We start from the raw sequence: 143,686 nt of genomic DNA, 5'->3' as shown, positions 1-143,686 counted from the left end.
CGAGTCGAGTAATGAGTCACGTTGGTTGGGAGGGTGCAGTCGAGAAATAGTCAAAAGTTATAAACAAAGGTCTTGGATACAAATTGTTTGAGTTTCACATTTTTTCAGGACTCAAACTACGTGGTTTTTTTTTTACGGCTGCTCATGTTATAATGTTCATCATTCATGAGCTGCAAGTCAAGCAAACTTCTCGGTAGAGCTAGCTTTAATTTTTTTATCATGTTGCCTTCAATAGAGGGAATGAAACATGAGGGAAATATTTGGGGGATCGTGGTTATCTGTTTCCTTATTTTCACCGAGTGACAGCGAAGGAAAAGAATGGAATGGGCAAAAAGTAACACAGTATACAAGAATATTAAAGTCTGTTTTGAGTTTTTTTCTTCATGTTTTTTTCTCAAAGTTAAAGAGCTTTTCGTTTTGTGTGTTTGGATATAAGTTTAAAAAAAGCCAAATAGATGTTTTTTTTTTTAAGCAAAGACTTATTGCTTTTTAAAAAAGCCAAAATTCTAATTTTTAAAAGTGCTTTTTTTGGTAAATAAGTGCTTTTCAAATATTGATTAAAATACAAAACAGTTTCGATTTTTTCAAAAATCCTTTCACAATTAATAATTTTGAATTCTTTTTAAATTCCATCTTAACCGGCTTTAAATTTTTGTGTAGGGGCGCTTGGTTATATTATTTATATTTTTTATTTTAAGCGTTTTTAATAATATATACTTTCCATAAAATGTTTTAGAATTTAAGAGCTTTTATTTTATCTAATTTTTTGTGAGCTTTTATCAGTTTGTTTACATGACCGTAGAGTTTTCTTTTCTTCAATTTTTCAAGTAGTATTCTATTTTTCTTCTTTTATTACTATGCGAACTCGTTTGCTAAATCTATCTAGTTTGGAAACGCACTGTTCCCTATGTGATTTACACTAAACTTTTATAAAGGCCAAGGTCACCTCAATAAGATCAAGTAAGTTCCTAATTTTTCCTACGACCAGAGAGCTTCAAATCATTATAAGCTTCCAACCAAATCGCCAGTGTAACCTCTACGACTTTTGCTGACGAACTTAACAAGGTGAAAAAGACAAAGGGAACCTCAAGATGAAAATAAATGAAGAAAAAAACACATCAAAATTTGAGTGACTGAATGTAATTATAAATTGAATTCAACTTTGATTTATTGTCAGAATATTACTTTTACACTGTAATTTAAAATGTCACTATATCATTTAATAAGTCGTTAACATCATGAAGTTCAAGATTCTTTTAATACTACAATTCAAAGATAGTGTAAGCTTAAATATGATGTGACAGAATCAAAATTAAACTCTTACAATTTACATGTAACTACATTAATATATCTTCAAAAATGACGCCCAACAACAGAGGAGGCACAATAAAAAGAAACGGGAAAATCTTTTTTGGTGACAGCAGAAATTTAAAGGAGAAAGAAAGAACAGCGCTTTGATCCATTTGGCCACATATTATAAGGGTTGTGCTCTTTATGCAATGCATGTCCAAACAACTCATCGGGACAGCATCAAAAGCTTTTCCACTCGAAGCTAATAATGTTTTTCTTCCAAAAAGACAGGCCCATCGTGGAACTGGTTGGTGATCCATGCAATGTCATGTCATGTCATGTTCTCTCAATTGAGCTTCTGCCAGCCAATAATTTCATGCTTTGTGACCACTTGTTTCATCATCATTTTTCAAACTTAAACCACTTCCAGTTTGCATAAAGTGCTTCATTTTCAAAAGGGATGGCATTGGTTGGTGGAGGTTCTAATAGTTGAGTGTTAACAGCATGAGGTAGCTTTTGCTTATATCTTTTTGCCATCATATCAGCCTCCTGAAATACTCTCTACATGTGGCAAAAAATAAATAAATAAATAAATAAATAAAACATCTATCATGATCTGTCCAACTAAAACCATATAACAACTTTAATAGGAAAATGATAAATAAATACCTCTTTATTTGATAGAAAAAGGCCAGGTTCACTTTCAAGGTCTGCAATGCTGCATGGCAAGAAAAGCGAATTGGCACCAGCAGCAACTTATAAACTTATACTCCAATGAAATTCTTTAACAGAGAAGTTTAGGAACAAAAGGGTTAAAACTAAACATGTCCAGTGGGTAAAGAACAAGAAAGTGAACTGTAGAGCATTCATGTTAGTGAGCCACACTCTACTCTTCAAGCGAAGTTAATTTGTTTCAACTCAAACCCATGCAAAAATCATGACTCAAAGAGTCAAAAGTATAAAGCAGTATTTTATTGCAACACAAATCTGAACTGTGTTAACATAGGAACTCAAGTAATGTTGTGTTGTTTTGATCTTTGAATCTCAAGATTCACTTCTTCTTTTTTTCCCTTTACAAACCTTCAATTCCACTGTTTGGTCTTTCATACCATTAGTCACAAGCATCTCCTAGAATTGGAAAAACTACATTTTTCAAATAAGATTAAACCATTTTGTATAATGTGATAACCTTATTGGCTCCTTTTATGGCAATGGCTTATTTTGTAATGAGATGTCTTACTTATAGGGAGGGTAGAAATAGGAGCAGCCTCATCCAGGTTAACCAAACTAGGCTAAATAAACAGTAACATACTAAATGCACCCAACAATTACAGAAGGAAGTTAAAGTTAGCAATCCATTACCTCAGAGAAATTTTCTCAGGAAACATTGACCTCACCACCAGAACTTTAACGTTTTCATCAACAGAAAGTACGTCACTGACAGAAGTAACTTCAGCTCGAGTGATGTTTGAAACATGCAGCAACCCACTGCAAGGCACCCAATCAATTCATTGTAAATGTCAGGTCGATGTATATAGACAAGTTTAATCCAACTTCAACAATTTAAACTCATGAAGTTGATATAAAAATCTTGAAGGAGATAAAATGCAGAAGAACATGATATTACAAAACCTTTTAACAACAAAGTAGCCAGACCAGAATGTCAGATGATACAGCAATTGTAAGGGTAGATATGTGTGGGAATATTAAAACCATGATATGGTAGGTAAACAATAAAGAAAATTGCTCAGCAACAAGGATTGGTGCACCTCATATTTGTTAACTTCACTTACAAAGAGAATCAAAGTTCAATGTAAATACCTGTGAATCAATTTATGTCGTGCCTATTTCTGTGTTTAAAACAAGAAAATGCTAAAAATGGTCTAGATAAAAAAAATGCAGACAATTGAGGAAATGTTTACATCTGTCTATGTTATTTTGAAATTCAAAGGAAAACGCTCCTAAAACTGCTTACAAGTTACCAATATCGTGCTTCCCAAAGCTTCAAATGTTTCTTTTGGAACTTCAATTATTTATATCAGGTTATATTTTCACAATCATGCTCTTATCTGATAAAATGTTTTTTTCCCCTATACGCGGGCTCTGAGACGTGAAAAAATTACTTTTACAGGCTATGTTGTAAAGAATCCTTGAAAACAAAGGAAACAAAACAACACGTCCCAAAGGTTAAGCATTGAATACTTTTAAGTGGACACCCCAAGTTCAAATCCCATTGGGACCTTGGGATGAGTGGAATGTTTAGGGTTTAAGATTTAGGAAAGGCAGGATGGACTACTTTTTTAGCAGTTTCAATGGACCAGGAAAACAAGTTGCACTAAATTCTCTTATATTCATTTTTTAATATTAAAGATCTCAACATAGTAGTCTAGTTAGAGAGTGTGGCTCACGAGTAGCTCCCCCTTTTGAACCCCGGATCCATACGTTCCAGCATAATATGTCATTATCTGGGGGCAGAGCTAGGATTTATATACTGGGAGTGCCAAAGATTATAACATTTTTTTAGGTGATCAAACCATTAAATTATATGCAAATTTTCAAAATTTCGAAACAAATTTTAAAATTTTTAAAGGGACGTCAGTTCCCATTCCTTTGTCCCTGGTCATTACCTTAATAGAGTTATGCTAACTCCTATACCCTAATTTTGATAGAACTCCAAACTTACAGATAACCTTAAGATAATTGAGGTTACTGATGCCAAACCAATTATAACATGTGCTCCTTAAGGGCTCAAGCAGAAAGCAAAATGATACTAGAGCAAATTACAAAAGTACAATTGATTTTCTTATTTTTCACGTTGGTTACTTAGAATCTTTTTGTAGTTTGTTGTTTTTTTCCTTTATGTTCTTACAAGAGTGATACAAATTCTGAATGAAGGAGGCTTTTTATTCAACTTTGGTAGGCGATAAGACTTTCAATCTCTTAGGACCCATAACCTACGAAAATTTCAGCAGCATGTGGATTAAAATTACAGTACCTAGTCATAGAAATTTTTTTTTTGAAGCAAGAGGTATTTTTGAGGCAATCTACATGGTAAGTAACAAGGAACTATCACTCTAACATAAGGGAGTGACTTAATTTTCGAACTTGGCAGAGATGTGTTAGAGATATAAAATCATTCATGAAGTTACACCCAACATCTTAAGCTTTTGATAGAATTGGTCTTTACCATGTTATTAGAGCCTCTTCAACAAGGCATCAAAGCCTCTTACATGAGGGGGTGTTTAAGAGGTATGAAGTATTCATGTTCGTGAGCCTAACAACTAAAGCTTTTAGGTTGAGTTGATCTTTGACAAGACAAATACTTAAATTAATAGTTATAAAACACTATTCAAATCAATTCAACAGTTTCAAATGTTGTTACAACCAGGAATAAGTGGAAACGAAACATAATGGTAAACTACCAAATAGTTTTATAGTGATGATTGGCCAATTTGTTTCATTAGCTTAATGCAGTTCAAAATAATTACACTGATGTCAAGGGCGAATAGTAGGTTTTAAGTCACAAAAACACTTATATGTCAGTGTGCCTGATTTATCTATTTTGTTTTTTATCTTTTCCATCAGCCATATGTACGAAACGGACATGGATTAAGATTTCTCGAAATCAAAGAATTTGGAAACATCCAGCAATACTCCAAAATGTAATTGTGGTACCTTGCAAGCAAGAAATGCACCTACTGGAATCCCTTGAATAAAGTTGTGATTTATCAAACAGAGAACAAAAAAGTAGAAAGGGTTCGCTATTCAAATCCAAGCTTTCACTGACCTTCTGTTACTTTCTCCTATCTTAATTTGGGCTCCATATGGAAATATTTTTTTCACAGTCCCATTTAGAAGTGTTCCCTCACGAAGATATAGCTTTTCCTGCAACATCATATTATTGCACAACAGGAATTTCAAAAGATAAAAAGGAGAAAGCAAAATTAAAGAACTCTGAAAATTTGAAGCAAGAAAAGCATGTAAGAATAGGAAATACCCAAGCTTCCTTCTCACTAAGTATCAAACTGTTTTTAGATTCATCTATTCGAGTAATTTCTACATAGATACAGCACCCCACCTACACCATTATAATAAGTAGTAGTAAGAGTAAGGAAGACAAAATAAAGACTGATGATAGCAATAACAATCAACAAACGTATTCTATCTAACTAATAGGAGTCTTCCAGGTGTAAAGAAACCTAGGAAGGGAAAACATTTTAAAGAAGTACAGATTCTTTTAGGTAATTTGCTGAACACTTAAAATTGTAAAATATACTACACTCATTTTCCTTGCGGAAGCTCATAAAGTATTATGCAATACCACTTTTTGATCATCACTTCTCATACTTGAAATCCAACATGATATATAAGGATTCAAATCAAGACTAGAGTATACTTATCCACTCCATAGTAGTCAAAATCTTTGACTACTCCCTTAAGGAACGGACTTGTTTAAAGCTTAAAAAGAAACTAGTTTCGATTTTAGAACAACATCAAATTTGATAGGATAGATCATATAGCTTCCATAGATTACACTCAGACAGCAATCATACAGGATTTGAACTTTGCATAATGGCACCATCCGCATCTGTGAAGATTTAGAGTTGCTATATGCAGATCTAATAAATAACAGATAATATAATCACAGAGTATCAGCGGAAGCTTATAAGCAAAGTAGCTGTCCCATTAAGAAAAATGATCTTTTTCCCTGACTAGGAAGAAAGTGCTAAGGCTGCAACTTACCTTTTCTTTCAATTCAGTAAAGCTATTTGCTCTTTTCACAAGTCCAGTTTTGGGTAGGAAAGCTCGCAAACCCTGCACATCCAAATTCAAGAAAAGATAAGCATTTAATCAAATGCTACATGAACATAAATCTCAGGTCAATGGCACAGACCTCAATCCTTGTTAGCAGGCCCCCAGTATTCCACTCTGTAATTCTAACCTCAATAGGTTCATTGAGCTGTTTTATCTGCCCAAAACATGAAAAATTGGACATTTAAATCTCATCAGCAAGAGAAAGGAGATGTTATCTGACTTTACAGGAATTAAGATTGCTAACAGGGATATTGTAGCATTCATAAGATCATGAGCGTCAATTTTTTTGTTAGATCACATATATTTCCTTTCTGACTATAATCTCAGTATAAATGTGATGTAACATGTGCTTACAATGTTGATATGAAATAATAGAGTAAATGTCTATTTTGGTTCTCCAAAGATATACATGACATCATATTAGTCCTCAAGTTATAATATCAAATTCGTCATTTACATACACATGCAATGTGAAGGGGAGCCTTGGCACAACAGTTAGTGTTGTCGCCATGTGACTCAGAGATCACTGGCTAGATTTATGTGAGCAAATGCAAGATAAGGCTGTCTACTATAGATCCACACAATGGGCCTGACCTTTCCCTAGACCCTACACATAGTGGGAGCTTTATAGCACCAGGTTGCCCTTCTAAAGATATACGCAACTTCATATTTATCTTTCAAAATCACATTTTTGCCATCAAATTGGTCATACAATGAAATTGGCTCTTAAGGACGAAATTGATGGCATTACTTGTCATTGAAGGACCATTTGATGTCACTAATAAATGGAGGACAAATGTGATGTCGTGCATACATTTCGAGGACCAAAAGTAATGTTTGCTCAATCATAAACTCTTTCCAACTAAGTAGTCATAAGAACTACTGAATTCAACTCACACATTCTTCATGAGAGTTGGAATATCTACTAAACTATATACATAAGGAGGGGGGAAAGAGGAATGAAAGAAAGATAAGAACCTGCCTCACTCGATGCCAGGCAATCCGGCGAAAGAGCCTTCTGGTAGAAAGCAATGGCCTACCACTAAGTGTTCTACCTAAAACCTCAGCAAACAAAATGGTTCCAGTCTCTACCACAGGTCTTCCAGGCATTGGTACTCCATTTATTGCCTCATCATTCTTTACAATTCCCATCTTCCCATGAACCATAAAATTCTCTGCATCCTTGTTCACATCACATAACAAGTTCTCCATTTCTTTACCATACAAGGGAAGCACTTCCTTCGTCAACATTGTACCTAGTAAGTCTGCCCCAACATTGACATCAAGCTTGTTTTCATTGCCTGAAACAACAACACCCACCACAAAATCCCCAGGTTTGGGCTCATAGTACTCAACATTAATATTCTTAGCTTCTTCTTCATCCTCATCACCCAAATCAACTTTTTCTTCAGAAACTTCCAATACCTCACCATCTTCTTCAACCTCCTCCACAGAATTACTACCTTTGAAAAACTTAAAAAAAGGTGCCAAAGCCTCCTCTTCAGAAGGCTTCTCTTGGTCCATTTCAACTTCAGAAGACAACCCTTCTGCAACACGCACAGGAGAAGGCTTGTTCAGCAACTCAAGTTTTTCAAGCTCTTGGATTCCACCATCAATAGCCTCTTGAGATGAATCACTGGGAAAGCCATCAAACCCCTCATTCGTGGTGCAAAATGTGCAGTGGGTATCGCCCAAAATCGAAACTTTCTTAGAAACGAGGGAAGCATGAGGATTGGAAAGAACAATCCTGGCAAAAGAACAAGAAATATGGGGTTTTGAAGATGAGTGTTTAGTGGGATTGGTCAGTGGTTTCTTATTGAAGGTGCTGCTGAAAACACTGATATCCTTAACCGGTATTATTGTACAATTGGGAAAGCAGAGAGACTTAAAGGGATGAAGATTCAATGGCATCTTGATATGCTGCACACAGCATCAGCGTTGGTTTTTCAGACAGACACACACAACAATATTTGATTCTGGCTTTATCCTTTGTATTTTTTACCTTTTTAGCTCAATTTTGAAATATAAATAAATAAATTTTCTTTGTTGTAAACGGGGGAATTATTCGGGCTATTTAAATTCTAGACTTTTATTTTTTTAAATTAATTTCTCTAGTTTTTTTTTTTTTTTTTTATAACTAAGAGATTTCAGTCGAGGTTTAGGGCCCGTTTGGATGAGCTTTTTTTTCTTCAAAAGTTGCTTTTTTTCTTGAAAAAAAGCACTTCTCATTTTTAGTTCATTTGGATGTCTACTTTTAAAAAAAGCAGAAGCCACAAAAAAAGCCAAAAACTTACTTTTTTCATAAGCTAAAAATTTTAACTTCTACAAAAAGCAGAAGTCAAAAGCCAAATATTTTTTTCAAAAACTAAATATTTTTATAAAAATATAAATAGGTTTAACTTTTGTAAAAAACACTTTTAAAATAAGGAAGAGATAAAAGTTACTTTTTTTAAAAGGTGAAACAAAGAGGCACTTAAAAGCGCAAGGATTTTCAGTGGTTACAAAGAGTTTTGCCAAGAAGGAGACACTCTTTTTTTTTTTTTTTTTTGTGTCTCAACGTATCCTCCAGCTGACAGTAGAAGTTTTAATTCTTTCGAGACAGGAAATTATATTAAGTGAATAAACTTCTTCCAACAAAATATTTTCCATACGCACGGTTAGAGATTAAACCCCTATTAACATGCTTAAAAAATCCAGTTATCTACCAACTATGCTAGACTCTGTTGATAGGAAGACATTTTGTAACACGTCTTTGCATCACCCAACAGAAATTATTATGAAGCACAAAAAAAAACTATTAACTTATTATCATTTAATTTTAATTTTTTTAACATTTTTCCACGTTAATTAAAAACCCAACTAATCTAGCGAGTCTCCGAATATATTTTATCTAAAATTATTTTTAAATGGAATAGAATATTAAGCTTAAAAAAAAAATATTGTGCCTTTTTTTTCATACCTATAATATTTTATCTTTTAGGCTTTTTTTTTTTTATTCTTACTTTATCAATTACTCTCATTGTTATATCTGAATCCCAAATAACATTTATTATTTCTGTCTCATCTTAAGATTCTGATATAACATTGTTAATGAATAATAGGTAGAATAAAAAAAAATAGGCATAATATTATATCTCTATTTAAATTATCATTTTCATTAAGTTGCAATCATTTATTTATTTATTTACATATAAACCTTTACTATATTAGTTTAAAATTCAGAAAAGAAACAAGTTCATTATAAAATTTTAATTTAATGCTTTAACTAGTTTTTAGTTCCTATAATTAGCTAACTAAATAAATAAGTTTCAGTTCTGAATGAAACTATAAGAACCAATAGAACATTCGAACTTAAACTTTTTACACGATATATGAACACATAAATATTTGTATATTAAAATAATTTTTATTTATAAAAATAATATTTTTTTACGTCTGTATCGTCTCATTTATGTAAGATTGGATGATTAATATTAATTCTTCCGATACTCACACTCACACCTTCTAGCTCGGTATCTATGTACATGTGTTCGATTGACAGAACGAGGCACTAATTTGAATTATTATTATACGAGAAAAGTTATACTTACAAGTTACAATTTTTTTTTTTTTACAATCTCTTACAACTATATCTTAACACCGTTGATTTTCGCCAATCAACGGTTATTATTTTTGTAAATTAAATTCATTGATTAATTATTAATTCACAATAAATGATAACCGTTGATTAACGAAAATCAACGGTGTTAAGATATGGTTGTAAGAAGTTGTAAAAAAAAAAGGTTGTAAGTATAACCTTCCTCTATATGTAGGGATTTCCATTCATTATTTAACATGACACAAAAAAGTTTTCTACACATACAACATTTTGTGGGGCCCGCACTTTTTGAAGCAAAAAAAAAAAAATACGGTACGTAAAACGAATCTCTATAACATTACACAATCACTTTTTCTACGACATAATTCTTATAAAATCCATATATATATATATATATATATGACTTTGGATTTCTTCAGCAGCAGATCACCATTTTTTCTTACAAAGAGAAGACAAACTGAGCACCACCAAATTTTGTAACCAAATTTTGTAAAAAAAAAATATTATGCATGTTTTTCAAAGTGTGAGTGATAGGAGATTAACAAATTCTTACGACATAAGAATTAATATATATATATATATATATATATTCACAATATATTTTTTTGAGTGCAAGACTACGGTTAAGCTCTCAAGTTTATGTAAAAAGATTATTACGTGGGACTTGCTTTAAAAGAAGATAAATATATTACAATGTATTAAATTAGATTTATTTTTTATAGTAAAAAAATCTTATTGTTTAATTTCTTCTCAAAAAATAACACTTATTATCTTAAACGTTAAATCAATTGTTTTATTCATAAAATATCCTCTTAGTAATTTTAATTTTTTTAATCTAGTTTTTACATTTATTTGAGTTAATTAATTATATATACATATATATATATATTATTTATACTTTTTAAATTTTCATCTGAAATATTTTTAATTTATATTTTTTATATTTCACTCAAATTTAAAAACAATCATGTGATACGTGATATGCCTGCTAGTTTTATCATAAGAGCATAGCACAAGTGCACAACGTTCAATTAGGCAAGTAAACTCGGTTGTGTTGGTGCAATGCCAGTGGGGCATTTATGGATTTGTGTAATTTTCATTATAAGTGTTGGCATTTAAATTTAGCAAAATAAGATTTAATAGAAATCTGCATGAAAATACATTTTTATAAAATTATAGATCAAAATTAGTGATAAATATATTCTGTCACATAAGGGATAAAAAATTAACCAAAATTATAATTTGTGGTTAACTCAGTTAATTTTTTTAACTCACTAGTTATCTTTATATACAAATCAATCATCACTTCTTCTTTTTTGTCAATTGTTTATCAAAGTCAAAAATATATTTTCCAGAGTCTTTAGAATTGTAGCCCTCCCAATTTTTTTCTGGCTCAAATTTAGTCTAAGACTACAAAATTAATCAAATACCTCAAATTTGAATGGGGTCAAATATCATTGGCCTTTCACGAGAGTTTGAGCGAAAAATTTCTAGTCCTCCTCTATTTGTTGAGAATTCAGTCTTATACTCACATAAATTTTTATATATGGATTATTTTTTCATATCATCTATCTTATGTATATCAGTATTTAATTGACGTCTCAGTTAAATTTCAGGGGAGGCTTAAACTTAAAAATAATTTAGTTGGACACGTTTGTTTTCGAACACTGGTTAATATTTAAAAAAAATTAATAAATACAAATAAAGGAATTCATATTTTATAATTGACTAATTTCATAAAATCACCTTGTAGTTAGGGACTTAGGGTCATTTTTAAAATATCACCCTATACTTTTGAGGGGAAGGATATTGTGACAACCAAGTTGTATTACTACCAAGCGACTACCAATCAATCTTACCGTTAGATCGATTATGTTGATCCAACGGTTATATTTATTTCCATCTTTGTATTGTCATAATTTTTCAAATTTAATACTTTATATTTATTTTCACCTTTGTATGGTTATGATTTCTCATATTTAATGCTTTCACTTTAAATATGGGGAATCATGATCATACAAAGATGAAAATAAATATAATCGTTGGATCAATATAATTGATCCAACGGTGAGATTGATTGGTAGTCACTTAGTAATAACACAACTTGATTGTCACAATATCATTCTCCTACTTTCGATCCAAACAATTAATTCGTTTATACTATTAAATCAAAACAATTAAACACATTTAGTAATTATAAGACAAAAATACCCTTCTTCTCCACCATGACGAATACATGGTCATAAAATATATTATAAGAAAGCTGATTAATTTGGATTTAGGAAATCTGCACTTGAAGGAAATATATGCAGCTTGAGTTTGAATTGGAAACAATGGCCTAATTGACTTGTTTGGAATAAGAAGGTTGGCGAGTTGGATGAATCTTCAATTTGCCCCTTCATTTTAAAGCGAGTTCCCTGTGCTCATTTAAAAGGGTTTGGAAGAAACCACCATGCTAGAATTTTGAGTAAATGTACGTTTTTCTTTTTCTTTTTTTTTTCTTTTGTATATTTCGTTGGAGCAAAATGCCCACATTTGTGAAGGCTTATTATATTGGGATAGGGTTCCAAGACCCATTCTAATTAGGGTTTTATTAATCTTATGTTAAAGGAGATAAGTTATCTCATGTCATAAAGATAAATTTGTGGACTCCAACAAAATAAAAAGAAAAGAAAAGAAAAAGGTGGCACAGTTATTGAAGGATGTGTAGAAGATAAAGTTATCACATATAGCATAAGAGTGGTTTTTTCCTTCTAATTAATGCAGTACAAGAAAAGACTCAGTAATTAAATGATAGTAACTAGGGGTGTAAATAGGTCAGGCTGGGCTGGGCTTTGGCCTTCTTGGCCTAAGCCTACGTAAAAAAATATTCAGCCTATCTGGCCTATTGACCTACTAAAGGCTTTATTTATAGGCCAAACCTGGCATATTTTTAAAAATTAGAGAACCATATAGAGTCTACAGGCCTTGTAGGCCTCCCTAGCAAAATATTTTTAAAAAAAAATTAACAATTTTTAAAATATTCGCTTGACATTACAAGTCATTAACGTGTTCATAAATTTCTGCATTTTTTTACACGAGATATAAATTTCACTAGTGAGCATTAAAATTTTTACAATAGTAAAAAAAATAACTATAAAAATATACTGAGCAAAGTTTCATTCATGCATGCACTAGTACTTCTCGTAATTCATAAAAAATGACAAACAAGAAAGAGTCAACATAATACCCCAGCTCTATAATGTATATCATATACCCTAAAATAAATATATTATATTATATTATTCTAAAAATTAAATAGGTCAGCCTACAAGGCTTTAGGTCAGGCTTGACAAAATTGGCCTATGGCCTACTTGTTAAAAAGACTTTCTTATAAGCCTAAGCCTACTCCACTTTTCAACATAGGCCGAGTCAGGTCAGGCTCAATGTAGGCCGGGCTGTAGGCTAGGCCAGGCCAGCCTGGCCCATTTACACCCCTAATAGTAACTTAGTTGGTGCATGAAAACTGAGTAGGTGCGGATAAGAATATAAATTCGATCTTCTTCAGTAATATTTTTGAGAGAAATTTAAAGCCTTAATCATGTACTCATTCTAAACAGTATTGCCTCATATGGAGGATACATATAATTTATTAAAAAAAAATCTCGAATAGTAGGAAATGTTAATTCATAGTTAAGGTCCTATCTGAGATCCAAGATGTTGAGTGTTTTTCAATGAAGCAAATTAATAGATATCTCATCCTCTCCATAATTTGCATAATTAATCAACCGCAGCATTTTGCGGAACTATTGCCCAATCATGTCACAACAGTGAAGGTTGACTTTTTAGGATGGCGAACGGTGGTTATAGGCTTATAGCAGTCGGGGTTGGTGCGAGGACGGGTACAAGGATATTTTTACCTTAAAATTATTAAATATATTTAATTGTTATGATTTGATAGTGGAAGGGAGTTAATTGTTTAAATTGAAAGTTTAGAATGGTTTTTTGAAAATAACCTTAAGTAAAGGGTAGGGGTGTTCATCAACCATCCAAACCGATTCAAACCGCGAAAACCGAACCGAAAAATCGATAACCGAAAATCGAAAAATCGAAAACTGAAAAAAAAAAACTACAAATTTAAATTGGATTGGATTGGATCGGTTTTCAGATGGGTTGATGAAAACCGATCCAATATATTAATTATACTTGAAAAAGGGTATTCTAATATATTATAGAATTGTAAATAATCTGTACAAAGGGTTCTCTATTTATAGAGAATATTTGACCTACTTTTAACCTAATGGGCTTGGCCCAATACAACAAAGGGCTTGGCCCAATACAACAATAAAAAACTAAATAATAACTAAATCAATATTATTTACAACACTCCCCCTCAAGCTGAGGAATAGATATTTATCATTCCCAGCTTGCTAGTAAGTTCTTGAAATCTGTCTGAAGGAAGCCCCTTTGTTAATAGATCAGTCAATTGACGCCCAGTGGGAATGTATGGAGTGGTAATCAACCCGCTATCAAGTTTCTCTTTGATGAAATGGCGGTCAACCTCAATATGTTTAGTCCAATCATGTTGAACTGGATTATGAGCTATACAAATAGCGGACTTATTATCACATAGCAGCTTCATAGGTCCCTCACATTTTATTTTGAGATCATCAAGAACAATTTTCAGCCACAGTAACTCACAAATGCCTTGAGCCATAGCTCGAAATTCAGCTTCTGCACTTGATCTGGCAACCACATCTTGTTTCTTACTTCTCCATGTCACCAAGTTACCGCAAAGAAACATGCAATAACCAGTGGTAGAACGACGGTCAGTCACGGATCCAGCATAATCAGCATCTGTGTAGACTTCTAAAGATAGATTGCCATCACGTCGGAATAACAATCCTTTACCAGGAGTACCTTTAAGATACTGAAGAATTCTCTCTACTGCCTGCATGTGTTTTTCTTTTGGATCGTGCATAAACTGACTGACAACACTAACAGCATAAGCTAGGTCTGGTCTAGTATGGGCCAGATATATCAATTTCCCAACTAGCCGTTGATATTGTCCTTTATCAACTAGAGGACTCTCTTCTTCATAGCCCATCTTGTGATTATGCTCAATAGGAGTATTAGAGGGTTTACACCTGAGCTTTCCTGCTTCTTTGAGAAGATCAAGAACATATTTCCTCTGGCTAATAAAAATTCCTTTGCTTGAATGAGCTACTTCTATCCCTAGGAAATATCTCAGTTTCCCAAGGTCTTTGATTTTAAACTCAGAGGCAAGCCGTGTTTGCAGAATCTGTCTCTCCACAAAATCATCACCTGTGATAATAATATCATCAACATATACAAGGAGCACAGTAAGCTTCCCATTTTGGGAGTGCTTGAAGAAAAGAGTGTGATCTCTTTGGCTCTGTCTGTATCCTAAGGTCATCATAACCTTAGTAAATCTTCCAAACCAAGCACGAGGTGACTGCTTCAATCCATACAAGGCCTTTTTTAATCTACAAACTTTATTTTCCCCTTCACAGAATCAAAACCAGGCGGGATTTCCATGTAGACTTCTTCTTCTAACTCACCATTGAGGAAAGCATTTTTCACATCAAATTGATTTATATCCCAATTGTAATAGGCAGCAAGGGATAACAAGATTCTCACTGTATTCATCTTTGCAACTGGAGCAAAGGTTTCTTCATAATCAATGCCATAGGTTTGAGTGTAACCTTTGGCCACTAATCGAGCCTTATATCTCTCAAGAGTGCCATCAGAATTATATTTCATGGCATAAACTCATCTGCACCCTACTGCTTTCTTTCCGTTGGGTCTATCAATAACCTCCCATGTTTTATTTTTCTCCAAAGCATTCATCTCCTCTTGCATGGCTTGAGCCCAATTCCTATCTTTCAAGGCTTCATGTACTGATTTTGGGATTGCAATAGAATCTAGTGCTGAAACAAAGCTTTTGTGCTGCACAGAAAGATTAGCAGAGGAAACAAAGTGGGAGATAGGGTATTGAGTACAAGAGGGACAGGAGGAACAAGTTTTCTTGTGACAAGATATTTTTCCTTTTCTAAGAGCAATAGGTAAGTCATCAGAAGTAGAAGCAATGGGTAAGTCATTAGAGATATCAGAAGAAATAGACAAATCATGAGAGGAAATAATATTAAAATCAGAAACAGGAGATTCAGGAGACTCAGAAGAAATAGGAGATTCAGGACTTACCAGTGGTTCAGACGATTGAGGTTGCTGGTGAGACAGTATGGGTTGTATGTCAGGTGTATTTGAAGGTTCTGACACACCAGGAGCAGACACACTAGGAAGAGAGAAGATTGATCCAGACTCAAAGAAGGAAGGGGACGAGTCTTCTGAAGAACTATTCTCCCCCTGACGATGAGGACCCAGGAAATAAGATTCAGATTCTTGAAAGGTGACATCCATAGAAACAAAAAATTTCCGACTTGGTGGATGATAACACTTGTACCCTTTTTTATAAGGGTTATAACCAAGGAAGACACACTTAAGAGCCCTAGGATCCAACTTACTCCGATGTTGTTTATGAACATGGACAAAGGCAACACATCCAAACACTCTTGGTGGAAGGCTCTGCAATATGGGAACAGAAGGAAAGAAGGAAGTCATGGAATGAATAGGACAGATATTGTTAAGGACCCGTGAAGGTAAACGGTTGATCAAAAAAGTTGCAGCTAATACTGCTTCTCCCCAATAAGAACTAGGAACAGATGTCTGAAAAAGTAATGCTCTAGCAACTTCAAGAAGGTGACGATTTTTCCTTTCAGCAACCCCGTTTTGTTGAGGGGTATCAACACATGTGAGCTCATGAATCATACCTCTGTCTGAAATGAATTGTGACAGGCGTTGATTGACGTACTCAGTACCATTATCAGATCTGAGTCTTTTAATACCCTTACCAAACTGAGTCTCAACCATGTGATGAAACCGAATAAATATCTCTAGTACTTCAGACTTGTCTTTCATCAAGTATATCCATGTTATCCGAGTACAATCGTCAATAAAAGAAACAAACCACCTAGCACCTGAAACACTGTGCACTTTAGAAGGCCCCCAAACATCAGAATGGATAAGAGAAAAAGGTTCCCTGCTTTTAATAGTGCTAGAAGGAAATGACACTCGATGGTGTTTTGCAAATTCACAAACATCACAATGAAAGGTCTCAACCGACTTATTGAGAAACAGAGAGGGGAACATAGACTTCAAAAGACTAAATGGTGGATGCCCGAGACGCTTGTGATGGAGCCAAATCATAGACTCTGCAGTAGAAGGATGACATGTCATTAATAACTGATTTTTGCTAGCATGGTCTGGAAGGAGATGATACAACCCATCCTGTTCATTAACAACTCCAATTGTCTTCTTCGTGGTAAGATCCTGAATAAGACAATGAGAAGGAAAAAATGTGATAGAACAATTCAAATCAGTTGTAAGTTTTTGAGTGGAGATAAGATTAGTAGAAAGCTGAGGAACATAAAGAACATTTTTAAGAAATAAGGAAGGTTGAATTTGAATGTTACCAGAACCAATAACTGATTTATGGGATCCATCAGCTACGGATATAGTATGACTACCAACAGTAGGATGATAAGAACAAAACAACTCAGTACGACAAGCCATATGATCAGTTGCACCAGAATCCAAAATCCATGAGGTTTTAAAATCAGTGCAAGAAGCAAGAAGAGATATAGAACGTGTGCTCTTACCAGATAAGATCGAAGAACTATCATGCTCGGCCATTCTTTAACAAAAAAAGTTAACAACCAGCGATAAAATCAACCAAACAGAATATCAAATGACCTCTGATCAGAAAAATAATTACAGATCCAGACAGAAGACAAGAAGACGAGAAGAATGGTGGTGGTCCGGTCCAAAAACACGGCCGCACGCGCCTCCACGCGCCGGAGAAAGGAGCTGCGCGTGGGATTCACTCGCCGGGAAAGGGGCGGCGCGTGAGAGCGCGTGGATGGGCTTCGCCGGCTGAGATTTTTCTGGTGTGGTCGTCCGGTGAGCGCGCACCTGTCTGTGGGTGGTCGCGGTTGAAAAGTCGCTGGAAAGTGGTCCAAACGGTGAAGACAGATCTGATTGGAGGCGGTCGGAGGTGTTTCGGTCGTTTGTGGCGGAGGAACACTGCGTAGAATGATAGATCGGAGGAAAAATAAGGTCAACAATGGTCCCCTTGGTCCAAAAGGTCCCCGGAAAAATTTTCCGATGGCGGCTAATGGCGGCAAGAGGCAAAGAAATTAGGGTTTTGTTAAAAAAGAAGATAATATGTGCGGAAGCAAAGCCCTCGGATCGAGAGCTCTGATACCAACTTGAAAAAGGGTATTCTAATATATTATAGAATTGTAAATAATCTGTACAAAGGGTTCTCTATTTATAGAGAATATTTGACCTACTTTTAACCTAACAACAATAAAAAACTAAATAATAACTAAATCAATATTATTTACAACAAATATCCTCTACTTACTTGTCCTTTCTCCAATCATAGTCCAAAAATTTCTAAACTCAAGACCCATTAACTCATCAACTAAACTCAAGAAAAAACTTAGTCACGTTTCATCAACTATAGTATTGTTTACTGATATTTTTGTATTTCATTTTTTTTTACAAAGCCAATATTTACAAAAGATGTTATTTGCACAATAATCATGAAACTGATTTTAGGATATTCAAAAAAACAAAAACCGATCCAATCCAAACAGAAAAAAATTGGATTGGATCGGATCTGATTTGAAAAAAAATCTAAACCGAATGAATGATTACATGATCAAACCAAAGGGATTGGATCGGATGAGTTTTACTTCCAACGATCCAATCCAGACCGCGAACACCCCTAGTAAAGGGTGGTTCAATGTGGGCTTTGGCCCTCTGAGTTACCAAAAAAAAAGTTGGTTCAATGTAATTTTCCTTTTATAATTTGAGTAAGTATAACATTATATTTAGAGGTGATAATTTTAACATAAACTGCTGATGTGACAAAAAATTCATATTCAAGTCAACATATTTCAAATTCTTGTCATGTTTGGGTTGACAAAATTGACTTGAAAAAATTTGTGTTATATCATGTTGCGTGTCAACTTGTGAATCCAAAATTTACTTGCATTATTTTTTTACAGATTATTTGTGTCATGTTGTGTAAAAAACAGATTATTCATATTTTATCATGTTGTGTCAGCATGCATAATAAGTATCACAATTTGAATTGATATGTTATTTATATTGTGTCAATTTGCAAAGTAAGCGGATCGTGTTCGTGTCGAAGGTTTTAACACGATTTCAAATTTATATTGTGTTGATATTAAATGTATTCGTATTTGTATGATGTTAGCAAATCTTGGGTGCTATTGCTGCAACATACATCACTTCTAAAAAAAAATTGGATTTGAAAGGAATTATGAGAAAAGATTTGTATTCAAGTGGCATAAAAAATTTCCAATTTGAAAAAATGTTGTACCCAACTCGATACAGCAGTATCATAGAAGAAAATTCCATATCGATCGAAATTGCCACCCCTAAATTTATATCAATACTGAGAATTTTTTCACTTTTGCATGTGTTTCTTTGACTTCATTCTACGATATGGTTGTAAACAATTATGACCTGTTTGGTGTGATGTATAACATTAGATAGTATAAACTTATACTACACGATATGACATTTTTAGTTATTTGGTGTGACCATCGTATAGTATAAGCTTATACAGCAAGATCACTTTATACCTCAAAATGATGTATAATTTAATCGGGCCTAGGAGGATAGGATTAGGCCTGATAAATGGTTAATGTATTAACCAATGCAATTCTTAAGAATTAATATATTATTTAGTATTCATATATTAAAATAAAAAAATAATTTTTTAATTTATAAAATTTTAAAATATTGGAGATTTTTATTTTTATAAAAATTAATAGATTTTGTAGACACACTGATCAACAAATCTATAAAAATTAATATCATCTTATATATTTGGAAGAATTATATAAATTCATAATTAAAAGGTAATTTTGTTAAAAATATTTATTTTCTCCTATCTAGTATTATACAGTGCATTACCAAACATTAGATGATATTATCTTATACAATGTATTATCTTATACAATATCATGTCAAATGCTGGATAGTATTAAAATTTAATCAAGTCTTATACTATCAAGTCTTATACTATCGGACTTTATCCTATAGTATATCTAACTATTCCCATAGTTTTGAACTTTCGGTTGATCGATGATGACAAGACTGAGTTGGGCTATAAATGGACTACATTTGTTCAAGAGTGTGATACTTGTAATTTGTAAAGCATGATCCAATATTGGTTGGGACATGAACCCTTTCATTCGTAGTAAGAGCTGGATCAGATTGTTTCCCTTTATTAAAACACTTCCATTATTCAATCCTCTTCATCCACTCTTATCACAAGAGAACACGTAAACCTTGATTGATGCTGAAAAATAATCAAATCGTTGACTTTGTCACATGTGATGTCTCAGAACGATATGATTTTATAATTAGAAATTCATATTCGTCATACTTGGCATAAGTTCACAAATACAATATATATTAATAGATGGAAAAAAAGTGTGTTATTTTAAATTACACACCTTTTATTCTTTCACTTTTACAAAAAAGTAGAAGCCATAACTTTAAAACTTTTTCTATCTATTTTCTCTCATATGATTTATTTATTTCTCTCATTTAAAATAATACAACTTTACATCATTTAAAATGATACACATTTTTCACTTATTAGACCTGTGGAAAGGAAATATAACAAGCTTAACCATAATTTTTAAAACCTACGCCTATGTGCTGTCATTTTCAAATAACTAATAGACAAACTTTGCTTAATATTTTTTTCTTCTGATCAAATAGATCAATTCTTACATTTATGTGACATTTGTCAATATGGAAACCAATTTAATTTTTTTATTCTCCTGAAATATAAAATGAAGAACAGTTGTTGTTATGTACCGAAACACGCCAAGCTGTAGCTTTATAAGAAATTTATAAGTATATTATATATGTTGATTGAAAATATAATAATAATAAATAAATAGTTCATGGTATTAGTAAATTATAAATTTAGTAATGTAATTAGGGTGAGCTACTGTTGAGATATACAGCACCCCAAAAACTAGCTCAAAGGGTGAGAGTGCCCAAGGTCTTATAAACTTCACATTAGTTGCACATACAACCAATGTGAGACTATATATCTCAACACGCCCCCTTACACAAGAGCTCATTGGACTTGAAGAGTGGACAATGCAACTTGTAGAGTGGACAATGCAACTTGAAGAGTGGACAATGCAACAGGCTCAACCTACATGTGCGAACAAAGAAATTTCACTTGAAAGAAAGTGGGGGCGACGAGGATCGAATCTGGGACACGAGGCTCTGATACCATGTAAAGAACCTTGAGATACACTACCCCAAAAGCTAGCTCAAAGGGTGGAAGTGACGGAGGCCTTATAAACTCCACATTAGTTGCACATACAACCAATGTGAGACTACATATCTCAACAGCTACTGATCCGACCTATTAACTTAATAAATGCTAAATTACAAGTTTGGTATGACTTATTTTTTAAAAATAAAAAGTTTAGTATGAACTATATCACGTTTACTATAATTTTAATTACAACATATCAAACAGGAATTGCTTAAGAAATTAGAACACCAGAATAAACAGGGATAATTTTTATGATTACCAAGTAATCTCTTCAAAACACTTTTATATGATGAATAAGGGAAAGAAATATCTATCTTTAAAAATTTGAATATTCAACATAAAATATCATAGAGAACTTTTAATAGCAAAAATACTATCATATAGTACTAAAATTTCATCTTACAGTCTTAATTTATACTTGGGTAATGTGAAGAACTGAAGATAATGTTGCGGGAAAAATAAAAAGTGGTGCACCTAACTCACCGGTTAGTTTTGTTTTTTTTTCAAAAACATGTGGGTCCATTGTTTTTTTTTATGTAAGTAGGACACTTTTAATTGGAGGTTTGGGGTTACTTTCAAAAAAGCAAAAAATTAATAAGTCAGTTAAAATGGGTACAATATTTTTTGAAAGTAATTGTGGGTACAATACTTTTTGCTTTTGCTACAACATTACCTTCACATTATCCTTTATACTTTCAGGCAAAAAAATTTAAAACAAACATGTACCTAAATTGTTAAACACTTTTATTGTTTTTGCCCAAACCAATTCTATTTTCCTAGTCAGGCAAGGTGTGAGGTCTGACCCAAAGTAGGTCAGCCTCTAGATTCTTGATAAGTTGTCTAACCTATTTACCTCTTAATTATAGTGAATAAAATTATAATTTAATTGATAAAGTCATTTAAAGTTGATAGTAGGAAATTAAGATTAAATATCATATTTATTCATTATTCTTTCTTTTTCAAAATGTATGAATGAAAAGTATTTACTATTTAAAATCCTAAAAATTTCATAAATTACTGGTTTAAAAAGTAAAAAGTGATTTTTTTTGGAATTCCGATATAAACGTCTTATTTTATCATAGGAAATAAAATCATTTTCTGTAATTTAAAACAATGTCGTTTGAGATATAGGAAAAGAAATACTGATCTTTTGATAGTTTGATTTTTCTCTTACAACATAAATATTCCCAAAATTTCCTTTAATTCTCCAAACCTCAAAAGGTAAAAGTAATTTTATATATTTGAGCTTTCATCTTAAAAACAAAAGATTGTTCATTGACAACCTTTGTTAAAAATATTATATCGGTTTTTCTTTGCCACGTTCTCGTTTGCTCCCATCATCATCATCTGTGAGGTATAGAAAGAAGGATAGATTCTCGTCAAAATTTTGAAGAGTAAATATTGAAAATTTGATTTTTTTTTTCAAAAAATAAAAAATAAAAGAGAAAAATTAAATAAAATATGCGGTTGACCCCGACCCACAATTGATTATATTGAAATCACCAAAATTTCAAAATAAATTAATTCTTTTTTGGACAATTTTTTTTCATTATTAATACGTGAATTAAGTGAATAAACCTGTGATATAATATGATACTAATTCGTATCATTTATCTAAATCATACACGATCCATTTTATCACATGAATCAACATATATAACTTACATTTTGACTGCCAATCCGCGGATAAAAACACAATTTGCCACCTCTTCTCGTACAACAATAACTAAAATAATTTTCACGTGAAACAAACCTGCGTGTCCATGATTCATGTATCTACTGAAACTTCTATCGTCATCGAACGAACACGCACATGAATCATCACAAATAATGTATTTTCGTAAAGAACAAATTCAATTAGGTGTGCGTGTATTAATGATTTTATATTTTTTTAATATGACTTCTCACATTACTTAATTCTTTTATTAATTAAATGAGGACGATAGTAAGTATTGATTCCGAGACATCGTGACTCTAATATTATGTATATAAAATCAATGTAATCAAAAAACTTAAGTTAATAGATAATGCTACATTAATAATTTGGGGAAGGATACTGTAACAACCATGTTGTGTTATTACCAAGTGACTACCAATTAATCTCACCGTTAGATCGATTATGTTGATCCAACGGTTATATTTATTTCCATCTTTGTATGGTCATGATCCCCATATTTAATGTGAAAGCATTAAATATGAGAAATCATAACTATATAAAGGTAAAAATAAATATAAAGTATTAAATTTGGGAAATCATGACCATACAAAGATGGAAATAAATATAACCGTTGGATCAACATAATCGATCTAACGGTGAGATTGATTGGTAGTCAACACAACTTAGTTGTCACAGTATCCTTCCTCTAATAATTTAATACTTATGTATCAATTTTGTTTTATTATTACGTACTTTTCATACGCCACACAACAAAGCCACGCGTTCGGACGACGTTGAGTCAGACAAGACGTAGAAAAAGAAAGACACTACATCGTTCCTGCATAGTGATATATCCTTATATAGCTAGCTAACAATTGAAGCTCTTCATCATTCATAGAGGCTTAAATTAAGCACAAGCAAAAACAGAAGATAAACCTTATAAATTGTCACTTTTCGTCTTCCCATACTTTCCCTAAAAAAGCCTTCAAGCGGCGGTCAGCAGCAGAAGAAGAAACATCAAACACACTATGCTCACCAGCTAATTAATCTGATATCAACAGAGGTATGGGTTTCTCAGTTTTCTTGTTGATAATATTCTTCTTTTTTGTTTCTCTTCTCTTTTATTAATTTATTTGAATCTTTTAAAATCTAAATTTTCATGTTTTAGGAGTTTATAACTGTCGGAAAAGCAATTAATAGATATTATTTAGGATGCTTTTTGAAATTGAACCCGGAGAATATGACTTTAATGAGAGTGGGATATAATTAATTCGTTATGTTAATCTTGGGTCGATTTGAAGTAATCAAGTCTAATATATATATGACCTTTAATCATTTGATCCATCCTGCCTAACCTCCGTAAAAAGAAAAAGGTAACGAATCAAAATGAAACCTGACATAATTACACATACCGCTAACTTTTTTTTTTTTTTTTTTAACAAAAAACATCTTTGCTAATACTCGCACGATTTTGAATTAAGAATGATGAACTAAGTAAAGTCGTTTTTAAAATCACAATATTGGAGTTTAAATTTGTGTCATTATTACAAATAAGATTTGTTAGAATTCATAAACTATTTTCACCATATCCTCTTTTTTTAGCTTTCTTTGAGTTAGGCTAAACATATTTTTTACAAAAATTCTTGTAATAAATTTTTTTATAATGAAAAAAAAAATTAAAAGATAAAAATTTATAGAAAAAGTTTTTTTTTTTTAATTTTTATCAGCTTTTTTAAAAATAAGATTTGAGTTTTTAAGTAATTTTAAGTGTAAAGAACCAATTCAACCCAAAAGTTTAAGCTGTTGGGTGAGACCACCTTAATAATTTTACATATTTCAACATTAACTTAAAATTTTTAAGTAATCCTCAAATAATTTTTAATTTTTTTTAACTTTAACTTAAAAATAACTTTTAGATTTTAATTAAAAAAAATCCAAACAAACTCTTAATATCAATCTCTTGCGCGGACAACGAGATTGTCTATCATACGGCAGACCAAACTAGTGATATTACTTTATTCTGGCTACATCGAAATCTCACCTTGCTCGTAAGTCATAATCCAACCCATTATTACAGGTAATGTTACTTTTATATTATTTTTTTGCATTTTTATAAAATAACAAAACAGGAAGACATTTTATACATTTTTTTTAAAAAAAAATTCAACTTAGAATATTTTGGTAACAATATAATTTTATATATATATGGCTTTCCCAAAATAAAAATAAAAATAAATCATATATGTCTAATTTTCTACACGCTTTTAAATAAGATTTCAGGAAGATATATAATCAATTGGTACCTCTCCAAAATCTTGTTATTTTCTAAAGAAGGTAAAGAATGAAAATTAAAGGACAAACTCATCGTGGATGCATGTACATCCTAAGAGGGGAAAGTTTGAAAAATACCATCACTTTGTATCAAGTATCGGATCGGCTATGTATTAGACCTAGTGAAAATCAGTTCGAATTGATTGGGTCTTGTCTTTATAAAAAATAAAAACAAAAATCAAAGTTGGCTCATATTGTCTTAAAAAAATGTGGAACTTCTTTAAAAAAAATTATAATTTTGTTTGCTAGTAGTATACATTTCTACAGTGACCTTAAATTTCAATTTCAAAAATTGAAGCAATTTGCGCAATAGTAAATTAAGAAAATGTGACATATTATTTCCTTGCAAATTCATTTTTATGGGAAGAGTTGTTAGTAAATGCCTTATAATTATTAAATATGATTAGGTGAGAATATTTGATAGAGGAATATGTGGTTACCTAATACCTAAACTTTCTTTTTTCTTTTCTTTATTTTTTTTTACAATATATTATATGTGGTTATCATATGTGACTTTTTTTTATCCCTATAAAAACTATATATATTTGCAGCTCTACATAATAATTTTTTACATATATTTAAAGGAAAAAATATATGTCATTTTAAAGGACATATAATTGTATCATTTTAAGTGAGAAAAAGAGATAGATTATAGGAAAGAGAAAGTGAACAAAAAAATAAAATAAAGATGTGTGTCTCATTTTTTGAAAGAGTGAAATGACACTAGTTATGTCATTTAAAAGGACAAATAATTTTTCCATATTTAAATATTTTTATGTATAAAATATGAGGAGTATTATATTTACAAACTACACTATGTACTCCCGGAAGTACACTAAGTTACACTATGTACTTTCTAAAGTATATAATATATATTAAAAATTTATAAAAAAAAATTATAAACAGAAATATATATAGGTTTTTATGTATTAACCGTTCAATGATGATCCATTGGTCAAACCACTAAACCAATATCCGGCTAACGGAGTTGGGTCTCATAACATTGGTTGAAACTATATCTTACTCCTCACGTGGGCCAGTCCCAATAAAAAGGCGTGAGTTGTAAACTGCTGGTTAGTTACGAACCATGTGACCTCAAATCTTGTTGGGAAATTAAGACGCATACATAATTAATTATGAAGGATGTTGGAATTGGAATCATATGTAATAGTTTGAAAAGGGCTCAAGAAACAATATGCGTATAAATTTGATAAAGTGCTAAAGTCTAAAAAAGATATTCATACAAAACTGAATTAAAAACAACATACTAATTTGAATTCAAACCAATAAAATAATGAATCGTATAGTCATCTTATTTTTATTGAAGTTCACGTCGGGATGTGTTAAGAGGAAATACACAAGTAAAAATATTTTATGAATAAATGAATAAAAATAGGTTTTTCTTGGTATTGAACCTCACAAGTTATTTCTTTGAGAAAATTTTGCATGAAAAAAAAGTATTAAAATTTTGCAGGTTGCTTTGTTAAGCATGCATTGCAACCATGCATGTGATTTTTCCTCCTATTAATGATCTTAATGTTATCTTTCTTCTTTTGTGGAAACAATAGAGGGCCTGAACTTCTTCAATTAGAGTTCATTATCAAACACCTAAACTTTCGAAATTAAACCTTAATTTTTCAATTTCATTTGTTTTGTGTTAACTTTACAATTCAACTAGTAAAGGTGAAAATAAGATACGCAGATTTTTAGGAATGTATCATTGGACTTGTTTAATATACAGGCTAGCCAAGTTTTAAAAAAAGGTTTAATTAGTTAAATAATTTTATTTCAGGCCTTTAAAGTAGGAATTAAAATAGATTTCACAAATTTAAAAAGTACAAAATAAAATTCTATGTTAAGTTTATGTTTTATATTTTATAAAAGAGTCCGCTTTTTCTGCAGTTAATGCAGATAAGTTATCTGCAGTAAGTCCAATACGACGTCGTTTTGGGCGAAAATCATGGTATTTTTATAATTTTAATTTATTTCAGGGTTATAATAGTCTTTATATTTATAATTTTTTAAGATTTCAATACCAAAACGATGTCGTTTTGAGAATAAATGCAGATAACTTATCTGCATTAACTGCAGAAACATTTTTCCCTTTAAAAAACAATCTAACTTATTTATAATACAAAGTCTAATCTTACCAAACTTATTTTACGCCTATTAAGTATATATTACTTCCACATTTAGAAAATGTAAAGACTGACTGGTCTTACAAAAAAACCTTAACTTTTAAGGGGATTCAACTTTGGATCAAGGGTATATCGTTAAAACTTCTTAAATAAAAGCCATTGCTTATTTAAAAGGTATACTGTTTTTCCCCGTTTTGGTTACCAAATCATAAAACTTAATGTCATGATGAAAAGTGTCAAATACATATATATTTTTTGGGTAATATTTCTGTCATTTAACACAAGAGAAGTTTTTTTTTCCAACAGTAACAAGAAATAAAAAAAAGTACATACACTTGTTTTTATGTCTCCGTGATATAAGATTCCCAATTTTTTTAATAGAAAAATACATATATTTATTATATGCTCATTATCTTACGTCTTACATATATATTATATATTCACAGCTTGATGTGAGAAATTGCGAGGGTACGAGTGTTGTGAGCTTTATTATATAAAATATAAAGACTTTTGCTCTAATTTGTTTGAGAAACAACGGCTTTGCGGCTATGAGTATGATTGTAAGTCACTGTCACATGTATGTCTGGAATTCGTTATATTGGGTGTGCCTCATTTGCCAGTGATCTATTATTTGTTGTTTTTATAGTTTTGTGATTTTGTCTCTGTCCTCGCCAATTAGTAGAAGCATGCATGGATTTGCTAAGATATATCATCAAACTTTATCACATTGCGAGATCTTAGTATTATTAGCAATTTTTTTAATCGAAAGTATTATTATATAGTATATTAAGGGCGACAAGAAATGAAAATGTCAGAGAAGAAAAAAATTGTATAGCCTTTTCGCCCAAAGCATATATTTTCTTTTGAGTTTTATATATGTTATGTTGTATGACACTTTTAATATCATGTTACTTTAATACATTTGATGTAAGTCTCATTCAAAAAGAAAAAAAAAAAAAAAAAAACAAGACAAATTTCATTTATCATGTAAAGGTAACATGACATTGAGAATATCATGTAACATGATATATATATATATATATATATATATATATATATATATATATATATATAAAACCCATTTTCTTTCATTTAAAGGTTGAAAAAGTTGTGCTCATGAATAAGCACTATGCAAAAATATTGTTCAAGAAAGTTGTGCGTGGCTTAAGGAGTCCAAAAATTTCTGGTAAATCGCCACTTGTCCTCGGTCGTCACTTCAAATGTTGTGTGGGGGATTGTGATTTTTGTTTCTCCACGCAACCTTATCATTTCTCTTTGGAAAAAATGGGCATTGCTGATTGACTCTTTTATTTGAATACCTTGCTGTCATCCCAAATATGAGTAACAAAAAAGTTTCCTTTTTCCATTTTTACTCTTTTTTTGCTTTGCTTACCAACCGATTTTAAGAACACATTCTTTAATACGCTTTTTAACACATTTTTCTATTGTTGATTCTATTTCATGTGGATTTCACTAAATAAAAAAAGTGAGTTTAAGTTATTTAGTAAAACTCATAAAATTTATTTAAGAATAAAAATACATTAAAAAGAATATGTTCTAAACATTTCTCCTGTTAAGTTTGTTAATAATTCAATCATTTCTGAAACACTCTCCCAAGTTTTTTTTTTTTTTTTTTTTTTTAATGGTTGGTGCCTTAATTTATTGAATGTTAGGCTGGAAGGATTGTCATATGTGATAATTCAATGCTTTTTTTTTAATTGTGGAGTGATTTTAGAATTTGGTCCTTCTAAAGTGGGAGATGTTATTTGCAGAATAAAATGTAAGATTATAACCATTTCGCACTACTTTCTTTTTTCTTCAAAAAATATATTACTTATTTTAAATAAGTCAAATCTATTATTTTATCCCTTAATCATTTCCTTCTTAGTCAATTGTGCAACCAATTAAGTTGTAGAGAATGCTACATTGTTTTTTTTTGTCATTTACACCTTTAGAGTCACTCATCTTATTCATTTGGATTTTCGCGCGGTGCCAATCAATATGCTGAGTGCGCGGGCCAAGAGATTGACCTAGTTTTCGGCTGTATTGAGCTCATAATTTAATGTTTGAATTTTGATTGGTTACTTCTCTCCACGGTGCCGGATCTGTATTCTTTCATTTAAAAAAAATGATATCATACGAGAAATCATAATTATATAAAAAGTTGATTAATGATAATAAAAAAGATGAAAAAAATTTAAAATATATAATTACAAAATTTTAACAATTGATTTGCTTTGTATGGTTGTAAATTTTTCACATAATCTTATCATACTTTTTTTCTACATGAAATGATCCATTTCCCAGAATAATTTTTTCATGTGATACGAGTTCATCTTAGAACATTTCAACCATCTAAATTTAAATTAAAATAATAATAAAATATAAATTAAGATAGAAGATAACATTCGCATATGTATAAGTAATAACTTTATGTCATATATATTCTAGTGGGTGATCTCAGCAAGTGATCGACACTGAATAAGTTGAGCTGGAAAAAAATAATAAAAAAACGACCAAATAAATTTAAGGTGTTTTGGTGGGGTAAAAAAAAAAGTAGAAAAGAGGAACGGATATTTCCACGTTATCCCTCCATTATTATATATAATACGGGTTAGGTAGACACTGCATATCATAATCATTTCATTCATGAATAGAAGTATTTTTTGGATGCAATAAAAATAATTTTTTAGAGTTAGAGATAAGTGTATTTTTGATATAAGTTACATATTTTACATGTTTAAAGTTTAATGAAGTGCTTATAGATAGTGATTAGTGGGCAGTACCAAAAATAATATATTTTTTATCTGAGTTTAAAATATTAATTTATTAAAGTAAATCTATTTTATTATGAATACTCAAATTGATAATTGATAAGTTTAAGCTTGTGTGCATACTCAAAGTTTTATATATTCAATAATGTCGTATCAAATTTTAGCAGCTACCCTTTTATTGCGGGCTCAGTTTTCTACCTGTATTCGTGTTAGTACCTTCTTATTCATAAATATTACTGTCATCGACACATGGGTAACATAACATCTTTACATTTATTAGTGTAGCAATGAAACTTATGTAAATTTTAATTTCTCTGAAATGATAAGAATTATACATGTGAGGCAGTAGTCTCTTGCTTAGTGCCAATTAAAATGTGGGAGTTTTAATCTTCTTACATACATTTGGCTTCTATCTTCTTTCCTCCTCTTCTCTTCGACTACTAAAGATAAAGATAAGTATATGAAAACCATATCCCATTCTATTAGGAATATTTAATTCTCATTCTGATTGATTATGAAAATTACATTCCGTTATACTAAAAATACATAATTCTGATTTTACAAATATTATTTATTATGTTATACACACCTTATATAAATTTTTCTAGTAATAAAATATATGATATTCTAGAAAAATACAATATTCTCTCAATATATTTGTACTACGTTATCCTCATTCCTACTAAAACAACATATAACTTAATAACTTAGCAGGCTCATCATAATTTTTAAAAAGAAAGTTAATTAGAAAATTCAAGGTTTATATGCAAGTTATGCCAGGTGTGTGTAAACAATTGGTGAGATTTGATATACGCGACTTATGATTATTATAATTCATTAGCTAATCCGTCCATTATGCTTTTGGCCCGTGATTTTAGTCACCAATCACTTATAAGTCTTCTTGTGGTCTTATGTCGGGATAATATATTTACCATTAATTAAGTTTATTATTAAATTTTAGTCATTAATTTTCGTTAATTTGATTATTGTAATTTATTGATAATTAATAATTAAATAGTATTCAATAAATTACAATCGTTAAATTGACAATAATTAATAATTAAAATTTAATGATAAGAGATAGCATTAATTAAGTGGATTATGTCAAATGGTGTTGGCAGTCAATTTTTAAGCCATTGATAATATATACATATATATATATATATATAGAGAGAGAGAGGGGTATATATTTTGGATTTTATATATTTCTCTTGTGTCACATAAGATAAATCTTCTCTTCTACTCTCACTTTGATTTTTTGTGCTCTCTTTTTTTCTCTTTTTTTTTAAAAAATAAAGTGAGTTTTACCATTTATTGTGAGAGTAAGAGAGAAAATTTATCTTATGTGACATAAGAAAAATAAAACCATATATTTTTTATTGTGATCCTGTATTTAAAATTTATCTTATGTGCCTGATTGATAACTATTTTGTAAAATAGTTTTTTGTTTATAATAAAAAAACTTGTTTGGTAATGTATGTTCCGAAAAATGCTTCCCAAAAGACTCTTTTTAAGTTTTAAAAATCAAAAAATCAAAACATCCTTGTGATGTTCTCCAGTGCTGTGTTCTGTTTTTTGTATTTAGGCGGTGGCAAAATCGTAAATACCAGAATTTATTAATGGCAATTTCGTAAAATTAGGATCAAAATAATTACTTTATGATGGCATTTTTGTAATTCTAAAAGTTCATTAATAGCATTTTTGTAAATAATTATAACTTTAATTTAATTACACTCAAACAAGTTTTTTTGTTTTTTTACTCACAGAATCAATTTTTAAAATTCATATTTAAAACTGTTTTGAAAAAAAAAAAAAAAAACTAAAAGACTTTCAAATACAACCTTATACTACAAATCCAGTTTTGTTTCTCTCTCACATCATTTAAATGATGATTTGACAACGTCGGAAACTGCTTGAATTTGTTTTTTCTTCCCTCTCACAGTTTCTTCTTGTTCTTGTTATAGGCATTACTTTAGTTTCTGTCTTCATTCTCTCCTTCTGCTTTGTCCATTTATAACCATTAGTGATGAAGCAACGGTCAACGAACAAGCAACAGGTACTGTGTCTCTCTACACTGAGCTTTGTGCAAGTTGGTGTCTTTTGGTGATTGTTCATTTTGGGTTGAAACATGTTTTTTCTCTTTTTTTTGGGTTGGTCCTGCATGCAGCTCTTGTGGGCAAGAATGGTTATGCGCAAATGGCTTAACATGGGTAGCAAAGAGTCTGATTACAGTGCTGACCCTGATGATGATGATGACCCTGAAAGTGATTCAGACAATGAAGGTCAGTTTATACAGCAATGCTTCTATTGTCATTTAAGTGTTTTGTGTTTTTGTTTGAGTGTATGTGGGTGTAATATTCATTTGAAGATTGGAAATTTGTCTCTGCAAAATTTAATTAATTTTATTAGATTTTGGGACTTGAGGATCATGGTTCATGTCAAATGATCTGTAAATTCAGAATTGAGATTGTTTTGGACACTTAATAGACTGTGTGTGAAGACTCTTTTTCAGTTTGGTTGTTTCTGTGATCTTTCTCAATTTGAATTGGGTGTAATATACAGAAGGGGGAAGACAGTCGCGGTTTAGGGACAACAAAGGCGATGATGAAGCTCCATCTGAATCTAATGGTGATTTTTTTTTTTCATATATGAATTTCTAGTTTATCGAATGAGAACTGATAAGTTTTACTAATTTTCTCTTACATACTTTAAAGACTGGCATAAGGTTTTTCAGTGGGAGTTCTGAGACTGGGAATTTACTGTTGCTTAATTGTCAGTTTAGATAGTTCCTCCTGTAATAGGCCGTTGGAAACTACTGAATTCCCTAAACTTAAATTGAGATATAGAACCTAACGTTCCATGTTTTGAGAAACGAATAAATCTCATAAATATTGCAGTAATATAAGCATGAACTCTAAATACTCACATTTCTGTTTAGTGGTATGTAATTTAAAATAGTAACATTGTTAGATTATTGCTGGCATGGAAACTTTCTTCCTTGTTGAAAAGGGCTAATCAGTTATAACATAAACTCATGGGAAAATGGGTGATTATTGTAAAGGATGCATGTAAGTTGTGTCATTTTAGCTTCTTACAATTATGGATTTTGGGGAGTATATAATTATAATATTTAAGTTGTCTTTTTTTTTTCTCCTCAGAAGCTATCGGAAATTGGAAAAAAATACAACTTTAATATTATAACTATGTATTCTCCGGAGTATGTAGGATTGTATGCTGCAGTTTCAATTACACAATGTATATTAATCAATTGTTTATCTTATTTTTTCCTCTATTACGAGAATTGCAAAGATTTACTATACTGCTTTTTGCGATTGCATTTATCAAGCCTCCTAAATTTTGTGATGAATTGCAGAATTTCTTCCAAGGTTAAGGAGGCAAAAGTCATTAACTTCTAGGTCTCAGTATATAAACAAGAAGGAACTGAGGTGAGGCACTGCTCTAGTGTTTATTTATCGAGCAAGGGCAGACTTTAGTTGCAATGATTTGAAGGTGTAGAAAGCATAGTTTATTTTTTGGTATTGCTCAAGCCTCTCATAGTTGGATTCTGGTGTATATTTGTCTCTTAGAGTATGTGTTGGGACATGGAATGTTGGAGGAAAACTTCCACATGATGAGCTAGATATTGATGATTGGATAGGCATTAATGAACCAGCTGATATCTATGTCCTTGGGTAAGTTGTTCTCTGCTTCTATATTGTATATACACCTGAATACAATGTCATTTTGTAATCACTTTTAATATATTTTTTTTCTATAACGTGTGAAAAGTCAATTCAACCCAAAAGTTTAAGCTCTTATATGAATGTAACATTAATGGTTTTATGTTATATATCTATAACATAATCGCTTTTCTTTCATGCATATGGAGATTGGTCCCATTACTTAGACTAACAAGTTGCTTTTACAATTGCAGTCTTCAAGAGATTGTACCCTTAAACCCTGGTAACATTCTTGGTGCTGAAGACACTCGCCCTGTACCAAAATGGGAAAATATTATTCGGGAAACACTGAATAGAGTTCAACCAAAATCATCAAAGGTGAAATCCTTCAGTGATCCTGCATCTCCATCAAAATTTAAGCCATCAGGTGACGTCCCGGACATAGAAGAAGAAATGTTACTTGAAAGTGATAGTGACATTGGTGAGGAAGTTCATCCTTTGGTTGAAGAACAACACAATGTTTATGATGGTGGCACTGATAAACCAATCACAGATGAGGTCTTGAATACAAATTTACAGGCTTCAGATGACCCTGATTTACTGAGACAGTTTTCTTATCCAAAGAGGTTGAATAGGCTAAACTGTTTCCGTGATGAATATTTGACCAAAGATGTAGAAACATCATTTGGTCAACAGAGCAATAAGCTATCTAGAATGATTAGTGGTTCTGAAAGGATGGGTTTGAATTGGCCAGAGCCACAACTACATCTGTTATCTCAGCCAGTATTGGAGAGACCAACTTCTTTTAAATCTATCAAATCCTTTAAAGCATCAAAGTCTTTCAAAACATATAGTTCTTTCAAGCCATCTATAGATGAAATAGGTTTGCTTGCTGAAATTGACCTTGAAGCTTTAATGAAGCGGAAAAGAAGATCATCATATGTAAGGATAGTGAGCAAACAAATGGTTGGGGTTTTCATCACTATATGGGTACGTAGGAGCTTGCGTAAACATATTCAGAATGTGAAGGTTTCAACTGTTGGTGTTGGTGTTATGGGCTATATTGGTAACAAGGTCTTTTTCCCTTTCTTGAGAATATACATTTTTTATTTTTATGAGTTGATAACCATCTGATTAATGTTATGGTAGCTATTAGATAATAAGAAACTTTTTTTTTTTAATTTTTCAGGGATCAATATCTATCAGCATGTCTGTATATCAGACCCTTTTTTGTTTTATATGCACCCACCTTACAGCAGGTGAAAAGGAAGGAGATGAACATAAAAGAAATGCTGACGTGCGTGAAATACATCAAAGAACCCATTTTCATTCAATTTCTGATATTGGACTTCCCAGGAGCATCCTTGATCATGAGTGAGTGCATATCTTATATACCAAACATGATATTTTTTAATAGATCCTTCTGTAATTCTGTATTTACATGTTCTGTCTAAAGGAATTATAATCACTTAATCAATTCCAATTTATTTGCAGAAGAATAATTTGGTTGGGTGATCTGAATTACCGTATCAACTTGTCATATGAGAAAACAAGAGATCTTATATCAAAAAAGCAGTGGTTCAAATTGGTTAAGGAAGACCAGGTAATAACATAGAAACTCTTGCATTGGTTGTGTACTTTATAAGAACCTTCCTCTGAAGCACAATTTAGCTGGGTCCAATATGCTGCTCTGGTGAGAAATAACCATGGTATTGAAGCAAAAAAATTAAACTACTGGGATGACACAATTTATTAGTGGCAAAAAATTGTAATTTTAATAGCCATACACTAGTTCGTGAAGAATTCTATTTCAGTTTATACTAGTTGGTGAATCTAGTTGTTTCTTTCTAACCTTATATTAATAGAAGAGGATGTAATAAAATATGTATGACAAGTCTTCCAAAGAACTACTGATGGTTTTACCCAACTGTATAAAATTATCTACATATTTATGCAGGTGATTTTACAGCTTTGTCATTTTATTTTGAGGATCTGAATTTGTTATTGTAATTATCTTTTCAGTTTTAAACTTTGGTCTTAATTTAAAATCAACTCTTTTTTGGTGTTATTAACACATTTTGCCAAAAAGAGAACAATGTCTCTGTTAGGAACATTTTTAGTGATTTCATGCAAGTAAAATTTCATATGATATTTAACCAATGTATCCTTGTTGCACAATTAGAAGGGGTGTTTTGAAGTAGCAGGTTCCCTGTATCCATGTCATAGTGGACCTGTTAATTCCATCCTTAATGCATCCTAGTTGGACCAAGTTATTTAACTATGCTCCATAGTCCTTGTCATTGTTCACTTTAGTTGCATGATTTATGAAATACGGAAAGTTAAAGGTTCAAAAAAGGAACTCAACTTGTAAGCTGACTGGTTTAGCTGTTTAGTATATTGACATCTTATTATGACAGCTTATGAAAGAACTCCAGAAGGGTGTATTTGATGGATGGTCAGAAGGCATGTTAAACTTCCCACCAACTTATAAGTACGAGACTAATTCAGAGAAGTACTATGGAGAGGACCCAAAGGTTGGAAGGCGTACACCAGCATGGTATGGTTGAGTTTGTTGTGTTTATATGTTTATTTATCTTCTAAACTACCATTGTTTTCTCGAATTGCTAAACCGAACTATTGTTAGGAAAATCAGGTACTAATAATTGTTTGTCATGAATACACTCAAAAGTCAAAATGAGGTGTGTTAGACTTTGATTGTGCCAAGCATAAATTTTAGGTAGAAATCTAAACAGATACTTCTGGAGAGTCATTGAAAAGGTCTTTCTTGAGATATTTGGAAAATGCTGATACCATCAAACTAAGTTATTGAAGATGAAGATGTATTACTTTATCATGTCCTTAAACCTTCATGGTTTGAGAATATGATACATGACATTTTTTATAAATGATTTTTCTTTATAATGTTTGCAATCACCTTTCAGGTGTGATCGTATTCTTTCATATGGCAAGGGAATGAGATTGCTGAGTTACAGAAGGACTGAGCTAAAATTTTCAGACCATAGACCTGTGACTGCCACATATATGGCTGAGGTTGAGGTGTTCTCTCCAAGGAAGCTACAACGAGCCCTGACATTCACTGATGCAGAGATTGAGAATGAAGAAGTCATAACAAATTTAGTTAGCTGGAATTTAGTCGCATAATCTGGACAGGTGAATTGCTTCATATAATAAGCATATCTTGATTGCCTAAAATTTGAATTAACTATTCTTCCTCTCTGCTTTCCCCTTGTCCCCTTCTTCCATCCCTACTCAATCATCATGTAGAGAATTGTCATCCCTATAAAAACACAACTCAAGGTAGCCTATAGTGAACTACCAAAAGTTTTTTTGTCTTGGCCATATCAACACCTATTCTGATATTAAGACTATGCCAACATTTATTCATATTTGATCAACTCATTGGCTAGCAGTTTTTGCCTCCTATTGCCGAATACCTCAATGTCTTGACATTCAAACCTGAAGTATCGTATTTTATTTTTGTTCTTGTTTTCTTGAAAGGCCTTAATATTGGTTAGATTTCAAAACTCATATAAAAAGATAAAATTTTCTTTCTACATATAATATTTTGCTAAAACTGAAACGTTTGTAATTGTCTTGTTTAGCTATCACTGGATTCCAACAATTACAACTCAGTACTAAAATCAATACTAGATTGCATAAATATGACAAATTAATGCATACAGATTATAGACAATAAATAGAGCACAAGCCTGAGAAATTCCATTACAAGGGTTCAAGAGCTATTTCAAATCTTCACGAGTGCATATAAAAGTCACCAGCTTGTACCTTATAACATATCCCTACTGTTATGACTTGTCCAATTCGGTTGTTACCATGGGATTGCAACATCTACTACTTGTCTAGGGTTCATATATGGTTATCAATTTGAATATATTGAACATCTAAATAAAATAATACTCCTGACGTATGTCCATAATCTTTACTTTCTGGTGCAGGGTTACAGTATGAGTTCTGAATGAAGTATAGTATTTACAGAATTTGAAGGAGGAGCAAAGACAGCTATTGCAACTTCTCATTCACACTGCCACTACTATACATTAGATTTCTTCATTTGATTTGATTTTTTTTTTTTTTTTTGTAAATTTTTGAGGTCAATGCTTTTAGAGAAAATAGTTGTATGATTTGTGTATAAGGTATCTTACGAATATGATTTAAAGCTAGTTGATAGATTGGCTTATGCTGTATATTTTTTTACTGCTATGGTGTGATATGCATTGTATGTAAGACCTTTCATGGAAGCTTTCTATATGATTATAAAAATAAATAGAAAGCAAATGTGTCTGAGATGGTTGGTTCCCCATGTTCAAAATGCTGTCTCCAGCTTTGACATACTCCATGCATTTTCAATTTCAAGGCAGCACCACAATACAGCTTTGCTGAAATATATAAATTCTCCAGCTTTTACATTTGTTTTCTCTTTTATCTTCCTTGTTTTGTTAATTTTCCAACAAATTTTTCATCATCTATTCGTTGCCTGGTAGTTTGACAGTATTAATGTTATACAGAGATGGTTGCATTGAGTGAAAGTTGTATTTGACTATTTGCAGCATGCATTGAGTTGATGCATATACAGAATGCATAGGGTAACCTTTCTTATTCTGTTTTCTTATTTACAAATACTTTTTTGTTATATCAACGTAGGATTTAGATTCTCTCATATCAAAAAGTGGTCATGTGATTATGTTTTTTGATAAAAATCATATATTTTTATCTTTTTTATCTCATTATCAATGAATGGTTGCGATCAAATAACATAATTACGTCATCACTTTTTCATGTGAAAAAATACACTCCCATCAGCGTATCATGTTACACCCCCTCAACTGCCCACCAAGGCCTTAAGATAGGCTAGCACCGATACCGACACAAGACACGTGACACGATACACTCTGACACGTAAATTCTAAAAAATATTAGATTTCGACACGTTAGGACACGTTTTTTTTTTGGACATTACAGGGAATCGAACCGCACACCTAATACACCCTAAACACACCCAACACCACTAGGCTATCCCTAGTGGGACACGTTTTGATATCAAATAATATTTTTAATTTATATAGTGTATATTATATTTAATATTCAATAATTAAAAATAAAATAAAATTAAACTTAAAATATTCATCAATTTTGCAAAGAAACATAAGATATCCTAAATATTTATATTAAATAGTAATTGTAATCCAACGAATTTAATAGTTGGAACTAAAAACTCAACGCAACGCAACCTTTGAACTTTTTTTGAATTTATATAATGCGTGTTGAAGTGTCGGGGAGTGTCGGAGTGTCGGACACGACACGTAGAGTTTTTGAACTTTTTTTGAATTTATATAATGCGTGTTGAAGTGTCGGGGAGTGTCGGAGTGTCGGACACGACACGTAGAGTTTTTGAAGTGTCGGTGCTTCCTAGGCTAGCACAATGATAGTAGGGACCATCTAAAAAATCTAATATAATATTATATATACATCACACCAATAGGAGCATAACACATTAGCTGATATATTTTTTAAAGAGAAAAACATTTTCTTTTTAATATTATAACTTTTTTTCCGAAATATATAATTTATAATTTTATTTTAAAGTACAATTATATCCGGTGCTCAATATAACGATAGTACCGAAGATGTTCTCGGACTACTGGCCGGAGGTACTGCGCTAGCTCTTGCCTATTATCTCTGCCGATAGAATTACTAGCTCCATTACTATACACTTTCGTTCGATACTCGAACAGATATTATAACTAATTGAATGTTAATTTTTATAATAGTAATATCCAAAACAATTAGCGTCATGAAGTTCAATCACTCCTTTTTATTTAGTGTCGGTGCTGGATAGTTTACTCTGTCAACTAATTTAGTTCACTTATATGGCTTATAGTTTGATTTCATTATAAAATTCAAGAGATAAAAAAGAGAAAATAGGATGAACGCGCACTTTTTGTTTCACAAAATTAACAATTTCAATTAGTAATTGGGAGTAAAAGTAACATCACTAAAAGAGTTTAACTAGGATAATAATAAGAGGTTTAACATTTTTTAATTATCTAACAACACATGACAAGAACAATTGATTCTTTGGTTGAGTTTGCGGAAACAAACTGGAATTTAGTTATCTTTTGGAATAGTAGGATACATTGGGATTAATTTTTTTTTTTATGTTGTAAGTAATAATTTTATCTCTTACATATATAAAAAAATGTGTGAATGACAAACACTATTTCAAGCCAAAACCTAGATTTGAAGCGTGGATAATTGGATATGACATAAGCCCATTCCCACCTGAAAGTGAGTGTGATGAGGATCGAACTCGTGACCTCCTGATCACTCCAGCTCTGATATCATGATAAGAACCAATTCAATTCAAAATTTTAAGACATTATGTGAGACTTAATTAATTATTTTGTATCTCTTTAACACCCTCGTATGCAGTAGCTCTTTTTTTGGGCTTGAAAAGTGGACATGACACAAGTCTATTTTTTGATCTACCTTGTGTTGCACACACCCATTTTTTGATTTATCCTCCTAGTCACTCAAGCTTTGATATTATGTAAAGTGCTAATTTAACCCAAAATTTTATTGTGTTTGGTGAGGATATATTAATTATTTTGTATCTTTTTGTAATTCTCTAATAAACAACATTAACTTTACCAGAATATTTATATTATATACTTATTTGTATGTTAAACGGAAGTGTGTTAAATATCCTCTTACCCCTTCAAATTTCATGCCTTCCTTGTATGTTAAATATACAAAGTGTATTAAAAAATGATTGACCTAGTGGCATTCCACTTAGATATCAGGATTTGACGTGTCCAAAAAGTAATGGATTTGATCATTGACAGTTACAATTTTTGAATTAATTGAAGTTATTAGAAACCTGTTGATATCTACCATAACATAGAACTTAATTAGTACTTGAAATTCTGCAACATCTAGCACAATAAGAAAAGACCAATGAATAATTTTTATATTTTCATATTATATTTCTAATACCTTTCATGGTTTTATTCTATATAATAAGAGTATATACAGTATTTGATAACCTCCATCTTTTTTGCGTAACATTAACCTTCAAATCTATAATGTATTCCATTTATCCCAGGTTATTCTATGGTTTGCACATCCTTGCTTTGAATGATAAATAATGGTGGAAAAAACAACTCGTAATTGGTGCAAAACCCGAAAAATAATAAAAGAATAACAATTCCCAAATAGTGTGCCATAAAAATCGCTTCAGTGCATATACATTTACATGATATGATTACGCCGGATTTGATGGAAACATGCGAAGGAGAATGGACCTAATGCCTCGACAAGCGCACCATTAGATCAGTGTGATCTTATGTATATAATATGATTTCCCAAATGAGGTATTTTTAATTTAGTACGTGTAGTGTATTCAATAAACACTAATTATTCAACCCGATAACTTTGCGAGTTTTTTTTTTTTTTAATTATTGTATTATGGTTTTAGTAGATCGGTATATCACAACTTAAAATATATAAAAAAAAATTCTGTTAAAAATAACTTATAATCAATTCATTAGGAGTTAAAAGACTTGATAACGTTTACCAAAAAAAAAAAAAAACTTGATAACAATCAAATAATAATAGTTCAGTCGTCGACGTATGAGAGCTGAGCAGTTGAGGTGAGAATATGTATTCTATCCTCTTCAAGTATATCACCTTTAGAAGGGGTTTAAAATTTATTCCTGAACTCACCCTGAATTGAACTAATCAAGAAACGATAAACTAATGAAATATTTAAAAAAAAAAATAAAAGACTTGATAACTTGCATAGGGTTATAAATAATGGGTTTTATAATTCTCATTTAACATGAGAATTACAATTTTCCTACCCACCCTTCGATTTCCGTGCTGACATGGGTCCTACATATAATTTTTTCTAACACATGAGTCTCACATGTTTTTTATCTCTACAACATGAGATTTCAATTCTGCTTCAACATGAGAATTATAAAACCCATAAATAATATATTTCCAATCCCTTCTGTCCATCTAGTCCAACATGATTTTTAATATGCAACTTGCAAAAAGAGTTACCAATGATCATAATTATTTGAGCAAATTGCAAAAAGAGTGGTCAGTGGCTTCTCAGAGTCCCACACCTATTTCCTGTAATATCAAATCAACGAATAGTTCAACCGAAACGATTCTTTGACAATGATCAACTTTATTTAACTCCATGCTGTGCTCCTCCTCCTGTGCATATACCCACATTCCCTCCATGACATTAAATATCAATATCTCATTTCTACACTTATTTTTTATTTACATGCATATAATATCTTGCAAGTTTAATTAAACTAGACTTGTATTTATTTACATCTCATTTTGGACCTTACATTTATTTTCATATAACAATTATGGAGGAGTTAAAATGATTTCTCACTCGTGGCATTATTCGGAAAAATATTATCTTCCCTATTTGATATACAGTATTATATCTGGGTCGCTGGTGAAGCTACCCGGTTCTTAAATTTAATAATAGAGTTGGAAAGGAAAAAACAAAAATCGTAACTGAACATGACGTGACATGAAACTTGGATGTTCTTTCACACGATAACATTCATTGATTACTTTATATATAGCCGATATAGTGTGTTATTTAATTCGTACGGATTTAATAATAGGAATTAGAGTTCCTTGGAAGATGGTACTTAGCCAAAATGCCAGGCTGCGATGAATCTAGCTAGCGTCATTAACCGAAAGCACGAAGTTGTTAAAATAATTGTCAAAATATATAGTAATGTACGTTACTTCAAAACTCAAAAAGTGAAAAAATAAGATTTTTTTTTTTTTTTTTAATGTTTCATGTATATGTATTGTTCACCTGCATTCTTCAACTAAATAATATTATGCTTAATTTAATTATTAATAATAGTTATTTATATTAATCGATTTTCATGAAATGTAACACTTATTTTGAATATAATTTTTTATTTCATATTAAATGATAGATTAAATTCAGTATTATAATTAGCTATTATACAAATGTAATCTAAATATTCAAATGTGCAAGTGCTGGTATAGGTTCGAGGGTAGATTTTAACATTTCAGTGCGATGCACGATGCCTTAAATGTTCACCTTGATACTTCGTAGAGACAGCTTGAAGGATGAATTAAGTTGAAGTTGCTTTGATGTATTTCGCCATAACCTCCAATTATAATTAAAAAATATTCATATAAGTAGGAAACACGTAACTAGGAAAAATGAACATTATATAATATAAGAATAATTTGTCTTTATTATTATATAAAAAAAAAGCATCATATACTATAGAATCATTACATAAAAAAAAAGAAGCAATAATGCAAGGCCTTTGACTTTACCATCATGATATTATCAAACTGGTGCTGTAATCATCATGTATTATGCAAGGAGCTCACCGACTAAATATTCATGGCACTTTCTCAACCCATTTTTAAAATCCATATACTAAACCACTCCCTCATTCGTTGACCACTCACAATTCCGACCATACCCTACGCAACTTTTGGTTCTCCCTCCACCTTCTACAACGCTTTTGCTTTTTCCTCTATTTTCCAACTTCGAAGTTGGATCACAACCATCATGACAAGTTTCCCTTGATTCCATTCCAACCTTAACAAGAACAAATACACCAAAATATCCTTAAAACTTCAAAAACCATATATGCTCCATTTCCCAATCACACAATTGCATAGCTCATCTTTCTAATTAATTCCTCCTAAGTTTCCAAACCTGGGTCCATTCTCTCCCTCCATTCCTTAGCAACACGTTTATAAAAAACCTTCCAATTATGTAAACTATCCCTTTGTACCTTAAAATCTCCCAAAACAAAAAAACCCAAAAAAATAATTTTTTTTTATCCTTACATTTGGAAAATCATGTAGTGTGTACCCTTTGGTATATTCACTATTTTATCCAAGTATCTATCTTTTTCTAGTTATATTTCACTTGTATTTGTGAATTTTGAAAAAAAGGGAATGGCAGAATCGGAGACAGGGACGCCGACGGCGGCGTCGATGCCGGCAACACCGGATACACCAGGAGGGCCACTATTCACGTCGCTGCGAGTTGACTCACTGGCACACGAGCGTGACTCGTTTACAATGGCTAGGTGCAAGTGTTTGCCGACAAAGGGCAATTCGTGCCTCACTGATTTCTCTGTTGGCGTTCCAATTCCCAATGTGTCCCTCACTCAAAAGGTAACACAACTCTCTCTCTCTCTCTCCCCTATTTTGGTCAACGATTTCCTTTACATTTTTCAGATTTTTGTTTCCCTTTATGCCCTCTCTGCAATTCCATTTAATTTCAAGCTAGCATTGTCATAATTTTAGTTTTTTGTGATATTGGTCAGAAGTGCATGAATTGGATACTAGTAAAAATGTAAATTCATGCAAAATAGGAGATTTTTTTGTATGGTCACACAATATTCATAGGGGGGGTTTCAAGATTCATATATTGTTGTAGATTTATTATTAGAGGTGTAATAGCAAAGCTAAACTTTAGGTTAAATGAGTTAAATTTATTAAAAATATTTTAAGTTTGGTTTGATCCATGAATCTGATACGTGCTAAATTCTAGATTTGACTTGGCTTATTTATAAAAACTTGACCTGAACTTGACTTGATTTATTTATAATTATAAAATATATTTTTTTCAAATTCACATCCCTGTTACAATGCTTGTTTGGCTTTAGGACATGTATGTATCATTGAGAGTGTTCATTGTTCAATAATGGTTTTTATTACAATTTTTTTCATCTTCTATCGTTTAGATATAGGGAAAAATAAATGTAAGAAAATTTTAAGTTCATGTCATAAATAAATTAAGTGTGAGATTCACCTATTTAAAAAAACAAAAAACAAAAAAATGAATGACACATCTTTTCATAATATGTGTAGAAAGAATTTGTTTTCTCACGCAATATGAGAAAAACAAACTCCTATATATATTATTTTTTTATCTTGTTATTATATTACTGAAATAAATAAATTTTTATATTAATTTTGCTTATTTTAAGGATGTGTGGCTTATATTATAAAAATTATTATTATAAACTTTTCACGAATTTCAAGATACTTGTCAGCCTTTTGATTTTTTTTTTATTGACTATACCACATTTGTATATAAAATTTGAAAAATATAAAAAAGTTATTTCATGTTGTTGTAGAAATTAAATTATAAGTGAGACTCATAAATAAGAAGAGAGAATAAAGAATAAAGAATAGTGAGACTCAACTTTTTTTTGTGTGTATAAAAAAGTTATTTATCTCATATAAAATAACATAAGCAAAACCCATAAAATTTATGGAAGTTCAGAATATTTTTGTTTAAGAAAATAAGCTTATGAAAGTTAATAAATTACTATAAAATAATTGTTTTTGCGTGTTTATAAGGTTAAGATCATTTTTTTGGTAATGTATCATACATCTGTCCATAAACAGTAAAAATTTGGGATTTGATAGAAAATACTTAAAATGATATGGATCAAATAGAAAGAAAACTTGTTATCAAAAAAAAAAAAAATAGAAAGAAAACTTTCTCTTTTTTGATAAAAAAAATATATACCCATTTAGATATATCTCATGTATAGAATAAATTTCGCTTTATAAGAGAGAGAGTATCTTTTCGATGATTAATATTGACAAGAAAGAAAAGTAAAATGCTGTCATTTTTTTGGTAGACAAACACTGTTATTTATTTGTTTTGTTTTTTTTAATTTATGAGTTTTATAAATATAATATTGTATGGCACTTCTTATATCATGTCATAGACACGTAAGCATTATGGGTCCCACTGTATAGAACAAGAGAAAAAAAAAATAGAATGAATCTGGCATAAATCGGGTAAGAAAAAGAAGTTGTGTGATGTAACGTGATATTTTTATTTTTCTTAATTTATATGTTTTTACTATTTTGGGATGGAGATGGCATAAATCGGTTGTTGTACAGAAATCAAACTCCACCTTACTTTATAACAAAAGCATTTTCTATAAAAACTGGATTAGCTTAGTATATGCTAATATAAGATTAGATTATTTGACATTTAAATTTTAAAATTAAAACTAAATGATAAACATATAAATATATAGATTAAAAATAAATATGTAATTAAAATTTAATCTAATATTTTAATCTAAATTTGTAATGAAAAACTGATATTTTGAAGTTAAAAAATTAAATCTAAATAATATGTGAAACTAATAAGTATAAATTTTACTTCTATATGATAAGGGGATAATATTTCTACTATTATTATAATTGTTTTTGTTACATTCATAAAAAGAGGTAGTTTACTGTGAGGGAAAATAAAATAAAAATGTTGATAAAAATTATTCTTTTTTATGTGAATATGGTAGAAATAATTTTTATTTTTTTTATGTTAGCCTATTATGTAACAACAAATTACAATGCTTCCAAAGCGGGTTGTGAAGCAATGCCCCAATTTATAAGTAGACAAAAATAATGGGTAGTTAAAAAAAGTTAAAATTTCGTTAAATTGAATTTGAATTGAGCATCGCTCCAAACCTATTAAGCCTATCTGTGTACCTCTATAATAAATACAGTCAAAGTACTGTGGATGATATTAATAATTCTGTCTATATATACATCACCATCCAGCTACATGCATAAAATATTCCTATTAATTAAAAAACTACACGAATCAATTATTTCTATTTATTAAGTTTTTATTTCTTCAAGTGGCTAACTAAAAAAACAAATTAAAGATTCCAATCAAATATATGAGATAAGTTATTATATCTATATTTTTTTCATACATATCTTATCAATCACTTTTCAACGTTATTAGATTAGAATCTCATTTAACCTTTATTTTGTCTCTTTCATTTTAAAATTTTAATCTAACGGTGTTGGAGAATGATAAATAAAGTAAACATGAAAAAAGTAGATAAAATAACGTATCCTCAAATATATTTAGACAATATTTTGGAAAAAACATTAAGAGCGAGTTAAATTTTTGAGAAAAGCTATATTTTAGCCCTTTAAAATTTCGCAAACTATTCAATCGTGGTTGATCAAATAAGAACATGTTTGTAAACATTAAGAAATGGGATAGTATTCGTTTACAATTTTTTTTTGCAAATTACACTAAGTATGACCGGTTATACACTGCATGATTAAAGTATGACCGGTCGTACTTAGTGTAATTTGTAAACAAAAAAGTTTGTAAATATAACTTGTCCCTTAAACAATAATAAAAATAAGAGCCATAAATCTTTTGTTAAAATGAGTGAACATTGTTATTGACTATTGGATACACGAGTGATTTTATTATTATAACTTATTCAATAACTACTTTTAAATCTTAACAAACTTTGATTAAATTCTGTTAAATTTTTTTTGGGCTGGCCCAACAAGACTACTTAAGGTCCATGCCTTACGAAGAGTTTGTGCTTTGCATGGTGAAGCCGAGTTAGTCTGCTTGATGTTACATAAAACAAAAAAAAAACGAAATAGAGTTAGTCCATTTGTTTCACATATTGCAAGTCCAAAGCATAAACTCATTTACTTCCTGTAAACGTGTCTCTGAAAGCGTTATTTCTCCGTTTCCAGCGAGAAATATATGAACCAAACAAGCACTTATAAGTCTGTTTGATAGCTCATCTCTAATAAAATTTTGGAATAGGACACAACTTATTAAAGTGTAATAATATACATATATTATTAAAGTACTACACTTTGATACAACTTTTTTATTGTACAATTTGTACCACATGAACTGTCTTAATTCTTGCATAAAGAATTCAATTTGAACAAACTTAATTGTAACGGGAGTTATGATATAAACATGACCCATCATCTTAGAATTGGCTATTAAACAAAGGAAAATCATTGTGTCACTTTACATTAGATAACTATTTTATTCTCCTCTCATGTAAAAAGTTGTGCATCATTTTTTTCTTTCTTTAATGGGTGGTGAGCTCCACCACAATATGTGTTTATGGTAAGAGATACTTATCTCCAACAACATTAGAGAAATAGAACATTTAAACAAATGTTGGAATGTTGAACAGATTGGAGCAGAGTTTGTGGGAACGTTCATATTGATATTTGCAGCAACTGCTGGACCTATAGTGAACAACAAGTACAATGGAGCAGAGACTCTAATGGGGAATGCAGCTTGTGCAGGATTAACAGTGATGTTCATAATACTCTCAATTGGTCACATATCTGGTGCACACCTTAACCCATCTCTCACCATTGCATTTGCAACTTTCCGGCATTTCCCTTGGGCACATGTGCCAGCATACATAGCAGCACAAGTCTCTGCTTCAATATGTGCGTGTTATGCTCTCAAAGGTGTTTATCATCCTTATCTCTCTGGTGGTGTCACTGTCCCATCTGTCAGCGTTTCCCAAGCTTTTGCAACTGAGTTTATAATCACTTTTATTCTCTTGTTTGTGGTCACTGCTGTTGCTACTGATACTCGTGCGGTGGGTTCATTTCACTTATTGTAATTCATGATCCAATAGTTCTACATTTGTTTTTCTTTCCTTAGTTTATTTTTTTTTTTTTTTTATAATGGATTTGATGGTGGGTATGCAGGTTGGTGAATTGGCAGGTATTGCTGTTGGGGCTACAGTTTTGCTCAACATTCTCATATCAGGGTAAGTAACCTTCATTATTTTATGGAAAAAACGAGTATCATGTTGTAAAAAAATAGTATCACTTTTTTACAACATACAAAAACACATAGGTTCCACTTTTTTTATTTTCTCTTATCATTTTTTTTTCTTTCCTCTCTGTATTTGTGCGTAGGAAAATGATATTATTTTCTTAACAAAAGGAAAACAAACCCCTTACTTTTTATTATAGAATTCAACTTGTTATCACTAGAGATTTTTTTTAACTTCTTTTCTTCTTATAAGTAAAAGTTACATCAAACAGATTTTTACAAAATCACTTAATAATAAAAAGAGCCTTTTTTACAATGAAAGAAAAAACTTCAAAAACTCCTTCTTTTTTAAGTTATTTTAGCTTTTTTTGAAATGTGTATTTTTTTTTGAAATGAACAGCTTTTAAGTGCCCGTTTGGATGAACTTTTATTTCTAAAAAAGTTGTTTTTTTATAAATAAAAGTCCTTTTGAGAATTTTTAGCTGTTTGGATAACAACTTTTTAAAAAAGAAAAATTTAAAATAAAAGTTAAAATGCTGCTTTTTTTTATAGCCAGTAGTTGGTTGCTTTTGAATAAAAATAGAAATTGAAAGATAATATAAATTTTTAAAATATCATTTTAACCTTATCCTATCATACATATTTTATCTCTCCTTATCCCACGATCATGCTTCCTTTATTGTAATTTTTTATATAAAAAGTATTTTTATTTTATTTTAACATCCAAACAATTTTTTCATGTAAAAGTGATTTTCAGATCATATATCCAAACGTAAAATAACTTTACCTTTTAAAAAAAGCAATACATAAAAAGTTATTTTTTTAAAAGTTCATCCAAACGGGTCCTAAGTTAAAGTTTTTTATATAATAATCAATTAGCTTGTAACTTTTTTTTTAAAGCACTTTTTTTAGCTTAAAAAAAAGTGTCAAACAGACTCTTAATCATATTGATATCATATAAAAAATTATTTTAACTCAAAAATTCAAATTTATAGAAAATAATATTAATAACTTTTATATTATATTTCTCTTCGTGATATCATAAGATAATCCTAGTGCTATATATGTATAACAAATTTAATGATTTTTTGTAAGTAAGAAGGATTAAAGAATGATTGAGATGTTATATTTTGTTAGGCCAACAAGTGGTGGTTCGATGAATCCGGTTCGCACATTGGGTCCAGCCGTTGCAGCAGGAAATTACAAGCATATATGGTTATATTTGGTGGCACCAACGCTTGGAGCTCTGGCTGGTGCAGGTGTTTATACGCTGGTGAAGCTGCGTGACAACGAGGCTGAACCGCCACGACAGGTTAGGAGCTTCCGTCGCTAGATTCATCTAGCAAAAACACTGCTCTTCCTCCACCCCCACTTCTACTTGTTTGATATCATACAACCTAATTAAATAAAAAACGTGGGGACTCCTTGTGATTAAATGTGTGAAATAAAGTGTGAATGGTGTGGTTTGTTTTGTGTTGTAATTTATGTAATGGAGTGTTTGTTTTGTGGATGTACATCTTCTTAAGGCTGATTACAGCCATACTCTTTGTATTGTGATTTGTGCGCCTTAATATTAACAATATGTTTTTTGTAATTCCTTCTTTTTTTTTCTTGTCTGTATTTTTTTTTTTTAAATTGTGTTTTTAAACGCAATCAAATACTTGCAATTATTTGTACTCTATAAGCTAAAATTATTAATACGTACCTATATTACATGCATTTAGTTATTAAGTATCTATAAAGATAAGAATTTTAATCCAAACTCCTCCCTGTTTATAAAATATATCCTATCTAAGGAATAAAGTTTAAGCGTTAAATTTTTTCAACAATATATCTTCGTGAAGCCATGGAGGGTTATTAGGTTATCAGGACTTGTTTGGATGAATTTTTTTTATCCCAAAAGTTATTTTATTTAAAATAAGAAAAAAAGCGTCTAAGTTTAATTTGTTTTCGGATACGAACTTAAAAAAAAAAAAAAAACTATTTTTTGAACAATTTTTTTTTTTAATCAAGACAAATTTTTTTTAAGTCAATTCAAACGGCTGTTAATATGATACATAAGGTGGACTTTTGGCGGAGCGGAATTCTCTGTCGGGTTTTTTTTGACCCTTATAACTCTTTATTAATAATTAATTACCAAATTGATTTTTATTGTAATATTTCAAAAATTTAACCCTTTCAAAAAAACATAATACCAATCTGCCCATGTTTGACCGTTGACCACCAAATCTACCCGGGTAGGGAGGGGTGGTTCTTAGCACTGAGAAATTGTTTGAATTATTTACCCGGATAGGAAGGGATGTACCCATAAATCTCCACAACTTCATCTTCATTCTAAGTCATAAGTTTTTGCACACATACACATGAAATAAGTTCCATGTCCAGTGATAACTAGGAGGACTACATGCTAAATTAAACGAGAAATCTTATTAATTTGTACACTTATTAGTTGTTGTCGTCGCGGTTCTTTGTATGAAGAGTTGTCCACCTGTTTGACCAGATGAAGTTAGCGGGATTCGCTCCTGACAAGGTTACATATAATGCATTATTGGATGTTTTTGGCAAGTCCAGACGCCCCAAGAAGGCTATGCAGGTTCTTAAAGAGATGGAAAGTAATGGGCTTTCCCCTACCAATGTAACTTACAATTCATTAATATCAGCTTATGCTAGAGGTGGCTTGTTGGGGGAAGCATTGGAGCTTAAAACCCAAATGCTGGAGAAAGGGATCAGCCTAATGTTTTTACCTACACTACCCTTTTGTCAGAATTTGAGAAGGCCGGAAAGGGATGAGTTTGCCATTAAAATTTTCGAAGAAATGAGAGCAGCAGGGTGCAAACCTAATTTATATGTGTATGTGCAAAAACTTATGACTTAGAATGAAGATGAGGATGTGGAGATTTATCCGAGTACACCTCTCTCTATCCGGGTAAATAATTCAAGCAATTTTCCAGTGCCAAGAACAATATCTGGGTACACCCCTCCCTAGTCGGGTAGGCAAATTTTTAAAAAAAATACCCGGGTAGGAAGGGGTGTACCCGGGTAGGCTTGGTGGTCAACGGTCAAACAAGGACAGATTAATGTTATGTTTTTTGAGGGGGTTAAATTTTTTAAATAATTTATAATGAAGGTCAATTTAGTAATTAATTATTAATAAAGAGTTATAAGAATCAAAAAGCCGTCTGGCCAACATATAAAGTAAAGCTTTTAACTTCCGACGAATAATTTTAATTTTTAAGTATATAACATCATATGATGTATTTATTTTTTGATACATAAATCATATGATGTTATTGATTGTTGGGAATATTACTTATACGTAAAACATTTTTATATGACTATAATTATTGTTTATTTATTTTATATCAATATTAATAATTAAATTTTCTGTGTAAATAATGTTAATTACACATCACATGCCACTAATATTATCCTTATTCTTAATTCTAGTGTTAATGATTTAACATTAATTTGTTGCTTGAAAAAGTCATTTACTGAGAAAAAAAAAGGTTGAAAGAAAAAATAATTCTAGAAGCACGATAGTGACACAGGGCACAGGCTAGAGGATAAAAAGCAAATGGCGGAAAATCATAATAGTATGTACTTTGTTTTTTTCTTATTTTGGAGATATAGTATGTACTTTGTTGAATCTTTTAATGGACCCTCCAATACAGATATTTTGGGTTTAGTGCTTCTGAATCTGCCAACTCAGCTGCAGTAGGGTCAAGTATTGCAGTATCTGTTTACAAAATGAAGATACATTTACGTTTGTTGTTAACTTAGGGTAATTTGGTACACGAATTTTTTTGAATTCTCGAAAAATTAAATTTTTTTAAATTTTAAGTTTTCAGATATTATCATAAACTGAATATAAAAATTATATTTTTAAAAATTGAGATTCCGAACATCAAATTTTTCTCCATATCTAACTTATCGTGTAGAATCCTCTTTCACTAAAGGAATATTTTGTCATTCTTATTAACAACAATTATTAAAATAATTCATATTATCCATACACAAAAAAAAAAATAAAACTAAACTGGTTTTTACATTGTATATCATTTATGATATATTAATTATTTATTTGAGTAAAATAAATAATACTAGCTAGACTAGAAAAAATACATGTATAAAATATACTTTTAATGACATTTTACACACACACACATATATATAATTTAAAAATAAAATTTATTTTGTAAAAATAAATCCTTGATTAATCTTAAAAAATTATTATTAGGATATATATATAATTTAAAAATAAAATTTATTTTGTAAAAATAAATCCTTGATTAATCTTAAAAAATTATTATTAGGATAAAAAATAGAATAATATTGAATTTAAGACCAAATTTGAAATTTCTTATTATTTACAAACTTCAAAATAGTAGAATATAATTTATTCGGAAAAAAATTTGTTTATAAATTTTTGCAAATTATACTATGTATTCCCCGGGAGAAAATAGTGTGACCTAGTATTTTCCCGGAAGAACATAGTATAGTTTGTAAATAAAAAGTTTGTGAATATAACTCTCTCCTAATTTACTCTGGACAAAAATTTCCATTAAAAGAGAAGAGGGCAAACCTTGTTAGACGAGACAATTTAATCAATTTAGGTTTTATTAAAACAACAAATAGGTAAATAATATATGCACCATTAAGAAAGTGTAGTCAAAGTGGTTAATACCAGATCATAACCTCAACCATTATTTCATGTGTAAGGATGGAAGAACAAATCTGGTAGATCTGCCTAAATTCATACCCCATCGATCTTGTTCTTTATGCAAGTAAAGTGGTAAGCTATTTCAAACAACAAAAACCACTCATTCTCAATTTCAACCCCAACTCAATCCCAAAAGAGAGGGATTGATAAAACAAACTTTAATTAAAATTTATCAGAAACTCATCACACATTGTTGGTGATTAGATATTATTTACAGATATGGTGCAGCATATATATCATGCCTTTAGATGTTATTAATAAATTATATACTAAGATATGGTGCAGCATATATATCATGCCTTTAGATGTTATTAATAAATTATATACTAAGATATATAGCTTGACTAAGACATCAGAAGCAATCACGTGTAGTATGCCAGCGAACCATTCACAGTTCCGTCTTGGGAAAAGATGCTTGGTGAGTCCAGTAAAGTAGGCTTTCTTAACCGGTATTGCTGAAACCTTTGCCTTGCATACTCCTTGTAGTCAAAGTCAATTTTATTCACGTAACTCTGCAATTAATTACAAGCAAAACATCTATGAGCATACTAAGCTAACAGCCACAAGTAACCCTCTTTAGAATAAAAGACAAACCCTAGTGCACAAGACTCCTTCACTTGTGAGGTCTAAAGTGAGAGTCGATTGTACACAGCTTTACCCTTGCATTTTTGCAAAGAAGCTGTTTCCTAAACTCAAATTTGTGACCTTCCGATCACAAGGAGCAATCTTACCGCTGCTCCAAGGCTCGCCCTCAAGTAACCCTCTTTAGAAACAACAAATGAAAATAAAAACCTTACCGAAATAAGCCCCCACAAGCCCCAAAATACATGGCTTGCAAGAGTGTATTTTTCTGAAGCATTCACTAACCGGTTCACTTTAGCATTGCTTGCTTTCTTGCCTGTGTACAACAAGTTGCCAAAATAAATTTGAGAGATATGTAAGAGTTTTTGTATTCCTTGCATTTATGCATATGCAAGCCTATAAAGTGAAGAGGAATAGTTCTTTCTTATTTCTTTATATTGAAGATGGTTTGGATTGAAGATGCTAAAAGTGTAGAAACAGTCTATAAGGTAAGCTGAAGTGATATAAGAAGTCAACCTAATAGAACAGTTGATTTGTTCATTTCACTGAGGGTTTTTATCAGCTTGCAATAGATTAATAGCAATTATCTATATATCTATATCTCTTTAAATCATATTACTGATGGAGTGAATAGGTCATTGGACTAACCTTCAGAGCTGAGATAAATACGGATAAACATTTGACGCTCCTCTAGTCCTGATTAACCATATCCAAATTGGTGTGTTAGCAAAGCAGAGTGATCTCAATAAAAATAAAATAGCAACACCAAATAATCATTGTAGAAATGTAATTTGGGCAGTGAAAATACCAGGATATTTACTGTAGTCAAGAACATGAGGTGTGTCACTATGGTAATCTGCCACCATTTCACAGAAATGATTTGCTAGGTCATACGCAATTGGATTGTAACTGGCGTATTCGTAGTCCTGTATCATTAAACAGATTAAAATAGGAACAGAAAACAAGTGTAATGTAAAAGATGACTGATGAAAGATGAAAGATGAAAATAAGTTCATAATTCTTATGCACGCACAACTTTCAATGGGTAGAGAAATTATAAGATAAATCAAGACCACTGCAAATACCAAACCCAAAGATTGAGTTGAACAATAGGTTCAGGTCACCTTCTAAGAGGCAGAATTAGAAAGTAATGTTCACCAAGAGATAGAAAATTTCCATTTCAACGTTTAACTCTAATAGAAGTAACTAGCAGGTTCTTAGCATGGCCGTACAAATTTTAAAAAGATGTATCCAAAAGACCACAGGCAAAGAATATATAACCACAACTTACAATTATAGTGATTGATCTTGTCTCTTCATCCATCATTATGTTACCATATTGCAGGTCGTTGTGACAAAAACCAATCTCTTGATATTCTTCAGATAATTTCTTCTCTAGAATATTTATTTCCTCGTCCAGACTGTCCAAGCCAAAAAGTTTTGTATCCTTTGGGGAGCACAAACTTTTGGCTTCAGAAAGCCAATTCCTAGTAAATAACATATGGAGGGCATTTAATATTCTGCATAGCAATAAAAATTAATTTTAAGATTGATCTGATCTATAATTTACCTCATTCTCTCCCAAATCTGAGCCTTTTTTGCACCAGGCATATGAAGATTATGGAACTTCCTCATCTTAGATGCTATCAAAGCAGATATTTCAACGTCATGAAGGTCAGCAGCCGAGAGAGTCTAAAAGGCCAAAATAAGAAAAGAAAAAAACATGTTAGGAACAATTCTCATACTAGGAACGTAAATAACACTGCATGTCAAATTCATCTTCTTTGATTTCCTATGACTCCTTCAATTGGTTTTAATCCATTGGGAAATAGAAAGTGACATCAACAGCAGATAAAAAGAAAGAGATTAAACAGGATAAAATCACTGACTGGAAGGCCTCAAGGAATACCATAGTCCATAGTTGACATATTAATGAGGCCTACCGAGTTATATGGCTGAAATATAATTTTAATCAATTTATTGCTAAATTATTTTATTCACCTTTGGAACTCAAATGTTTAGATTGTCAAGTCTAAATTTGTTCAACATATTTTTCTCCTTTAGAATAGATAGACTTGAGTGAATTTCCATGATCAAACCTCTGAATGGCACTGCTGATTGCAGACAAGTGTCTATTTTAAATACATCAGTCATCACAATGAGCTATTCAACCTAAAACTCATCTATTTGTCCAATCCAAGATCAACAGTATTTTAGTCTTATCTGGATTTAGATAAAAAAAATCCTTCCATTTCTTTTATAGTGTCTATGTGTTGCTTTCCATAGTCTTATATAGAAGATCATAAGGATCATCTATTAGTTGGATTGACAAAGCAAATTGTTCATATACTCCCTAGAAGCGCCAAATATAAATGTTAACAGTATGTTTCTGACAGAGAAAACCCCATCAAGTATATTTTGAAAAAGCCTTTTGTAAGTTTGAGGGGAATATAAATGGCAATTGAAAAATTGTAGTGCCAAAATATACAACAGTTAACAAGCTATGCTGGAATTTTCTATGCCTATAGAACAGGCAACTACTTAAATGCTTATCAAGTATTAGTACTATATTTGTTAATGAGCATTTGAATGAGTGAAATAGACAGGAAATAATAAGACTTCACAAGTCTGATCTTTCCATATATGCACAAAAAGTTCCACATTCCCTTCGATTAACATATTGTTTTAGTATATTTCTTTATTATTAATAGAAAAAATAACATACAGAAAAGGAATTAGAGAAAAAAGAATGGTAAAAGAAGCACCTAAGAGCACCTGATCCCATGTCATTGGCTCCACACCATTCAATTGAATTTCTTGAAGATGCTTCTTAGCTAATTAATCCTAAACAACTAACAGGCAATGTTAACCCTCCATTGCTCCAACGGATGAAGGGAATAAAATAAGAAAAAGGAAACACCAGTCCAAGGAAAAGCTCTTTGACTAAAGAATGAAGTAAAATGGAGAGAGCTCACCAAAAAAAAAAAAAAAAAAGTAAAATGGAGAGGAAAAAAATCTAATTAACTTTCAAACTGACCATGACAAAAACCATAGATATAGTCAAAGTTTTCTTTTTCTGATGATGCGCCAAAACATGATTGGGTGATGATGCAAAAATATGACAAAAACACTGGATCAAAATCTAACTCCAATTATATAATATAACGTGCCTATCAAGGATAAATTTCTGAACCTATCATGTTAGATTATTCATTTTCATTTTTAAAAAAGTAAAGTATTGAAAAAAGAACACAATCACATACCCTGGCATGAATAAACTCCTCAACTCGGCCAGAGGTGAACCGGCCAAGAAGGCGTGGACCCTGACCGTGCTTTGAAATGCACTCAAACGTTCGAATTTCTTCATCCCTGTCAAAGAAAACTTCAACACCTTCACCATATAAGCGAACCAGAACCTTTCTGAGATCACTACCATTTTTGGTTGGCCAGTTTATCTGGAAAACCTCATTGGTCATTGCACCCTTCAATGGAATCACTTGCAAGTTGTTCACATCATCGATCACATCCCCCAAATCCGAAGCCACCGCAGCAAGAACTTCCATTATCTCTTCCTGGGACACACTCCCTTTCAACAATTCAATTGTCTTTATGGCCATTCTTTGACGAACGATTTCTTGGGCTGAAAAAAAAGAAAGAGGAAACTTAAACATAGAGTTTAGTTAAGTGATTTCGAGCATGCACGAACTCATGGAAAAAGACACAATCTTTGATAACCCAATTGCGAGAAAACATCATAAATCGATTACCCTTAATGAGATAATTGAAAAAAATTTAAAAGAAAAGTAGAATTGGGTGTTTTAGAAACTCACCTACGAAACAGAGAAGTTCAGAGTTCGAAAACAGGGGAAATGTTGTTGCAAAAAAAAAAAAAAAAAGTTTGAAAATAACCTCCTGCAGTGAAGATTGCGTGAAAAAGACAGGAACTTTTAGAAAACCCAGTTGATAAAAAGTATGAGGAATCAACAATCCGTGAAGGATAATCAAAAGGGTTTAATAAAAGTGAAAAAGAAAAATTCTTGAGACTTGGGAACTGACGGAAGAAGAAGAAGAAGCAGAAGCAGAGTAAGGTGTGCAAGAAATGCAGCTTGAGTTTGGTAATGTGACTCGGACACTAACGTTGTATATATAGAGAAGATACACGTTTTCTGCTAATTAAAGTCAAAGATTTCCTATTAATCTACTAGTCAAATTTCAGATAACTACAAACTAAGCAAAATCCACGAACAGTAAACAATTAAAAAAATTCAGATTCTTTGCAATACATTAATGATTACTTTGATGGGATAGGATACTGTGACACACAAATAATGTTACGCACAATGTTACGACCATATCTTAACCGTTGATTTCCGTCAATCAACGACTATCATTTATTACGAATTAATAATTAATTAATGAGTTTGATTTGAAAAATGATAACCGTTGATTGGCAGAAATCAACGGTTAAGATGTGATCATAACATTGTGCGTAACATTATTTGTGTGTCACAATATCCTATCCCTTAGTTTCATTTGGCAAGATATCAATTTAATATTTCATTTAACACCAAAATATTTCTACAATTACTTTTGCGAATTAATAATTAATTAATGAGTTTGATTTGAAAAATGATAACCGTCGATTGGCGGAAAACAACGGTTAAGATGTGGTCATAACATTGTGCGTAACATTATTTGTGTGTCACAATATCCTATCCCTTAGTTTCATTTGGCAAGATATCAATTTAATATTTCATTTAACACCAAAATATTTCTACAATTACTTCTGATAAGTTATCTGTATTTATTCTCTAAATAATATCATTTTAGGATTGAAAGATTAAAAAATTATAACTATAAAGTCTATAATAATTCTAAAATAAATTAAAATTATAAAAATTTCATGATTTTTATCCCAAAATAACGTCATATTAAATTTACTGTATATACTTATATCATCTTTCATTTAATGCGTTTTATTATATTGATAATTTTAAGATATGTCAAATTTTTTTAATAATGTAGTGATACAAATGTAAAACTTTATTGAAAATTACTTAAAAGAAAAAAAATAAAATGATAGGGACTCAATGTATAAAGAACTAACGTTTTTTTTAAGACCGACGTTACATCGAAATTAAATTTATGTTTATGTATGAAAAAAAAGAGTTCACTTTTTCTGCAGTTACTGCAGATAAATTATCTGCAGTAAGTTCAATACGATGTTGTTTTGGGACGAAAATCATGGTGTTTTTGTAATTTTAATTTATTTCAGGGTTATAATAGTCTTTATATTTATAATTTTTTAAAATTTCAATACCAAAACGACATCGTTTTGAGAATAAATACAGATAATTTATCTGCATTAACTGCAAAAATATTTTTTCCGAAAAAAAAAGAAGACTTTTATACAATGTGAATATATTCACTTTGGATGGACACAAATTAGTCTCATTCACACATGACTTAACATACAAGTTATATTATAATATTGCTCTTTGTAATATAAAAAATGTATAGCCTTCTCATTTAGTTTTCCTTGCTTTTAAAACTATTATAATCTCGCGTTCCGAAATAAAATTGAAATTTATTATTGGAAAAGTTCAGGTTAGTAATTTTAAATTGAATTTTTTATATTAAAAAATTGAACTTTATCATTGTGAGAGGGAAAAAAAAAAGATAAAGAAGAATAAGGGGAGTCAAATTTGTCTCCGACGTGGACCGTGTTCTCCATGAGACGTGTGTAATTAAAGCCGTTTGGAATCAGCCAACACGGCTTCAAGGGAATATATTTTTATAGTTTATATAAAATAAATAAGTAAACAAATAATAAATAAATAAATATCTTTTTGCAGGTAATAGAAGTTAATGAACACTTTTTAATGGTATGGTATATGGAGAAGGTTACAATAATGTAGATGGACATGGACGGTTGAATTTGAAATAGTATTATAAATTTATAATTGATAGTTTTTGGATGGGTTGTCTTTATAGTTTATATTGTATTAAATAATAATATCTTGAGATATTTTAATCAAATACCTGATATTAACTGAAAGGAAAATTTTATAACGAAATAAATATTTTTAATGAAAGGGATTTATCATATTTTTACGTCAATATTTCAATTATTCATTTGGTTATGAACGAAAAAAGAAAGCGCTTTGATTGGACAAATGGACGGTAGATAAGTCCAACGACAAACTCATTTATTCTGTGTGGACCTACCAGCACATGTCATAAATTCATAACCACACAATTTTATTGTGACGGTGTCGCACTCCTTGATATGCACATCAGTCACCAAGCTCCTTTTACATATACAATATCAATATATTCGCCATGCTAATTTGTACATTTTGAGTAACTATTGAGTGATAGGTATATAAGTGAGAATAATGTGATGTTAAGAACAAATGAGTGGTAGAGTAAATGTAGTTAAGTGAATAAGTGAGATTAATGTACCATTAAAAAATTCAAAATTTTGTTATCAAAAAAAAAAAAAAAAAAAATTTCAAAATTTCTAATTAAGGAAATTGTACTTTACCACTCGAATGAATAATTGTTGGTACAAATTTTTCATTAGTCAAACTAATGAATGAAATTCGTGTGACCTCAATAATATATGAGTAGCTAGGTAAACAATTAAACAAATGGGACTACATAACATTAACAAAAAAAATAAAAATAAAAAAAGAGTGGATATAACAAATATAATTAAGCGAGTCACTTTTTCATACCTTAGGTGATTTACAAAATATTCAATAATGCAAATCAAAATCTTATGAGGTAGAGCAACAACTGTGAGAGGAGTTAGCTACTTCTGTTCTGAGTAACTTGAACCTTTTGCCTTTGCTATGTTTTTTTTTTTTTTGATAACAAGCCTTTGCTATGTTTTTGTTGACACAGTTATCGTTGGTTTCTTTGGCATGTCCTCAGCATCTTGAACAGACCTCAGTGTGGAGCTTATTTCGGTGCAACATACTTATTTACTGAAATGAAAAAAATATGGAATATAAGTAGAAGTAATTATAAAAATATTATTTTTTTGTCATATTTAATAAATAACATATCCAGTACTTAGTGCAACAGCAGTACTGAAAGTGTGAGAACATCTATTACAAAAAAAAAAAAAAAAGTGTGAGAACATCTGACCATATCTGACAGCTACTTGCGGCACAGTTTGTGCATTATTCAATTGATGATAGCGATTTTTTTGCTATTATCGAAGAAGTAGACGAAGTGTCAAGTGTCACACGTACAAATGTTAATGAAATATGGATAATATTTTTATAAAGAGCAAAATTATTTTCTCATGTTGTATGAGAATTTAATTTTTATGTTGTGATCTTTTGATTTATGTGCAAATTTTTTTTTTTTAAATAAACGTTAGACCCACCACTAATTGAGTCATAACATGAAAATTCAATTAACATATGCAAGTTGAAAAAATCAGACCCCTAATTAAGATTGTGCTGGTGACTAATATGGCCAAGAATACTTGTATTTAATGCTATTTTTGGGGGGAAATGTATCGACAAACTGCAGCTTGTTGGGCTATGACATGTCATGAATGACCCAAAAATGTGTTCTGCGTGCTTGAGACTTTAGCAACTACAGTACTATTAATGACTATTACGTTAATAATAGTTTGTATTTGTCAGCAGGATTACCAATTCAAATGAAAATGTATTTGACATGTCCAATAATTCATTAGATATTTTTTTTAACAAAGATAAAGAGGTCTATTTCTGCTTATTTTTAAGGGAAATTTCCTATTTATTTTTATTTCATAAAATACAATATAAAATTGCATCATTGTACTACAATCAAAGCTCAAAAGCAAGCCAAATGAGATAACATATCACACCATACTTCACCTGTACACTAACCAAATTACATAGAACCTAAATAATAGATAAAATAGACAGAAGATAGTAAGATACGAGCAAAAACGTTGAGAATCAATGCAAAAAAATTAAATTGGAATGTGATATAGAGTTTGATATATGCAGAGTTTTAATTATAAAAACATTATTGAATTAAATACACGTTTTTGATAAGATGACTTGTTTATTTCAGCTAAAAATTAAGGAAAATATTAGCCTCTTTTTACATGAGTTACTTTATCTCATTTTCTCTCACTTCGATTTTCGCACCTCACTTTTTTTTTCTTTTTCTTGTAATGGTGGGACCCACTTAGTTTCTCTCTATAACATAAGATACCTATCTTATGTAAAAGGAGATTAATAAAACCCAAAAATTAAATACACGTTTCACTTACCTCACATATCATCGTAAGTTTTGCATCTTAACTTTATGTTTTCTTCATTTTTTGTCACGATTTTAATTAAGTAAAAAGTCATTTTGTATTTTATTTTTTTTTAAAAACATAATGAATTATCTATTAAGATCTAGTCAAATTTCTTTTAAATTAATTACATGATGAATTTTAAAAATACGGGAAAAGTGTGTATCCTTCTAGAGGATACACACTTATATCCTTTTAAGAGAGATAAAGAAACAAATTTGGAGAAGAGGGAGTGAAGGAAAAAATTTATAATTTGAAATTTGAAAAAACACACTACATTGATTTAAAAGGACCATCTTTTAATCCACTAGGATTAGCCTAGTGGTGTGAAGTGTGTGTTAGGTATATATAGTGTAGAGGTGTGTGTTCAATTCCCATGTATTGTAATGCAAAAAAAAGAAGGATCATCCTTTTAAATGATAAACAATAAACCCAAATACAAATCTGAATAAAAGTTGTTGTTTTTTTTTTTTTTTTTTTTACAAATAATAATAAATAAATGTAAAACTCTGAAAAACCCAGCAAAAACCCTTTTGCAAAACCTCGCTGTAAAATTTCGTTTTAGGAAGCAAAGAAGCGAGGGCTCCAAGTTTCGTTGTTGGAGAAAGTTGGTTTGTTAGATAAAGATTTGATCTTTGCACATTGCCCATGAGCTCCAAAGGTCCCCATACAGATTCAATTGGTATACTCTCTTTGCTTTTCCCTGCTCAAATTTTCAATTTTTTTTTTTTTGTGCTCAAATTTGACATTTTCAATAATTATGATTCATTCTGGCTATTACTGGATCAAGCTTGACATGAGTTTTCCTCAATATTCATTTTTGTATTAGTGAATTTGATTCTCATTTTGATCCCATTATTAGCCAAAGAATTCCTTAGCGGGTAGTTAATGCAGTGAGTCTCAGACTCAGACTCATGAAGGACTTTTTAATTATTTACTTAGTTACCTATTATTTTTAAAAGAAGCACCTTTGAATATTGTTGTGTCAATTTATGGACAGAAGTTTCTACTTGTGCTTTGCATTGCTTATATTGAACAAATGACTTGCTTATACAGATACATTGAAGTTTAAAATGTCTCCTGAAAGGGATCCAGATAAGTTCTTCATGTCCATCAGTGAAGGAGAGAAAAAGCCAGTTGACTTTTTACGCGTTCTATATGGTAAGTATTTCCATTCCAGTTGAAGATTGTGTAGATGCATGTATAAAAAACTGCAAACCTTTGGTATTTAAATGATTGATTGGGCTAGTTTGTCTTGTCGTGGGTTTATACTTAACTCGTATGTATACATTATTGTATTCTGTGCTGACAATGAGATCAGTGACATATAATGTTATTAGAAGCAGCAAGTTGAAAGTTTCGAAGCCTTGAAATTGTAATCTTCCATTTTAAATACTTGCTTTTTTCCTCCTGTGTATATCAGTTTGAATTGATAATTTAACTCCTGTGAGCAATGCTGTCTTCTTAGTGTGGATATTCTAAGGTTTTGTTCCATTTTTGTCAAGAAAAATGACTGATGGTGTTTCTAATTCTATGGATAATTACCTTTTATGCTATAAGGGCTGGCATTAGAACTCAAACGAGTCATAAGTTGCATCTTTTAATGTATCTCTTTTGTATTGTACTATAAATATTGTGCTGTATGACGTACTTATGAATATTGCAGATGGTTGTATTGCTGGAGGTGTTGCTGGTGTCATTGTAGAAGCAGCTTTATACCCCATTGATACCATCAAAACTCGACTACAGGTGAGTTAAGTATATTGAGTGTAAATTTTTTAATTCTACTTCATCTGTGTTTGCATCCGTCTGGTGGGGGTTGCGGGGAAGGGAGGACCTAGGAAGGCAGAGGGAAATAATCAATTCATGATTTGTCATACAAGAGGCAGCAGGTGTTGTTGTAGGTCTGAAAATGCAGTTGTCAGATAATAATATTCTCTCCCCCAATTTAGTGCAGCTTCCATGTGTTAGTTCATGTCAAAGTTCCATTTCTGTAAATTTTATAATTATTTCTTACTATGTGTCATTCACATTATGCTTATGCATGAGATATTAGACTTCATTCAACATTCATTCTGTCCTGTTTGATGTGAATTTTTTTAGTTACTGGAGCAATGCACCGAGTTTCCTTAATTTGTAATGTTTCATCCTCCTAATAAGACTAAAAGAATAATAGTTGTCTAATATTTTCCATTTCCCATTCCCTATCTCTTTTAGTTGTTGATCTTTGGATAGAATCTATTGTTAGGTTTTGGCTTGCTTCTCTAATATCTACTTTTTGATTACGTTATGTTTTGATTTTATATCTCGTTCCTTCCTATATCAGGTTGCTCGTGGTGGAGGGGAAATTATTTTGAAGGGTTTGTATTCTGGATTGGCTGGAAATCTTGCTGGTGTCTTACCGTGAGTAGCCTTAGTTTTCATATATATCTTGCCCTTTGCAATTCACTTGGCATTCATTTTTGTGTTGCTTATCCCTTCCTCTGCTTCGCACTTAATATTTTTCTCTGACAAACTTATTTGAATCCAAAACTAATTATATATTATATCTTATGTGATATGAACTTAAGATAAGAAATATTTTGTTTATAGTTTTATCAATTAGGAATTGACTGAAAGAGTCTTTTTCTGCCCTTTAATCATCCATTAAAACTTCTGATTGCTTGTTCTGGATAAAATAATTTTTTTAGTTTCTGGAATGGTGATTTGTAAATTTGCACCGGAGAAAAAAAATGGTATGTATTTTGTATTTGAGCTGAGTAAATATGTATAAGCACATACACTACTGGCCCCAGTTATTTCTGAACATAGAAATATGCCCAGCTCCTTTGGAACCCAGAACTTCATAACTATTAGCCCACAAGTTAACGTTGATGTTGTTTTAACTTCTAATTGCAGTAAATCCACCTATTTAGCATGAGAAGTACAATTACTTTTTATTATCAGAGGCAACAGTTGGTGAGGATCAATTCTGAGCATTTCCTGGTTTCACTCTATCCCAGTGAGGAATATAATCAGACCTTTACTAACTTCAAATGCACACTCTTGTGCTGAATTTTTTCCTTCAAACATTCTATTGTGAGAAGATGGTTTTTCTGGACACAGTGCCCTATAACATTCTTTTATTTTTGGAAAAAAATGGTTCTTAATTTATTAAATTGTGTAGTACGTGCCTGATAGATTACTCTTCAACTCTTGGCAGAGCTTCTGCAATTTTTATTGGCGTGTATGAACCCACAAAGCAGAAATTGCTAAAGTCCTTACCTGATCATCTCAGCTCTGTGGCTCATTTTGTAAGTTGGTTCTCTTTATTAATAAAAGAGACTACCTAGTCAAATTATCTATGTGGTTGCATGTGGCACACAACTTTCACCTTAATATTTATGGAATGGTGCTTTTCACCCTCTTTTAAAATTCTTTTAGTTTTTACTTTACTTTTTAATATTTGTGTACTGTTATGCTGATGTTCAAAGCATTACTTAGTTGAGATAAATCATAACATACACAAAGCAGTAGTGGCAACTAGGTCAGTACATGACCAAAAACACAAGATAATAGTTCTTTTATAAGATATTGAATTGCAAAGTTACCACCAAAGCATATTCCCAAATATGTCTAATTATATATGCATATTGTGGGTGCATTTCAACCTCTTTAAACAAATAAGGAAAGACATTGCAAACTAAAATTTGATTCACCTATGCCCAAAAGTCAACCTTTTATAATTTAAAACCTTACAGACTTATCACCTTATAGCCTTATCATGATATCGAAATATTTTGTAATTTATTTATTCTCCAGATTTATATGAATCCAATACAGATAGCTACTTTATAATATTTTGTAATGGCTTGCAACACTTATAGTTGAACAACTTCATGAAAATCTCACTCAAACATAGCTTGAATGAATCATTTAGTTGCTAAATCTCAGCTTGAACAGTGAAAGAGTTTGAGTCTAGGCTTATGCTTATGCTTGGCTTGAAAGTAGATTTTAATGTGTACCTTTACATGTTTGTGGTGTAAATTACGTATCAATTTTTATTGTACCTTTGGCATAAATTGCATTATTTTTAGTGCCATGGGAAAAAAAAATATTACAGTACATATAAACAGATACAGATAAATAAGTTATAAAACTTGTAAATGACTATTCAACTAAATGATTGGCACACAAGCGGTTTAGTCTGCTTAGAACTGGTGGTGACATTTCTTTTTTATTTTTTGTTATTTTGATATTCCTAAGCTGAATACAGGCTGCAGGTGTTATTGGAGGCACTGCTTCCTCTTTTGTTCGTGTTCCAACTGAGGTAAATAGCTTTACTTCTGCGTTGCCATTTATATTTTCTGATCTTGGAATTGATTCATGTCTTTCTAGGTTATCAAGCAAAGGATGCAAACTGGGCAATTTGGATCAGCTATGGCTGCTGTCCGTCTTATTGTTGCTAACGAGGGTTTTAAAGGTCTTTATGCGGTATATATTACTTAATTTCATATTATAGGATTGAGCATTTACTTATTTGTTCATTAATTTCTGCTTTAAATTATTGTTCTAGTAGGGTATTCTTTATTTGATTTCCCACCCTGGAGAGAAGTTTTATGTCGCTTTATGCAAGAGAGGAGATAGATGTTGTATGCAGAATTATGATCAGAACCATGATGCCTTTACAATTTTTAATTTTTTTGCCATTTTACATGCTATTTGAATATTGTGTATATGCTAACTTTGGTTTTTTGTTTTACCTGCCTTGACCTCTACTTTTGTCTTTCGTGAGATTGTAGGGATATGGATCTTTCTTATTGAGAGATTTACCATTTGATGCTATAGAATTATGCATCTACGAGCAGCTCCGTATTGGGTATAAACTAGCTGTAAGTTTAATATTTGAATTGTCTATTGATTTATGTGGATTTTTACATAGGTTCCCATTGGCTTTAAATCATGTATAAAAGGGGAAGCATTTGAGTTCTTGTAAAATTATCTCTCTCATTTGTGTATGAGTAGAAGAAAAGTATTGCATAAAACTAATAATATTATGCTCTTTGGAATTTTTCCTTTTAACATTGAATTTCTTATGTCAATTTGTTAGATAGTATTGTAATTAGCTCAGGATTATGAACTATTGGTCCATTAGCTTGGTTTCTAGCATATAAAGTATAAGATTATTATGAAAGTTCTCTCTCTCTCTTTTCTTGAATGAGGTGCTATAACTATAAGATACCATTTCAGAAAATCAAAGGGATTTCATTCCAAGTAAACAAATTTTGGGTGCTACTCTAGTTGCGAATGAGATGGTCAATGATGTGACGAGGTCCGGTAAACAGGACTTAGTCTTTAAACTGGATTTTAAGAGAGCTTGTGATCAAGTGAGTTGAGTATAAGTCCTTGAGAGAACGGTTTTGGTTCTAGATGGAAGAGGTAGCTTTCAAGTTGCCTCTATTAAAAAAGGATAAACCTAGAGCACAAGGCTTTCCGACTTCGCGAGGGCAGGGGTGAGGGTCGATTTTATGCAACCTTATCCTTGCATTTTTTGCAGAGAGATTGTTTGCTAGACTTGAACCCATGACCTTCCAGCCATAAAGAAACAACCTTATCATTGTTGCAAGGCTGAGGTCCTCTTAGATTTCAGGTTTCCTCTATAGCTACTTTTTTCTGTAGTTGTGAGTTGGCAACCAAAGTTGTTGAGTTGGCATCCAAAGTTGTTACGAAGTCTTGACTAAATTGCTCACAAAGATCAATTGGGGGAAATGGGGGATAGACAAAGATATGTGAATCAGATAATCAAATACGGAGTTTTATTGATGGTAATCTGATGTACAAGAGGAATTCCTCTACTCGAGGGTCTGATGCCCTTCCGTATGGAAACGTTTCAGTTACAGACTTCTGCAAAAAGATTCACAATGCTCCCAATTACACACTAACCCCCTTTTTATACATCCCTGCCCCTACTAACATACAATTCAGAATATTCCTAATCTACAGCTGAAACTCTGTCTAGCTGACCAGTTTGGGCCTCCCTGAGTAAACTCTCAAGCCTTTTGGCCCAATTGAACCCTGATCTGTAACACAAAGTACTGGCTTCGTGGAAGAGGTAGCTTTGTGATCACCATAATTGATCTGCCTGTTTTCTGTGCACAAGGATTTATGGTTTCTCTATCTTCTGTTTGAAGTGACTTTTTCATTTTGGAGGATGATAGAGATAGTTTTGTGAATGTTCTCTCTACATTCTCCAGTTCTTTGAGATTGTTTCTGGCTTGAAAGTTAATTTGAAAGAGTGGTTTGGCCGATATAAACTTACACTTTCGTGCCCTTTAAGGATATATTTATGGTTGTTTGAGGTTGTTTCTGGCTTAGTTGGAGCAAAATTCTCGCAAACTTAAGGATGTCTCTGTATCCCCAAATTTTTTAAGGGATATGATTATTTGGTTCATCTACCACCGACCCCAATTAATTTGGGATAAAGGTGTTGTTGATGTTGATGTTGATGTTGATGATTATTTTGTGGCTTCTCTTTGCTGCTTAGATTGTGGCTGTTTCAAGAGAGTTGTTCTTTTTGGTATACAGAGAGATTGGACAGCTTCGCTACATTAAGTGTTCCTTGTTATATCTTTTTTTTTTCCCTCTATTTTGAATGATATATTGTCCTCTCCATAGTTTATTTTGCCATATTTTCTGTCTAATAAAATTTACTATTATCTATCGGTCTATCCACAAAAAAGGCAATGTAGGAGTGCTTGATAGTTTTTGTATTTTTGTTTCTTTCCAGGCAAAAAGGGATCTAAATGATCCAGAGAATGCTATGCTTGGGGCATTTGCTGGTACTTCATATCTATTAGAAGTTTTCTGTTGAAGCATTAAAGGATTCTTTGATATTTGTGCTTCAACTGTCTGTACATCTTACTGTTTACTTTCTGAAATTCATGGCAAACTTGAAACTTGAAGTGCTGAATTTTTGTGGATTTTCTATTCTTTTTACTATGGTCTCTGGTAAAAGGATTTCACAATCAATAATGTTGCCTTTAATTTTGTGGTATGTATTGGTTTTTTTCTAAGTACTTTCCTAATCTTTGCCATAATTTTTGCTGTGAAAGCTAAACTATTTCATAATTGGCTGGGCCTGCAAGTTAGTAAATAATCCCATTAAATGGAAGATAGTATGACAATTTGCAACATGCCGAACTAATAACTACCCCTCCCCCAAAGAAAGTTTAATTCAAACCTGTAACTGGGCCATAAGGAAGCATTATTACTGCCAAATTTAGCTTCAAATCAGTCTTCTTTTTCTTTTTCTTCTTTTTTTTGATAATTCTATTTACTCATGCTGAAATAGTACTTAGACCGACGTGTCCAGCTTAATTTGGTTGAACTCAAATGGTAAATTGGATGCCTTATAGGTGCCATAACTGGAGCGGTTACAACTCCTCTTGATGTAGTAAAAACCAGATTGATGGTTCAGGTACGGAGAATTTTTTTCTTCTGTTCTTATTTAGAGAAAAATGGAGGGAGAGTCCAGAGCGAAACTCGATTTAAAAAAAAAAAAAAAAAAGTTTGCTATGAAATGACCACTTTAGGTGGTTCTTTTTCCTTCATGGCAAATATTCTTAATGGGAGTTGATCGTTTGAAGTTCTTCCTTTTCTTAGACATCTTTCTTTTGTTTTATTTCTATTTTTCTTTTGAGATATGGGTTTGATTTTGAAATCTAACACTTTCTTTCTCTCTCTCTCTCTCTCACAACTTCAGGGATCACAAAACCATTACCATGGCATTTATGATTGTGTGAGGACAATAGTTAAAGAAGAAGGAGCTCATGCTCTTTTTAAGGTATGACCATTTCTTGAAATTCGCAATCATTTATTTGCTTTCTTAGTTTTCTTTTGTTACATTTTTTACTGTTCTGCAGGGTATTGGTCCAAGAGTTTTGTGGATAGGACTTGGAGGTTCAATATTTTTTGGTGTTCTTGAGAAGACAAAGCAAATTCTTGCTAAGAGGCACCCCCCAAGATGAGGCTCGGAATAAAATTTCTTCAAGGCAGGATTAAGCTGATATGTTTCAATGCACATTTAATTTAATTCCATGTTTTGCTCAGCTCATTCCTAAATTGGTGCCTGGCCTGAAAGGGTCCAGGCCAAAATAAGTCCATTTGGAACTCAAAATTTAGGCCCCAATTGGAATTTGGGCTGCTATTGTAAAGCCTGAAGAAAATCAGGGCCACCCTGGAGCATTATCTAAAGACTGACAAAGCACAGGCTGTAAAACGGCAAATCACAATTCCCAAAGGCTTCTCAATTTTATGCAAAGTGGTCTTATTGTTACATTATGCAAAGAGACTGTTCTTAAAACTTGAACCGGTGACTTTTCGATCACAAAATACAGGTTGTAAGTTGTAACAAATGAAAATTTATATTATTTTAAATTTTTCTTTTCTTTTCTTTTCTGCTGAAAATGATTTATTTTATTCAAAGTCCAAAGAATAGGGCAAGAGAAAAGGGATTCTAGAAGGAAGGAAGAAAATTGAAGTTCAGGACACATTTGGGATATATGTACACCTTGCTTGCACCCGGATGGAGAACCTTTGCATTGAGGATGTATATCCAAAACATATTTACAATATGGGAGATGTAGACAGGGAGCATAGAAGGGTTAACATGGAAAGATTCAGCAGCAGCTGGCGTGCCACTATCATTCAGGGTTATGAAAATCCGCGAGAAGCAACTGGCCGTATTGTATGTGCCAATTGTTGGTTCATTTCGGGGGCAAGCAGATTATTTATGATGAAGAGGATGAGCTTCAAGAGGCATTCTAGTGTAACCTTCAAATAGCATTGAATTATACAATTATGAATTATACTACGACTAGGATTATATGATCTGCTTAATAAAAGTTAAAACTATAATTTTAGAATTAGTTAATGTAAGTGTTAAATATAGAGTTTGTTATAAATATTTGAATTACTGTTTGTATATGTTTAGATAGAATCCTCTGATTTGATTTGATTTGATTCAGTAGAAAGTTGTTGAAGATATTGTTAGTAGCTCCATTTTTTTAGGATGTCATAGCTGTATAAATGTACCTCCAAATTGGAGAAGAATTATGAATGAGAATACAAAATATTTCAGTAACTCTCTCTGTGATCCTTTGTGTATGTTAGTGTTGGAGTCTTGACATGGTATCAGGTTCGTTCTGATCCTGGGAAGTGTTCTTTAAACTCTCATTTTCTTTTACTCCATCCGTACCTTTCCCAATTTTTTCACCCCACCCGAACCCATTTCCTTTCTTTCACGTCTTTGTCCCACCCGTATTAGTCTTGCCCGCATCTGTTTTTTTTTCCTTTCTTTTAATTCGACCCGACCCGCCTCAGCAATTCCTACTTTCCTTTCTTCTTCTTTTTTCCCCAAATGGAGAACCCTAGTTCTGACCATAACGCCGACCACGAAGTCGAACCCCAACCAAACCCAAATCAGTTGCCCCCCTCCAATATTGTAATCCATCAAGACAATGCGTCCTTCCCCATCACGGTGGTCCTGGATGACACCAACTACCCGCTATGGTCACAATTGATGGAGATGCGCATAGGCGCTCGCAACAAGTCCGGTTTTTTGACCGGTGACACACCCAAACCACCCGTCGCAGATCCCACCCATGGTGCCTGGGTCACTGAAAACAAAAGGGTGAAGAGTTGGCTTATTGAATCCATGTCTCCTTCGTTGATGAAACGGTTTCTTCGCTTGGAGACTGCTCACGAAATCTGGGACGCTGCCCTTCGGACCTTCTATGATGGTTCGGATGAAACGTGTTTGTTTGATCTTAACCAGAGGTCGTTCAACACTAAACAAAATGGGAGGTCCTTGTCCATCTACTACAATGACTTGCTGTCAATTTTTCAGGAAATCGACCACCGTATGACTGCTCAGGAGGGCTCTGTGGCTGATGTTCTTCACCTGCACTCTTCTATGGCCAGGCTTCGCGTCCATATATTTCTAAGTGGGTTGGATGCCGAGTTCAAATCTGTCCGTGGAGAAATTCTTCGCAAGGACCCCAAATTGGATCTTGAACGAACTTACGCCTATGTGAGGCGTGAAGCTCAGCAACGTATCACCATGGGTCGCCCCTCTGCGTCCTTGGATCCAGCAGCGTTGGTTACCCACTCGCCGCGTCCGCCCTCTGGGTCTCAATCCTCCAGACCACGACGCGACTTGTCCAGGTCCAGCTCCCTTCAGTGCTCTCATTGTGGTGATGTGGGTCACACCAAAATCAAGTGCTATGAGATCATCGGTTACCCGGATTGGTGGGACTTCACCAAGCGTCCCCGTCGGAAGGTTCTCAACCGCACCTTGACCACCACTGCAGACGGTGACTCTTCTTCCCTCCCTATTGCTAATACCGTTTATGAAGGGATTCTAGGTAAGTCCTTCGCTTCCTCTACACTTTCTCAGAATTCAACTTGGATAATTGATACTGGTGCATCGGATCACATGGTTCGTGATCCCTCTTCCCTTACCTCTGTTTTTCCCTGTGACAAATCACATGTTTCCACTGCAAACGGTGGCACCTCCGTTATTACTGGTCAAGGCTCTATCCAATTATCCCCTCTGTTAACTCTTGATCATGTTCTTATTGTACCTAATCTTGAATGCAACTTGCTTTCGGTTAGTAAAATAACCACTGCCTTGAATTGTCGTGTAATTTTTTGGCCTGATTACTGTCTCTTTCAGGGAAACCACTCCAAGGAGATTCTTGGTTATGGTGTTAGGCAAGGGAAGCTTTATTTTTTGGATGTATCACACAATAATGGTGCTTCGGCTGTGGTTGCTGCTCACACTTCTACACTGGACAGGGAAAGGCAGGCAATTTGGTTGTGGCACCGGCGCCTTGGACATCCTTCATTTGGTTATCTTAAGCATTTGTTTCCTAGTTTATTTTCCAGTCTTTCAATTTCTGAGTTTAAGTGCTCTGTTTGTGAATTGGCCAAGAGCCATAGAATTCCTTTTTCCCCAAGCATGAATAAAAGTTCTATTCCCTTTCAAGTTGTGCACTCTAATGTTTGGGGTCCTGCAAGAATCCCCTCATTTTCTAAATCCTATTACTATGTCTCCTTTATTGACGAATGTACACGTATGGTTTGGATCACGTTGTTAAAACAAAAAAATGAAGTTTTTTCTGCTTTCCAACACTTTCATGCTATGGTCCAAAACCAATTTTCATCCTCTATTCTTACTCTTCAATCTGACAATGGAACTGAATATGTTAATGGTGCTTTCACTAGTTTCTTATTATCAAAAGGTATAAAACACCAGACCTCTTGTCCCTACACACCCCAGCAAAATGGTTTGGCCGAACGGAAAAATCGCCACTTGTTAGAAGTAGTTCGTGCCTCTCTATTTCAAATGAACGTCCCTACCTGTTATTGGGGCAAAGCCATCACTTCCGCTGCATACTTAATAAACAGAACACCATCTAGTGTCCTCCACTTTAAAACACCTCTCCAAACTCTTGCATCTTTTTTCCCTATTCCTCATTTGTCTAAAATGGAACCTCGTATTTTTGGTTGTGTCACTTATGTTCATGTTCCAAAACCCTTACGAACCAAGCTAGATCCTTGTGCCCGTAAATGTATCTTTGTTGGCTATTCCACCACTCAGAAAGGATATAGGTGCTTTGACCCAATTGCTCACAAAATGTTTGTCACAATGGAGGCCTCCTTCCACGAGTCAGAACCTTTTTATTCAGGGGGAGTACCTATTTCTTCTTCTCAGGGGGAGACATCTACACCTTCACTCGGAGAAGAAGACATATGGCTATCCACACAAGTTGCACCTTCGGTTCCAACCAACTCAAACACAGGTGCTGCCTCTGAATCTGAGCAACAAAATGCAGTCCTTGAATCTGAAAATACAGCTGTCCAAGCCGAACATGAAGCACCCTCTCCAAGTGATACACCTTGCTTAACTAACATACCTGAAATCTCTCCTGTGGACTTCCCTGAAAGGCAACCAGATGACAATTCCGAGGTACACACTAATCCTTCTACTTCTAATTTATCTCCCCTTAACTCTACTTCATCTCTTATACCCCACATGCAAATAAGAAGATCTCTTAGATCCACCAAAGGGATACCAAAGCATCTGTATGAAGCTGACCCGAAAGTAAAAACAAAATATCCAATTAGCAACTACATCTCCACACAAAATTTAGCCGAACCATGTATGCTTGCTACTAATCAATTATCTAGTGTGTGCATTCCGAATAGTGTGCAGGAAGCCTTGGATGATTCCAAGTGGAAAGAAGCCATAAATACAGAAATGACTGCACTTCAGAATAATTATACCTGGGAATTAACTTCTCTGCCAAAAGGGAAGAAGACAGTGGGCTGTAAATGGGTATTTAATGTGAAGCTGAAAGCTGATGGGAACATCGACAGATATAAAGCTAGACTAGTAGCAAAGGGGTACACTCAAAAATATGGCGTGGACTACCAAGAAACTTTTGCTCCGGTGGCCAAACTAAACACAATTCGAATTTTGATCTCTCTGGCAGCAAATAGAGATTGGCCCCTGAAACAATTCGATGTAAAAAATGCCTTTTTAAATGGAGACTTGGAGGAAGAGGTGTATATGGACATACCACCAGGAGTAAAGCTCTCATCTTCAAACGAAAATAAAGTCTGCAAATTGAGGAAAGCACTGTATGGACTCAAGCAATCACCAAGAGCATGGTTTGGTAGACTGTCACTCGCAATGAAGAAGTTTGGATATACCCAAAGTAATGCAGATCATACACTATTCTTCAAGAAAAAAGAAGGAAATATAGCCATCCTTATAGTATATGTTGATGATATGGTGCTCACTGGAGATGATGAAGAAGAGATGAAATCCCTTGAACAAAAATTAGCTGCTGAGTTTGAAATGAAAAAATTGGGACAACTGAAATATTTTCTGGGATATGAAGTTGCTAGATCACAACTAGGAATTGTATTGTCTCAAAGAAAGTATATTTTAGATCTCTTGGCAGAAACAGGAATGTTAGCTTGTAAACCTGCAGACACACCCATGGAGATGAACCATAAGCTCGGCATATATCCAGGCCAGACTAAAGCTGACATCGGTTTGTATCAAAGATTGGTAGGAAGACTAATTTATCTCTCCCACACAAGACCAGACATTGCATATGCTGTCAGTGTAGTCAGTAGGTTCATGCATTCACCTAGCGAAGAACACTTGAAAGCAGTGTTCCGTATTCTGAGGTATCTAAAAGGGTCTCCTGGTAAAGGTATTCTATTTGCCAAACATGAAAAAGAAATCATAGAAGGGTATACAGATTCAGATTGGGCCGGAGATAAAACAACCAGGCAATCCACCTCTGGCTATTTTACATTCGTAGAAGGAAATCTTGTTACTTGGAGAAGCAAGAAACAAAAAGTAGTGGCTAGATCAAGTGCTGAAGCCGAATTCAGAGGTATGGCCTATGGTACATGTGAATTATTATGGATCAAAACTATGCTAAGTGAGTTAGGATTCAATAGTAACCAGCCCATGAACTTGTATTGTGACAACAAAGCAGCCATAGAAATTGCTCACAATCCCGTACAACATGACATAACAAAACATGTAGAGATAGACAGACATTTCATCAAGGAAAAATTGGATCAACAAATAATCTGCACTCCGTATATCAGATCCAAAGATCAAATAGCAGATATGTTGACCAAAGCCGTATCCGAAAAAAGTTTGAAGGAAGTAATTGACAAGTTGGGCATGATAGATATCTATGCGCCAACTTGAGGGGGAGTGTTAAATATAGAGTTTGTTATAAATATTTGAATTACTGTTTGTATATGTTTAGATAGAATCCTCTGATTTGATTTGATTCAGTAGAAAGTTGTTGAAGATATTGTTAGTAGCTCCATTTTTTTAGGATGTCATAGCTGTATAAATGTACCTCCAAATTGGAGAAGAATTATGAATGAGAATACAAAATATTTCAGTAACTCTCTCTGTGATCCTTTGTGTATGTTAGTGTTGGAGTCTTGACAGTAAGCACGTGTATCAACTAATACGGTATTGTTTTAGCAAAATTAATGGTCTTGAGTTTAGTATTAGATAACCAGCTGTGTTAACAATTTGATAAAAAGAGTTTTGTTGTTCATTCGGTACTTAAATCAAATTAACGAAATAATTGATGAATAGAAATTTAAAAAATAATAATAATTCATGTTTACATTACCTTATAAAGCTATAATGACTTTATGTTAAACTTCACAGTAATCAAACATGCCGGCACGGTTGCAAGAACACCCTTCTAAGTTCTCGCATGGCGAGCTGGATTATTCATATATTGCGCTTGCATGAACAGTTGACTTTCTTTTGTTAAACGTTTGATATTTATATTTATTTGTTTCAAAATCTCTTTCTTTAAAAAATATTGTTTTGCTTGGGTAAAATCTTTGCGCCAAGCATCGAGTCTTTGGCAACGCATAATCTTGTGTGAAAGCAATAAAATCTTTGCGCAAACTACCAAATTTTTCATCACTAGACCACTCATGTGTCTTGATTTGCATTAAAATACTGTTCCTAAACATCAGTTTCATAAACTAATAATAATAATAATAATAAGGAATATGATATTGTACCTACTTTTTTTCATATCTACTTTACCTATGCATCTCTAACACCTTTTGATCAGAATTTTAAGGAGAGAAAAAGGGTGAAGGTTAAATTAGATTATGATATAATAAAATTAGAGATAAGTAGATAAAATAGGCATAAAAAAAGATAAGCATAATATCCTATTCCTAATAATAATAATAATAATAATACTAAAAACTATAGTTGGTGATTTACAGGGGCGGGGAATAGTCGGTGGTTTCCTTTTTTTTTCCAAATTTGTTCAATTATATATAAACTTTAGTCATCGGAATCTTTTTTTTTTTAATAATAATATTAAAAACTTTAGAAAGTGAATAATAAAATGACCGTATTTTTATAGGAAATTACTCAATGAATTGAAACTTGTCGGCAAAGATTCTCGGTTAAGAGATAATCTTATGCACTCAATCTACGATACAGTTTGAGCACAAATTCATCATAATTTGCCATTCGTTCTCGCTTTCCTCTAACTACTATCGTAAAACATTTGTTTTGCTTCAAATTTTGAAGTCCCTGTTCTCTTACATCTTAATTTGTGCCAAGTGCCTAAAAAAAAATTGTGCAAAGGTTACACACATGGGCAAATGTCTCTCCTTAAACTTAAAAAAAAAAATTATTATATATAAAATAATATTTATATAATAATAATAAATATTAATGCCAATAGTTAACTCATTCCTCAAAAACACTTATGATATTTAATTCTCCCATTAATATTAATAACACTTGTCAGCTTTACATTTTATTCTTACTCCCCAATCATAAAAACTCCTAGATCCCATACATAGTAGCTCAAGTGGCTCCCATTATTTAATCTTCATCGATACTTTTAAGCTTCAGTTGTCAAACTAATGCAATTGAATATATTGGGCAATGTACTTTTAATTTCTTTTTCTTTTTCATCGTATTCTTCCTGTCAAGAACCGAAGCATTCAATAATATGAAGTAACAATTAGCCATCTGCAGAAATATGTGCAAGGAAATCATTTTAATTTCATTGAACAGAAAAAATCAGTAATATGAATTAACTTTAACCATATGAAGAATTCTTTACATGAAAAAAAAAAAGTTTGACCTCTTTACCTACCTTAATATACAACAAAATTTGACACAAATAACTTATCAAAAGCCTCAAACCACAAGAGTTTTTTTGGCCCCCGCTGACTGTCTGTTTGTAGAAAATTTCTTTACTCTCCTCTGAAATAATAAGCATAAAAACCCTAAAATAACAATGAAAACAAAGTAAACTTCCATGTGTGCTCCCCAAATAAACTGAACAAATTCTAGTTTGCTTTTACTGTTACAATTGCAATCATAGACATTTTGTAGTACACTTCCTTTGACACTGACTTCAGGGTCAAGAACAAAATCCAATGTCATAGGTCCTTCATCCAACCAAATAGATGTATTCTTTGACTTGTAGCCGGGCATGGATGCCACTACTGCAATTTAGATGAAGAAATTGCTTACACAGACTCAAATAGAAAAATGTGTAAATTTAAGATAAAAACCAGGATTTATTACATGGGTGGTGATGAAATCAATATCCTATCTAGGAAATTGTTACCTATGTAGCTAAAGTTTCACATGAATTCATTTCTTTGGAATAATAGGGAACCAGAATGTCCTTGGCCTTTTTATTTGATGTAATTATTTGTCTTTTTGTTTTAAAGTTGTAATATTTTTGCCAATCAATTGTACCATGGTTCAGACTTCAGACAACTTAAGAACCCACCTAGGTCCAGCAACTCTTGAGACAATCATTTTTATTATTTAATTGTTTCACATCATCTTCAGGGGAGGCTTAAATCTGTACCATAACGAAATTATCCAAAATATATTATAATACCTTCATATCTATCTCTTGGGGCAAGTAAGCGATGGAAATCACCAAAAGTCTTTCCAGCCCTAACCTGTTGGTCCAGAATTAGCACACCAAAATTATATCATGAAAGTGAAGATCAAAATCAAACATCTGTCATTGTCAAGTAATGTCAAGAATTATAGCAGAGGGTCAATCCATAGGCTAACAATTGAAACATGAAATTAATTTAAAATTGAAACATTTTAATCTAATAGATCAATCAGTGGAATATTCAGCATAACTACAGATCAGCATTGTAAGAAAAGGAAAAGCTGGGAATATAATTTTACAAAATTTTGAAAATGTAACCCTTCTTATTTCTTTTGAACTTCGTTTTAGATAATTAACTCTCTAAAAATATCAAACAGGAAATGCTCATTTAAATAAACACATCATTGCAGTAGGCCACTTCACTTGCCGTGCTCAAATTTTACTGAATGTCCTTTGCTGCTTTCAATTGTCACTAACCAAAGAAGATTAAAAAAAAACAATTTAGATAGAACCAATTCTATAAGGTGTAAAAGTTAGAGGTGGCAATATATGACATGACCTGATGACACGACCGAACCCGACACAAAAATTTTGTGTTCGGGTCAACCTGTTTTCATTTTCGTGTCGTGTTCGGGTTGACAAAAACTGACCTGAAAAAATTCGTATCGTGTCGCGTGTCAACCCACGAATTCGAAATTGATCCACATTAATTTTTTCACAGGTTATTCATGTCGTGTCGTGTCGTAAACAGGTTATTTGTATCTTATCATGTCAGGTTGACCCGTATAATAAGTAACATAACTTAGGATTTACAGGTTATTCATGACGTGTCGTGTCATGTTAACTCACATAATAAACGACACATTATGAGTTTGCAGGTTATTCATATAGTGTCGTGTCAACCCGCAAAAAAAGCGGGTCGTGTTCGAGTAGAATGTTTTAACCCGATTTCAAATTCGTATCGTGTTCAGGTTGAGTGTATACGTGTCGTGTCGTGTCGAATTCAGGTCATGTCGTGTCGACACGAATTGCCACCCCCAGTAAAAGTCACTTTCTAAGTCCTGATATCCATTACCTCAAAAGACCTTGAAGATTTGAGCCTACAAAAAGGTTAAAGGGAAAGAAAAAAAAAAGAGCAGGGTTGGGGGGAGGGGCGGAGATCCAATTTTCTTTGCTAGTATTTTAAAAACAACCATTCTAATACTTCTGTTCATTTTCTATTTCTTTTGTCCTCCATTTAACCTAATTTATTATTTTCACCTTTTCACAGTATTTTCTACTCTTCATGCAGCATATGAAAAAGTATTAACATAGGCATTTCTTATCTTGATAAATTTAAATTAAGATTCCTATCAAGCCAATAAAAGAGCATGAATGCAAGTGTACCTAGGAACACCATACAAAGATTCATTGGTTCACTGTCATCATAACCATTTTTTTCAATAAAAGAAGAAAGTCTACTCAAAGGTACACGGAAGAAACACGGGCACAGAATACGTCTAATGCTTTAACTAAGTAAGAAGAACATATCCCATGTCATGGGAATAGATTGATCCTTTTGTTCCATGAAAGCCAGCATTTAGGGGTTAAAGTGTAGCATGCTTGGGAGCTCACATAAAACTCTGATGTCATTATCTAATTCAACAAAAATATGCAGATACATACTTCCTAACATGTACAAGTCAGAGAGGGGGAAAAACCGAAAAATTAGAGACCCAAAACAAGTTTAAAAGGAAAACAGAAAAAACTATAATGTACTTTCAGACATACTGTGTAGTTTATTCCACTGACAGTTATTGAGCCTGGTAATGGCCTTCCATCACCTGAAGAATATATTCTTCCATGCACTCCTGTCTAGAGAGTAGAAAACAAATAGCTAATCAATCTAACAAAAAGCATTGGCACAAACACCTTAAAAATAGGCAAATATGAGAAACTTTGAACCAACCTCCCACACATATTTTGAAATATAATTACAATGGTCAATTTTACATCAAGTAAATTTTAACAGAAAGACTTAAAACTAGGTCCTATAAACAAAAATATGGAACTGTCATCAAATATAATTTTACATCTTATTTCAAGCACTGCAAATTATTTCAAACTGAATCTTTTGGGCTTCCTTCAATGTTTTAAAAATTGAAGAGAAGAATGAGATGTGTTGGAAATCAAAGGAAACGGTACTGTCTGCTAAATGATATTGTGCACGCAGTAGCAGTTAATAGAAACCAGTTCAGTGTGCTGAAATCCCCTCTAAACTTTACTTTCCAGCGTGTACATTATTAACAGGTTGTGAAGATCGAGATCCTCATTCTCTTTATAAATAAAACTGATACCTAAGGTCCTGGTCACTTCTATATATTCGCTCAAGGTTGTTCTCAACTACAACTTTCTCTCTCCAATATTTTACAGGAACCATTCAAGAGTTTTTTAAATATTGTGAAGCAAAAGGACACGATAAAGATTCCACATTATTTCTTTAGGTGTAAAGCATATAAACAGAAACAGCATACCTTCACAAGGCTTGCAACAAGATTAAGCATGCTCATTTTGTTGTATTTCCAAAGAATAGGAAGCTGCATATTAACATAAGTAAACAGGAGTCATCCTAAGAAACTTTTCATAGTGAAAAATAAAAAATAACCAATAATATGTAGATGGCTAGATGCCACTCCTGCAAAACAAGTATCTGATAGGTACTTGGAGAAATAATGGAGACCAAGCTCCTTACAAGCAGAGGTAGACCTCTGCTGAGATTGAAATCACAAAAACAATGCAGGAAAACAAAGGAAACTCTGCAGACACACAGAATATCCCACCCTTCCACCTTACTCAATTCTTGCCTACCCTCCCTCTCTCCCTCTTTCTCCTTGTTGCACAAGCCCCACATTGGTTACATTGGTAATCATTGTAATTACTGTGAGTTAACTCTGTTAGTGGGATGAGTCATCAGTTACCGTAGATTCATCCTTACTTTAGGAAAAAAATTATTTAGTTTAGCCTGTATATTGTAATGCATTGTAAAGTATTTATTTGTGCCTTATGTCCCTTACTCCTACGCGCCTATCGGTATCTAATTTCACACTTTGATTGGTCAAGAGCAAACAGAAGACAACGCAATAAAAAGAAACCAAAAATGAACTAAGTTATGATGGCATCAGACAATGGGATTTCTGGTTAGATTGTGTAACTGTAGCCCATATCATACTTGCTGTGTAAACGGATATGGAGAAAACTCATCATCATGGAAATTGGAGAATTTTCTTTAGTAATGGAGTGGATAGGATGTGGATGAAAATAGTAGAAGTGGATGGAAAGTTGTATTGCTAAAGTTTTGAAAACTTTAAATAGAATATTTGAAAAATCTCAGGATGCACCTCAAGTTTCCATGGGTTCAAGGTGGGATCTTTTTTACTATCTTTTAAGATTTTCATGCCTGAAACTCCACCTCCCAACTTTTATTTCTTTAACCATGACTAATTGTATTTGTCATTCTTTGTTCCTTTGATGGTGGAAATTGGAGAATTTTCTTTAGTAATGGAGTGGATAGGATGTGCGTGAAAATAGTAGAAGTGGATGGAAAGTTGTATTGCTAAAGTTTTGCTTTCATTGTCTGTCAATGGAAATTCATGTGGCTTTGGACAGATCTACAAGACAATGTCTGCCACAAACATATTATGTTATGCTATTTGTTTTAACAATTGAAGCTTTAAATAGAATATTTGAAAAATCTCAGGATGCACCTCAAGTTTCCATGGGTTCAAGGTGGGATCTTTTTTTCTATCTTTTAAGATTTTCTTGCCTGAAACTCCACCTCCCAACTTTTATTTCTTTAACCATGACTTATTGTATTTGTCATTCTTTGTTCCTTTAGTCCAGATGACGGCTGCAGTTGGTAAAACTGCAATAGTTTTTTTCTTTAATACACTCTCCTTTTCAGCCCAGAGGGACCTTTTTATCATGTTCTCTTGTAACAACCAAATACAGATATGTTTGAAAGACTGCCAGATTCAGAAATTAGAGCTAACCTCAGCAGCATTAGGCCATTTATTGTCACTAATTTCCAAGGTCAATTCAAAACAGCCAGCATGTATATAGTTCCAATCTTGCATTCCTCCATATAGAGGATACCTGCAGTGAGATCTTTTGTAATTTATGAACATATTCAAAAAATTGAGACTTCAGCATTGAACTTCTACTACTTTCACATAACCATACCATGCTGCTCCATTTGTAATTCCACCAAGAAACTCCTTGCTTGAAGACATATTGTAGTGAGAGTGACTATATATACTTGCCATGAATCGAAATGCATCATCATCAGGACATCCATAGTAATTTGTCCTGTAATTTATTCATATTAATAGACAAATTCAATACAAGAGTCCAGATTACATGCATGTCATCCTACATCTCTACATAAACATAATACGCTACAGATGGTTTGAAAATGCAAATTAAAATACGTTGAATGCACAGGAATAAATAATTTACCACCTTTTATCTTGGGTACCATCCCAAGGATAATTTGCAACAAGTGCACCCTGAGATTTAAAAAAAAGGCACCATTAATGAACAAATCTGCATCTATATATGATAATTATTGATTAAGATTTATAATCAATAATGTAAGATCAGCTATACAGGGCTAGTTCGCATAGGTTGGCCATTTTAACCATCGAATGCAAATCAAGAAAAGCGAGTTTCAGTAAAAAATGAACGCAAGTTATGTAAACGCAGACAGAAGACATTCAGTAAAGCTCCTAAAATACAGTTTTCATTTAAAGAAGAAATATTAAATGAAATAAACTATATGAAAATAAAAACTCCCAGAATTATACATATTCTAGATTTCTGAAAGGGTAATCAATGATGTTTATCAAAAAAAAAAAAAAGGGTAATCAATGACTTTTAACAACTTTATCGTATGGCCATTAACCATACCCATATAACTCTGCTTCTTCACTGTGCATTCTAATAGAGAAAACAGAAAGACTGCAGAATGAAAGCAAGGATAGAATTGATAGGTACCCATATGCAAATGGACTAGAATTGCAGGAAAAACGGTAGGGAAAGAAAGAAACCAGAGAGATGGAGAACGAGAATTCTGTTATTCAGTAATGGGGAGAGAGAATGTACAAGTCCCTCACTCACAACTGAGAAACCTAGGTGAACTAACTATCATTTCAGTCTGCTCTATTCTGTATTCTGTACAACTCACATTATTTAATCTCTAACTCATAATTGGTTAAATAGTGGGAGTTGCACAAATACAGAATTCTCCTTATTAGGAGTTGGCTCATGCCTAACAAGAATTCCTTGATGTATAGCAGGATCCACATAAGTAGAAGTAAATGTAAAAACCAATTCAACCCAAAAGCTTAAGCTATTAGGTGAATGCCTCTTTAATAGTTTATATTATACTCTAACACATCCCTTCAAACGAGAGCCCACTGGACTAGAAGGATGGACAATGCACAAGCCCATCTACCCGTGCTAAGAAAATTCCACAAGAGAAAATGGGGGACGGTGAGGATCGAACTTGAGACACGACGCTCTGATACCATGTAAGAACCAATTCAACCCAAAAACTTAAGCTATTGGGTGAAGGCCTCTTTGATAGTTTATATTATACTCTAACAGTAAAAATGGAAATAAACAACTCAGACAAGAGTAGACATCACACAAAAATAAAAGCAAGAGAACTATCATGACAATTTCCAAGAAGTAATACCCCATGCAAAGTGGCAGATGCTGTGAATCGTATATCTCTCAACCAATTCATTATTGCTCTGGTTTCAGGTTGCAGAGAATCCTCATCATCATTTATAGGAAAGATCTGTTGTTTCATTTGAGACAGACATAGCAGGTTACTGTCCATATGATCTATAGAAAGAAATAGTAGTAATTATAAAAAATAACATGATATAGAAAAGGCAAAAAATGGGGCGAACCGGAGCAGTGGTAAAGTTGTTCTTTCATAACTGAAAGGTCATGGGTTCGAATCCAGGAAACAGCCTCTTTGCAATTATGCAAGAGTAAGGCTGCGTACAAGAATTACCTCCACCCCACACTCGCTAGTCAGGTTTAACGGGAAGTGATTTTTTTATAGAAAAGGCAACTTTAAATTTATATTAAATTCAAATATATATATATATATATATATATGTATACAACTATACATCCACATCCAAAAAGTAAAAGTGCATGGTCCTAACTCCTAATAGTAAAATAACATTTATAAATGTTATCAAATATTATAATGATCTTAGAACCATAATAGTAAAATCTAATATTCATAACAGTGAAAACATCAATAATTGTTCGTGTTAGAATAGGAAATATAATATATATACATTTGGTTTAAATTTGTATAGATTACTTTCCTAATTGTAAATATTCTTTTTCTATTTAGTTTTGGATTAGGTCTGGGCTTCTCACTTAAGCCCATTAGGGTCTATATATATTGTAACTCTTTGTATTAGCTTAATACACAACATATTATTTTATATTCAAGTTGGTATCATAGCTCTTTTGTTCTGGGAACCCCGCTTTCGCTTAAAACCTCGTTTTCGCTTTAAAACCTAAGCCCCCTGCTTAAGAGTTTTCTTTTCTTTGCCGTGTGTCCTTCCGGCAAGCCATCTATGGCTGTAAGCTCCTTCGGATTGATTTCCGCACACGTCAGCACCTCCGACCACCACCGGAACCACCGTCCGTCACTGTTCTGACCACCGAAGACTTTTTCCAACGAGTTTTTCCAACGACTTTTTGAACCAGAACACACCTTCCCATAGTTTGAATATTAGAATTTGATCTCATAGAAACAATGAACTTCGAAACAATATTTTTAACATATTGTATGCAGATTACTCTTAAGAAAATATACCTGATCAGGAAAATCCCGGTTTAGATCAATATTATTAGCATTATTACGCCTTCTTAAACTAAAACCATCAGGATTTATTGATGGAAGTAGATGGAGGTGAACATTCTCCACAATCAATGTTGCCTGAAACATTTCACTAAAAGTCATTGTAAAAGTAAAGACAGAATCGTACAATAACAGTAGCGTCACTAAAAACTGAAAGATTTGAATAATGCAACTGAATTCCAATATATTGGAGATATAGTTCATATCTATTCATTAAATAAATTTGTAACATAAATACAGATTATCTTTTTGACATTCACTCATCGGAAATTTCAAATTGAATGCATGAAGCATCCCTTCCTCGGAAATTGTCATGAAATCTTACTAGTAGATATATAGCAGGATTGAAAAGCCTGGGTTTGATGATTTTCTTTCTATTGTTTTCTTAATAAAAGAAGTTTCAATACAGGAAAAAAATGAAGAGGTTATAAGGCTGTAGGATAATTTTCTTTTGGCCAGTCACTACAATTTGTGTGCTCAATAGTAGATATTGCAACACTTCATAACTCTAAAAATTTTGTCACCAGTATCCGTAGAATAACAGCGAAGGCAAATATTTGACATGTCACAACAAAAGTGGGGAAAGAGATCAAAATATGCTTGCGCAAATAAAGGAAAGGAAAATACCAGAGGATCTTTCAAATGGTTATCACATAACCAATTGGCCAAAAACATAAGAAGCTCACGGCCCACAGGTTCATCTCCATGCACATTTCCAATATACTGCATCAGTATTATATTGGTCATAGAATTGCAGAAAGAATTGCTGAATACAGAACTACAGAATAATCTTCAGGGAAATAATCGACATAAAGCAAAAGTAAAAATATGGCACAAAGCAGAAAAATCATAGCAAAAAAACTACTAATCCATAAATATATATATATAAAAAAATCCAACAAAAGAATTTATTGAGAGAAAATAGAATGCAAAAACAGAAGATGGCAAGGAATCCTCCCAATTTAAAAAATAAAAAATAGCAAAGGAAAACTGGAAAGAATACATTAGCTCAAGAGCACTCCCCCCCAAAAAAAGGGTAATGAGCAGCAGATTTTAGGAATGCTAAGAAAACAGTCCTATTAGGTCGAGAGAGTTCAATTATTCCTGTTATGCGTTTTCTAATATCTAATATATGAGTAAAATACTAAAATACATTGTCCAGTATGCAACAAAAGTTTATTAAACCTCAGGGTCAAAAACATTAAAAAAAGGAGATAGATAGATTGATAGAGAAGGAGGAAGAGAGAGAGGCATACTTGAATAGTTGTTCCTAAGATTACTTTTGCATCTTATTACAAGTTTCCTGAGATCATTATTTTAGATGGGTGTAGACCAATATGTCTTTTTAACACACTTAAGCCAAAGAATTGTTTTACATTTCAAATCCTTGAATTATTCAACCACTTACCCCAATGAAATCCTGCCAGTTCAGAAATTTGATGGATGCAGAATGCATTGGTATTCCTAATAAAGAATGAAGGGAGATTGGAATATCAAATCTTGAAATCTAAATTTGCTACAAAATTGCCTACATCATCGAAATATCAAGACAAGGAACCAATATGACACAGATAGGAGAATTCACAAAAAAGAATCTTAAGTTATAGCCACCGGATAAAGTAGTGTTCTGATATAACGCTATAGTTTTTCTGTTTTCAATGTAGTGATCAAACGTAGAAGTGAAAAAGGGAAGGAAAAGTTATCAAATGTGGATTGCGGCATATTGCGGCCAACCCCGAAAAACGCTATAGCACTATAGCGGGTTGCGGTTGCGAAAATAGCGGAATAGATATATGACAGAACTAATGACAAAAAGAAACATTTTCTAAAGGCAGAGATAGCAGAAGTGATAGAAAAAGACACAGATAAACTAAAAAACCCTTAAAAAATTTCTGTTACAGATTTAAATTAAGGACAAAATTGACATTTTGCCTTATGGCTGCGATTTGGCCGCAAATGCGATAGAAATGGCCGCTATTGCGTTCCGGTGCGGCACGATGCAGTTTCTTGTGGCAAGGCACCGCAACGCCCATACAGCGCGGCTCGCGGCGCTATTGTAGCGCAATTAACTACTATGATCAAGAGGATTAAAATGAGTGGAAAAGTTATTTCAATATTCTTGTCTCTGTTCCTACCAGCCAATGTGTCATCATATTCTAACTTTAAATGTTTCTATATGTGTCTGTGTAATATTTTCCTATCCTACATGGCTATGTATCTCAAAAGCTATAAAATTCATATAAAACAATAAGCATAAGCAAGTTGCTTCACTGATATTGGGTGCAAAACACTCACCTTAAATGCAGGTTCAGTCTCTTCTTCTCCCGGCTTGTCAGAAATCTCTATCACCCACTATATGGAGGAGAGCAAAAGAGAGACAACATTCACTCGAAATGAAGCTATTTTAATTCAGAGGTAGCTATGAATGAATTCCAAAAGGAAAAAGAAATTACCAGTGGAACTCCCTTGACACTCTTCCCAATACTAATAGCCCATTCCAAGAATCCCTCGAAGAGAGAAACAAATTGCAAGTCAGTTTAGTAATTGCAAGAAGCACTGGATTTTAATAAGTTCATTTATTCATGAAAAAATGTACTGCTGAATATTGTGCTCTAATGTCCTTTATTGAGGCATAATTATGAGATAGATAATCAAGAAAGAAGCACATGTATGAGGAATCACCTGTATATCCTAGAAATGTTGCTGCATCTTTGTCCAAATTCCTTGATGGCCCTTTCAAGGTCAGCATTGGTCATATATCCTTGTGCCAAATCAACACTGCTAAAGAAAATAAATAAATCATAAAAACCAAAAAACACTATTTGAAGTTAAATTCGCAATAGAGCATAGCAAGAACTACGTCATAGCTATACAGGGGAAGATCCACCTTGATTACCTTGTATGAGCCCGAGATTCATTGTCCTCTAACAAATGCCTTGCACTACTACAGTTATTGAAATCTTCTAATACCAACATAAACATGCCATTAGAATTCAGAAACTTCAAAATTTTAGCTTTCAAGCTAAAACAAAAAAGTATTATCAAGCTAACTATCATTCTAATCCCAAAGTTATAATCTTCCACTTCAAACTTCTAATGCAAACATATGAAATAAAAAATAAACTGATAATACAAATTCAGATGCAAGTTAAAATATTTTAGGCAGGAAAGGGGTAAAGAGATATCCACAATCTAATCCAATCAGAACAATAACAAGTCGAAAAATTATCTATAAATGATATAATAAAAACCTCCAAATCTTAAAAATAGTTCTAACTTCAATTCCTCATGATGCCAAATAATGAGTTTCAGCTTGTGTTAAGCTAAGAATAAAAAAAATCTCAAATTTCCAATTACCCATTTCATTCCCTGTCCTAAGCAGATTAAAAAAAAAAAAAAAAAACAGAACATTAAACAAGGCATTGATGCATAGTTTAATATGCAAAGAAACAAAGAAGAAGAAGACCTGAAGGAGGAACAAGGCTTTGCAAGAGAACTCTGGCAAGAGAAGAGGTAAGTGTGGAAGCAAGAAGGAGAAGAGAGAAGAGCAGGTTCATCTTCATGTGACGATGATGATGTCGGATTCAGGCTTAGGTTGTTTGTTCTGATTTATCGGTATGGTAACCATCATGTCACTCCCGTGTCTTCACAAATCCAAATTTTCATATTCAAGCAATGCGTACCCACTTTTTCTCTCTTTGCTTGTATCTTACAAGATCCAACTTCCTACTATATATGGGCTCTGATGTTGACCCATTTGTTAGGTTCCAAGGCCCATCAGATTTTAATTTATTATTTGGTGAAGACAGTATGTTATTTTCCTTCTTGAAAACATGTTAGTTAGGGTTGTTAAATTTCTTTTTGGATTAACGTTTCTGTTATAGGAGATAAAATTATTTAATATATATATATATATATATATATATATATATAAAACATGTGAAATTAAGAGAAGAGAAAAAAAATATGAATCTTATATTCTTTTATGCATGTGTACTTGTGAAGTTAAAATTATCTCTTATAAAGTAAGAAATACTAATACCTTGTTTTTTATGCTAGAAACTGATTCTTTTTTCAAAATATACTATTTAAGGATTTATATTATAATTAACTTGGTGTAAATGATGTGGTTATTTCATATAATTGAAAAAAGTGTATGTCCTTTTAAAGGACACAAACTTAAGTCATTTTAAGAAAAAGGTAGACACAAAGAGATAGGACTCATACTTTTATTTTTTTTGTCTTTATTTTTCAATGGAACACACATCTATTTGTGTCTATTTTTCTCTTAAAATGACCTAAGTTTGTGTTCTTTAAAAGGACACACAATTTTTCCTTCACAAATTTAAAAGATAAATGACATTTAGGTATTAACCAAATAACATTTTTAATCATTTCATATATTTCTTGGTAATGTAATAAATAAAAGTTGTTTTTTTGAATTTTTTTAAATTGATTATTAATTAATATATTCAAAAAAAATATTTATTTTATAATCAATTAGCATTGTCAAATTACTACTCTTGAAAGTTTGACAGTTGATATTAGGATTTTTTTCATTCTTATATCAATTATTTGTTTAGATTTCTTCTCCAATTTATCGATTATCGCCAATATTCGCCAGTTTAATTTGATTTTATGTCTAGTTGGAATGACTCGATTTACCAATTGAATTTGTTTGTTTGAAGAGTAATACATGTGTTGCCAAATGATTGGTTTCTACTCGAGAACAATGCTTTAAAAACGACATAGCTCAAATAATTAGGATAATTACAAGATTATATCACTTTTTAGTTTCAACTTGTAAGAAATTTTTATACCAAACTGCCTTGAAAGCGGATAAGATTGTATTGCAACATTTTTTAAAAATCTAGATTCCGTCACAATTTACAACTTTAATGGAGGGTTTTTCTTTTATGGATCATTGTGGGTCAAACAATCATAATATCTATATCTATCTCCATATTGGTTTACAAAATTATTCTTTTTTTGGGTGCAGAAAGATAAGCATTTACCATGTAAAACAAGAATGAAAAAGAAAGAAAGATAAATGAATATTTACTAGAAGTGTATCAAGGCTAAGCCTAGACTAGCCCTCACAAAAGTGGACATGATTAATCAACACAAAGGATAGAGAAATCAGTGGAAGTTAGAAATTCCTTGCGTTTGGTATACAACATTGGGTTCAACTCATTCATGATCTTCCTATTTCTCCAAAGCAACATTTGCTGCTAACTAGAGAGAACCTAGACATGCACGGTTGGGAGTAAAGTGCTTTTGTAGCTTCTCCCACTAATTTGCCAATGATTTAATATTTAGAGAAATGGTTTGTAACTTGAGTGGCGACACCCACCAAAATCCCTCAACTTGTTCACCTCGGTGCAGTGGCGGACTCAGGAAAATTTCTTTATGTCCGCATATTTAGGGACGGGGTTCAGGGGCAGCGTCTCTGATTTTTTTTTTTGTAAAAAAAGTTTAAATTAACGCTTGAACCCACTCATAATCTAGTTGTTTCCATAACAAAGGATGAAGAAATCATGGGAATAGGTATGTGACAGGGGAGGAAGAATAAGTTTTCTCTCTAATCAATTTGAGTTGCTACGTTGTTTTAATCATTTCCGTACGTTGCTATGTTGCAAACTAATATAAGAATAAATATCATTTTTGGTCCCTAACAACAAATTCGTCCCCACTTTAGTCCATTATAAAAAAAAATAGTCACCTGGTCCCTGTGAAATTTAAAGTGGACCTATTTTAGTCTTTTTAAAACTAATGTAGATCTTTTTTGAATTTGTGAGGGACCACGATTTTAATTAAATTGATTCACTTTGAATTTCTTAGAAACCTCCACGAGACTAATTTTTAGTAAGGGACTAAAATGGGGATCACATTTTTTGTTAGAGACTTAAAATGATATTTACTCCTGCTATAATTATTGAACTAAGAGATAAATAATAACCTACATGGCTAAAAAAAATTAAAATGCAAAATCTTGTGTCCGCACTTGCGGACATGTGACCCAACGTGGGTCCGCCAGTGCCTGGGTGGAAAAAAATTTACTTAAAAACTAAATATTCTTATATTGTTACAACAAATGGTTTTTTCATTATCTACATGCGGAGCCACATTGGCTTCAACAAGTGCTTTTGGCACTGACTTATTTTAAAAAATTAATCATATTTTAGACGTGGATAAATAACTATAATTAGGCTGCAGAACTTAAAAGGAATAAAATTTAGTGTTTGACATCCGCTAATTTTTTTGGCATGGACTAAGTAATTTTGGTGGCTCAATCACTGGCTAAAGAATCTTGGGATACACCACCCCAAAAGCTAGCTCAAAGGGTGGGAGTGCCCAAGACCTTATAAACTCCACATTAGTTGCACATACAACCAATGTGGGACTATATATCTCAACACGCCCCCTCACACGAGAGCCCTTTGGGCTTAAAGCGTGGATAATGCAACAGGCCCAGCCTACCTGTGCTAAGAAACTCCACAAGAGAAAGTGGAGGTCGGCGAGGCTCTGATACCATGTAAAGAACCTTGGGATACACCACCCCAAAAGCTAGCTCAAAGGGTGGGAGTGCCCAAGACCTTATAAACTCCACATTAGTTGCACATACAACCAATGTGAGACTATATATCTATACGTACTTTTTTTTTGGTAAGTGTGTACACATACTCTTTACCTTGGTCAATTAAGAACTTATTTCGCTTAATTTTTTTGTTTAAAAACTGTTTTGAAACTAAAGTTGAAAATAAGAACTTAAATTGTTTGCCTGTTATATAATTTTTTAACTTGAAAACTACTTTAAAGCTCAAATTATATATAAGTTGTTTAGTAAAATAATCTTTATAAATTATAATTCCAATTAAAATAATCATAAAGGATATATAATTGTAAATTTCTATATTACTTATATAAACATAAATATTTTTTAACAACTAAAACGATAAATACTTATTTTTAATATATTTAAAAATATTGAAAAAATTAGATACTAATATATCAATTTATAAATAATATTTTATAAGTATATCAAATTTAAATTTATGAAATAATTATTTTTATAAATAAATAACTTTATAAATTTTTCCAATATACTAATATGTTAAACAGTAACTTTTTTATTGACACATACAACATATGCAGAGAATAAAAATAGGATAATATATTAATAAAAAACAAGATAAGATGAGATATACGAGGGCTTTTGATCCTTTCACCCTCCAACAAATAAATAATAACCATTTTGCCCCTCCCAAAAACATTCCACCCATCTGCTCTCGTTTAATCGATTAAACCTTGAGCTTAATTGATTAAACAGTTCAAAAACGCAGAAATAAGAACACCCATGATTTAATCGATTAAGCCACGATGCTTAATTGATTAAATAACGTCAGAAACCTTATATCTATATGTGTTGGTCTCATTCGACTTATATCCACTTTTTACACCAAAATTTCTCTCGTTTTTCATCTCTAATCCAACCCATTAAGACGCTATTTCATCCCATCAACTCTAAACCCTGAATCTTGTGAAAACATTGTCATTGCACTTACATATTCTCTTTTTGTTGGGAAAATCCGAACCCAAACCCTAAAATCTTGAACCCTAGTCCCAATTTCGTGAGAAAAATAAGCTCAAGTTCAAACACGCTTGTTACAGTGATCTACCACGATGGGAGACATTTTGAAGGCCCCAATGGTGTTCAATTAGAATGAAAAACGAAAATGATGAAAATCAAATGGAGCATTACATACAACGAGCTCAAGGGAAAATTCACAAAAAATTGGGGCTACAAAGCAGCCAATGCATTCATCGGATGATAGCGAGGGTAGAAAGTACAATTGGTAAGGATGTTATATACTACATTACTAACGATATTTGTGATGATGAAGATGTGGAATATGTTATAGATGCAATTGGTGACCGGAGATTTCAAAATTTTATTGAGATATATGTGCAGTTGATTATGGCCAATCTTCATCAGCTCTCATGCATGCAAGAAGTCCATAATATTTTGTCAAAAGGCAGAGTCGTTGGTTTATCTGCACCTGCACAAGTGTTAAGTCAAATAACACTGCAGGAGAAAGATGAGGAGGATATGGACAACGATGAGGAGGGCAAACCTGATAGTGTTATTCCACTAGTGGGAGAACCTGCCTTTCATGACATCACGAAACGTAAATCCACCTCAACAATATCGTCCATGTTAGCATGATTAACCTCATCATCATCATCTGCCTTAGCCTCAACCATATCTGCATCTGGGCCAACCTCATGGACCTCAATCTCACCATGTGTTGAGAACTGCCACACACACTGCCTTTACTTGGAGATCTTGCACTGCTCCAATAGACGCTTTCCAAACTTGGCATTATAGCCTGGGCGGGTCTTCAACCCGCCAGTGTCTGTGGGAACACCGAAATGCTCCAATGTTCCCTCTGAACAAGAAAGGCAAATGAAAGTGCACCCTTATGCTTCGCTTTACCCATTATCCAGCAAATATAGTGCCTACAATTCACCTGTACGCCATGACAGATAACCCGCATAATAGGAATGTCATCCTCCTGCACCCTCGAATGATTGAAAGCTCGCGGGGACAGTATGTGCGTGATGACGTAGTGCAATATACGGGCATCAACACTGAGCAACCCAGTAGTATAATGAAGAGTCTGCCCATGTCACCTCCTGGACTACGCTACAGCATCACCCCGCACAAATACAGGAAGTGCAGCATTGTTATCCGCATCATACTCAACTGTGGGATGACCATCAAAGTCGTAGCCTATTAGCTCCAACCATATTGGAGTCGTCGTAACTATGTCCACGCCACAAATGCAGGACCTCAATTCACCATGTATGTAGCTGAGGTTATGGTAGAAGACCCTCACCATAACCTCTGAATAGGGACACATGATCTCAGCTAACACCCTCAGATGTGCCCCTTCCAACACCGCTACTATGTCAAATCCCTCAACCACAAAGAAATTTGTATAAAGTGATTTTGGTTGACAAATGGGTCTGCTCACAAAATCCCGCATAAATGCAGTATGCTCATATGGATCATCTTCAAACAAATAGCCAAACGGGAGGTCCACGGACTCAGTGTCAGCCTCCTGAGGCCTTGAAGAAGAATCACGATCCTGTTGTTGCTTTGTCTGTCTTTCGCCATCTATGCTTTTACCAGGACGTCTGCGGGTAGCCATGATAATGAAATTAAACCTACAATAACACATGAACAAAAAATCAACAAAAAAAAACATAATAAAAAAAATTTGAAAAATCAGAACTGAAATTCATAGGAAAAAATTCCCAAAATCTATGAAACCTAAACCTAAACCATGTACATTGATCAAAACCTAACCTAAACATGCATCAAACAGAATAATCAATGCAAAAAAATGACCAAATCCAACCAAACCGCTTCCAAATCATATAGGTTTCGTGAATCGAAAAACAAAAACGAGAAAAAATTGGAGGAAATTGAACAAAACATACCAATACGAGAGGGGTATACCCTTTGATGTTTATGTTTGAACCCGCAACGCGATTTGGGGCAAAAATCCGAAGAGAGGAGCTTTTGGAAGTTCTTAATCGATTAGGGTTATGTTTAATATACCTCAACCACAAATAGGGTTTTTAAAAAATATTTTTGACATTATTTAATCGATTAAGCATTGTGACTTAATCGATTAAATCACGGGTTTCCTTATTTTTGCATTTTTGAACTATGTAATCGATTAAGTTCGAGGTTTAATCGATTAAATGGGTGGCAGATGTGTGGAATGTTTTTGGGGAGGGGCAAAATAGTTATTATTTAATTGTTGAGGGCAAAAGGGTCAAAAAGCCAATATACAAGTACGTAATTGAGCATAACATGTAGATGGCCATGCATTGAACAGGGAAATATGATTACATGAGGTTCTTTTTTATTATTATTATAAGAATCGAACATTACACACATTACACTACACACACTCTACATCACTAAGCTAACCCTAGTGTTATAGGGTTTCTTTTTTACAGAAAAACATCATTCATATATAAGCTTCTATTAGGAACTTTTCACAAAAAGGTATTTTTCTATTTTTTTCCTTCATTAATTTTTTTGTAATAACTTTGTAAAAAGAAAGTGTTTGATTTGTTTCGTAAGAAGATAAATAATAATAATAATAATAATAAAGGTTAAATCAAACTGATAGTTAGACATAACAACTGAACTATTACGACACAAGGGAAGAGATAAACAATTATTCACTCATAATAGGAGTTTGATTTTCTCATATTGCATAAGAATTGAATTCTTATGTTGTGACTCAACTAGGGGTGTGCATAGAGCGGTTCGGTTCGATTTTTGTCAAAAATCGAACAGAACCAATTTTAAACGGTTTGGTTTTTGATCTGAAACACTTTTTTTTTAAAAAAAAAAATCAGTTTTTAATTTGTCCAAACCGTTTGAAACCGGTTCCAAAACTGGTTTGTGGTTCATAATCGGTTTTGATTTAAAACCGGTTTTAAATCATTTTTAATTTAAAATTGGTTTTAAATCAAAACTGGTTATCAAGCTTAAAATCGGTTTTATAACCAAAATAAAATTCTGTAAAGATTCTGCAATATGAAGTCTAGTGATACAAATAAATTACAATAATTTGTTGACAAATCATCAAAAGAGTTTAAAATAGACAAGTAATTAGTCATAAGTAAAACATATGATTAATTATTAATCATATCAGCGTGTGTACCATACCATGTTATTAGTGCTTTGGTGAATTGTTTTTTGTCAACCATAGACTTGTATATATTTGGAAAAATTGAATGTCCTGCATAGCAAAACCTATAGATACCAATAGAAATTGGAATGCCACTCCAATTTACCAATTGTCTTGTATGATGGAATTCAACACTATCCGTTGTCCCAACACAAAACACACATATAACAATCAAGAAAGTTGCAACAACCCCTCCAGCTATAGATCACAAGTTATTGGAAATTAGTATCGTGGAAAAAAAGCAACTCAAAAAATCCACAAAGCACACTTGTTTTAAAGAATGTTTCAAGACAAGAACCAAATAATCAAGTTAACATTTACAAACAATTAAGGCCAAATTGACAGGAGAAAAAATTATTGCCAAACACCTGACTATGGAAACTTAATCTACACAAATGCAGGTTATCCCTCGTTAAATTAAGAGAACACGAAAATGAAAGGAAGACTAATTGAAGGGTATGGAGAACATCAGGTGCAATGAAGAGAAAAATCTTAAGCACAAAATTTTGCCAGTAATTTCATGATAGATTGGACTGTGTTCTAATTTACAAGGACTAAACCTTAAGAACTACTACGAGATCTGACAGATGAAACTGATTGTGCAGAGACAAATGCAATTGGGCTGTTAAGGCCCCTCTCTCCATTTATTTCCTTTGGTTTTCCACTTAGTCTTTCCATATAATCTTTACATATTTCATTAAACCATTCATCTTCAGGCAGTTCTCTGACAACAAAAATTATATTAGACTTTCAAAATTGCAAAAACAGAGAGATCAAGAGTTTTTAATGACAATGATAGAATGTTGATGGTGACCCATGACCAAAACAAAATTAAATCAACCTACCTATACGGATCCATCCCTGTTGCAGAAAATGCTGTCATTGTTTTTGTTATAATCTCATTGACAGTTCATTGCAAATTCCTCGACAAGTACCGTCTGTGGGAGGCAAACCATATGACAAACTTCATATCCAAATAGAACTGCACAACGTACAAAATAAAATTATATGGCAGTGATGAACTTTGCAGCTCTCAAGGTTCCTTCATGTAAATTTTGTATCTATTAATCTTCCATGTCAGCATATCATTAAACTAAATATGCATGCATTTTCAAAGGTTCAAAAGAACAATACATTCAGCAACGTCAGAACATAACGATTTTCTCCAGGTATTTCCTTGAGGTGGATGAAAGCATTCACAGTTCAATGCATAAATAAATCCGCTCTAAAAAACAGTTGAAAGCAAGATCGAAATCTAAATTGTTAAAATTGAGTAACTTGTTTCTCCAGGTATTTGATTATTGCATAGTCTAACTGATACTTGTATAAGAGAACAAAATAGCTGATGAGAACCAAGCCAATAACAACAGAAACGTAACTCAAATGGGTACTTGAATTAAAACAGAGGCTTGCATTACTGGTATTAATCTCAGATGCACAAGCAAATTAAAATCAACAACCCCTCCAGCTACAAATCACAAGTTCCAATATGGATTCAACTCACCATGACACTATCCAATCAAATTAAAATCACCGAAAACCAAAAGGCCAATAAGATTATTTCCATATTATAGCATAAAGTCAAGCTTCACTCAGCCAATACCTAATCATATGCACTCAATAATCATAAGCAAAGCATGTTGACACATAGTTACAAGCAAGATTTCAAAGAGTACCCAAATGAATTCTTAATTGAAAAATAGAAAGCCATTACATATGAGACTAAGAAAAACTTATAGAACAAACAGTCAACCTAGGACACCAATTGAAGTAAACAGAAACAGTACCAACTAGAAACTCATTCAACTAATAAAAAAATGGAAGATTTTTTTTTTCATGAACATTAAACAACCAAACATAAAGTAGATTGACAACCATAAAAACAAATGGGTAAGAGCAGAACCACATATGCAGATAAATGCACCCTTATTTTTAGGAAAGCTACAAAAATCGTAAATTAGTCAAGTAATTAAGATAGAAGAATTGGTGATGAGAATACCCATTAATATTAGAGATTAAAAAATGGCAGAAGAAACATATTAAGCGATTCACAAAATAAAAAAACAAAGATAAGGAGAACAGGAAAAACAAGGGAAGATGGAAAACCAAAGCGTGAAGATGGCAAGTTACCTGTTAGATTTCCACAATCCAAGTGGAAACAGAGAAAACCTGCAAAAAGATGAGGTGTGAGACGGTTGAAGCGATAGCGAGAGAGCGTAATGCGACGACGACACGTGTAGAAGAGATGAGGGTTCAACCCATTACAAAGAGAAAAGGGAGAAATTGGAATATTGAAGTTAGGGTTCAAAATTAGCTACTGATAGGTTAACGAAGATGCTCCCTCTCACGACGTAGCTTGGAGTAACTAAGAAAGGTTTCAGACCAAAACAAATGAATATCTAAGGGTGTGTTTGGTTGGAGGATTTTGATGAAAAAGATAGGGAAGTGTGAAGTGGGATTATAAGATGACTAGGTTTGGTTGAAGGATTTTCAAATTTTGGCTATGTAAATGATATTGCTATGAAACTGATTTGGCTATTTATCTGTGTCAAATAGCATGCGAAGGTTTCCCTTTTTATAGGTGGTATTGTGCTTTTGCTACCTATTTACTCACAGTGTTTAATAACCAATTGACTAGCGTACCCTTTGATAAGCGGTATTAGGCAGGGCAAAAGATACTTTTGCTTCATCATTGCCACCTTCTCCTCTTGGCACATTAAATCCTTTTCCTCGTTTTCTATGCAACAACAGTCCAAAATTCAATTGCAATTCACCAACACTTTCACCGTCAAGTTCTGATTACACAACAAGTTAATTTACATTTAAACCTTCCTCTACCATTTGGTCCGACTTGTCATTTGTGTCTTCTCGGCAGCCATCACCATCTGGTCTGGAATCAACTGAACCCTTTTATGTTAAAGATGCATCTTTCTCAGAAGGTTCCTCTTTAGTTGAAAAAGAAGTTGTCTTTTCACCTTCAAAGGCATTTTCAGTTAATCACACCTTGGGTTTGGATATATATATGTTGCTTTCTGGATTCCTATGCTGTCTAAATAAAGACAAACCTTAACAAGCCGCACAACAATTAAATAAAAATATGACCATTGATCGAGATTATTATATCATTCACGAAGTTTTGACTCAAATAGTAAGCAAGTTAGAGTTAAGCGGTCGAACGGTTTTTGCAATGTCAAGAGTTTTTAACATGTTTAAATCCAGTGATCCAAATTATAATGTAAACCAGAAACAAAACTACAAGGGTTTTGGCAGCATGACTGATTGAATTTTTTTTAAAAACAAGGTTATCTTCGTAAATATCAATTATTTTCCCATCTATATTTTACCGAAAGCCAAACATAGACTTTACAAAAGTTACCTAATTTCCCCAGTAAAATTTTTCCCAACCAAACAACTTTTTACATTTTTCTACCAAACTCACTTTCTAACAATTTCCCTGTAATCACATTTCCCTATTATTCATAAAAATTTCTCCTCAACCAAATGCCCCCTAATTGTTTTTTTGGATCGGTAGCAAAGAAGATCTTGAAAATAAAAAGTGGTTTTACTTAAAACCGATTTTTAGAAAAATCGATTTTTTAAATGTGGTCTGGTTTGGTTATGGAACAGTTTGGATCCTTTGGACATTTTAAACATCTCTAGACTCAACTAGTGGTGAGTCCCACATTTATATAAAAAAAAGATAATAAACCTTTATACGCAAATCAAAATATCACAACATAAGAATTAAATTATCAGAAAAATGTGTTTTCCTCCTAATATACAGCATTGTAAACGGCACTTGTTGACTTCTTTATTTTATTTTATTTATTATATAAGAAACAAGAAGTAAAAGTAAAACCATAGTCATTTACCCAATACACACTAAAGCTCTCAGTATATGTATACATGTTTGAAGAATTATAGAGATAATTATCTAAGATTACTTAAATGTCATTGCTAATTTTTGTTTTCTGTGCAAACTGCACATGCACACGCATAACAGATTGAGAGTAAAAGAAAAGTAAATAAAACACGTTCATCGATTAGACGAATACTATCATTTATTAATTAACTTTGTGAGACATACTTACACCATCATAATGTAATTGTGCACAACAAATTTTAAATGAATTTTACAAACAACAATCACAATAATGTAAACAAATAAAAAATATTATTTGTGTTGTGTTTATCAACCAAGTAAGGACAAGAGGTATGCTATTAGTATATTTCTTATTATTTTTTTAAAACATAATATTAAGTTAAACTTTATGTCAGTTTCATTAATAAAAAAAATGAATTAAGTTATTTAATAATAAAAACTATTCAAAATATAAGCATTTTTGGCAAGAACAAACTCAGATGTGTCACGTTTGAATATAAAAAAGAGAGTTAAAGAGAACAACAGTGAGAAACAAGCTCAACAATGAAAAAGTAACCGAAAAGAGCAAACTGAAAGGCACGAGTGATTATTTTTTAAGGGTGTCTATGGAAACCAAGTCATGAGTAACATCATTTAATTAGTTACATCCCTCCTTGTGCCCCGTCCAAAAACTTTATAATACCATATCTTTTGCCGACACAAATGACGATGATGGAACGTGGGTCCACTTAAAGCAACCAATAACCTAATGTTTGGCTTCGTGTACGGTTCCTAGCATGACACGTTGCCATTATTATAAAATTCTCACCATTATTAGTCCTAAAATCAATTTAAGTATATTTACTAAAAAAAAATTTGGAATAAGTAAACCACTAGGTAACTGGTGTTGTTTGGCCATTGGAATAGACAAAGCGACTGCGTAACCGACCACCTTCTTATACTATTTTATCCTATCTGTCTTAATTCTAGATTGTTCTTCTCAATTGCCGAAACTTCAGGGTGTATTTAAAATTACTGGGTTACCCTTTGAGATTTTTTCATAACGCATGTGATAAGAGAAATTTTTTTCATGTTGTAAACACATTTTACATGGAGCTCATATTTATTAAAAAAAATAAAAAAATATTACACGCAAATCAAAAGGTCAATAATAAAAAAAAACAACTCTCTTATAACATGAGACAATATTTTCCGTTAAACTATTTCACAAATCCAAGAATCTTAGTCAAGACTCAAGATGGTTTTGCTATTAGATTGTGACAAACATGAATTGATATGGACTTATTCTAATTTAAAAATTGGCCTCGAGTTTTATTTTTAAATACGTAATTATGTTAATAAATTATTTAATTATCAACAAAAAAATTGAACTATAGCCCCGTCTCCATCGAGGTGAAACTTAACGAAGCCAAAGGGAAAGAGAAAGAAGAGGGAAGAAAAGGGATCTTCTTTCCTTTCCGGCATATGCTTTAAGACCAACAAAGCCAAGGTAGATTCACGGGCTTCTTTCATTTCATCATGTTTATCTCTCTCTCTTTATATCTTTGGGGAGATAATTTCTTAAAAACTTTAAAAAAATAAAAATGTTTTTATGTAAGTAATTAATATGATTTAATGAAGCATAATATATATTATTTTTAGTACGTTTTTGGAGAACATGTATTAACAAAACAACTTAATTATTTATTAACCGTTTCTATTAATTAATTTTAGAAAGTATGAATAATTATAAGTTGGGTTGGTTCTAGCTTAAGATACAAATTAAAACCGATAAATGTTAATTGGATCGGATTGAATCCATTTTTATTTAAAAAATAAAAATCTGTTAACCTAATCACGAGAAGAGGAAGAGAAGATTGTGTGATAAATGTAGATAGCTGCAGGTTGGAGTTGATCAAAATCAAAGGGTTAGAGTTTTACTCAATGCATATGAGAGCCAAATGTAGATACCCACCTTTATGTAACTTGTTCTTTATTAAAGTTTTTTTTTTTTTTTTTTTTCCACGCTCACCCAATGCTATGTATATTGCACTATTAATAGGCCAGAGTTGGTCGAACTCTTTCATGCCACTATCAGATACTTGCATAAACACATGGCCACGAATTTACGCGTCCTCGCCGTAGGAATAGATCCCCTACAGCAATCAATTATTAAAATAGACCATGTTGATTCAGATTTTGAGTACCTTCAAAGTCTTGTCTAGGCGCATAAAATTAGTCACTGAGCTAATATTTGGTTTCCTTTTATATAACAATTGAAACCAAATTACATTACCAGCTAAAGGAAAATAAAAATTAGGCACTTTTCCCAAAATCAATGTTGGAGTAAAAGAAATTCAATTCCATAAACTTTTGTTATTTAAGTATGAGCTATATTATGATTATATATTTATTCATGGCATAGAGTGTAAAATATCAAGTACAATGACCAGTGAAATTTCCTGGCAATACGCACTAATTTTGGAGGGACAAAGGTTAGTGCTCCTCTTACCATTCCAGCAAGTCAATTTGAAAACTAATAATAATAAGATACATGTACCAAAAAAATAAAAAATAATAATAATAAGATAAGATAAACTCATTTCACAAGTTAGTGTCAATCTTACGTTCTTTTTTCCCTTAAAAGTAGTAAAATATTATTTCACAATAAAATAAGCATAAACAAGTTCATTTGATATTCATAAATAATAATTTTTACTTATTCGATTTTAAATCATTTTAGTAAATTAACGTGTGTCTTATTCGATTAATTATGTTTTCTTCGTTGAAAGTACTATTATCAACACAACTACACGGATCTGGATCTTTTAATGTGAAAAATCACATTATCATGTCATGTGGAAAATCATAATCATATAAAAATAAATCAATGATAATAAAAGAAGAGAGAGAAAATATATTAAAATAAATAATTACAAAAATATAACCATTAATTTACTTTTATATATGATTATAATCTTCTCACGATACTGATGACATGTCATGTTTTTTTTCGTATTAAATATTCATTTCCCAACTACACAAGCACAGCTGCATAATCAGCGCATAAGAGTTAGAATCCAAGGCAGGCCAAGACAAATCACTTTAGAGAGCCAATCAAAATCCACCACGTAACCCCATAGGCCAATTAAGGCGCAACGTTCAATGGGCATGGCCTTTTTACCATCACCATGTATCAGATGGAGTCCATGGCATCATCATCATCATCACAAGGGGACCCACGTGTGAGTGGAGGTTGAAATGAACGCTCGAAAGTCGAAACAACTAAGCATGGTCACACGGTGAGAATTTGATCTCTGTATATCTGAAGCTGCACTCTAATTGGACCACGCACCACTGAGTCGACACGCTTGACTCGGCTCCGAGTCAAGAAAATAAAATATCTCGTGGGTGCGCGCTTCTACCACCAGATATTTCTTAGCTGACCGGAATGCTGCCCGGTTGCTCTCAACCAGCCAATTGTGTGCCACGTGGGTGGCTCGGTAAGATCTCGAGCACGGGCAGGGGTTAGTGTGGCCCACCCATCTCGTTAAGAAGCGGGTTGAAATACCCGTTATTAGATCCGCTACGGTTTTGGAGTTAGGTTATGGCCACGCTGTACTGCCACAAAACTGAAATTGGAAACTAACTAAATATATTCCATTTCATTTTTATTAAATAATAATAAAAAAAATTCCTGGCTGCCACTTTAATTTGTGCATTTCGGAGCATGTTCCATGTGTTTCAGTTTCGAGTGCATACATATACCAGAATTTTATGCTTTTCATTCAAGCATGTTCCATTATGGTTTTTAGTTTCAAGTCCAGTACTAAATGTTAGCACATTTAATTTCCTTTTAAGGTTCATGTTTGTTCCAATTTGGTACTATCAGCTTCAATGATAAGGATATTGCCATATCAATGCCCGTTTCATAGTTTGGCCGGTTTCATTAAGTTTAATTCTTTCCACCTTGAACTCCCATGAGAACCAAACTTGAATATGTAAACATTAATTATGTATGTTTATTAAGAAAACCGCCAATTCCCCTAGTTTGTGTTGCCTGGGTTTGACTTGATTAATACATAACTAATATATTAAAAGCTGCTTTAATTAATCAATTACTAGTATATTAAAAGCTGCTTTAGAGAAAGAAGAATCACTCCCGTCAAGTAGCCCTAGTGGCGGTATCTTTCATTTTAGTGCTAAACGACGCGTCTAATTTTAAAAACTATAAATAAGCACTAGCCATTACTAAATGAAAAACTCTGCACTTAGAACAAAGTTTATTGAATGGTTTCATCTCATGAATATCAATCAGTTTAATATTTTATTTTATTTTTTGACAAAGAAAAGCAAGAGAACCCAATAAGTTTAAGTCAACCAAAAGCAAGAAACAACAACCTATTAGCCTTTGCCAAATTTGGCAACTAGACAAAGTTATGTCTACCACGTACCAAAAGTTATACCAATGCCCACTCCAAGAGGATTAGTATGGAAATAAATAGCATGTTAACAGTGGTTCCCAAACAAGGTGGTAAATGTTAGTTGACTTTTTAAGGTGCTATGACTTCCTCAATAACATTTTCAAGTGGACCAAACACGTTTCGGAAAACACAACTCTAAGTCAAAACAATTACTTTGCCACATATGGTGAACACCCTGTAATGGTCTTTGAAATGAAATATTCATGTAAGTAACTTATGCAATGTTGTTTATATTCTGATTCGAGAATAAAAATTTTAAACGTTCAATTTTGATTTAATCAATACAACTAGTTGACCAAATTGATTTCACTAATTGGTCAAACCAAATGATATTATATAAATAATTTACATAGCAGCACAATTAACTTCTCAACCAAATTTTAATGAAATTTGACCTGTATAGCAGCGTCAATTCAATCATAACAACAAACAATAACCAGTCAAATATTCGATTCCCGTTTAAAAAGAGCTAAAATAGTTTTTAAAAGAAAAATTATAAAAACTTTTGGTAAAAGTGACAAAATTGATAAAAATAAAAAAAGCCATTAGTTTCATTTCCTAAAGAGAAAAAGAAGTAATAAAAATAAGGTCCTGTGTAAAACGAATCCACTATGAAGAGCAAAACTAGCCTCGAATAAATTGATAATCAAATTACGAATGGAATAATAGGATGATGATCACCACAAAAATCCAAGGGCTTAAAAGCTCTAATAAGTAGGAACATGTACATATTGACCTCACATTATTAGTACCTCCCAGACACCTTTGGACCAAAATATCTAAGACAGTTGACAGCACAAGACCCCAAGTTATGCACCATTAACTAACGCCAAAAACCCATTATTTTATTGACGGACCCTCCAATTATTCCAACTCTTTTTTTTTTTAAGCAAATAATTATTCCAACTTTTAAAGGCACCCAATATAAAAATATTTACACTCCTCAATCCTCATCACGCCGAGGTCACCTTCGTAATTTTGATTCAAACTTTAGCCCTTTTTTTAATGCGCAATTTTTATATTCAAAATAGTTATTAAGCAATGAATTGTTACATATTTATTCAACCACGTGGAACAGCCAGTAACTATCATTATAATAATCAATAAGAGTTTGAGTTTGAAAAAACATAAATAGTTTATATATGTATGATGGGGATGTATGCATACATAGATGGATGGATGTATGTATGTGGATGAAGGATGACGTGACACAGAGGGCCTCTGAGAGGAGAGGAAAATATCATTGCCACGTATGCACTCAATCTATGCTTGAGGCTTCTAAGAGCTCATAAAGATCTTCTCTCTTTCTTTCATTCATTCTCTCTCTCTCTCTCTCTCTCTCCTTCTCTCCTTCTCACTGTCTCTCACAGCATAAACTACCACAACCTCTTAAATATTTCTCTCATGAAAATATTTGGATAAAATTTGGAAAAAAATTCCCATTTCTTACCTCCCAAGCAGGATTATTTGTTTGTCAAGAAATCGGTTCTCCTCTATACACAAGTTCTAAGCTCAGGTACATTTTTTTTTTTTTTGGGAATTTTTTGCTGATTTGTTTTTTTTTACCCTAAAAATTATGTCTTTTCAGGTTTTGTGTTAATTTCTGAAGTTGGTTTGATCACCTCTTTCTCTCTTTATTTTTAAATTTTTTTTTTTCTGTGGTGAATCTGAGTTGTTAGATATTTAAGGGCTAACAATTTTTTTTTAAAAATTTTATTATTTATTATTATTATTGCTATTTGTACCAGCTTTTGAATATTAGCTGACCTGTTTGGCCTCAAGGAAAATTTATTAATTCTCTTACAAAGTCTCATTCTCAGTATTATTTCAGTTTTTTTTTTTTTTTTTTAATTTTAAATTTGATTTTGCTCTTTTTGGTAGGACTCTGTATCAGATTTATCTCTGTTCTGATTTTCATTTTTTAAAAAAACATTTTTTTTTTTGTTGTTGCTGGATTTATAGTGAAAAGTAACTTAGAAATCACCAATAAATTTGGAAACTGAGTAGATATTAGCTACATAGGTCAACCTCGTTGTTTTAATAATTGGCTACAATTTTCTGTGGGATGCATATGATTGGTTGTCTTCTTTTGTATTTGCTATTTGTCAAAAGCAGAACTTTTTTCTGAAATTTGTTTTGGTGTATGACACAATTCTTGGTGATGGATGGTAAAAATATCTGGGCATCCTAATCTGGGAATGGTGAATCACTATATTTTAATTTTTGATTGGTAGCATGTTTTGGCTGGATTGTGGATAATAGCTTTTGATAATCAGAGGCAAAAGGGAATACTTTCAAAGAAGATATATTCTTCGATGGCTGCTTCCAGTGAAAGGTGGATTGACCGTCTTCAGTTCTCCTCATTGTTCTGGCCTCCCCCACCTGATGGTCAACAAAGAAAGGTAACATTTTAATCTTCACTTCTTCTTTTTTTTTTTTTTTTACCTTCCTTAATATTCTTCTCTCAAAATAAAATTTAACCCCAGTGAATTGAATATCAGTTGCACTCTTTCTTGGATTTTGGATTCTAGTAATATATATGTTCTGTTTATGTATGATTTTCTAATGTTTCAATGTTGGGAACAAAGCCTTTAGAACTTTAGCAGTTAAGAAGTGAACATTTTCTATGAATATTCTTTGAAATAAGCAGCAGATATCGTTTTAAGGGTTTTAGATGATGGTGTCAAAGACGTGCGCAGCCTTTGAATTTTATGTATGAATGCAGAAGCTGAGGTGGAGTAATATCATAAATAATGAGGATGAGAAAGTAATATATTTTTACTAAACTGTATAGCTGCAGAAATTTCGTGGGAACTTCTAAATTTTTAAGTTTATAAGTTTAATTGGAAAGTGATTCAATTTTTATTTTTTTAAAGAAAGCAAGCAAATGCTCGCTTTGCAACTGTTACACCAAATCATAGCAGTTGATCTCACTTGCATCTAATAGTTCACATGACTAATAAATTAGAGTCTTTAGATACAAGTGAGATCAATAGCTAATAAAAGGTGTAAGACTTGTTATATATATATATATTTATATTACTTGATATGCCAACTAGTTTGGGATAAAGGTATTGTTGATGGTGATGTTTCATTTTACTTGATTGACTTAAGTTGAAAGACATATGGAAGTATTCAATCTAATAAATTTTCTGGAACTTTTCTGAGTACTTTCTAACTTTGTTTTTCCTCGGAATATTTTCTGCACTTATGCTTCAATCTGTCTAATATTATATTTGTTCTATTGAGGAAAACTGTCCCTGAAATGGGATGATATAATCAATTATTTGTAATCTTCTTTCAGTGAAGTTCCACAAAAGTTTTCCTGATAACCATAATAAGTGGGTAGTTTTTCAGTATTAATTCTAAAAGCATATATTTTATCTTCCATGTAAAAAATTGGATAATTACTCAGTCTGTATCATACTAGTGGGAAAGCATATGAGACATCTTCTGTATTAGAACCTCATCGTAATTTCATTTCCTTGGTTTTTATGACATTATTTCTGCTTTTCCCTAGGATCAAACTGCTGCATATGCTGAGTACTTCATTCAGTTTACATCAGAACAATTTGCTGATGATATTGCTGAGGTATGATAAATGCACCTATATTTACATATAAACCTTGTGAACTGGAAATATATATAAATTATTTTCACGAATTCAATTCTAAATTTTTTGGAGAGCTTTTGGCATGAGAAATCCATTAGTTTTTATCTAATGCCACTCACTGTTCTTTATTATTTTTGACAGTTGATCCGGAACCGTTATCCATCAAAGGAAATTCTTCTCTTTGATGACGTTTTGGGTATTTATGCTTTATCCCATGTTAGTTTAAATTATAGTTGACTGAACGAGATTAATTTTATAATGAATTTATTTCTACTATATGATAATAACTTCTTTATGCATATCCAGCGACATTTGTTCTTCATCATCCAGAGCATGGGCATGCAGTTGTACTTCCAATTATTTCATGTATTATTGATGGTACACTAGTCTATGATAAGACTAGCCCTCCATTTGCTTCTTTCATATCTTTAGTCTGCCCAAAAAGTGAGGTATAATCCCTTGCCTGATATTCTGATTGTCTTTGTATATAATTCAATGTGTTGTGGCTTTCTGTCTTTCAGTTTCATAACTGATTAAGTATAGGATTTATTCAGCCTCAGTATCTGCGAAGAGGTTCTTGATCATTTTTTCATTTCTTTCTTTGTATAATTTTGTAGAATGAATACTCAGAACAATGGGCTCTGGCATGTGGTGAAATTTTGCGTATTTTAACTCATTACAATCGCCCCATATACAAAATGGAAAAGCAATTTGGTGAAACAGAAAGAAGCAGTAGTGGTAGCCGTGCAACGACTAGTGACCCTGTTGATGGGAAATCTGGCCACAATTCTTTGACCCAGCAAGAGAAGAAACCTATAAGGCCCTTGTCCCCCTGGATTACTGATATATTGCTGGCTGCACCAGTAGGCATTAGAAGTGACTATTTTCGGTGGTGAGTAAAATTTAGTAATATATAAATAATAAATTAGTAGCAACTATGTATGTTTTAGCTCTGCTTGCAAATTCTAGGGGTGTCATGGTCCAATTTGGTTCAGTTTGAAGTTTGACCTCAAACTCAATTATATTTCATGGTTCGTAAATTTCAGAATCCTAACTAAAACACCAATTATGGTTTTGTTACCTTTCAAACCATGGTTTATTAATGTTTTCAAGTTTGGTTAGTACATTTTGAATGCCTCATACTTTCAGAAGGTTTTGTCAAATAGCAGTAGGGAAGAAAAATACGTTAAGTGACAGCAATTACATTCTTAAATATAAGTAATTCATTTACAGATTACAAATAAAAAGATCCGGAATCCTCCCAAAGCTACAATGAAACCAACAGAGGAAAGAAAGAAAATACTGACATCAACTCAAAAAGACAAACCCTGTCACTGTGCAAGTGTGACAAGAAATGCCCTTAAAATATCCACAATGAAGCTAAGATGGCTAATCTGTCCTAGAGAAGTTACGGCAGAAGAAAATGCTAAAATTTCTGGAATCATGGCCCAGCCAAAACTGTAAACTCCTGTGAAAAGAGCACAATGGAAAAGATCTTTATTATCCTTTATATTAAGATAGAAAGAGAAAAGTAGAAAAGATTTTGATAGGGACGAAGAGTAGTAGTTAAGAAGAAAAACTATGTTGGGTGGTTAAAGTTGTTAGAATTAGAGAATGAGTTGAAACAGCTGCAGTAGCTTTCTTTTCTTCTGCTTCAACCTTTCTAAAAAGCTCTAGAACCTCTTGTGAAAAAGATAGTTCCGTTAATTATTTATGCATCTACAAAGGTTGAAGCAAAAGAAAAGAAGGCTGTTGGAATAAAGTAAGGTAGTAACTTGAAGGACTCTCCTCCTTTTTTTGTATATTGAAAGTGCAAGTACCTGAGTAGGAGAGAAGGATAATGGCTTGGTTAAAAACTGAACCTTTGAATTATCATCACGCACCTGTCTTAAAGGCTAGCAGGTGCCAATTAAGCTACAAATTTGTAGGCAGTTTTTCTAGTTTGTTTAAAGAAGTATATGGATTGAGCTAAATAATCATCTTTCAAAGTAGTGAAAAAGGAGGCATTTGAACTCATGTGCATTGGGGCTTGCCTGTAATGGAATATAGCGTAAATAAGTTCGAGGGTGTGCACCTTCATATTTTGTCTCAGTAGTATAAATTAGAGCAACTACCTTGTATGGTTATAATCTCTCTTACTTTTATCTTGATAAAATAAAATGCTTACTTGATTTGCTTTTACTCTCTTCCGTTTATCATTGTGTAATGTGTTAAATTATCTTGTTATGCCTTAGGCTTTGAGTAGACTTTTGGTTAAGTCAGTGAATATTGTCATACATTAACAGGTGCAGTGGTGTTATGGGTAAATATGCTGCAGGAGAACTAAAGCCTCCATCAACTGGTATGCTAAATTTTGATGACTTAATATAGAACACTGTTCTTTTTTTTTTTTAATCGCAACATTGTGTGAAAGCAGTGGTAAAGTTGATCCTTTGTGATTGAAAGGTTACGAGTTCAAATTTGAGAAACAACCTTTTTGTAATTATGCAAGGGTAAAGCTATGTATGTACAAGGATTGCCCTCACTCCACCCTTGTTAGTCGGGGTTTAATGGGGAGTAATTTAATATTTTGTGAACAATTATATCAAAATAAGACATTTCTTAAAAAAGTGGAGAATTTGGTGAAGTTGTATGTCTATCTTGTAACACTTAAATCTAGTTCAAGTACTTTTATCCTCAAAAGTCAAAAGGTTTTTATACCCATGAGCTTCAGTATATGTTTACACTTCATATTAGTTGACTATGTGCATAGACTTAGGCATTGCCTTAGTTCATCTTCATGCCTCTCCTCCATCACTACCTCAATCCACCATTTTATCAGTTAATCCAAAATTGATATAAAGAACATATTGGCCTACTTCCCCAACACTGTGGAAGTAGGTTGAGCTTTGCTTTCTCAAATGAAAGTCCCCAAGGAGGTTGCCACTTATGATGTTTAAATGTAGATTCAGAGCATGGCCTACTTGAACTCAAATGCTTTATGTCAAATAATTTGACAAATACTAAAGCTATTGCATCCTGTTAGCCAATATAATAGAACACCAATGAGGAAATATGATAATTGAATACAGCGTAGAAACCAGGAAGCTGTGCCCTACGTGATCAAAGTTAACTTTTTATGTTCCTATTTTTGTTCCTGTGAATCTGTGATCTTTGCACATTTTTGGTTTTTTTTCATTCTTTTTTTATGCTCTTATTGATGGCACCTAACTGTAATTCTTAACACAAATCTTCCATTGTGATTCTAGTCATTGAACATACTCAATGCACTGGCATGCATTCATTTTCTTATTTACATTGAACACCTGTATAATAAATCATTAATGAATTTGATTCAGTAAAGACAAGATTATCATTTTTTATTATGATATTGATGCCTATGTTTATGTTCTTAATATAATAAGGAGGTGAATTTGTTTTTTCTCTTAGCTTCTTCCCGCGGTTCTGGGAAGCATCCTCAACTTGTGCCTTCAACTCCAAGATGGGCTGTTGCCAATGGTGCTGGTGTTATATTAAGTGTTTGTGATGATGAAGTTGCTCGTTATGAAACTGCTACTTTAACAGCAGCTGCTGTCCCTGCACTTTTGCTTCCTCCTCCAACAACAGCTCTTGATGAGCATCTGGTTGCTGGATTGCCAGCTCTAGAGCCATACGCACGCTTATTTCATAGGTTATTTTGAGCGTAATACCTTTCTTGTTATTTAGTTGTTCCTAGAGTTCATCTGCCTGAGACAATGTATGTATCCAACTTTTGTAGATATTATGCAATTGCTACTCCAAGCGCTACACAAAGACTTCTTCTCGGACTTCTAGAAGCACCCCCTTCGTGGGCTCCAGATGCACTTGATGCTGCTGTGCAGCTTGTCGAACTTCTTCGAGCTGCTGAAGATTATGCTTCTGGCATAAGGGTAAGCTGTATAGTTTTGATAGACACAGAATAACTGTGATGCTGGCATTAATGGAAAACCCTAGCATTTTCATTATCATAACTTTCATAAAAAATTTCCAAGTGAATGTTCTGAAATAAAATTAGTAATCACTGAGTGAAAAATGTTGTGCGATGTAATTTAAAACCCAAATCAAATATACATTCAAGAAGAGTTAATATGGTCCTTCTCTCACGTAGTGCATTGGTTTATGTTGATGGTTGAATGTTAGGTCTTTTGCTAGATCTTCTTTCACATTTTATATTTCTCATAGTAGGTGAATCTGCTTGTGTAAGGCTTATGGTTGTAGGTGGAGGAAACGGATCAGTGATTGTTTGTTTCAGCAGTCTTTCCATTCAATATTGGATTTAGCTTAGATTTATAAGCGGTACAGTGAGAGACACTTTTCCACCTTTTTCCTTTATTGCGGTTTGTCATGAATAGGACTATAAAAAGGGTTTCTGTGCCTGATGGTTGTTGTGGAGTCCTTTGCAATAACTTACAAATTGTCCTGTTGAACGGTCGTTGTAAACTGTTTGCCTAGTTAGTATGGAGGCTGAGCTGACTATGTAGAAAAGCACTAGACTTTTTGAACCACCCCTCCCCCCCTCCCCGGGAGTTATACCACTTTTTTAACTGCTTGAGAAGATTTGAAGGAATTTAATAGAGGTTCCTATTTTGTAACTTCTGAACAAATGCAATATACATTCTATATGTGCATTGCAGTGGGATTACTAGCTACAGGATGGCATACTATTGTGCATTTTGATGTTTTCATCTGAAGAAACTTTGTGAAAGATTTAAAACCAATTGACTGATTTTAATGCAGCTTCCTAGAAATTGGATGCATTTGCATTTCTTGCGTGCAATAGGGACTGCAATGTCCATGAGAGCTGGTATAGCCGCTGATGCTGCGGCCGCTTTGCTTTTCCGTGTACTTTCACAACCTGCATTACTTTTTCCTCCTCTTAGGCAAGTTGATGGAGTTGAAGTTCAGCATGAACCTTTGGGTGGTTATATTTCTTCTTACAAAAAGCAGGTGATGTTCATTTTTTTCAGTTACATTCTTTTTTATTCTCATTTTGTAAAGCAGTGTAGATAGATTCCTTCTGTTTACTGATGATCTAAAATATTTGTTGTTGATCAGATAGAAGTTCCTGCAGCTGAAGCCTCTATTGAGGCCACTGCCCAAGGCATTGCATCAATGCTTTGTGCCCATGGTCCAGAGGTTGAATGGAGAATTTGCACCATTTGGGAAGCTGCTTATGGCCTGATTCCTACAAGTTCCTCAGCTGTTGATCTTCCAGAAATTATAGTTGCAACCCCACTACAACCTCCCATGCTGTCATGGAATTTGTACATACCCCTACTTAAGGTCCTGGAATATCTTCCTCGTGGAAGCCCATCAGAAGCATGTCTCATGAAAATATTTGCTGCTACGGTGGAAGCTATTCTTCAGAGGACATTTCCATCTGAGTCCACTCGAGAACAAAACAGGAAAACAAGATACTTCTCTGCTTTTGGTTCTACCTCTAAAAACCTTGCTGTTGCAGAACTTCGTACTATGGTTCATTCACTTTTCTTAGAATCATGTGCATCTGTAGAGCTTGCTTCCCGCCTACTTTTTGTTGTCTTAACTGTCTGCGTCAGTCATGAAGCCCAATTCAGTGGAAGCAAGAAGCCAAGAGGTGAAGATAATTATTCAGCTGAGGAAATCATTGAGGACTTACAAGCAATGTCTGAAAGCCAGAAAGAAACAAAAAATAGAAAGACGAAGAAGCAAGGTCCTGTAGCAGCATTTGATTCTTATGTTCTTGCTGCCGTTTGTGCTCTTGCCTGTGAGCTTCAGTTGTTCCCTTTGGTTTCTCGGGGGAATAACCATTCTGCTTCCAATAATGCGCGAGATATAGCCAAGCCTTATAGAATAAATGGATCTTCCCATGAGTTGCGGAATGGCATAGATTCAGCAGTACGCCATACTCACAGAATTTTAGCAATTTTAGAGGCACTATTTTCATTGAAGCCATCTTCTGTTGGCACCCCATGGAGTTACAGCTCAAATGAGATAGTTGCAGCAGCTATGGTTGCTGCCCATGTTTCTGAGCTATTTAGACGGTCAAAAGCTTGCATGCGTTCTCTGTCTGTTCTGATTCGTTGCAAATGGGACAATGAAATTCACTCCAGGGCGTCATCATTGTATAATCTCATAGATATTCACAGCAAAGCTGTTGCATCTATAGTTAACAAGGCAGAGCCATTAGAAGCAACCTTAATTCATGCACCCATTTGGAAAGGCTCAATTGTTAGCTCTGATAGTAAAAAACGGAATCAGTGTGAAAGCAGTAGCTGCTTTGAGCCTGGGCAAACATCTGTTGCGTCTTTGGAAGATTCAGACCCCTCAAAACCTAACCATAAATATGTGAAAACTCCATGTTCAAATGAAGCATCAAGGTACACCTTGGGTAAAGGTGCCACAGGTTTAGCGTTGGATGCTTCTGATCTAGCCAACTTCCTCACGATGGACAGGCATATAGGACTGAATTGCAATGCACAAATTTTTCTGAGATCCACGCTGGCAGAGAAACAAGAGTTATGTTTCTCTGTAGTTTCACTACTGTGGCACAAGTTGATTGCATCTCCTGAAACTCAACCTTGTGCAGAAAGCACTTCTGCCCAACAGGGCTGGAGACAGGTACAAGTACAAATGTTATACTGCAGCAACTATTATCCTTTTTTCTTTCTGCTAGAACTATACATGTTTTAATCTATAACACAATTTGGGAGGAAAGTTTCCTGGATGGAATGGCTAAGTTCTAGTCAATCATAAAAGTTAGGTTCTGAAAGCTGCAGATGAGGATGAATAGGTGTAACCTTTTTTCACAAGAAAGATGGAAAATATGCTACTTAAATGCTGAAACAGCAACACATGAAGAAAGCAACATACCTTAAAATGAACATTGAAACATATATATTTTGAAAATAACTAATTGCTGTTCTTGTCATGAAAGGTAGATTATAATGCTCAAGCCCGAAAAATCTACATTAAATAGAAAGAAGCAGTATACCAAGACAAATTTACCACTAAGACAAGATATACTGGGTTTAACTTATGAGCGTCAAATGAAACAATGATAGTATATGCTAAAGGTTAGAGGTATCTAGAATCCACATTTTACTATATTTTTGAATGCTACAAATTGGTAAAGATTGAAGGGGAATCATATATGGAGAAAACGGAGCCTCCGCTTCTATTTCAACTTCCCATGTGGAGAGATAGACTTTTTAATCGGAACAGAAAGTATTGAAGGGTTAGTTAAATGAAACAAAGAGATTCCTAATTGAGACACATCAAAAGATAGTTATAGTTATAAATGTATGTATGTGTGCCTAGTGATTGGGTGAATGCTAAAATCTCATTTATATCCCTATTTCCATTGAAAAGATTCATTACTGACCATTTTGTGATTTAATGTGATGCAGTTTGTTGATGCATTATGCAATGTTGTATCAGCCTCACCTACGAAAGCAGCTACAGCAGTTGTTCTTCAGGTTGAAAATTTCATCTTATTATGAAATGGTTGCATAAATTACTCTGGTCACTGACTTGGACACGTATTCTGTCTAGCAAAAACTATTACCATTTCTTATTCAAAAAAAAAAAAACCAAAAAATATTCTTAAACATACTGCCAATTTTTTTAAGAAATATCATTTCTAATACCTGTGAGAATTGGCTTTTAATGTCTATAAAGTTCTAATACCTGGGGTTGTTGCTTGTCAGGCGGATAGAGAATTGCAGCCCTGGATTGCAAAGGATGATGATCTCGGTCAAAAGATGTGGAGAATCAATCAACGGATCGTAAAATTGATAGTAGAACTTATGAGGAATCATGACAGTGCAGAATCATTGGTAATTATGGCAAGTGCATCAGATTTACTACTACGAGCCACAGATGGGATGCTGGTTGATGGAGAAGCTTGCACTTTACCACAGCTGGAGGTAGCATGCTACACCATTTGCTTCTCTATAAATTTTCAAGTTCTTTTCATTTACCAAGTTAAATCAGTTCTGCCTCTCCTACATACACCCATTTGTTGCACTGTGAAGGGAGGATTTGGTATTTCATATATTTTAAGTTTTGTACGTAGGCTTTACTGATATTCATATTTCAATTTTTAATACCAATGGGCAGCTACTGGAAGCAACAGCTAGAGCAGTTCAGCCTGTGCTTCAGTTCGGAGAATCTGGAATGGCAGTGGCAGATGGCCTTTCAAACCTTTTAAAGGTAAAACAAACGTCCCTTATTGGAACTTCTAATATTAGCTGGGTTATGGTGAACGATATATGTTAGATTGTTAGTTAAACATTGCAAATATGATTCTAGATAATGAGAAAACTGCATATTTGAAAGGGCAATCAAGTGCAAAACTAAAGTAATTAATGTGCTTGTTTTTGAGTTGTATAAAATTGTTTGACTGATATACTTGTGAATAAACCACATGCAGTGTCGGCTACCAGCTACTGTTAGATGCCTTTCTCATCCAAGTGCACATGTCCGTGCTCTGAGCATATCAGTTCTTCGTGACATTTTTCATACTGGTTCAATCAGATCTTGTCCTAAACCACCGCGAATAAATGGCAACCATAACCCCTCTTATCAATACTACAATTTAGATGTCATAGACTGGCAAGCTGACACAGAAAAATGCTTGACATGGGAAGCTCACAGCCGACTTTCAAATGGATTGTCTATTAAGTTTCTTGATATTGCTGCCAAAGAATTAGGCTGTTCTATCCATATGCAATGACATGGATCCATGTAGAACCATCTTACCCTCAGCCGGTGACAATTTTTTTACCAGACTTATATATAGTAACGGACGTTATTTGTGCTTTTGGAACTAACGGTTTTGCAAATAAGCAACATCATTCTGATAGTCCTGCAGTCATAATTCCAGTCTGTTTATAGAAAAGCTCATGTTGTATTTTATGCATGTGTTGTACTTATAAACCCTGAGCAAATATTACTCTGCTCTCAATAGAACAGTCTTGTACAGTAACGAAAGACGAGGCTTTAACCACGTCTCTTTTTATCCGTCTCATGTTGTCTTATTCTTATATTGATGTATCTTCTCATGAAATTCAGTTTTAATTATTAGACTGATGTATATTCAGCTGGGTTTTTCTTTTCATCTATATTTTTAGTTGTGATTCTTGTTGGTATTCATCATTTTACCAAATATATGTGTGTTGTTATTTTATCTAATTGTGTAGGATATTATCGAGTGTAAGATACAGTACATTTTGTTTTAAAAAGAAAAACCGCTTGATAAACGAGAATTTCTGGAGCTAAATCAACGAATCCATGAGTTGTTTTATTTCCTTATTTCCTACTATGACTTAACCCATAGGAACGGAAGGTCCTTGCTTCTTCACGACCATTATCAATTATTTGTTCAAACTGAATAGTCCGAGACTTTTGGATATGAGAGAGCACAACATTGATTACAGACATATTATGTGACTTAAGCAATCACATCACCAAAACCCTGCTCTTTCATCAAATCATGTCTATAATTAAGTTACGCGGGCTTTAACCAGTGCTCATAGATATCCTGCATAAAATCTTAGCACCTATATTCATGCCTTCCCAATGGCCACAAACATGGGAACCAACAAACTAGAGCACTTTTTTGCACAAACCAATGCGTCATGGTTGAGTTCTCCAACATGTAACAGTTCCGCTTGCATGTGTAGCTTATTGCTGATTATAGATTGATGATCGAAATTCATAAATGAATGCGGCTGTGTACTTATTTAGGAACATTCTCTTCCTCTACAGTTTTATTTTCAGAAGTCATCTTATTACTTATGCAACATCACTCGGCAGATATGCGTAAAGAACCAAGGATTAAACTGTTGCCTTGAAGAGCACTTTCAAATGCTACAATTTATTATGAATAACACTATTTTAAGATGAACTTATCTCATTTATAAAAAAAAAAAAAGTGCTTACCTTGAAAGATAATAAGAATGATATACCTTTTCTTGTAGGGATGTAAATAGGTTAGGCCGGCTTCTAGGAGCCTACGACTTAGCCTATATTAGGCCAGACTTGGTCTATTACCAATAGTCAAATAGAACAGACATATGCTTTTAAAAAACCTATTTAGAAAATAAACTATAGATTTTTTTGTACATGTTGAAACATTTTCAGTTGTTTTGGTAGACGGAGACGGAATTGTTCGACGCCTATAGACAGGCTTATATCATGTTATTTATTTAAAATAAAATTATTTTAATAATTTTGAATAATAAAGTAATATTATTTTAGTTATTTTTTAATTATGAAATGTTTAATAAGCTTAAAGAGGCTAATAAGTCTGGGTCAAGGCTGTTATTTTTTAAATATGAGTTAGGACAGACTTGTAATTTGAGTCTATATAGGCTAATAGGTCAAGCCAGGCCCAAGTTTTTTTTTTTTTAACATAGGCCTGACTTATTTAAGCCAAAGTCTAGCCTAGCCTATTTATATCCCTATTTTTTTGATTTAATTCAAAATGCATATTATTTTCATTTACCGTGTTTAAAGGTGAATGCACTCTAACTTACTCATTTTAGAAATAAATTTATTTGAGAAGAGTTTTTTTTTTCTTTTTATTTCATGACTAGTTTTGGTTTGGTTGAAAGGAGGACATTAGGCAGAGTTCTGCTTATCACGGGAAAAAGAAAAATAACAAAATAAAATCCATCTTTTGTTCTAGTTCACAAGTTATTATTTTTCTACTTTTCAAAATTCATATTCAGAATATTTTTTTTAATATAAAATATAATCATATTCAAATAGACCCAATGCTTTAAGCAGAGAAAGACCAAAAACCTAGGCCACTAGCTCGAGAATATCTTTGGTATATCAAATGTACCGAATTCAGTACATATTTTTTTCAAATTTGGAAAAAATTTGTAATGTGTCGAGAATCAAAAAATTTAAGAGTGATGAATTTTTTTTTTTTTTTTTTCAAATTTGAATAAATCATGTATCAAATCCAGTACATCTGATGTACCAAAGATATTCTCCACTAATGGACCAAAGGAGCTATAAGACCAAACTAAGGATTATGAAAGTAAACAACGGCATACGTGTCGTCCTATAGGGGTAAAATCGTGAATCCAGTTACACTTTTTTTTATGATTAAGGGTATAAATAAATTAGGTTATGTTAGATTTTGATCTAAATAGGTCAGACTTATATAAAATATTCTCACCTGGTTTATTAACTTGATATAAGCTAAATTATAGGTCTGATAAGATCCATATCAAAAAATAAAAGGTCTGGTCTTGACCTATAAGCTTATTTAAGTTTCGAAGAGTTTAATATCTATCAAGAATTTGAAAAAATAAATGAAATAACTAGTGCATTACCCGTGCGATGCATGGAGGAAAAATATCAAAAAATTTGTTAGCAACTATCGGTGATTAGTCTCTAAAAGAAAGAACGTGTCATATATATATATATATATATATATATATATATATATATATATATATATATATATATATATATGACAAAATTATTTCTGCGGCCGCTGCACATCCAGCAAGCCAGGATACGGTTCCGGATCTTAGGATATGGTTCCGAATCCTGTTTTTTTTTTTTTTTTAAGAAAAGCTATTGAGCTCACTTTTCTGTGTCAGTTACAGATAGCTACTCTCTGCAGCCGCTGCAGAAAAAGTATCCCATATATATATATATATATTATCAATTAAAATAAAATAGGCCAAGCCTAGTAAAAATAGGCTTCTAACCCAAGGTTGACAAAATTTAGTAAAAAAATCAAAAAACGTAAAATCATGATAAAAAAAAAAGGAACGTAACAAAAACGTTTCGATGAAAAAAATGGTAAAAACATTAAATTTAAGTTTTAAAATGAGTTTTTAACTACCTTGCTCTAGCATGTTGTTTAAATGAGTTTATTTTTTTTTAAAACTTGAATATTTTCTCTTTTATTAAGTGCCTGTTGGGTGAAAAATTTTTAGTTTCTCTTCTTATAAAGAGAAACCCACTGAAATATATTTTTATAAAATTTATTATTATAATTTTTTAATAATGAATATAATAAAATGTACACCAGCTTTTTTTGAATCATCATTTTTTTTATATTTATGCTCTTATTATAAATTTTACTCTCTAACTTGATGATTCCTTCCCTCCAAAATATTGAGAATGTCACAAAGAAAAATAATTAATATATTTTACTAATTGTTAAATTTATTTTTTCTTTTAAAATCTTCATCTTTAACATTTTTATCTTTTATTTCTTATTATATTTATATTTATTTAAATAATAGAGGGTTCTAATACGCTATATGATAATTTTAATTAGAAATAAAATTTTCGAAAATTATTTTATCATACAATTTTTTTTTAAGCCTTTTTTTTTTTTGATTTTTTTTTAAGCTTTAACCTTTCCAAGCGGCACACACAACAAAACCCCAGCGAAGACACAGAACGCAGCACACTATATAAAATCTCGATTCGCTCACAAACCCTAGAATTTTAGATCCTCAATCGGCCAACACCAACACCAACACCTTTGGCGGCAGTCGTCACCTTGTAACCACTCCTCGGCGACGAAAATGGTAGGTTTCAATCTCGATTGCGTGTCTTTCTCTCCGATGACTCGAAAGGTGCAATTTCGGGCAAACGTAAATAGTGTTTGTTTTTTATTTTGTTTTGTGAGTGTGGCAGGCTCTGGTGGCAAACGAGGAATTCCAGCACATTCTGCGTGTGCTGAACACGAACGTTGATGGGAAGCAGAAGATAATGTTCGCTCTCACCTCCATCAAGGGTATTGGCAGGAGATTCGCCAACATCGTTTGCAAGAAGGCTGATGTTGACATGAACAAGAGGTTTGTTTGTTTGTTTGTTTGTTCGGTTGAGATGAGCACGTGTCTTTCTTTTTTGTTGTTGAAATGAGGGTTGTTTTTTGTTGTTGGCAGAGCTGGTGAATTGAGTGCTGCTGAGTTGGATAATCTAATGACAGTGGTTGCAAACCCTAGGCAATTCAAGATACCAGATTGGTTTTTGAACAGGAAGAAGGATTACAAGGATGGCAAATACTCTCAGGTTGTGTCTAATGCACTTGATATGAAGTTGAGGGATGACTTGGAGAGACTCAAGAAAATCAGGTCCCTCTTTCACCTCTAATAACTATTTATTCAACTTTTAACTTAATAATATTCTAACTTAAATTGAAGGGTCACTTGTAAAGTGTATTTGATTTGGGTCGGGATGGTAGTTTTGGTACCCATGTGTGCTGATAGCCTGGTAATTATTTGCTCAGATTCAAATAAGCATTTTTTTTGGCAAAATCCAATGATAGCTAGATATTTATCCATAATCATATAGTGAACATGTATGAAGTCTCTTGTTGATGTGTGCTGCATGAGATGCGTGTTTAATCATGCTAAATGATGTAGATTCAGATGCAGAATTGTTGTTGATTTGATATGGTTTTCATGTTTTCACTCGTCAACTTGTTCTTTCCTTGCCTTGATGATGTCATTGTTAGCTTGTGTTGTTCATATATGACATCATAGAAGTAATGATTCTTGTTTACCTGATAGCAATATTTATCTCATTTCAATCTTGATATTAGTTTATGTCTTCGAAAGAAGTCGATTAAAGTAGTTGCTGGCTTCTTCTGATAACTTGTATTTGATTTTTCTGTTAGCCATATAGGTGCGAGATGTCAGTGTAACTGTTGAATATACAAATAGTGCTCTTGGATAATGTGGTCTAAATCATTGTGTTTCGGTTAGAATGACAGCATTGCACTCGATAGGATATTTATGTATCTCTTGTCGAATTTTGTAAATATCAACATACCTGAGGATTTCTGTGGAGAACTTATGAATTTACTGATTAATTAAATTCTTGCTGCTTTAATAACTCTTAAGACTTACATCCTTACTTTTATGCAGAAACCACCGTGGTTTGAGGCACTACTGGGGCCTTCGTGTTCGTGGTCAGCACACAAAGACTACTGGCCGCAGGGGAAAAACTGTTGGTGTCTCTAAGAAGCGTTAAGCTGTTAATGTTTTGGCTTGGATATTAGATATTGTTGAGGAGGCGAATTTGAAGTACATTAGACATGTTTCGCATACCGGCTTTGTGTTGGTTGTTAAATGATGTGACAATTTCAATTTTGTTTGTTATTTGTGTTAAGTTTCCTTTTAGTTGAATGATGTTTGGTATTATTAGTTATAGAGGGAGACCTTAAAAGAGTATTGATGAAATTACGCATTCCCTTTGTTCCTAAAAGGAAAGTACTACTTTTTCAAATAATAATAATATTAATTACAACGATAATAATAACAATAATTACAATAATAATAAACTAGAGATGCGAAAAGTTATAATTTTTTGATGAGTCATTGAACTGTCTTGTGGTTTTGTACAGAGTTTTTGTATCCTGAGGGATTCTATTGGTGCTTGTTTGTAAAAGGTGTTGACGAAAGTTATGTTTGCTCCACTTGTAAATGGTAAAGGGTCATTGCACACCACGTTTAATGGTGATAAATGGATTAAATTATTTCGGAGTTGTTCTTTAGGACGCAACCCATTTCTATCATGCATCTTTGGTGACAAGTTTTCACACTTCTTTGTATGCCTACGTTGTGTTGGGCAGAAACAGCAAGCAACTAAAATGGAGCTTTCCGGTTAATCTGCTTAATATATGTTCACATTGGTGGAAAACGATTGAGAGAGTTACTCAAGTTTCTCGTATGGTTGTTGGCACGAAGATTCGAAGACGTTAATTAGAGAAAATGAACGGGAAGGTGGGTGGTGATTTGGGGGAATCCTCTTATTTTTATTTCTCGAATCAAGTGATCATTTGCAAGCCATTAGGATTGGTTTAATGGTAAGAGATTTGGATAGTTTGTATTAGATTATGTGTTTAATTCTCACTAATGTAACCAAAAAAAAATATTTGACTTGCTTTTTCTTATTCATTTTTCACATATTTTTCAATAAAATTGCGTTGCACGAGTCATTAAATTGTCAAGATTTCTGCCAAAACCAATATACCTTAAAAACATTGTAAATAACTCTTATTTATTTCTCAAGAAATGTCAATCCTTCTATCAGAGAGAACATTACCCATGCTAGTGGGTTTAAGGTTGCTGACTCTCTTGATAGATACCTAGGTGCGATGTTGTATCACAGAAGAGGCAAGAGAAGAAACTATTCTCATGTCCTTACCCGTGTCAAGACTAGGCTATCTAATTGGAAACGCCAACTACTCTCCTTTGCTGGTAGATTAACTTCGGCAAATTCTGTTCTCAGCTCCATCCCTGTGTACCATATGCAGCATGGAGTCCTTCCTATCTCAGTGTGCAATGAGATTGAATAGATCCAGCGTTCCTTTGTTTAGGGTGACACCAAGGATACGAAGCGGGTTCATCTTCTTTCTTGGGATAAGTTATGTAAATCGAGGAATGTGGGAGGGTTGGCCATCCATAACCTCAAGGTCCATAATGATGCCTTCCTGTACAAAGTGGCCTGAAAGATCATTAACCAGAGTGAGACTCTCTGGGTCTAAGTCTTGAACGGTAAGTATAACAGGAATGTAGATCTGCGAAGAAACATCAAGGTGCAAAGCTATGATTCCACCCTTTGGAAAGGAATTGGGCGCATTTGGAAGGAGTTTCTTGATACTCTCCAATGGGATATAGGGAATGGAAGGGAGGTATCTTTCTGGCAGGATCAGTGGACTCTTCTTAATAGACTTCTCCTGGAGCTTACCACAACTGACCAAAGATGTTATGATGTTAACCTCAAAGTGTTTGACATGGTTGATGTTTTGGCGCTTTGATATCTTAGTCTAGTGTTTACCTTCAGACGTGATTCAAGTCATTCGTGCCACCCTCCCTTCTTCGGTTGAGAGATGAGCAGACCGGCTCGTGTGGAAGGATAATGCTTCTCATAACCACATGATTAGTTCTGCTTATCATAAGCTTATGAATTTTGAGTCCCTTATCCCTGATCAAGTTTGGAATCTCATATGGAAGTGGAGAGGCGCAATGGCTTAGCAACTTCATATGGATGATCTATCATGGTCGACTCCTAACTAGAGAGCATACTACAAAATGGGGTGGCTCTCCTTATTGCTTTGCCTGCACTAATAAAGTGGAAGATATTATCCATATTCTCCGTGATTGCAAGCACTTGCTCTCGATTTGGAATGCTTGGTTTGCAGGATCTATCCCTAACAACTTTCTATCCATGCCTCTGGATGTGTGGATTCGCAGAAATATGAACAAAGATTGGCGCCACCAGCAAATTTTGGATTGGAGAGACATCTTTATTACTACAACGTGGTTCCTGTGGCATTGGAGAAATAATGAAGTCCATGATCCTTATTTTTCTAGACGAAATAATTCTTTAATCCTAATCTCTACTTATATAGGAGAAGTCAGAACCAGTTTATCCAGACAGGAGCAAATGCATATCACTAGCACAGAAGGAGTGCAGGTGAGATGGGCTGCCCCTCCCTATGGCTGGTGGAAAATGAACATTGATGCTGCTGTAAAGCACAACCCAAAGTCAGCTTCTTGTGGGGGAGTAATTAGGGATAATAATGGCAACTGGATCTTGGGCTTCATGTACAAGATTGGGATCTGTTCCCCCTCTGTTGCAGAACTCTGGGCAAGGGTCTACAGGTGACTTGGAGTAGAGGAGCTCATCAGCTCATAGTGGAAAGTGACTGCTTGATGGCAATCCAGGCTATTGCCAAGAATAGTGTGAACTGCTTAAACCATCAAATTGTGAATAGTATTAAGCACTGGTGTAACAAGAATTGGCAGGTTGCCTTTGTGCATGTCAAGAGGGATGAGAATGCTTGTGCTGATTGGCTTGCCAACAAAGCCTTGAGTTGTAGGGAAGAGTTTGTGACTCTTACTAATGCTCCTATAGAGTTGGGTCCTCTTTTGGACTCAGACATTTCTTCCTTGTAATTTGTTTCTTGGACTTAAGCCCCGCCTTTGTACTAAAAAAAAAAAAAAAAAAAAAAAACACATTGTTTTGTAAATAAGGTAATGTGTTAAATTTTATGGTCCAAGCAGCTAGCTGTTTGCTTTATTTTGTCAGCACGAAAAATTCATCAATAAGTGCACACCATCAAAGCACAGATTATAATAACGTATCGAGAATAAATATATTCTGATCATGAAAATTTTGCATGGAACCTTGACCTAAAAGGAAATAAATAACCTCTGGGATCCAAAACAAGAAATCAAATTTGAAGAATTACAAAATGAGGTTGAAATAATCAGAACCAATGAGGTAGTTATAATTTCAAATAATAAAATACTTTCCTAGAATCACCTATCTTGGTATTATGCAAATAAAACCACCATAATGAGTGAAGGCTATGAAACTATCGGCTTTCAGTTTTGTTGGTGGGGAGAGATAGAGAGTGACCCCAACGCTCTTTTCCACCAGGTTTTGATGAGGCATTGCCATACCATATCATTCCAACCACAGCTATTATCATCCCTACAATCACATGAAGATTGAGACCATCCCTCCCAAAGAAAAAGAACCCCAACATTAATACAAGTATTGTCTTCATATGACCTAGCACTTGAAATGAAACAGCAGTAAATCTCCCAATGCAGATAAATTGGCTGAGGTTGGTCCCAACCGCAATAGTGCATGATAGAAATATGAACATCTGCCAAGGCCAACACAAAAGATGAGAACCTTAGTGAAGGCAAATATCAACGCACATAACACAACCATATATAACAGTTCATACTTGAATCCTTATGATCACATTGATAGGCATGGTAAAATACTTAGAATGTCCACTGCCAAGTGTGTTGTTCAATTTGCATTCCATTATCAATTTTGTTCTATAACTTTTGTTTCATTTTCTTCATTAAATCATCAAATTGAAGCTAAATATACACCCTTGTATATATACATTGAAGTTAAATTAATCATTTAGCATGCAGAGAGAAAATGTAGGAAAGTCATAGCCTTCATGTTCAACTAAAAAGACAATAGATAATGAAAATTGAAACTTAATGAGGAGGCACCATAGACTAAATTTAAAGAAGAATTGGCAATAGTAGTAATTAAAAAAAATTCCACGTGTGGGAGTTAAAAACTTTTAGTAACATAAAACAAATGTATTTGAGACAAATCAAGCACACTGATAAGCAGACACTGATAAGCAGATTATATATCTAAAGCGAGACACACCTAAATAACGGAGTCATGTATAAACATACAGGCATGCAAACAAGACCACATATATCATATGCACAATTATCTAGATACATTTTTTTGTTGAAATCAATATTGATATAACACATCAACCCATCCATTATAACTAGTAAATTAATTGAATCTACAAATGCAAGCACTCATTTTCTCAGAAAAAAAATTGTCCAGTATCTATACATTGAATTTAATAGCATTGATATCTTTTCATGATCGAGCACTTACCAAAGAGCCTGCGTTATAAGCATATCTGTCAACTCTGTTGTCTGTCAACCAATAGTCTAGAAAAGGGCCTACTAACAGTAGTGATGCAGCCTGTGCAGGTGCTGTATGTCCCAAAAGGTTGAAAGAACTTAGTGAATACTTCCGTTGAAGATAATGAACATACTGCACATAAAAAGTTTTGAAAACCCATTAGTATTGAATTGAACAAACAAATCAGAAAAAGAAATAAAATAATTCAGATTGAGACACCTTATAGTAAATAACAGAACAGGAGTGTTGATAGCAGGCTGAAACATGAATAGCTTTCATAATAACATAATTTTTATGAAGAGCATTCATGTGATATGTCAGCATATTATGTGACACTATATTAAGACAACAGAAATGATATTGCAAATGTTTGTCTGATTCCATAACTCTTTGTAATGTTGTGTATGCAGCTGTTTGTGCTTGCATGAATCAATATATGATTTAATTATGCATTTAAGTTTGTACAGATGCAGTATGTCACATGTAGTGGAATGTCACACTTACATATTGTTGCAGCGAAGTGCTCCATACTGCTATTAAGGCAGCAATGAAACCTTTTGCATTAACACTCACATCAGTTACAGTGCAAACACCAACACCCAAAAGAACAACACCTATGCTCAGTTTTGTGTCTCTTGAATACCGCATCTTGTCCAAAACAACTTCCAATAGGCAGGATACAGGGATCATACTCAACTTAGCAATCTGAAAATGGTCAAAAAGTAAGTTTAACTTCTGGAGGCATTAATGAACTAATATAAAAAATTCAGCCCAACTCACTTGATAGAATCCAACTGAGTTCCACATTAGACTGACATTCATTCCAACAATGGAGAAGTTAGCGAAGAAAACAAATTTTAGAAGTTCAGGCAAGGGTAAATGAGATGGCTGGATGTATCCCAGCATTCTTAGTATGACAGTCATCAAAGTTGTAGTAGCAAAATGTAGACCTGTTAATGTTGTAGCTGCAGGAAATATAGGCAAATCATCATATTTAAAAGAAGATAAGAAATTACTATTAAACCATGATGATAGATTAACTGGCACAAGACAAAGTAGATCAATAACAGAAATATCATTTGGAAATTGGAAAAGGTATTTACCAAAACTGAAGCCATAAGTGGCCATCAAAGCTTTGTTTACAATGATAACTCCAACAGAAGTGACAACATTGAACATCCATGCAGCTGCATCGACTGCAGCCTTCTTCTCTGCCTTGCTAGCCGGAGCCATATTCTTTTTTTTTATTTTTCACAACTTAACACAGATCTCTTCTAACTAGCCTCCATAACATTCCATCCACGTTCAAATGATGTGAAGAAGTCAACCCTTTAAAGTAAACAAAGAAGCCTGGTAAAGTGGAAGTTCATGAAACTTCCATATTAGAAATAAAAAGAATACATATGGAAAATGTGACCCTAAATCACTATGATTGAACAATGAATATATCTAAAAAAATTGTAAAAAGAATAAGGTGAAGTAAGGAATAAGGATAAGCCTCCACCAAAATCACACCATAATTTCATTAAAAACAGGCCCACATGGTATGGTCTTCAATTCAACCCATCATGATAATTCTGACATATTTGATCATTCCCAAGCTATAAGAAATTATTTTATTCAAAATTAGGAACAGGTCAGCGAGAAATCAATGCACACAACGTATAACATGAAAAACATCACGAACTGTCACTGAATAAAATAGATCTTGCATCGAAAGTGATATAGAAGTACATTTCTATTACAATCATAAATGGTAATAGCCCCTAAAGTGATTCACTCATTTTCTGGGTGGATACCAAAACAAACGCAATCTCGAAGACAGTACCCGTTTGAATGCAATGCCAATTCCAATCATAATTTGGATTTACAGGGTGATGGTTGTCAAAATCAAAACTCCTGAGTTCAATAGAATGTCATATCAGCTGAAACCAATTCAAATAAATCGAACTACAATCCATCGCCAAAGAAATCCATAAGATTTGACAATGCAAACCAACTCTTAGCTCTATGAAAAAAAAATTAAATTTTTTTTCCACTCTTGTTCTTCAAATCCATCACAAACAGATCCAAAAAGGGGAATCAGATCCAAAAGGGTAGCGTTGAAAATTATTAAAAAAAGAAAAGAAAAAGAGATCAAACATGGGTAAGCTAGTATTCACCAAGATTCCTTTTTTTTTTCCCCTTCAAATGAGAAACAGATAAGATTCAATTAATCAATTAAACTTTTTTTGAACCTTTTGAAGGAATGAGAATGTGATTCAAAATGGGTTGATAGAGAAAAGAAAAAGAATCAAACGGTGAGTGGAGGTGGCATTGTACCTTGGAGTGTAAGGAAACGTGGGAAACTGGAACAAGGAAAGAGGGGGTTTTGCGGTTTGAGATTGAAGTAGGAGTGGCACGCGCTAAGCACCCAACAACAGAACCACAAGCATGTTAAGGTTAATAAGTTTCAGAAACCATCTTTTTCTGATTCATTCAGAATCCTCGTTAGTTTTGATATGGCCCAACGTCCACGTTCTCCATAGGCTTTGGAACAAACAACACAAGTGTAATGTGTTCTCTTTGTTTTTATTTATTTTGTTTCTTTTCCCTCAAATAATCACAATTATATTAAGGAAAATATTTTTCTTATGTTGTAGAGATAAAATTATAAATGGGACCCATATAAGAAAAAAGAGTTGTGGGATCCAATACTTTTGTGTGTGTAGAAAAGTTGTTTATATCATGTAAAATGAGATAAAAATAACCCTTATATTAAACGATAGTATAGCATGTAGAAGTAGAACGATGAAATCAAATCAATTTTCAGCGTAGAATATTTTATATTGTATCGCACGTTATTGAAAGATTAGCATATAAGATAATGATATTTCTTTAACAATATCACATTATACAAATGAATGAATTAGATTTTGATTTTAATAAGATTTTTTACATTTATTATACAACTATATATTCTCGTATTATTTAAAAGTATTTTTATTTGAAAAGAAATAATAACATATTTGGGATGAGTATAAAATCTCCGCCCTAAATAGGATTGTCTCCGATACAAAATTTATCAAAAGTATAAGAGTAAATAAAAAAAAAACAAAGAAATGCAATGATGTTAATAAAAAAAGTAAAACTTAATATAATTTTCTCAATCAGTATTTTGATGTAACTTGATATTCTACTAAGTAGCAGCTCTTCACATATCTATACTAGCCCTCTATGCATTAGCATCTTCTTGTTCTTACTCTTGGGTTTGATCAATAGGTTAAAAATTATCTTCTTCATCTGATATCAGAGCTATGCATATATGATTATAAGACCCATAATTTTTATTATTTATTAAAATAATTTGGAATTTGCATATACAACCTAAAGTTCACGATAAAATTTCGTTTGAAATTTTTTGCTGTTGATCTAGAAAACCTTGGAGATTTTTTTCTTTGTGATGAGAGCTTTCTAACCATATATCATATGCATGTTTTCATTGAGTATTCCAAGAAAATTTTGAATCCAAATTTCTGAGTTTAATTACATGAATATTTAGAAAATTTCTCAAATTATTTCCTATAACGAAGGTATTTCGTTCATAAATGTATTGTTATAAATCATAGAGTTCATATTATGAAAGTTTTAATCTTTCTTTAAATCGATCTCGTTTCATTGATGTAAAACAAAATTGGTTTGTGGGTTTTTGTTCCCCTATTATTTTTCCACTATTTTATGTTATTTTTAAGGATTTTATAAGAGTTATGTTGTAGGAAAAATGATTGTGTAATGTTATAGAGATTCGTTTTGCGTGTCGTAGTTTTTTTCTTCAAAAAGTGTGGGCCCACAAAATGTTGTGTGTGTAGAAATCTTTGTTGTGTTATGTTAAATGACAAATGCAAACCCCTATTTTTAATACAAAAATCGCACTTTTTTGTGCCAAGAAAAATCGCACTATTTGAAAAATTATTTTTTAAACTTTCAAAAGCTCTCAAAAATCTGCTATTTTTTAGATGGATTAGATTATAATCTTGTTGGATTGTTGTTTCTGGGTTATTTTGTGATGAAAATCGCTAAAAAATATGTTATTTTTGAGTTTTGACGAAGCTCTTATGGAGGAACCTGGTTTTGAGCGAGTCAACCCGCCAAATGAAGAAGAAGCATGACAATAGAGAAATCTCAAGAAATCCTAAAGATTAAGATAAGATTGTGAAAGAGACATTCCATTTATACTTCTAACTAAAAAGTCACACGAAATTCATATCAATAGAAAATTCACTAAAATCGTTTAATTTATGAATACCACAAGATTGTTTTTCTTTTGTTTAAAATCTTGATTAAATACCATCGGATTTGGACGGACTCTAAAATAATCTTTTAAAATCATAACCGATTATCACGTGACTTTTTTTCAATCATTTAAAATTCTAATTGAATACAAATGGATTTTTTCATCCAAAAATAATCCACTAAAATTCTTTAAAATCTCAATGCAATATACCCCTTTTTTTCAATCTTTTAAAGGGGTGTTTGGTAGGAGGAATTTTTTTAAATTCTCGAGAAAGTGATAGTGGTAATCCTACTTATTCACGTTTGGTACAAGATTTCTGAAATTTTTTCCATGAATATGATTTTCTCAGTATTTTGTTTTGTGTACAATTTTATTTCAAAATGTCATCCAAGAATACTACTACAAAAGGAGTGGTATTCTTGGAATCCAAGGTGTTAGAAAATTTTTACACTTTTTTTGAAACAAAATTTCGGTAATATTTTGACCTACGAAATAAGTTTTTGATAATATTTCTGAAAAATTAACTTTCTCATCATATTCTTAAAAATCATAATTCACGCACATACAAAAATGTATCATGTACCAAACGCACTTAAAAATACTACCCCACCGTTGCAGCAATGTATTCTTCACCCTCGTATTCTATTGTTTATATCAGGTAATATCTCCGAAGATACTACTACACGGCTTTTTGACCCTTGTAACCTTTTATTATTAATTAATTACCAATTTGACCTTGATTATAAACTATTTCAAAAATTTAACCCCCTCAAAAAACATAACACCAATCTGCCTCTGTTTGACCGTTGACCACCAAGCCTACCCGGGTACTCCCCTCTCTACCGGGTATTTTTTGAAAAATTTTGTCCCGGGTAGGGAGGAGTGTACCCGGATATTGTTCTTCACACCTGAAAAATTGCTTGAATTATTTACCCGGGTAGACAGGGGTGTACCCGGGTAAATCTTCGACCACCCATTTGGCCAATAGTTTCCTGCTATTAAGCTCCTAAACTTATCTCCATCTACGGATGAAATTCCTGAGCTCGATATATATAAATATCTTAGTGACTTTTGTGTATATATCCATGGTTGAAAGTTGGGACCTGTTTTTGTATTTGACAAAAAAAGGCTATGGAGCTGAAAAGGAGGAATCCATTCAGGATTGAAATGGAATGCAGTCGTGGAATTGCTCGAGTCCAGATATTCTAAATTTGAGAGTTTGGAAAAAGATGTTTCAGATATTGCACCAGAGAAGGAATTAGAGCCAATTCTTAAGGAAACTAAGGATGAGAGATTTCCAAGCGTTGAGGGAAGGGAACCAGAAAACAAGTTGTTGGATAGATCAAGGTGCTGCAGATGTTCTAATTGGCCAAACCAATTTGGAATTGATCCTGTGAGGTCGTTCAAAGATAGATCAAGGTTTTTTAAATTTCTTAGGCTTAATGAGCTGGAAGGTATTTCACCATGTAAATTACTGTCCTGAAGTTCAAGATGAGAGATGCCACTACTGAGATTAAACAACCAGTATGGTAATTCAGAGTTGAAATTGTTGTCAGAAAGATCAAGAGTTACAAGTGAAGTAAAATTCACATACTCAAGAGATGGGCTGATGTTGTTAAGTTTACAATCACTCAATCGTAACTCTAACAGTGAAGGAAGCATAGTCACCAAGGAAGAAAGTGGAGAAAGCCAACGAAGATTTACCCGGGTACACCCATCTCTACCCGGGTAAATAATTCAAGCAATTTCTCAGGTGCGAAGAACAATACCCGGGTACACTCCTCCATACTCGGGTACACAAAATTTTTCAAAAAATACCCGGGTAGAGAGGGGTGTACCCGGGTAGGCTTGGTGGTCAACGGTCAAACAGGGGCAGATTGGTGTTATGTTTTTTGAGAGGGTTAAATTTTTGAAATAATTTATAATCAAGGTCAAATCAGTAATTAATTAATAATAAAGGGTTATAAGGGTCAAAAAGCCACTACTACACAATTATCCGATTATAGTAACATATCATTCTCGGCTTTTTGACCCTTTTATCCCTTATTAATTAAAAAATAATCATTTTGTCCCTATTTCAAAACTATACACCTATTTGTCCCTCTTTAATCGATTACAAAAGAAATCTAATCGATTAAGTGTCGAAAAATATTGTAATCGATTACTGAGTTTGTTTTAATCGATTAACAATTTCAGGGAATTCCCAAACGAAAACACAGGAACGCACCAAAGCCAAATCATTCTTTTAGCTGTTGAAGCGGTGCTCGAAATCAAGTCGCTATCAGAGGCGATGGAGCAAATTTAGTATGGAGGGTCAGCAAGGGCAACCTTTGAAAGAAAAGAAAGAGAACAAAAAAGAAACCAGAAATGAAAGGATTTAGAAATATATATTTTTTTTTTCTGAATCAGAACTTTGCAACTGTATCTCTTCTCTCAGGCTTTTTATTGTGTGCATATTCTCATTTAAATCATATAATAGACAAGCAATACATGTTAGCGATAATGGTTATGAAATTTCCAATTGGTTTTTTTTGTTCTGATTTTCATTAAGTTACATAACTTGATTTCTGCATCCAAAGGAGATTATGGGAATCTCAAAAGGTTGCTGAAGGCGCTCTATCATCCAAGGAATTACTATTTGATTCATATAGATTATGGGCTCTAGAGGCAGAACAAAAGGATGTGTTTGAATATGTGGCTAGTGACCCTGTTTATGCTCAAGTTGGGAATGTTTGGGTTGTGGGGAAGCGTAATTTGGTCACTTATAGAGGACCAACCATGCTTGCTACCACTCTTCATGCTATGGCAATTCTTCTGAGGACCTGCCACTGGGATTGGTTTATTGATCTTAGTGCATCTGATTATCCCTTAGTTACACAATATGGTATGGTGAGCGGCCTTAAATGCTAGATATCAATTGAATAATCACTATGCATTTTTTATTTGAAGAAAGCATTGTTTACTTGTATTGCAGTTACTCTTTCTTTTATTGGGTTTAGTCTTTCTTTTATTGGGTTCGTGAAATAATCTTACCAGTGGCGATTACATATGTTATGAAAAATTGTCTCTGTAACTTAATGAAAATCAGAACAAAAAAACCAATTGAAAATTTCATAACCATTATCGCTGACATGTATTGCTTGTCTATTATATGATTTAAATGAGAATATGCACACAAAATTAAGCCTGCGGGAAGAGATATAGTTGCAAAGTTCTGATTCAAAAAACAAAAAAATATTTCTAAATCCTTTCATTTCTGGTTTCTTTTTTGTTCTCTTTCTTTTCTTACAAAGGTTGCCCTTGCTGACCCTCCATACTAAATTTGCTCCATCGCCTCTGATAGCGACTTGATTTCGAGCACCGCTACAACAGCTAAAAGAATGAGTTGGCTTTGGTGCGTTCCTGTGTTTTCGTTTGGGAATTCTCTCAAATTGTTAATCGATTAAAACAAATTCAGTAATCGATTACAATATTTTTCGACACTTAATCGATTAGATTTCTTTTGTAATCGATTAAAGAGGGACAAATAGGTGTATAGTTTTGAAAAAGGGACAAAATGATTATTTTTTAATTAATAAAAGATAAAAGGGTCAAAAAGCCTATCATTCTCCTTGATTCTATATTTTCAAATCCATGGTCTGGATAAGAGCAAGTGTAAGGTTTCAGCCCAAGTTATTAGTTGGGCTTTAACAAGCACGAACCACATTATTTAGCCCAAAACATAAACCATGAGTTCCAAACATTGAATAAGGTTAAATTCCCTCCCACACGCTCCTCCTTCCTGATCCTATTACAATCGAATCGACACAACACAGCACAACACAAAACAACAGTTTCTTTTCTTTGCTGTTTTCCAATTCAAAGGAAGCAATTATCACGTGCCTGGCATGCTCGTAATCCCTACCATGTGTCTCTCTCTCTCTGAAACTCCATATATAAAGTTATAAACCACAAGAACCACCCTTTCTCTTTTTCCTTTATTATTTCGTTTGGTTTGGCCTCCGTATATTGTTCCTCTTTCTCTGATCGACGGAAAACTAAAACCAAAACCTCAAAGATGGGTAAGAAGAGAAAGTCTATAGCTTCAAGCCTCGATGAGGTCGATCGAACCATGTATACCTCCTTTTGCAGTGCAGCCAATTCCCTCTCACAACTCTACACTCACGCCATGAACCATCAGAAACTCTCCTTCCAAGCCGGTGAACGCCACGGCCTCGTAAATTCACTTCTCTCTCTTTTCTGCTTCAAACCCAACAATTGATTTTAACAAACGTGTTTTGATTCGTGATTCCATGCGTTTAGCCGATTAAAGTTGCTCTCTTTTTATCCCTTCTTCCTGTTTCTGTTTGTTAATTGTGTTCCCCCCCCCCCTCCCTCTGTTTTGGTCTATCCAATTAATAATCTCTTCACTCTGTGAAAAAAGAAGAAGAAGATGTTGAATTTGGCTTGTACTTGTCAAGTTGAATAATTTTGAATTTAAGGTTTTGGGTCTTATACATGTCCTCAATTCCCTCTTGCACTTGTGCTTCATGAGTATTACTGGTGATGATTTTGGAAAATAAACTTATTATGAAAGCTAAATTTTTTTTCCTGTTGTTGGGTGGAATTAAGCTCAGACAGCGTAATAAGTAATATTGGAACCTAACTTACAGTGATACTTTGAGAGTTCTAATAGGTCTTGGACTGTCATAATAAATTTGTGGGTCTAATCTGGGCTTTGCCCTTATCTTGACATTAATGTGGGATGTTCTTCTGATTTTAGGAAAAACTTTATCAGTGGATCCGGAGACAACAAGAAGGTGGATCAAGAGTCGCAACAGTTGATATTCTTAACTACATTCAGGTTGGTTTGAATGTTCTCTGTTTTGCATATATTATTGTATCATTTATAATTTTATTTATGCTTCTGCTGATTGTAGCAGCACTGAGGTTACTCCTTGTGACTCATGGGTCGAATCTGAGGAACAATCTCTCTACAAAAAAATGTAAGATTAAGGCTTTGTACAATGGACTCTTGTCCCTATCCTCACAAGTTGAGGAGCCTTGTGCACCGGGATTTGCATTTTTCGCCCTTCTACTGATTGGGAGTGGCCGAAAAGGAACTCTGTGTGTGGCAAACTCACGTTGGGGGGCGGGGGGGAATTAGAGTATAGCAGTGAAAGAACCAATTCAACCCAAAAGCTTAAGCTATTAAGTGAAGGCCTCTTTAATGGTTTTATATATCTCTAACACGTCCCTTCACACGAAAGCCCATTGGGCTTAAAGGGTGAATAATGCATCAGGCCTAGTCTACCTGTACTAATAAATTCCACAAGAGAAAGTGGGAGGCGGTGATGATCGAACCCGGGACATGAGGCTCTGATACCATGTAAAGAACCAATTCAACACAAAAGCTTAAGCTGTTAAGTGAAGTCCTCTTTAATGGTTTTATATATCTCTAACATGTATCATACATCAAATGCCAGCTGATAGTAATAGTGAGTTGTTGACCTTTTTTTTTTAGATACATTAAGGAATTGAATACACAACCTATTACATAACTACCCACACCCGTCACCAAGCTAACCCTAGTGGCTTAGTGAGTTGTTAACTTGATCATGGGCTCGTTTTCTCTTAAGATTGTCAATTTTTGAAGAGGGTTGTAAGCCAAACCTTATACAATGGTTTATGCTTTATAGTTTTGCCCAACTCCCACCTGTGGTCGGGGGTGAGTTTTTTTTACTGCTGATGGAAAAAAATTAGAAGAAAATAATCTGTGTGAAATATTATACTAGTCTCTTGTGGTCTTCGGTGAAATTTTGACAGTTTTAAGTAAAAGCATTCACTGGTATTGATGGTTGCTTGATTAATAAGTTGTGTTTTGTTTCCATAGGCAGAATCAAAGACAGAACCTTTTGGCATCCTTTGTCTTCGGCCTGCATGCCTTTTCCTTTTATCATTTTGCTTTTGTTTTCCATCCTGTTAGTGTTGGAGTTTTCCCTTCTTATTTCTTTCTCTTCCTGGTCTATCTGGCATGTCTAAATAGAGTTCTTATTTTTAATTTAAACAATGATTTTGTAACTGAACTGACATTGAGGAAGTGGGTGTTTGTATATATGTAAGATATAACAGAGAATTTGGGAAACTTCCTTAACTCTCTGCAGTGTAGAATGTTGAATCCATGAGACCTGTTATCCTGTATAATATATATTGATTAAAGCATTATCCAACTTTAACATCAACACAACATCAACATCACCTTTATCTCAAACTAGTTGGGGTCTATGGTGTTTAAAGCATTATATATTTCTTTAATCTACTACATGACAAAGTCATATTTGTGCCATGTTTAAAATTGTAGTTGGTAATTTTGTCATATTTTCCCAATAAAAAATAACTTTAATCTATGAGAGGTCTGGAAAATTGGGTAAAACTTTAAGTGGGAGAAAGCCATCTTGATTTGTTTGATGGATATTGCTTTTCTGTGGTCCTGTCTTTGTTTCATTTTTCATTTTCTAGAATCATAGAAGAGGTGGCATCTATTAGGATAATTGCTATTTTAATTTTTTTTTTTGAAAACGAGTATTTAAATTTTATATTCCACTTGTGGGCTTCAAGAAGTTACAAAATTACCTTGGGGACAGCTGATTGCGAAAGTGAGGTAAAAAAGATAATACCAGTACTTTTTTAGGCCATGTTAATGATTTGTAGGTTAAACAAGTTCCTACAAATTAAAATGTGAACATAGTTTCGTAAGAGGGTGGCTGAGTAGGATTGAATAGCTAATAATAAGACGGTCTTTTTTGTGCCATTTTAAAGATTTGTAGGATTGACAATTTCCCAGAAATAGAAATAGGGATTTTGGTCATGTAACTTGTGTGTGCTTCTGGCTATTTAGATATATTGAAGTTTTAAAAAAAAGTTGGTGATAACACAGTCATTGTTGGGCTGCATTAGGATGCCTTTGTACTTCATTGTATCTTTGTTTATCCGTTTATGTTATTATTGGATGCAAAGTGCATTCATGAAAGTTGATTTCTCTGCTTGCAGAATGAGCTGGATTATTATGGAGAGGAGCCATCCATGTCGCCAAGAGCACCACAGCAACATCATCAGTCACAACCAGTAATGCATGTCACTAGTTCAGGCTTTCCTGTAACTTCAGGATCTTCTGGCCAAACAGTTCTGGGGCAGGGACTCCGTTCTGAGCACTGTGATAATCATTCAAAGAATTCTGTGTTTTCAAATGCTTTGTCAAGCCCTGTTCGTCAAAGTCTTCAGCATTATCAAATTGGTGAGGGAGGAAACTATCCAAGTGGTCTCTCCGTGGGCAATGGAAACCGGAACACTGAACCCAGCTTTCTTCACCAGCAAGGCAGGGACAGTACTGCATTCAGTTCCAATGATTCTGCCATGGACATGCATGCAGATTAGTCCTGTCTATTGGTTGATCTACTGGATATTTTTGTTTGACCATCCTTCTCCATTACCTGCAAAAGAAGTGAATAACCACTTGAAGTGCATATCTGGTTTTGCTCGTTGCATCCTACAAGAAATTGCAGCAGGAGGGAACCAGTTTGATTAACCTATTATTATGTTTATGGCATCTTAAATTATCTTTGTAAAGCTTTTTGTAGCTTTTAAATTTGTACCTTGCTTGTCTCCCCCCACCCTTCTTTCTCGAGAACAACTTTTTCAATATAGGGATTGCTTCTATCTGAAGTTTCCTATGTAAAATATGTCCTTTTTGCAGATTCTCTATGTGACAATTTACATCTTCAGGCATCTTTTGTTGATCCCTTCTTTGCTTTTCATTTCTATTTTGTTATTTCTTAGTGTGTCTCCACTGTTCTTTTCTTTGTAGTGGTGTCAAGAGAGGGAATAAAGACACCCATTAGGCTGCAATACATATTTTTTAACAAAGTTCCTAGAGGATGATGCATTACAGTATATGCTTGCCCACCCGGTCAAAGCTTGATATTTCCTAAACATTGCAAGGAAACAAACTTTTTTAAAAGAGAGAGAGAGAGAAAGAAAATGGTCTACACTTAAAACCATATGTTAAAGCATGGGATTGCAAAAGAAGGGAAGAAAGGGTTTTCTAATTGATGGCTTGGAAGTGATGATATGGAATTGCATGTGCTGTTGTGCTTATGTGATGGTAGAGAACGTATGTCAGCATCAGCATACTTGAAGTTAAAGTTTAAAGATTGTGTCCATTTGTAGAATTGCTCCATTAAGGACTCTCCTAGCTAGGGGCAATTTTTGTTATATCTACCGCTGCTTTTCCTAAATTCCTTGTTAGTGCATTATTCGGGGACAAAGATCTTTTTACCATGTTATCGGCAAAAATTTATCCAAATGCCACGTTATAGAATTTTTTTTTTTCAAAATGTCGTGTCAGCTAACTCCTACAACACCTAGCAAGTTAAGTGTGGACACGTGGCAGCGAATTTGAGGCCACCTAAATCGCTGGACAATCCATTGTTTTCCCCAGTCAACGTGTCAGACAACCCAGTCTAAAACTGCAGTCTGCTTGGCATAAAACGCCGGGCAGCAAGGAGCGTTACGTGGCACACTCTCACACGTGGCTAAAGTTGCCACACTGCACAACGTCTTACGTGGCAACCGCCCAACCACGTAATACATATGTGACACGTGTCTACACCTCGAGCAAGGACATTGCACAGTGCAGTGCTAATGTGGCTCACCACTATAAAATGGTCCCCCTCTCCCCTTTTTCCCACCAATCCCCCACTCTCACACTTGTCTTGTAACACCTCGAAAACATATTATGATACAAGTGAACCTTAAATAAAACAATACCAGAAGACTTAACATGTGCCATCGTAGCTTTCTCAAAACTACATGACTAACTTTCTCTATACATTCTTTTATGTACACAATCTGTTTTCATTAAATACAAAACTGTGCAATCCATAATTGCACAAAATCCAACTCAACAAAATGGACAACATAACTTATGTATATTGGACTAACTAGAAATCTCAAAACCTGTAATCCAGAAAATATCCAGTATACAATAACCAAAAGGCAAAGCTAAAGAATCCATCCATAGATTCCTACTTCACTTTCAGTAACTCATAGTATACAAACATATATTTTCTTGTACAACAGATCGAAATATATAACTGCATATCTCACATACATTAAGTCTTAGGGCCTATAGGTCACCCCCCATCTTTTCTACCCGCACTCTCGTACTCTCTCTTTAAAAGGTTAGTTTCACTCTTTTTAATTTAAATATTATTATTTTATGTTAGATATTTTGAATTTACATTAATGAATAAAATTTAGATATTGGTTTGAATATTTTTGTTTTATATAATTTGTTTTAGGACTTAAAATTAGGGGTGTTCGCGGTCTGGATTGGATCGGTTTTGGAAGCAAACCTCATCTGATCCAATCCCTTCGGTTTGATCATGTAATCATCCATTTGGTTTAGATTTTTTTTTTAAATCCGATCCGATCCAATCCAATTTTTTCGGTTTGGATTGGATCGGTTTTCTGTTTTTCGAATATCCTAAAATTAGTTTCATGATTATTGTGCAAATAACATCTTTTGTATATATTGGCTTTGTAAAAAAAAATTTGAAATACAAAAATATCAGTAAACAATACTATAGTTGATTAGTTGATGAGTCGTGACTAAGTTTTTTCTTGGGTTTAGTTGATGAGTTAATGGGTCTTGAGTTTAGAAGTTTTCGGGCTATGATTGGAGAAAGGACAAGTAGGTAGAGGATAATTAATATATTGGATCGGTTTTCGTCAACTCATCCGAAAACTGATCCAATCCAATTAAAATTTGCGGTTTTTTTTCGGTTTTCGATTTTTCGGTTTTCGGTTTATTCGGTTATCGGTTTTTCGGTTCGATTTTCGCGGTTTTCGCGGTTTGGATCGGTTGATGAACACCCCTACTTAAAATCATAGGTTAGATGATATTTTATTTATTTGTTAATTTTTAGTAGTGTAGGGATTAAAACCTAGGATAGATGATATATTTTATATTTGTTGAATGAGTTAGCATAGGTAAATTATAGGATAATTCATATTTTTATGTTATATTATTAATTTTATGCTTTTAATTAACATTATAAAAAAGATTTTAACATTGGTTTGAATATATTTTTTTAAATAATTTATGTTTATTAATTTATTTCAGGACTGTAAACCCTAGGATAGATGAAATATTTTTGATAAATTAATTAGTATAGATGATATAGTTTATGCTTGTTGAATGAGTTAGTACAGCTAAATGATAGGATGATTGATATTTTGAATTTTATATTTTGAATTAAAATTATAAAAAGCATTTTAACATTGGTTTAAATATTTTTGTTTTAAATAATTTATGTTAATTTAATTTATTTTAGGACTGTAAATCCTAGGATAGATGACATGTTTATTTTAAATTAATTAGAGCTGGTGGATTATATTTATTTGAAGACTTGAAACCCTGGACAATTTACATAGTTATGTTTTTCACTATATTAATATTTAAGAATAACATGATTAATTTATTTCTATTATTTTTTTTTAAAAAGATTCATGGATTCTCAGCATGATAGCCTGATTCAGCGCTTGGTTCACTGACTCATGAGAAGCATGATCTTGTACCTTTTGGCTCGTTAGGATCTCCTCGTAGCGTTATTACAACGAGATCCATTGACCCCTCTATCCTGACATTATAGGAGAAACACATTTCCACATACGTGTGGAATGGCAAGGGCGATCGGCGACTTAATATCAGACACGCTGCCACACATGACTCATTTCATATACCTAAAGAGATCAGGTCGTACTTGAGACAACCTGGTTTCTTTCACGTTGTGCGGTTGCACAACCATGATGTAAGTATTCATTTTTTGATTTTTTTTTTTTGGTTTAGGGGGATTAGTTGTAATAATTAGAAAACATATCCCTTTTTTATTGTTTCAGATTGCCCATGCTCTTATTTCTGCACTTGTCAAGCGTTGGCGGCCTGAGACGCAGACTTTTCATATAGCACATGGTGATATGACGATCACCTTGGAGGATGTACACCATATGTTGGGTTTACCCATAGATGGTGAAGTTATCTCCGGTCATGCTGGACATCATGATATGCGACAGGTAGTATTGGAATTATTAGGACTTGTTCCAGCTACAGATCGAGAACTTACGGGTGGTCAGGTAAGCCTTCGGTGGTTGCGTCGGGCATACGGTCAATATGTTCCGATGAGTACGTTGGTTGTACGTTTCTTGCACTTCAAATCTTGTCTTCTGAGGATCATAAAATGTCACAAAATGTGTGGTGACTTTTTGCTGATTTGCCACATATGTTTGTCAGAGTACTTTCATGTATCGAACCCCCCGGGACATCTCCTCACGGGCCTCTTGGCCATGATTCAAAAAGCATTGCACCAAACCCGCGTATGTGTACCGTACCAAAGACGTGATTGGAAGGTTTCTTGTGCCCTTAAGGACCTTATTAACACACTCTGACAAATTCGTGGTCATGTGATCAAACCTTCTTCCCTCTGCATCGTATGTGATACTCCATTTTTCTTTCGAAATGCAATTTCTGCATGCGGCTATTTACCGACTTCTTTTAATTTTTCTAATCTGGCATCAAAATCCAACCGAGAAGTTGTATAACCTGCATAGAATAACAAACACAGGAACTTACAACATATTTAACATTAACATATGAAACAATACATGAAACAGTATTAAGACATACCTAACATTTTCAGTTGCTTCTTCAACATAACATTCTTGAACTTGTGGTTGAAATTACTACCAAGATGCCGAATACAATAGACATGGTATGCTTTGGGAGATTGCTAGCCCAGTGCCGCATTGTTGACTGCAGATAGTATGGCAGTATGTCGATAAGAAATAAGACAGATGCCTTATTTTTGTGTCACATGCATCCGTATCAATGCTAAAAATCACGACCAATCATCAAGATTCTCCACTTTTACAACTGCAAAAGCAATAGACAACACATAGTTGTTTCCATCCACAGTTGTTGCAATTAATAGGGTCCCCCAATATTTTCCATAAAAGTGCGTACCATCCATCTGGATAACAGGCTTGCAATAATTGAAGGCATCGACGCACTGTTTGAATGTCCAGAACACATTGTCGAACACCTTCCGATATCGATCCAGCCGGTTGTCAACAAAATGATCATTCAGATCCAGCTTATAGACAGCCCCTGCTAAAAATTACAATATGTAATTCAACCATCTTGACAGAAAACGTAAAATCCATCCCAATCCCCATAAATTTTGACAATTGCTTTTTGTTTTGCCATCCATGCCTTCCTGTATGATATATAAAACCTATGATTTGTTGCTATCATTTTTTGAATTAGAGCAATTTTAACATTGGGCTCCTTCATATCATCTCTGCATGTGGTCAAACAATTATTTATTACTTTCCAAAAATATTAAAAGAAAAAATAGAACGTTGACATACCTAGGATCATTGAACAAATGAAATTAGAGTCAAACTGCTTGTGATCTTGAGAAAGAGCATGGCTAACACAGTTATGTTCGTTAAACCATTTGCTGATAACCCATTTAGTGCCGCCATTTTTTACTTGTGCCCTCACCCTCCACGGACAACCGTCGTTGTGATTTTCACATACCATGATTTATATTTTGGTATCATTTTTAGCTACAACGGCTGTGTGATACTCCGTCATACAAAATTATTTTATAGCCATTTGTACAT

At 33.0% G+C, this 143,686-nt stretch overlaps 12 protein-coding genes across 17 annotated transcripts in view; 8 read left to right on the top strand and 4 right to left on the bottom strand.

Annotated features, from left to right (window-relative positions):
* LOC133291010 (ran-binding protein 1 homolog b-like) overlaps window positions 1-251 on the top strand; it is a 2,952-nt gene extending 2,701 nt beyond the window's left edge. Inside the window, exon 4 of the mRNA XM_061489180.1 lies at window positions 1-251. This exon is cut by the window's left edge and continues 507 nt beyond it. The gene's annotated coding sequence lies outside the window, so the exon portion shown is untranslated.
* Window positions 252-1,279: 1,028 nt separating this feature from the next.
* LOC133291025 (protein PIGMENT DEFECTIVE 338, chloroplastic) lies at window positions 1,280-8,030 on the bottom strand. Of its 2 annotated transcripts, XM_061489199.1 has the most exons (8): window positions 7,084-8,030; window positions 6,185-6,259; window positions 6,034-6,105; window positions 5,288-5,368; window positions 5,078-5,175; window positions 2,653-2,778; window positions 1,960-2,008; window positions 1,280-1,851 (listed from the first exon to the last, which is right to left on the bottom strand). In XM_061489199.1, exons 1-8 carry the CDS (start codon window positions 8,014-8,016, stop codon window positions 1,693-1,695), a joined length of 1,593 nt encoding a protein of 530 aa, XP_061345183.1. In that variant the 5' UTR covers window positions 8,017-8,030; the 3' UTR covers window positions 1,280-1,692. The 2 variants fall into 2 exon arrangements, with proteins under 2 accessions (XP_061345183.1, XP_061345184.1); XM_061489200.1 differs by lacking the exon at window positions 5,288-5,368.
* A 15,690-nt stretch (window positions 8,031-23,720) lies between these two features.
* LOC133290998 (type IV inositol polyphosphate 5-phosphatase 3) lies at window positions 23,721-38,152 on the top strand. 2 transcript variants are annotated; one of them, XM_061489160.1, is made up of 12 exons: window positions 23,721-23,887; window positions 32,032-32,123; window positions 32,235-32,349; window positions 32,630-32,695; window positions 33,441-33,513; window positions 33,655-33,759; window positions 34,002-34,821; window positions 34,937-35,121; window positions 35,242-35,350; window positions 36,165-36,304; window positions 36,690-36,918; window positions 37,725-38,151. In XM_061489160.1, the coding sequence occupies exons 2-11, from the start codon at window positions 32,094-32,096 to the stop codon at window positions 36,907-36,909; spliced, it is 1,863 nt and encodes a 620-aa protein (XP_061345144.1). In that variant the 5' UTR covers window positions 23,721-23,887; window positions 32,032-32,093; the 3' UTR covers window positions 36,910-36,918; window positions 37,725-38,151. The 2 variants fall into 2 exon arrangements, with proteins under 2 accessions (XP_061345144.1, XP_061345145.1); XM_061489161.1 differs by lacking the exon at window positions 32,630-32,695 and having other exon boundaries at window positions 37,725-38,152.
* Window positions 38,153-43,779: 5,627 nt separating this feature from the next.
* On the top strand, window positions 43,780-49,769 carry LOC133291032 (probable aquaporin NIP5-1). Its single transcript, XM_061489212.1, has 4 exons — window positions 43,780-44,001; window positions 47,835-48,254; window positions 48,367-48,428; window positions 49,574-49,769. The coding sequence occupies exons 1-4, from the start codon at window positions 43,780-43,782 to the stop codon at window positions 49,767-49,769; spliced, it is 900 nt and encodes a 299-aa protein (XP_061345196.1).
* A 3,509-nt stretch (window positions 49,770-53,278) lies between these two features.
* On the bottom strand, window positions 53,279-57,822 carry LOC133291003 (probable choline kinase 1). Its single transcript, XM_061489167.1, has 8 exons — window positions 57,569-57,822; window positions 57,002-57,378; window positions 55,309-55,430; window positions 55,030-55,225; window positions 54,547-54,664; window positions 54,387-54,434; window positions 53,954-54,054; window positions 53,279-53,668 (listed from the first exon to the last, which is right to left on the bottom strand). The coding sequence occupies exons 2-8, from the start codon at window positions 57,353-57,355 to the stop codon at window positions 53,519-53,521; spliced, it is 1,089 nt and encodes a 362-aa protein (XP_061345151.1). The 5' UTR covers window positions 57,356-57,378; window positions 57,569-57,822; the 3' UTR covers window positions 53,279-53,518.
* A 4,786-nt stretch (window positions 57,823-62,608) lies between these two features.
* Window positions 62,609-70,797, top strand: LOC133291018 (S-adenosylmethionine carrier 1, chloroplastic/mitochondrial-like). 3 transcript variants are annotated; one of them, XR_009748760.1, is made up of 13 exons: window positions 62,609-62,731; window positions 63,106-63,210; window positions 63,716-63,798; window positions 64,376-64,452; window positions 65,252-65,342; window positions 66,305-66,340; window positions 66,427-66,522; window positions 66,831-66,920; window positions 68,816-68,867; window positions 69,444-69,505; window positions 69,791-69,871; window positions 69,951-70,424; window positions 70,514-70,797. XR_009748760.1 is itself a non-coding variant. In XM_061489190.1 (12 exons), the coding sequence occupies exons 1-12, from the start codon at window positions 62,698-62,700 to the stop codon at window positions 70,053-70,055; spliced, it is 930 nt and encodes a 309-aa protein (XP_061345174.1). In that variant the 5' UTR covers window positions 62,609-62,697; the 3' UTR covers window positions 70,056-70,471. The 3 variants fall into 3 exon arrangements, 1 of the variants encoding a protein (XP_061345174.1); XR_009748759.1 differs by having other exon boundaries at window positions 66,305-66,358; XM_061489190.1 differs by lacking the exon at window positions 70,514-70,797 and having other exon boundaries at window positions 66,305-66,358; window positions 69,951-70,471.
* A 6,951-nt stretch (window positions 70,798-77,748) lies between these two features.
* On the bottom strand, window positions 77,749-89,139 carry LOC133291009 (carboxypeptidase SOL1). Its single transcript, XM_061489178.1, has 15 exons — window positions 88,946-89,139; window positions 88,376-88,442; window positions 88,162-88,257; window positions 87,933-87,963; window positions 87,775-87,831; window positions 86,107-86,202; window positions 85,435-85,557; window positions 84,283-84,387; window positions 83,046-83,092; window positions 82,767-82,892; window positions 82,577-82,679; window positions 81,062-81,124; window positions 80,319-80,402; window positions 78,543-78,606; window positions 77,749-78,135 (listed from the first exon to the last, which is right to left on the bottom strand). Exons 1-15 carry the CDS (start codon window positions 89,040-89,042, stop codon window positions 77,825-77,827), a joined length of 1,470 nt encoding a protein of 489 aa, XP_061345162.1. The 5' UTR covers window positions 89,043-89,139; the 3' UTR covers window positions 77,749-77,824.
* A 16,817-nt stretch (window positions 89,140-105,956) lies between these two features.
* Window positions 105,957-117,306, top strand: LOC133290971 (protein GIGANTEA). Its single transcript, XM_061489130.1, has 15 exons — window positions 105,957-106,119; window positions 106,838-107,005; window positions 108,124-108,195; window positions 108,358-108,412; window positions 108,523-108,665; window positions 108,834-109,108; window positions 110,502-110,557; window positions 111,646-111,886; window positions 111,974-112,124; window positions 112,972-113,181; window positions 113,290-114,834; window positions 115,623-115,691; window positions 115,923-116,141; window positions 116,335-116,427; window positions 116,648-117,306. The coding sequence occupies exons 2-15, from the start codon at window positions 106,919-106,921 to the stop codon at window positions 116,948-116,950; spliced, it is 3,519 nt and encodes a 1,172-aa protein (XP_061345114.1). The 5' UTR covers window positions 105,957-106,119; window positions 106,838-106,918; the 3' UTR covers window positions 116,951-117,306.
* Window positions 117,307-120,645: 3,339 nt separating this feature from the next.
* Window positions 120,646-122,452, top strand: LOC133291041 (small ribosomal subunit protein uS13z/uS13y/uS13x). The gene is made up of 4 exons (XM_061489220.1): window positions 120,646-120,782; window positions 120,892-121,052; window positions 121,143-121,331; window positions 122,127-122,452. Exons 1-4 carry the CDS (start codon window positions 120,780-120,782, stop codon window positions 122,230-122,232), a joined length of 459 nt encoding a protein of 152 aa, XP_061345204.1. The 5' UTR covers window positions 120,646-120,779; the 3' UTR covers window positions 122,233-122,452.
* A 1,192-nt stretch (window positions 122,453-123,644) lies between these two features.
* On the top strand, window positions 123,645-125,162 carry LOC133290985 (uncharacterized). The gene is made up of 4 exons (XM_061489145.1): window positions 123,645-123,676; window positions 123,772-123,895; window positions 124,198-124,751; window positions 124,847-125,162. Exons 1-4 carry the CDS (start codon window positions 123,645-123,647, stop codon window positions 125,160-125,162), a joined length of 1,026 nt encoding a protein of 341 aa, XP_061345129.1.
* Window positions 125,163-125,472: 310 nt separating this feature from the next.
* Window positions 125,473-129,070, bottom strand: LOC133291040 (UDP-rhamnose/UDP-galactose transporter 6-like). The gene is made up of 6 exons (XM_061489219.1): window positions 129,013-129,070; window positions 127,794-128,040; window positions 127,471-127,655; window positions 127,195-127,395; window positions 126,661-126,822; window positions 125,473-125,881 (listed from the first exon to the last, which is right to left on the bottom strand). Exons 2-6 carry the CDS (start codon window positions 127,921-127,923, stop codon window positions 125,585-125,587), a joined length of 975 nt encoding a protein of 324 aa, XP_061345203.1. The 5' UTR covers window positions 127,924-128,040; window positions 129,013-129,070; the 3' UTR covers window positions 125,473-125,584.
* A 5,700-nt stretch (window positions 129,071-134,770) lies between these two features.
* On the top strand, window positions 134,771-138,720 carry LOC133291012 (uncharacterized). 2 transcript variants are annotated; one of them, XM_061489183.1, is made up of 4 exons: window positions 134,771-135,179; window positions 135,726-135,806; window positions 137,993-138,251; window positions 138,297-138,720. In XM_061489183.1, exons 1-4 carry the CDS (start codon window positions 135,021-135,023, stop codon window positions 138,374-138,376), a joined length of 579 nt encoding a protein of 192 aa, XP_061345167.1. In that variant the 5' UTR covers window positions 134,771-135,020; the 3' UTR covers window positions 138,377-138,720. The 2 variants fall into 2 exon arrangements, with proteins under 2 accessions (XP_061345167.1, XP_061345166.1); XM_061489182.1 differs by having other exon boundaries at window positions 137,993-138,720.
* The last annotated feature ends 4,966 nt before the right edge of the window (window positions 138,721-143,686 follow it).

Source organism: Gastrolobium bilobum, unplaced genomic scaffold, assembly GCF_033153095.1.
Source record: "Gastrolobium bilobum isolate Gb01-03AN ecotype WA unplaced genomic scaffold, APGP_CSIRO_Gbil_v1 utg8260, whole genome shotgun sequence".
Taxonomy (NCBI): domain Eukaryota; kingdom Viridiplantae; phylum Streptophyta; class Magnoliopsida; order Fabales; family Fabaceae; genus Gastrolobium; species Gastrolobium bilobum.
The sequence above is the reverse complement of the archived record's forward strand: the minus strand, read 5'-3'. Positions and strand labels throughout refer to the sequence as shown.

What these genes read in the sequence shown, in the direction of transcription:
- LOC133290971 (XM_061489130.1), top strand. Translation starts at nt 106,919, where the DNA reads ATGGCTGCTTCCAGTGAAAGGTGGATTGACCGTCTTCAGTTCTCCTCA. An exon ending in TTGCTGATGATATTGCTGAG is followed by an intron (nt 108,196 to 108,357) that starts GTATGATAAATG and finishes TATTTTTGACAG; the next exon opens with TTGATCCGGAACCGTTATCC. An exon ending in TACGCACGCTTATTTCATAG is followed by an intron (nt 111,887 to 111,973) that starts GTTATTTTGAGC and finishes CAACTTTTGTAG; the next exon opens with ATATTATGCAATTGCTACTC.
- LOC133290985 (XM_061489145.1), top strand. Translation starts at nt 123,645, where the DNA reads ATGTGGGAGGGTTGGCCATCCATAACCTCAAG. An exon ending in TGGCCATCCATAACCTCAAG is followed by an intron (nt 123,677 to 123,771) that starts GTCCATAATGAT and finishes TAAGTATAACAG; the next exon opens with GAATGTAGATCTGCGAAGAA. An exon ending in ATATAGGGAATGGAAGGGAG is followed by an intron (nt 123,896 to 124,197) that starts GTATCTTTCTGG and finishes TCCCTGATCAAG; the next exon opens with TTTGGAATCTCATATGGAAG.
- LOC133291018 (XM_061489190.1), top strand. Translation starts at nt 62,698, where the DNA reads ATGAGCTCCAAAGGTCCCCATACAGATTCAATTG. An exon ending in CCATCAAAACTCGACTACAG is followed by an intron (nt 63,799 to 64,375) that starts GTGAGTTAAGTA and finishes TTCCTATATCAG; the next exon opens with GTTGCTCGTGGTGGAGGGGA. An exon ending in TATGCTTGGGGCATTTGCTG is followed by an intron (nt 68,868 to 69,443) that starts GTACTTCATATC and finishes GATGCCTTATAG; the next exon opens with GTGCCATAACTGGAGCGGTT.
- LOC133291041 (XM_061489220.1), top strand. An exon ending in GATGTTGACATGAACAAGAG is followed by an intron (nt 121,053 to 121,142) that starts GTTTGTTTGTTT and finishes TGTTGTTGGCAG; the next exon opens with AGCTGGTGAATTGAGTGCTG. An exon ending in GAGAGACTCAAGAAAATCAG is followed by an intron (nt 121,332 to 122,126) that starts GTCCCTCTTTCA and finishes ACTTTTATGCAG; the next exon opens with AAACCACCGTGGTTTGAGGC.
- LOC133291012 (XM_061489182.1), top strand. Translation starts at nt 135,021, where the DNA reads ATGGGTAAGAAGAGAAAGTCTATAGCTTCAAGCCTCGATGAGGTCGAT. An exon ending in CCGGTGAACGCCACGGCCTC is followed by an intron (nt 135,180 to 135,725) that starts GTAAATTCACTT and finishes TTCTGATTTTAG; the next exon opens with GAAAAACTTTATCAGTGGAT. An exon ending in ATATTCTTAACTACATTCAG is followed by an intron (nt 135,807 to 137,992) that starts GTTGGTTTGAAT and finishes CTCTGCTTGCAG; the next exon opens with AATGAGCTGGATTATTATGG.
- LOC133291025 (XM_061489199.1), bottom strand. Translation starts at nt 8,016, where the DNA reads ATGCCATTGAATCTTCATCCCTTTAAGTCTCTCTGCTTTCCCAATTGT. An exon ending in CCTGGCATCGAGTGAGGCAG is followed by an intron (nt 6,260 to 7,083) that starts GTTCTTATCTTT and finishes TGTTTTGGGCAG; the next exon opens with ATAAAACAGCTCAATGAACC. An exon ending in ATAGGAGAAAGTAACAGAAG is followed by an intron (nt 2,779 to 5,077) that starts GTCAGTGAAAGC and finishes GGTGCCTTGCAG; the next exon opens with TGGGTTGCTGCATGTTTCAA.
- LOC133291009 (XM_061489178.1), bottom strand. Translation starts at nt 89,042, where the DNA reads ATGAAGATGAACCTGCTCTTCTCTCTTCTCCTTCTTGCTTCCACACTT. An exon ending in AAGCCTTGTTCCTCCTTCAG is followed by an intron (nt 88,443 to 88,945) that starts GTCTTCTTCTTC and finishes TGTTGGTATTAG; the next exon opens with AAGATTTCAATAACTGTAGT. An exon ending in AGACTGAACCTGCATTTAAG is followed by an intron (nt 86,203 to 87,774) that starts GTGAGTGTTTTG and finishes ATACTGATGCAG; the next exon opens with TATATTGGAAATGTGCATGG.
- LOC133290998 (XM_061489160.1), top strand. Translation starts at nt 32,094, where the DNA reads ATGAAGCAACGGTCAACGAACAAGCAACAG. An exon ending in GGTCAACGAACAAGCAACAG is followed by an intron (nt 32,124 to 32,234) that starts GTACTGTGTCTC and finishes TCCTGCATGCAG; the next exon opens with CTCTTGTGGGCAAGAATGGT. An exon ending in AGCTCCATCTGAATCTAATG is followed by an intron (nt 32,696 to 33,440) that starts GTGATTTTTTTT and finishes GATGAATTGCAG; the next exon opens with AATTTCTTCCAAGGTTAAGG.
- LOC133291040 (XM_061489219.1), bottom strand. Translation starts at nt 127,923, where the DNA reads ATGGCTCCGGCTAGCAAGGCAGAGAAGAAGGCTGCAGTCGATGCAGCT. An exon ending in ACTCAGTTGGATTCTATCAA is followed by an intron (nt 127,396 to 127,470) that starts GTGAGTTGGGCT and finishes GACCATTTTCAG; the next exon opens with ATTGCTAAGTTGAGTATGAT. An exon ending in CTTATAACGCAGGCTCTTTG is followed by an intron (nt 125,882 to 126,660) that starts GTAAGTGCTCGA and finishes TGGCCTTGGCAG; the next exon opens with ATGTTCATATTTCTATCATG.
- LOC133291003 (XM_061489167.1), bottom strand. Translation starts at nt 57,355, where the DNA reads ATGGCCATAAAGACAATTGAATTGTTGAAAGGGAGTGTGTCCCAGGAA. An exon ending in AGGAGTTTATTCATGCCAGG is followed by an intron (nt 55,431 to 57,001) that starts GTATGTGATTGT and finishes TTGGCCTTTTAG; the next exon opens with ACTCTCTCGGCTGCTGACCT. An exon ending in TGACTACAGTAAATATCCTG is followed by an intron (nt 54,435 to 54,546) that starts GTATTTTCACTG and finishes ATGGTTAATCAG; the next exon opens with GACTAGAGGAGCGTCAAATG.
- LOC133291032 (XM_061489212.1), top strand. Translation starts at nt 43,780, where the DNA reads ATGGCAGAATCGGAGACAGGGACGCCGACGGCGGCGTCGATGCCGGCA. An exon ending in ATGTGTCCCTCACTCAAAAG is followed by an intron (nt 44,002 to 47,834) that starts GTAACACAACTC and finishes AATGTTGAACAG; the next exon opens with ATTGGAGCAGAGTTTGTGGG. An exon ending in TTGCTACTGATACTCGTGCG is followed by an intron (nt 48,255 to 48,366) that starts GTGGGTTCATTT and finishes GTGGGTATGCAG; the next exon opens with GTTGGTGAATTGGCAGGTAT.